At 44.9% G+C, this 144,179-nt stretch overlaps 1 protein-coding gene across 1 annotated transcript; it reads right to left on the reverse strand.

Annotated features, from left to right (window-relative positions):
- Window positions 1-20,932: 20,932 nt before the first annotated feature.
- LOC146026551 (uncharacterized) lies at window positions 20,933-87,791 on the reverse strand. Its single transcript, XM_083157324.1, has 10 exons — window positions 86,845-87,791; window positions 82,494-82,900; window positions 55,630-55,700; window positions 45,315-45,377; window positions 38,622-38,764; window positions 37,251-37,347; window positions 31,658-31,810; window positions 27,859-28,031; window positions 26,583-26,748; window positions 20,933-21,292 (listed from the first exon to the last, which is right to left on the reverse strand). Exons 1-10 carry the CDS (start codon window positions 86,901-86,903, stop codon window positions 21,098-21,100), a joined length of 1,527 nt encoding a protein of 508 aa, XP_083013450.1. The 5' UTR covers window positions 86,904-87,791; the 3' UTR covers window positions 20,933-21,097.
- Window positions 87,792-144,179: the final 56,388 nt, after the last annotated feature.

A 144,179-nucleotide genomic window follows, 5' to 3' on the forward strand; every position in this document is an offset into this window, starting at 1 on the left:
GAATACATGGGTACTGTACTAACAGTATACTTTACTTGCCCTCCCTAATTCTGCCTCTCTAGGTGTAACCATGTACAATTCTAAGGTATGCAAAAATTTTGATAAAAACACGCTTTTGGTGTGTATGTGCCAAATTGATATATTACAACATATGTAACGCACACAAGTTGTTCTAAATATAACTAGCTCGTTAGTGTGAAAAAGGTCATCTTCTGATTAGCCACATCTTAGAAATATAAATGAAAAACTAGGCTGTTTTTATTAACAAACTATAAGTAAATCTTTTTTTTTTTTCTTGATTCCATCAGTTTGTAGATAGATGTACATCACAATTACCCAAGAGACTTTTAGCTTGTCACAGAGATATATGAAGTTACAGTTCTTGGCTAATGCTGTAACTCCTTTCTCTCAATAACTTTTCTAGTCCAGAATGATGCAATATATAGAAGCACATCCTTAACCATATCAGTAAATGTATTATCAGCTGGAAAGCAGTTTTATGAGTGTATTAAAGTATTAGACTACAGCTACTGAACTTGCAGTTTTAAATGCATTTTCAGATTGGGGAGGTCTACAGTAAGTATTTTTAAATCAGGAATTTTTATTTTTTGTACTTTTTAAACACAGCAACTAACCCCAAGGTTCTAAGAAATTAATACAAAGGAAACTAAAAAAAAGTACAGTAGTTTAATGTACAAGTAGCATAATACAGTGAGAGCTTGAATCACTTACAAGAGTCAGGAAGTCAGGTCTGGGGTATAGTCATTTGTGTTCTTGGACTGAAGTCTAGGTTTGGAGTAGGAGTAGTAACTGTGTGAAAGAAACTTGGAGGTTCAATGATGCTCCTGCACTTGGACTGGAACTCTATAGATGCTTGTCAAGACTCTAGGAAGTGCTGGAGAAATAGATACCTGTGAATGCTGGAGCGCTGGAGCGCTGCAGCACTTGGAATGGCTGAGCCGGGCAAAGCTGGAGAAGTTTAATGTAGGAACCGGTTAGGACCTGCAAGGCTTGACTCTGGAGATGGACTGTGATTGACAGAATGCAAGACATGGATATATGTGAGACATAGGCCCTTATTGTGGTTCACTCAGAATAGTTAATTCCTTCTCAAATGGAGAAAACCATGTGCACTGCAGGGGGGGGGGGCAGATGTAACATGTGCAGAGACAGTTAGATTTGGGTGAGGTAGTTTGTTTATGTGCAGGGAAAATACTGACTGCTTATATTTACACTGCAATATAGATCTCACTTTGAAGTAAAACCCCACCCAAATCTAATTCTCTCTGCACATGTTACATCAATGACATCAATGACGTTCAGCATTTGTGTTAACTTTACTTCAAAATGATACTAAACATTTTTTTTTTGTATATTCTGTTTTTATTGAAATTAACAGAAAGTTAACAATGTATTCATGCAGTATAAGAATACGGTTATTTCTCCCTCTCGACGCAGCGAGAAGACAAAGTAACATCAGTTTACAATCATGAGTAAGTGAAGGGTCTGCAAACTCTTCCAATGGTTGCTAAATAGACACTGTAAACCTGAGACATCGTAAGAGGGAAAGGGAGGCTAGAAAAGAAAGTGCATGAGAGAGCCGCTTCCATGCTATAGTTCTTTCTGTTGGTAACTTATATAACAGGAAAAGAGGGGTGGGAAGATAAGCAGGGGGGGAAATGGAGAAAAAGGGGGGGGGGTAGGTGAGGGGGATGGTGAGTGGGGGGGGGGGATCTGACCTCTCCCGGGTGGCCCAAAATGGTTACTTATAGGTATTAATAATATTAGTGAGTCTCTACTAAGCTAGTTGCTGGAATGCGTGATCTTTATAATCTTGTGTTGTTTTATAGTCCAGCCATGGAAGCCAGGTGGTCGCAAATTCAGTGTGTTTATCAACTGCAGATAAGAGAATGTCCTCCATGGACATGTAGTACTCGATTCTACTAAACCAAGATCTCCGTGTAGGGGGGATTGTAGATTTCCATAAGATTGGTACGCATGCTCTCGCCGCGTTGCTCAGGTGCTTAAGCAAGGATGTTTTATATGAGGAGATCGGGATAGTAGAAAGGTTTAGTAACCAGAAGGCTGGACTGCTAGGGAGGGGCGTGTGTAGAATTTTTTGCGATGTCTCGACGACATCCGTCCAGAAGCCCGTGACAAGCGGGCAATCCCACCATATGTGGATGAAGGTGCCTGTGGCCTGCCTACACCTCCAGCAAATATCCGAGATGCTTGGGTTCATCTTATGTAATAGAGATGGGTGTCTATACCAGCGCATTATAATTTTATATTGCGTTTCTCTAATTTGAATGCAGGTTGAGCTATTGTGAGCTTTCAAAAAGATGCTTTCCCACTCTCTATCGGAGATGGTGAGACCTAGGTCCCGATCCCAAGCCCGTGTGAATGATGTCGGTATGTTGGTATTTGAGTTGTGGAGAAGTTTATATAATAGTGAAATTGTGTGGGTAGGGTTACTCGCAGCAACGCATAGCCTTTCAAATGCGGTTAATTCTCTAGTGGAGGGGGGTAGTCTGGAGCCTGTTTGTAAGTAGTGCCGAACTTGGAGGTATTTCCAAAAATCTTTGGTTGGGACCTCCCATTTAGTTTGGATTTCTGAGAATGAACGGATGCCTGAGTTACTCACCATCTGGCCCACCCTAAACAGTCCCTCCAAAGCCTATTGAGAGAAGTCAGAAATGTTTAACCCTGGTTGGAATTCCGGGTTGTAGATGAAAGAAGTCAGTGGGCCGAATTCTGAGGAGATGAGAGGGTTTCTCCTTAAAGATTTCCAGATTGCGAGTGTGGTTGGAATAGTTGGGTGGGAGGGCGGGGGTCTGTTCAGTTTAGGGAGCCATGGGAAGATCTCAGGGTACTGTTGAACACATATTCCCTCGAGCTCTACCCACTGTTTGGAGGTCCTGCTTCTCGTCCAGTCTAGGACTCTATTTAAATGGATAGCATAGTAGTAGTCTTTAATATCTGGTAGTTTGAAGCCGCCCATCTGGGTGTTTCTCGACAGTACTTCACGTTTTATTCTTGGTGTTTTACGCAGCCAGATAAATTGCTGCGTTCGTTTTTTTATGGTTCTAAACCACTCTTCCGGGATTGAGATGGGTAGTGTTTGGAGGACATAAAGCAGTTTTGGAAGGGAGTTCATTTTGATGATGTTCATTCTACCTAACCATGATAATTGTTTATTTTGCCAGTTATTATAATCTAAACGTAAGGATTTGAGAAGAGGGTGATAGTTTAGTGAATACAGTCGGGCAAGGTCACTGGGTAGTTTGATCCCCAGGTAGGTGATATGAGATTGCTGCCATGTAAGGGGAAATGAGGTTTTTAATTGAGGGATTGTTGCCGGGGGGACAGATATATTGAGGATACTTGACTTGGACATATTGATCTTAAAGTTAGATAGGGTGCTAAAGCGGTCTAATTCTTTTATAAAGTGGGGGAGTGAGGATTCTGGATGTGTGACTATTGCTAGTAAGTCATCCGCGAATAGTGCTAGCTTGTACTCTTCCTCTCCGATCCGCACCCCGGTGATATGGTTATTTGATCTTACTGCTCTGGCTAGTCCTTCCATACATAGGACAAAGATTAGTGGGGACAAGGGGCACCCCTGTCTTGTGCCATTGCTGATAGGGAAGGGATCGGAGAGGAATCCATTTGTCCTGACTCTCGCAACTGGTCGGTGGTATAAGGCTAAAATTCTCTGTAGTGTTAGTGGGCCCAGGCCGACATGCTCCAGCATAGACCTCATAAAACCCCAACTCACCCTGTCAAAGGCCTTCTCCGCATCCGTGGAGACCAGGACGGTTGGGATTCGGTGCTGAGAGGCCAGGTGAATCAGGTTGAGCACTTTAGTAGTGTTATCCTTCGCTTCTCTGCCAGGGACGAAGCCTACTTGGTCGTTGTGAATCAGTGATGGTAAAAATTTATTTAGCCTGTTAGCCATCAATTTGGCGAATAGCTTAATGTCGACGTTAAGGAGGGTGATAGGCCTGTAACTGGAGCATATCGAAGGGTCCTTCCCTGGCTTAGGGATGATGGTTATATGTGCCTCTAGTGATTGCTCGGAAAAGTGTGTATCTGCAGAGATGGCGTTAAAAGCCTGAAGCAGGTTGGGGAGCAGAATGGGTTTGAAGGTTTTGTAATATGAGGCAGTAAGACCGTCGGGGCCTGGGCTTTTACCTAATGGTAAGGCTGATATGGCCAGTTCTAATTCTAATTGGGAGAATGGTGCGTCTAGCGTGTCACTATCAGAGGGAGATATTTTAGGGAAAGCCACGGAGGATAGATAGTCCTTAGCTTGAAGCGTCTCGTGAAGATGTTCCGTCGGAGTAGGGGAGTTACGTAAATTATATAGTGATGAGTAATACTTCCTAAAGCAAGCCGCTAGATACTAAACATTTAAACATTCAAAACACAGCACAAAATGTAGTTAATAGGTGAAACACACATTAATTGAGTCCACACCTGCAAAAAGGGACCACTGCTGCTTTGTGCGCTCTGTTGTAATTTCTGTGCGCATGCTCGTCGAGTGGTGTGCGCGCGCACGTGCGCACAGCTTAGAGGGAAAACTGGTCCTGGACAAGAAAGAAAAGGAGAAGCAGCGCTAAAAAAATAAAAACAGGTGAATCTGTAAAATAACAGTTTTAATAGCGCATATATAATCAATAATGTCAAAAAGAGGAAATCAGGACCATGTGCAATAATGGTAACTTGCACTGAACCATGTGTTAGTCCCGTATGAAGGAGTCTTTGAGCCATATAACAGATCCAGTATACGCAAGTATACCTGGCCAATAAAGCTGATTCTGATTCTGATCCTGGATGCCGCTGGAGGTATTATCCTGATGCTTTAGATGGTTAGTTACCAGATCCAAGGAACCTCAACAATTATGTGGGTAAATGTCCAGGTTTAGTAGGCATGGGACTTCCAAGATGGTGGGACGTAAGGTCAGATGAATGAGCAGGTGTAGGGTAAGTCCTTTGGCAAAGGTCCAGGTTGCACCAACGCGTTTCGCTGATATCACTAGCAGCTTTATCAAGGTGTCTCACTGTTGGTACTGATATTTACTGTCACTGTGAACAAGCCTCAGCGAAACGTGTCAGCGACGCAGCCGTCTCTGACCCAGGACTCCTAGCAACTGCACCTGAACATCCAGCTTCCACCTCAAAAGTGCTCAGTGTGACTGGCAGCTGCCTTTCAGTATTTGGTAACATTATCGGTCATCTCCCGTGGTTGTGCACTTGCAGTGCCATGGGCCTGAGGCCCACCCACCTCAGCCATACACACTTACCCCCGCACTCTCTCCTGCCTTCAGCCATATTCTAGCGGGTATTTCAAAAGTCTGGAAGCCCCGCAATCACGTGGGCAGACAAACCTTAAAAACGGCCAATACACACAGGCAGTATTTGTACCTTGTTACACATGAATTTTAGCCCCCCAGAAGCTCCTTTGGCATTGTGGACTTCATAAGTGCTGTAATTATTGTATGTTAGACTCCACAGTTGCAACATTAGCCTTAGATAGAGTGCTATTATAATTTTTTGATTTGCAGTATATTCTAATGAATTAACAGTTGTATGTCTATGGTGGTAACCACAATTTGTATACCATCATTTCTGGCAAGTGTGCCTTCTATGTCAGAATGTTAGTATATTACAGTAACGCCGGCATGCCCATGGTGTACACTTTACTGACACCGTGGACATTACTCAGACACTGGACCCTGGGTACATCTTATTATTGCCACTGTGGATCTACACTACAGTATACCTTATTCCATTTATTACAAAACTCGCACTCCTTTTCATTCTATTATTTTCGGTGGGTTACCACTGGGTCCCTCCACTCTCATTCACCATTCGATACTTACTATGAGGGTGGAAAGCAGAAGAGGGGGCCATGTTTGTTAGCTCACCACTCCATATTCCATACTTCATTCTGTCATCTGTGACTCTCTCATTTGTCAATGTTTGTCTGGTTTCCCTGCAATGCCAATAGGCTTACAGGGACGGCCAGCTCATTCAAGATAAACAGCAGAAGCTTGCCTTAGCTCTCCCAATTGGTGCCCTCTCATCTATAAGGTAAGATACCGCCATACATCAATGGGTCACCTGAAGCCATCTGAACTGAGAAGCTAAGAAGTGACTGGCCGGGTCAGTACTTGTTTGGGAGACCAACAGGGAATACCCATTGCTGTAAACAACCAAGACAGCAAAAACACCATTTGGCCTGCGGGAGAGGCACTATACTTCAACCTGTTCTGCCACTGTCTGGCACGAGGTCTCACAACAATTTGGAGGACTGTGTGATAGAGTTACTTATATGAATTACTGGAAAATTACTCAGTCATTCATTGGCGTAACAATAGCCCCGCAGACCCCGCAGTCGTGGGGAGGCACTGAGTAAGTGTGGGCGCCGGGGGTCTGCGGGGGTATTGATGTGCTGGGAGGGGGGGGGGGGGGGGGCTTTATTTATTTTATAGTTACGCCACTGCAGTCATTCCGGACAGTGGGGATGTCGTGTGTCATGTAACTTGATTTCTCCTAAGAATTGAACCTATACCTTGAACCATCACAGCTTGTGATAAATATATTGCATACTTCATACATTGAAAAGGAGAAACCGTTTAAAGAATAATTTTCAACCCATTGTGACCATTTTATAGCCAGTATTTGGCCAAACTGTTTTGATTATCAACAGTGGTATTTGTTTATTTCTATCATGTGATGTCTTATATGTATTTTGCATTTCATATTACGTGCTGTCATTTTAGTCGTATGAATAAAAGTTAATTCTTAATTCACTCATTTTTCATTATCTATCAAGTGTGCCCCAAAACCCTACTTGTTTCTTTCTTAGTCATCCTTTGACTTATTTTTTCTGTTACATTGCTGAACTTTTTGGAAAAACCGCAACCAGCTAGCTCAGGGGATAGCCACATTGCGGTTGTATGTTGGTCTTTCTTTGATTATTATTGTATTTTGATTTATTTGTCAGTGCCAATCCTTACTCCTATTATACATGACTGATGTTTATACCCAGACTCCATATTGGGTCATTTGCATATTCAATTGATTCACTTGTTTCGTTTTAAGAATAATTAAAAGACTAACTCTGAGCCAGAATTGCAATATATGCATAAACCTTATACACACACACACACACACACACACACACACACACACACACACACACACACACACACACACACACACACATATATATAATTAAATAATTATACTAAAAATACACTTAAAAAATTGGCCAAAAAAGAGCGGATTATGTGCACAAAGCATTTATGTTGCGCACCCAGTCACCCCTGTGTATTATCACCTTCCAAAAATTCACAAATCCCTCACAACACCACACCACCCGGACGTCCTATTATTTCGGGAGTGGGTTCTCTTTCTTCTAATGTATCCCATTATGTTGGTACGTATCTTCAACCACTGGTGTCCAAAAAATGACCACAAAAAAATTAAAATATATTAATGTGGTGCTTCTAAAGAAAAAATATAATATAGATCCTTCAAATAATGAAAAAATAGACTTGTAGACACCAAAAAACAAAGAAAATATATTTTTCTAAGTACGTAAGTTGAGTTCACCTAAAAAAGATGCAGAGAGCAAAACGAAGAGCCCTACCTAAAAATTTAAGCAGCGTTCACCATTTTAGCATTGAATACACAAACGGCGAGGTCCGCAAAGTTTCCATAAGAAAACAATGACAAAAAACATCGACGTCAAAACGGTGAACAGGGCAAGGCTCACTATACATTTTTTGGATGTATACATTGGTTGGATTTGGGTGCATACTGTACATGCTACAAACTTATGCATGCTACACTGGTGGACAGGGGGTGCATCCATGCATGGTACAAGCATGCATGCTACAAACATTGGAGGACAGAGGGGTACCATGCATGGTACACATTGGTGGCATGGGGGTACAAACATGCATGCTAGTAACATCGGTTGTCAGTGTGGAGGGCTAGTTAGACAGACATTTAGAAGCCCATAGACTTCTGCAGGGAATCGCCAGCTTTTGTTGGTGATTCACGCGCAGTGCTGACACTAAAGCTTACAGAAATGTGGTAAAATCCCTGATAAAGGGGTTTTTACTGCATTTCTGGGTTAAAGCCTCCCGCCCTTAATCTTTAAAATGGTACCTCATTTATCGATTTTGTTTAACTATGATAATACATTGATAATGATAATACATTTTAGGTTGCACGCATTTTAGCAAGTGCACAAGTGTGAACAAGCCCTAAGACACCCTTTTTTTCTGTGTGAAGCAAACGTGCAACAAGCTAAATAATCCACAATAAACTGCACATGCAAAATTGATAACACATGTACCGTAAAGTAGCAGAAACACTTTTCTGAGTACAATATTATTTGATGAATGAGGTTATAGACTATGCAAATTGTTCGCAGTCCCACTGGAACCACATTAAAAAAAGGCATTGGGAGCATTTTAAAAGTTTGATATTAAAGGCAACCAAGTACAATTACATTTACATTTGAAACTTGAATATACAGTATATAATTAAAAAGTATGGCTTTTGTTAATGGAGTACTGAGTTATTGAGCACATATTTTTATATGAATTTGTGTGCTTATTTACAGATTAAAGAATTAGTCCTCCCTGACCCGTTCTACATAATGGAAAAAGGGGGGAGAATCGGCGCTCAGAGAAAGTACTAGTTCAAGTGCTTGCATCAATTCAATAAAAAATATTTTAATAAAATAATTTCATACACATATACACAAGAAAAATAATAATAAATATAAGTATAAAAACAATGAATAAATGGCAATGGACCTGTTTGGAGAGCTAGGGGTATTTTGTATAGTCACTTGTATTGTGCTGATAGGACCTGCACTGATCCAAAAACTTGTGTCCATAAATGTCCAAAGAGCGTCCGTGTAATTGTGGCCGTATGATGGTATGTCCTGGTAACTGCCTAGGAGGTAGGCCCGTTGGCAAATATATTTATTATTATTTTTCTTGTGTATATGTGTATGAAATTATTTTATTAAAATATTTTTTATTGAATTGATGCAAGCACTTGAACTAGTACTTTCTCTGAGCGCCAATTCTCCCCCCTTTTTCTGTTGTTTCTTAAATTTTTATCTGGGGAACTGACCATCTCCTGAATCGGCTGCTCTCTAAGGGAATACACTCATATAGAAGCGCTCTAATAGATTGACCTAGGTCAGTCTTTTCTCCAAACTTCCGTTCTAGATAATACCTACAGTATTACTTACAGTTTCACCAAGTCAGCAATACATGACCCATCACTGCAAATTATATGTATATGGGGCATAAATAATTCAAATCCCTTCTTTCACTGTGGTCTCCTTTCGTGGAATTTTCATTTATCTTAGTAAAGCAAAATACAGTAGAAATATACATATGTTAGCTATTATGTGAATTGCAGATTTGTCAGAGCTCCGAACTAATCTCATGCACTCAGCAAAAATGATTGAAAAATAGTAATTTTATCATAGTTTTAAAAAGTATGTAAATGCGACTAACTAGAAATGTATTAGTTTTTCCTATTTTTTAGTATGTAATGTTTCGTATGTGTATGTACATGTTTTTATTTGGTACAGAATTTAGTGGGAGATGTATCAGCTCATAACTGTCAGTTTTAAAACACAGCCTGTAAGGCAGTTAGAAGCTGATTAATTAGGACTTTATGTCTCTCCAAATTTTGGTACATCTTCGACTGGACACAAAAAGGGAGTGATGTGAATTTATAAGATTCTCAATGAAAGTGCTGCATAATATGTTTGAAGTGTATAAGTAAATGATCGAGTTAATAAAGAATAAATGTGACCATTTTAATTGTTGACCTGAAGGGCAAAAGTGTACCCTACCCACTAATATCAGTAGATACAGATTTTGTATTTTTCAAACCATGATAAGAACAAAAAACATGGCTATACTTGCAGTTAATTGAATATGCCCCATAGGCAGTGGTGGGCTGGGTAGGGTGCCAAGTCCCGCCGGGCCACTCTGCCATCTAGTTTAGAAGTGTTCCAGCTAGGAAAGCAGGTCCACAACTATTTCAAATATAGCGCCTGCTCGCGGTCTGGCAGCCAATCGATAGTGGCAGCTACTGATTGGTTGCCGCTCCACAAGCTGGCGCAAGATTTGAAATAGTGCCGCGGACCTGTTTGTCTAGCTGGCTCTCTCCTGGCGGCAGCGCGTGCCTCCCTCCTGGTATCTGATACAGCGGCACCAGACTGAGCAGCAACGCACTCTGCCTGGCTCCGGCTGCCTGACGCTGTCTGAGACTGTCATTAAACTCCCCCTTGGCAACGAGCATTTGCACTCCCCCTTGGCAACAGATATTTGCACTCCCTCTTGGCAACAGGCATTTGCTCTCCCCCTTGGCAACGAGCATGAAGGCCCTGGCATCAAGCAAGAAACCCCTAGCATGTACAGTAGGTAAGCGGCACTTATATGGCATAATATTTAATAGCCATTATGGCTATTGGTGTGTGGTATATGTAATGGGCATTACGGTGTTTGGGATAACATGTAATGGGCATTACGTTGTGTGGCATAACATGTAATGGGCATTATGTAATGTGGTATACTATGTAATGGGTGTGTGAAATGTAATACGCATTACGGTGTACGTTTTTGGCGAGCGCCTTTGGCACGCACTGTCCCTGTTGTCCCTTTTTCTTAAAAACATTGTTAAGCCCTGGCATAACGTGTAATGGGCATTATGGTGTGTGGAATAATGTGTAATGGGCATTATGGCATGTGGTATACTATGTAATGGGTGTGTGACGTGTAATAGGCATTACAGTGTTTTTGGCGTGACACGGATCCCTCCCAGGAAGCTCTGTGGCTGCCTGGGTCTCTGCACAGGGGGACTTCCAGGTAAGAAACTCAGAAGTCCAGACAGTGTCGGGTATCGCAAAGAGCAGCTCTTATCAGGAGAGCTGCCCTTTGTGTTGCTCATTGCATGTCAGTAGATATGCGATGAGCATTGTGACGATTGGCCGCGCTGCTTGGTACATCCCACTCTTATCACTCCAGGGCCACTTGCTTGTGTTTGCCCCCAAGCTAAAAGTTGCCAGCCAGCCCATTTGGTTGTAGATATGGCATACTTACATTAAGCTCAGCATCATTTTGTATACATTCATTCATTGATTTGTCTTGTTCAAATGTTACCATGTTCCCGCAGTTATATAAAAATGCCCAGAAAATAGACGATGAAACTTTGTAAAGAAGCCTGGTTTTACTCAGATAATTCAGCAACAAGTGTATCAGTAATTAGGAGTGAATGCAGAAAACAGTTATGCTTGTTGCTAAGCAGCCAAGTGTTAAGCTGTTAAGCACCTCTTATGGCAGCTGCAAGTATTCTGTGTGTGTGTGTGTGTGTGTGTGTGTGTGTGCACATAGAGACATTTTCTGTTATTTTGACCACCAATAGTATATAATATTTAATATAACCTATTAATGGTAATTATATATTTATGTAATTATCACTGTATGAAAACACATCCAATCACAATATCAATGTATGAAAACACATCCCCTTATCAGAGTCCGCCGAAGAGGGGACAGGTGCTGACATCGTGTGACGTCAGCCGCCCACCCGCCCTAAGCAGGCATCGGCCCACCTGCGTTCCCAGGAGAAAGCCCAGAATTTTCATGGGGACTCCCATAAAACGTTGGGTGTTTCCCTGTTCCGGCCCGGTGTCCGCCCCTGACCTGCCCCCTTTGGAGCGAATGTTTTTGCGAGTGTGATACTCGCCGAAGCCGTTCGCTCCCTGGGTCTTCACATGCGCAAATATGCCCCCCACCATCTTTTCAGCCTACAGCGCTACTCTCCCAAATACCCACTTTTCTGATCCTCATACAGTGCACATGCATTTTTGTTGGTTCACATAAAAGTAATAATTCTTACCTGCTCCCAACTGGTGAGACAGCAAAACATCCCCATTTCTGGGTCTCTTGCTAGAACAACTAGTACAACCCATAAACACACATTTGAGGCATCTTTTTGCAGAATGAATCTCTGGTTGAATTCAGGTGCTTGTAGCACCAGAAAGAAGCATATTGACATTCAAAAATATTAATTCAATTCGGAAGGCTTCATTCTCGTCATCCTATTGCATGTTGACCTTTTGGCGTAGACCTAATGACTGTCTATCTAGACACTATGGGGGAAATTTTATAGGATGAGAGATTCAGAAAGTGAGAATCTCCAATTTTTTTTAAAGCAGCAATCATTTACAATACAAAACCAGTTTAAGTTTGCCGTGTAAATGATTGCCACTTTAAAAAAACTGGAGATGTCTTACCAAATCTCTCACTTTCTGAATCTCACATCCTATTACATTTCACCCTATCTATCTATATAATCCATTATATATATCTATATAATACAGTCAATGGGTAACACTGGTGACATTGTGTATCCTCTGGTCTCATGTCGGGTTCGCAGGAGTCAACTTCTTGTGTGCAGGGAGAGGCCCCTCCTCCCCATACGCAGCCTGCCTCAGGCCAGTCTCAGTGTTTTTCCTTGGTGCCAAGGAAAGGGCACGTTTTTTCAAGGAGCAGGGCTTTTATCCCTGATTAACTTATTTTTAAATTTTTACTTTCATTTTAACAGTGGCTCTTAGCGCTGGCAAGTGCTGCTTCAGGGGCCGCTGCTCTTCTTGTGTCTGCCTGCCAGGTCCATGTTCTGTGCATGCAGGTGCCCCAGCACCCCCCAGGCACCTGCTAGGCCACCTGCAGCACAGGACAGGTAAGGGGACACCCGTTCACGGGAGTTAAATTCTGGCCACGCGACTAGCTGTGGCAGGGGGGAAGCGCTGCTTGGTCCTGAACGGGGCTCAGCTCATATTGCACCATATCCAGTTCTCTTTGCATGTGATATCCTGCATTGGAGGCACTTTGACTTGGTGGTGACATTATCGCTCCCCTCAGAGATGATTTTTGTCTACATTAAAGTAGACTAACACATTGGTCTTTTCTCTAAAAATAACCCCATATGATTCATTGTCATACATGATATATGAAACTGTTTTACACTATTGTGGTTTTTCACTCTTCTTTTTTGGGTAAAATATTGTGTGAATAAGGAAAACCACGGTCAGCGCCAAGGGATTATTGGTATTTTTCTTTGTATCTACTAAGCTCATGTTAGGCCACCAGGGACAGCCACTTGCAGGTAGCAGGTCACGGGAGGCTCCAGAGGTGGGGGTCAGCAGCACCTGTAGCTCCGCCCCCACTACCCTGCAGACGGATCCCTTCATAGGCTTCCCGCCGCAGGGCTTATAATCCTCTCCCCCTCCTCCCTCTCTCCTTCAACCCCCCCATGCTCAGTGCTCATATTGCTGGGTGGTGCGGAGCATACTCTACGTTGACACGCCAGCAACTGCAACAGCGTCTCCCCTCACAGGAGACTCCTGTGCATGAGAGAGGAACAGATGAAGGTTTCTCCTGCCCCATACCAACACTGTCCCAGTTTTGGGGTATATCCCAAAACAGTGTTTTTCCACTGGTCTGCTTGTAGACGTCGACAATGCTGCCGCTCTCCACAAGGCCATTCGGTCCCTCCTCACGGCGGAGGTCATAGTCCCAGTTCCCCTAAATCAACAGGGCACTGGATATTACTCCAACCTTTTCCTGGTCCCAAAGTCAGAAGAAAAGTTCCGTCCTATTCTGAATCTTCTCACCCTAAATGGGTTCCTCTGTTTTCTGTGATTTCCGATGGAGTCTTTTCGGTCCATTCTTCAGGCCTGAAAAAGGCGACTATATGGCCTCCTTGGATGTCCAAGATGCATACCTACATATTGCCATTTGGGAAGATCATCAAAAATTCCTCAGGTTTACTGTTCAAAGAGATCATTTCCAGTTCTGAGCTTTGCCCTTCGGCCTCGCCACTTTACCTCATATGTGCACGAAGGTGATAGCTGTGATGACGCTCACCTGCGGCTGCAGGGAGACCTCATCCTACCCTATCTGGCTGATCTTCTCTTGATGGCGGATACTCAGGCTAGCCTTCAGGATCATGTCAGTCTGACTATACAAATCTCAAAAGACGCAAAGATGCAAAAAGTACCTAATAGTTTATTTGTCTATATTTTGCTGAATCGATGGTCAATTAAAAAATTTCATCCATTTTTTCTGATGTGCAAGGTCTTCCGGGATGTTCTTCTTCTTTAATATACTCATGACTGTCATTATATAGTAAGTATGTTTTATTTGTATATCGCTCTTTCTCCAACAGGACTCAAGGTGCTTTACAGACATCAAAATCAATGCAGAAAGTCACACAGCCATAAAAGAAAACCTTAAGAGCACAGTAAGCATAATGCAGGACTGGTGCAGGCAGTTTGGATAATAACTTCCATGGGTTGTGTGTTCCACCATAACAAGGTACCAGGTGATATAGCCATCTTGGACGCACTGCGTAGGATTACCCAGGGTGAAATTGGTTGCTCATAGAAGAAACTACACAAAATGGGTGATTTCAGTCTAGAATAAGGTCCCAACAAAACAGACAGGTCCATATATTTGTCACCCCATCCACAAGTGTACCAGATGAGGCAGCCATGTTGGGCACAGTACAAGGTTACACTGTGGGAGGTGAGCCATTCAAGGGTCAATGGCATATCTTTTGTGCCATTGAAACACACGTGCACGTGACATACAATCTGCCCCATAAGTCTCAGTTACCATACAGAAAGATTTGGTGGTCTATAATTTCAATTTAAGTAAGAATTTTAAGTTAACATGTTGCTCTGCTTTTGGCCTAAGCATTTTTATGATGCATGGGGAAAAAAACCTAAACACTTTGCGACAGCAAACTACGAGAGGGATGACACTTGCAAAACCATTTCGGGATAGTCCAAGGTCAATGTTCCCCTAATATATGTTAACAGTATCATTATTTAAAAGCCACACATTGTATCTGATCATAGTGGGCCCCAAGAAAGATTCCAGGATCCCAACTACAGTGCTATGACAATGAGAGAAACAGGAATACATAATAAATTTTGGTACTTGTTTCCTAGAACGGCGCCCACTAAGCAATTTGCTTAGTGGGCTATTCTGCGTAGGGAAATTGCATTGCATCGCATGGGCCATTTTAGGGCCATGTGATGTGCGATGTGATTTTCCTATGCAATTTATTCACTGCTCTCTCAGTCCCGGGCCATCGCATAGCATCGCATCTGCAGCAAAATCGCATGCGATCGCATACGATTTTATAGGGTGTGCGATGCCATGACATTAGGTATACAATAATATGATTGTATGTCCCAAAAATAGGATTAACGCACCCCCCCACTATCCACGCCACCCCGAAGCGTAGCGAGCGGCGGCAGAAACGCGTCCTCCGACTTTGTCATTACCCCTCTATCCACGTCAACGTGGAGTTGATTCTATATAGCATGGCGAGCGCAGCGAGCCGCCGAGCCCGAAGCGTGGCGAGCACAGCGAGGCCCGCGAGGGGACGCGGAATACATGTAAAGTAATCCGCGTCCGCTCGCCACGCTTCCGGCTCAGTGGCTCGCTGCGCTTGCCTCACTATATAGACTCAACTCCGCGCCAACGTGAATAGTGGGGGAATGAAAAGGTCGGAGGACGCATTCCGCCGCCGCTCGCCACACTTCGGGCTGGCGTGGATAGTGTGTGTGTGTGTGTGGGGGGGTTTGCGTTAAACCAATTTTTGGGACATACAATCATATTATTGTATAGCTAATTTCATGGCATCGCACATCCTGTTAAATCGCATGCGATTTTGCGGGACATGCAATGCAATGCGATATAGTGGGGTACAATGAGCATAGAAAAAATTACATAAAAAAATAGCATCGCATGCCGCTATAATGGCCCATGCGATGCGATGGGTTTTCCCTACGGTGCCATACGTAGGAAATCTGGGCACCGTGCTAGGAAACAAGTACCTATTTTTTTAGTAAATAAATAATGAACACAGGTTTATAATGTTGAAAAGTGAATGTGTATCACAAACATGTAATCATACATGGTATACATACAGCGGTATGGCCTAGCGCCACAGTCCCTGTTTTATCAATTTGGGGGTGTGCCCAGCTCTCCCCGAGCAGTGATCGACGCGATTTTTACATTGGAACCAATGTAAAATGGTCCCTGAGACCCGATTTTACATTGGCCCCAATGTTAAATGCCGCCCAGACCCCAATTTTCATTGTATTCCCCACCCTGATGGGTCAAATGCTCCCCCATTGTTAACGCCACCCCACGATGAATGGCAACCCGAAGCGTGGCGAGCGGCGGCGGTACACGTCCTCCGACCTTTTCATACCCCCACTATCCACGCCGGCGTGGAGTTGATTTTATATAGTGGGGCGAGCGCAGCGAGCCACCGAGCCCGAAGCGTGGCGAGCGCAGCGTGCCCCGCGAGGGGACGCGCATTACTTCACAGGTATTACTGGTCCGCTCGCCACGCTTCGGGCTCGTGGCTCGCTGCACTCGCCACACTATATAAAGTCAACTCCACGCCGACGTGGATAGTGGGGGTATGAAAAGGTCGGAGGACGCGTACCGCCACCCCTCGCGGGCTTGCTGCGCTCGCCACGCTTCGGGTTGGCGTTCATCGTGGGCTGGCGTTAACAATGGGGGGGGGGGGGGCATTTCACATACAAATTACCCATCAGGGTGGGTATACAATCAAAAATCGGGTCCATTGGGCCATTTAACATTGTTCCCTATGTAAAATCGGGTCCATCGCATCGGTCGCATTGTATGCCATTATAATGGCATACAATGGACCCGATTTTACATAGGAATTTAACATTGAATACAATGCATTCAATGTTAAATCGCGTCGGTCGCATACCTTAAGTCTATGTTAGATACATATGTTTAAGATATAATTAATGCGCAATATAATTACAGTTTTATACTCTTTAAAGAACTCTTGTGTTTTCTAATTCTTTTAATATTAATTTCCAATGGAAGACTGCCACCTTCTGGTACTGCTGGTTTATATGGGTTACATTGTAAGAAAGACTAGCATTGCTTTTTGTTTGGTACTGAATACTTAAACTGTGGCAGGGCCTGCTGGGATGTCACAGGTTGTATATCCCTGTCCCACTAGTTTCTTTACTGACAATTTTAACATTATCATTTGGTGTCTATAATGTATTTTTTGTCATATCCAATTCCATCATTAAAATTACAGAACAATTGGGCAGATGCATTAAGCCTGGTAAAGTGAAAAAGTGGAAGCTGTTAACACATGAGCCAATCAATTCCTAACTGTCATTTTTCAAACACAGCTGATTGGCCGGCGCATTATCATCTTCCACTTTATCACTGCTTAATCACCACTTCACCAGGCTTAATACATAGTGACATGGTTTGTGAGGTTGACATTAATCCATCAAGTTCAACCTATAACTGATCTCCTGCGGTGCAAATAATAATAATAATAATAATAATGATATTTATATAGTGCTTTTCTCCCAATAGGATTTAAAGTGCTGTACTATTGTCTTTACAGCTCTAAATACAAAACAAGCTTAACACTAGATATCAGTAAAATGCTTGAGTAAATAAGTATGTCTTTAGTCTATTTTTAAAGGATTCTACAGTGGGGGCTTCTCGCAATGTGCGAGGAAGAGAGTTCCATAGAGTTGGAGCGACAAAGTTGAAAGCTCGACCCCCAGATGAATTTAGGGAGATTCTGGGTACTGTTAGTAGTCCTTCTTCCAAGGATTGTAGTAATCAAGTAGGACAGTAAAGAATCAGAAGCTGCTGCACGTACCTTGGGCCCTGGTCAAGTAGGGCCTTGAAAGTGAGTAAGCCAATCTTGAAAATGATTCGCCTTTTTACAGGTAGCCAGTGAAGGGCGTAGAGAATGCGAGTTATGTGGCAGGAGTGGGGCTGATTAGTTAATAGTGGCGGCTGCATTTTGTACCAGCTGCAAACGGTGCAATCATTTTGATGGGAGACCCAGGTAGAGAGCAGGTAAATGATCCGGATGAGACTAATGACCATTCATTATATACCACAGTCCCCAATGACCCAAATCGTCCGTCCAATCTGAGTCCACTATAGTACATTATAATCAATGAGTATACCCCTGAAACAAACTTTTGCTAAAAATTTGTCTAACCCATTATTAAATGTATTTATTGAGTCTGCAATCACAACCTTCTCTGGCAGAGTATTCCATTTCGGTACTTCTATGTTAGTTGGGCGCCCACTATAGTTAGTACACTGATACCCCCACTATCCATGTCCGTGTGGAGTTGATTTTATATAGTGTGGCGAGCGCAGCGAGCCACCGAGCCCGAAGCGTGGCGAGCGTAGCGAGCCCCATGTGGGGACGCGGAAAACTAAGCAAATAGCATACTAACATACAAGTACCGAAATGGAATACTCTGCCATTACTGTAAAGAAACTTTTCCTATGCTGGGTGAGAAGCTTCCTCTCCTCTGACCCTATGGGGTGACCACGTGTCTTGTGTACAGTTCTTCTGGTAAACAGATCACCAGCTAGTTCGCTGTTATGATCATTTAATACATCTGCCCCAATATTTTCCCCTATGTACAGTACCATACAAAATGTAAGTATGTCCATAAGTCAGTCCATTCTCACACTGCTTATTGTTCTCCCCAGGTGGTGCTGTAATATAATTCTGATGTTCATTATTTATTTTACAATATAATAGATTTGCAATCGTTTTTAAAAAATACTTATGTTTATGGCATTTTAATTTCCTTTGCTATGGATGGTTGAAGTCTGAAATTCTTTTTCCTACTTTAATGAAACCCGCCCACCAATGACATTCAGAAAAGGCAATGAGCCTCTCAGTTTGTACAATCAAACAATGTATTTATTTAAAAAAAAATCCAATTTATAGTAATTATCTTTACACGACACATAGGGGGAAATTTACTAAGGTAAAATCGTATACAAAATTCGTAAAGCAAAATACAATTTTTTTTATGCGTAATCGTATTTTCATGATTTACTATCCTGAAAATACGGTGATGTATATTCGTATTCATGGTGTATACATGGCATATTCGTATTTTTTAATACGAATGAATACGACATTGATAGAATACGCCTATTTTTAACATGAAAACAACGTACTTTAATCATTTACTAACAATTCGTATTTGTAAAAAATACGAATACGAATCGAAAACGCATACGAATCGTAAAAAAATACACCTTGATTTGGAAGTGTATTTAACATCTTAGAATTGTACACAAAAATCTGAAAATAACCCCCAGCTGATCAAAATCACAAATGTGTGACTTATAAAAGGCCACTAAGCACACATACACACTTTAAAATTTTTTTTTTTTTTTAATTTCACTGCAGCCTGCACGGATCTGACTGATCCATGCAGGCTAAAACCAATACGAATTTGTATTTTAAAATACGAATTTGTATTTAAAATACGAATTCATATCAGAAAAAATACATATAAAAGAAAAAGACTACACCAGTCGTATTCATCCGTATTTATTTGTATTAAGAATACGAATACGATTTTTTGCATTTGTATTCTTAGTAAATTTCCCCCATAACATCATGCTGATATGACTTCACTTTGGGGTAGATGTTCTCCCTTTAGCTATCTTTACTACTTACAGGGTCTGAACTGTTGACAGGAAGGAACATTCCTACTAGAGATCAATACAGCACTATGCACCCAACATGTTTCGTCACTAATGACTTCTTCAGGGGTGTATATATCTCAGATGTCTGATTTGAGCTAAATGTTTTAGCCTCTACCACTTCTGATGGGAGGCAAGTGGAATAGCCTCCCATCCGAGGTGGTAGAGGCTAAGACAGTAGAACAATATAAAACATGCATGTGATAGACATATGGATATCCTTACAAAGACAATGGGCGGTATTCAATGTTCTCCGATAGTTGTGTTTTTTTCGCAATTTCTTTTTTTTTCGCTCATTTTCTATGTTCGATACTTTTCACCTATTCAAAGTTTGAATTTTGGTATTTCGATAATGTATCGCTTGTTTTTTAATGTTCGTTCCTCTCGCTTATTTTTCAGCAATAATTTTGCTTTGCTCTGGCGATATCTTTAATTTATCGCCTTTGAAAGAAGGCGTTAATATATCACCTATTCGATGTTCACTTTATGCAGCCTTCTGTACATTTCACGGTGTCATTATCGCCATTTTTTAACGATTTCATTTACATGCGCAATGAAAGTTAAATAAGACTGTAATAAATAATAACATAACTGAAATAACGCTTTTTTACCACTAATGTTATATAACTAATTATTACAGCTGTAACACTTGTAATTAAATATATATTTCATTTATTCGGGAATATTTTATATAATATATATTTATAATATCATAATTAATAAATAATTACCATCCAAATTGAAGCCAAATTCCCGATGATGTCGCAGTAAAAATAACGATGTCTGTGAAATAACTTGCATCTACGACGCACGTGTCCACAATTACTAAAATCCGCTCGTCCACTCCAATATATACCTTTTAACGATGGCGGGAAAGCGAAATAACAACTCCCACCGTTCGCCTCATAGGTGTTTTATCGCAATTATGCGTTACGCGTCACACTAATTTTGAATAGCGGGAAAAATGAACTAAGCGATACATTAACGCAATACGAAACAACCGATAACATTTCATTATCGCCATGCGAAGCACTGACGCAGAACATTGAATACCGCCCAAAAGGATCAAAAGGATTTGAGCTAACAATATGGTTAACAAAGGGGCAGACTAGATGGGTCAAATGGTTCTTATCCGCTGTTACATTCTGTGTTTTTATGTTTCTTAATCCTAATGTGTCTCCCGATTTTCATTCAGGTATTAGCGCAGCAATTGTAATTATGAGTAGTCTCAGTAGTCTGCTACAGACATGTAGCCTGGACTCCATTCTGTAATGAAAACCCCAACTGTGTTAAGGCAAACAGTAAATCTTTGTTCATATTAAATTTATTCATTTGAAAAATGCAATAAAAATATATCTGCATAAATAGCAATATAAATAAAATCCTGTAAACATTGGAAGATTTTAGCAATACTGAGCTTAGATTTCATTCACTTCCTTCCTCTTCATTTGGTCTTCAGAAAGTGGAGGAATGAAATGGACAAACTCTAGGAGGTTCAAGAAAAGTCCCCTGTTAAATGGGTTGTAAAACTTTCCCCTTTCATCCATAAGGTAAGTGTACTTTTTCACATTCATCCTTTCATTTGTTGTTATGTTCACAGCTGCCATATAAACCTGAAAGTAAATAATGGAAGTAATCAGATATTTTTTTCAGTCAGATACAGACAGTGGGATGCTACCAGGACATCACAACAAGGGCCAAATATGAGTTAAAGTTTTTGGGGGGTTTACTGCATTTCTGAATGTACCAAAGCTTTGCCAGGTCTGTAGCTAGCATTACCATACTGAAGCCTATTAGCTTTTTTGCACAGCACTGTTTGAGGAATCTGATACAGATCCCTTCCAGCATGCCCCACAGCCGCCGGAGTCACATATGATTACTAGATTGTTAGCTCTTCAGAGCAGGGCTCTCTTCCCTCCTGTCATCTAAGCCCTCTTCTCTTCACATTTCACTCACAGCCAGGGGCGGGCTGGGCCAGGGGGCAGGGTGCCATCTGCCCCCCAGGCCGCTCTGGCAGGTGTGCTGCGGGCCGCGCCGCCGCGGCCGTGTCCTAGGCCGCATTGACGTTTTTTTCACTGCCGGCGGCCATGTTCCTGTGGTTTTTTAAATGATGTCTGCGGCCACAGGAGGAGGGCCCCGGCAGCCTGTTCCCTCTTATCCCCGGCGGCAGTGGCAGACGCTGGGTGCGGTGGGGACGTCATGACGTTGACGCCTCCCACCCACGCGTCTGCACTCTGCAGAGACTGGAGGAAGGCTGGGGCCGCAGAACAAGTCGTGGGGGCCGCTTCAGGAGGCCGCAGAGAGGGGAACTGAAATTTGTGGAGCCGCAGCAGGACAGGAGGAGCCTGAAGGATAAAACACAGTAGTAAGTTAACATCTAAAACGACATATCTGCTGTGCTGTTTCATGTATATTAATAATAATGCAATGACACCACAGGCTGCTCCACCTGTATAATAATTTGTGTCATGGCATTACTATTAATAATAGTAATGCCATGACACAAATAATTATACAGGGGGAGCAGCCTGTGGTGTCATGGCATTACTTTTATATTATACAGGGGGAGCAGCCTGTGGTGTCATTATTATTGTACAGGGGGAGCAGCCTGTGGTGTCATGGCATTATGCCATGACACCACAGGCTGCTCCCTCTGCATAATAATAATGCCATGACACCACAGGCTGCTCCCCCTGTATAATATAAAAGTAATGCCATGACACCACAGGCTGCTCCCTCTGTATAATAATAATGCAATGACGCCACAGGCTGCTCCCCCTGTATAATAATTTGTGTCATGGCATTACTATTATCATATTATACAGCGGGAGCAGCCTGTAGTGTCATTGCATTATTATTATACAGCGGGAGCAGCCTGTGGTGTCATTGCATTATTATTATACAGCGGGAGCAGCATGTGGTGTCATTGCATTATTATTATACAGAGGGAGCAGCCAGTGGTGTCATGGCATTACTTTTATATTATACAGGGGGAGCAACCTGTGGTGTCATAATTATTATTGTACAGGGGGAGCAGCCTGTGGTGTCATTGCATTATGCCATGACACCACAGGCTGCTCCCTCTGCATAATAATAATGCCATGACACCACAGGCTGCTCCCCCTGTATAATATAAAAGTAATGCCATGACACCACAGGCTGCTCCCTCTGTATAATAATAATGCAATGACGCCACAGGCTGCTCACCCTGTATAATAATTTGTGTCATGGCATTACAATTGTTATATTATACAGCGGGAGCAGCCTGTGGTGTCTTTGCATTATTATTATACAGCGGGAGCAGCCTGTGGTGTCATTGCATTATTATTATACAGCGGGAGCAGCCTGTGGTGTCATTGCATTATTATTATACAGAGGGAGCAGCCAGTGGTGTCATTGCATTATTATTATACAGCGGGAGCAGCCTGTGGTGTCATTGCATTATGCCATGACACCACAGGCTGCTCCCTCTGTATAAAAATAACGCCATGACACCACAGGCTGCTCCCCCTGTATAATATAAAAGTAATGCCATGACACCACAGGCTGCTCCCTCTGTATAATAATAATGCAATGACACCACAGGCTGATCCCCCTGTATAATAATTTGTGTCATGGTATTACTATTATTATATTATACAGCGGGAGCAGCCTGTGGTGTCATTGCATTATTATTATACAGCGGGAGCAGCCTGTGGTGTCATTGCATTATTATTATACAGCGGGAGCAGCATGTTGTGTCATTGCATTATTATTATACAGAGGGAGCAGCCAGTGGTGTCATGGCATTACTTTTATATTATACAGGGGGAGCAACCTGTGGTGTCATAATTATTATTGTACAGGGGGAGCAGCCTGTGGTGTCATGGCATTATGCAGCCTGTGGTGTCATAATTATTATTGTACAGGGGGAGCAGCCTGTGGTGTCATGGCATTATGCCATGACACCACAGGCTGCTCCCTCTGTATAATAATAATGGCGTGACAGCACAGGCTGCTCCCCCTGTATAATATAAAAGTAATGCCATGGCACCACAGGCTGCTCCCTCTGTATAATAATAATGCAATGACACCACAGGCTGCTCCCCCTGTATAATAATTTGTGTCATGGTATTACTATTATTATATTATACAGCGGGAGCAGCCTGTGGTGTCACTGCATTATTATTATACAGTGGGAGCAGCATGTGGTGTCATTGCATTATTCCCTTACCTCCTTCAAGCGCTCCCTCAAAACCCACTTCTTCCGACTAGCCTATCCCTCCTCCTCCTAACCTCTTTTGCTCATTTTCTCTGTTATCAGTCAAATGCATATGTCTTTTTACAACCTTATAAGAAATATATTCTGTTTTATTAAAGTGCTTTAACACTGTGAATCTTGCTAGTAATTGTTTTTATATGCCATTTTGTATTTTAGGTTAATTGCCCCTTACATTGCTTTCCTTCTACTTTAATTAATACATTTACAAGCTCGCCTTCCTTCCTTATAACTGTACAGGTGACAAAGGGCTAAGATTGCGTAGGATGGATTTGTTAGAGTTCTTACACTGTTTAAACTTATTTTATGACTACTGTAATAGACAAAAAATATTATTGTCTTGCTTATTACTATAAGTACATTCAAGGTTATCTTAAAGTAAGCTATAACAATGTGGGAGCTACAATATGCAGGAAATGCCAAATATTCAATACTGTAGAGCTAAAATGTATGCACAAACAAATCACATACTTGCTTAATCTCCCGAAACGGCTGGGAAGCTCCCAAAAATCGCGCGGTGCTCCCGGAAGAGTGGGTAAGTCACGAGAGGCAGCCACAACATGCCACCCATCTGCCCACTTACTGAGGGAAGTGGGCGGTCTGGGGCAGCTGATGACGCATCTTTCACTGAATTGTATGTTAGCCACGCCTCCACTGTACAGCGCCTGTTATATTGGCATTATAAAGTGGGGGCGTGGCCACAATGGTGCACATTTGGCATGCTCCCTGTACTGCCGCCTATGTTGTATCACACCTCGCCCGCCTGTGTCACGCCATGACCATACATGCCCTTATGGAGGGGGCAGCCAAAAGATAAGCGACTATGGCAACAAAAAAATAATAATAATACAACTCTTATTGCACAGTGTACACATTATACAAGAACCGGTCTGGAACACATTAGGATTGGCATTTTAAAAGATAATACTTTTATATCTTTATCCTGCTGTTTTGTGTTACTGCCTAACTTGCACATTTTGCCTAACTAGAGACTTGGGGGATATTTGTCACACCTTACATAGTTACATAGTAGTTTAAAGCCGAATAAAGACGTCGAGTTCAGCTTTGGTTAGTGAGTATGATCCATTTGCTACATCCCTTATTATGCATTGTGTATTCTGATTTATTTAAGGACAGATTATGATTGTTATTTGTACCCCTGGATGTTTTTGCTCAATAGATGTTTGTCCAACCTTATTTTAAACGTATTTATTGTGTCTGCTGACACCACCTCTCCAGGAAGAGAGTTCCACAATTTGGCTGCCCTGACCGTAAAATGTTTTCCTTCTTAAGGAACAAAATCTATTTGCTTCTAGTCTAAACTGATGCCCACGTGTCACAGAGTCCTTCCTCAAAGTGGAAAGGTTGCCTGACAGTACCTTATATTGGCTCCTGATTGTTTTGCATATCTCCCCCTAAACGTCTCTTTTGTTCAATCTGCTTTCATAGCTTAAATTCTCCAACTCCTTTATTATCTTTGTTGCCCTATTTTTAGCTTTTCCCAGTTCTAAGATGTTCTTTTTATAGTGTGGGGCCCATAATTGTACTCCGTATTCTAGATGCGGTCTAACCAATGCTTTGTAGAGTGGCATAATTACATTTGAGTCCCTAGTCTCCATACCCCTTCTTATACAGGCTAGCATCCTGTTGGCCTTATTTGTTGCTACATGACACTGAGCACTACACCCCAGTTTGTTATCAATTTGGACCCTAGATCCTTTTCCAGTTCTGAAATACCCAAAGCAGCCCGGTTTGGTTATCACTAGCATACTAGCTTTTAAAAATGTAAAAGCAAAGGTGTTGTCCACAGCAATCATACACAGAAATCTAATACATTCTAGAAGACGATAGATGATTCTGATTGGTTGCTATGGGCAACTTTTCCCCCTTTCCTTTTTTAGAAGGTTTGATAAATATCCGTATTTGTTGTGGGAACAGAACTTGGGCCACTGGGGAGTGTGGTGAAAAATGGTTTGAATGAAGCTTGGTTTATGGATGATACTCTTTCCCATGTTTGAACTGGACTGTTGAACAAAATATATTAATAATAGGTGGAGGCACTTGTGGACTACCCGATTGTGGTAGAACACCATCAAAGCTGAGGACACGTGCCTTCAGTAGGTGGTATATAATATAGATGATACAGTACAGGGTAGCTGAGACTAGCAGACACTCCTACATAGTTTTATAGCCCCCATAAATTATGCTATTTTGGGCCTATTTCACCCGATTTCGACACTCTGGGCCGATAAATTGGTTGAAATCGGACCAAATCGCATGAGTATGACATCCAATCTGATGCGCGCATTAGTGACAGTCTGATTCCATTTCAGGGGCAGGGACAGGCTAGGTTTGGAAAAATGGAGGTGTGTCAAGGTTTTAGTGGGAGTTAAAAGGTCAACGGAGAGGTGGCTTGACACAAGCTGCCCAGTTGTGGGTGTTTTTAGCCAATGCTGTGTCCTAGGATGTAGCTCACATCCTTACTGCAGGAGGTGTCTGCTTGCATCAGATACCTCCTGCTGCATTACCATACATCATTATCATTGTAGCATTGATATCAACTCCAACCACATTGAATTAGACCGATAGATCTATAGGATTGCATTTTGTGATACAATGTACTTTTATAATAAGGAGCTACTTACACACATTCCAGTCATCATAGCAGAAATAAATCCGATCACGGAAACAAACAGAAAACCCATTCCAATTAACAGGCTTCGGCCTTCAACGTTCAACCAGTTCCAACATAGGTAGACACCGATGAGACAGCTGATGCACATGTTTATTAGGAAACCCACAAAGAAAACTCTGTGAAGTAAATATACATTATACATTAACACTAATTTTGATGAACACCAAAAGTTTTTCAGTTTATGCCAGGTACACACTGGAGCATTTCTGGGCCGATTTGCCATATTGTAACGACAAATCGGCTACATCACTCGTGTGTATGGGTGATTTGTGCGCTCCATTCTTGAGCCCTGCTGGAAGTGTGTCGCTAGCGAACTATGTTATGTAAACTAAGGCCAAAGCAATGCTTGTTCCATCCTTCATGAACTCTTCCTGTGTGTACGGGCAAACAGCCTCAAGAAAAGTCATCCCTTTAATACCCATTTCACAAAATTACTGGGTTTGACCCAGTAATTGGTACGATGTGAAAGAGGTTACCAGTTAGAGCTAACTGTTAGCAACACGGCAATACGAACCAGGTAAAAAGAAGGGTTCTTACCGGTTCGTTGCAGTGCTGCTGTGCAGTGTGAACAGGTTAATTGGGTCATTCAGTTTCCCATTCACACTATGGAGGAGGCAGAGCCAGACTGAACCCTTTCAAATTTGTGGTGCGACTCTGCATTTGCGGTCTGAAACCAGTATCAATTGGCCTGATTGAGCATTGCTCCAGTGTGTACCAGGCTTTAAAGTAAGACAGGCCCGTGTGGCTTGACCATTACATTCAGAAATGAACCTTTTCTCCCTGTGAGCTTTGCTACATGTTCCAGGTGCAATTGGTTTTGAAAACCAATTGGAAAAAAAAACTACTGTACAGTCTATTCCATTAAAAAAATCTGAAAAGTTTTTCTCGCCTCTCCCTGTATATACCAAAAATAACACAAAGCCAAATATATCTAATTCTGCAATGTCATTGATACTGTAGGTCACTACTAAACAGATAGTTAGCAAACAAAGCTTTATCTCCTATTCTGGTTGTCATCACATAAAGCTAACAGGAAACACATTACAGCAGCTGCTCTACAGTAACTTATGCATCATGCAGTGAGTGCTTCCTGCTATTTATTACAGACCAGCATTACAGAGCATAGCAAATCAATGGAGGATGTTAATAATTTAATGTGATTCATACACTCACTACCAGCTACAAGTAACAGAAAATAATGTGAATAAATAAATAAAATCCCAAACCTATTATTGCGTCCAACATCATTATAGACATAAGGACAATAGTGATCAAAGTGGGACACGCAGCGGTTTGTGATGCGACAATGCTTAGAACGCAGCGGCTTCACAAGGTGACACGTGTGGCAAAGTCTGCTCAGGTTTTTTTTGCCATTTTTCCAGTCATAAAAATTGATAGCCTAAAAGGAAAAAGAAATAAAACCACCATATTAGAAATCAGTGTAAATGAACTAGAACATTAAACCAAAATGAATTCTGGGCCCTTTCTAGGCTGTTGAATAAGAACTCAGACTATCACTAGGAAGCAGTATTATTGCAACTTGTGAAACTCATGTTTAACCTTGCTAATTTATTAAGGTTTATTATGTAAAATATGTGGTTAAGTGCAGTTCTTCCATTCTGCTGATGATTACTCCGAGTGGTCTGAGATGGAAAATATATCTCCCTTTCCTAGTAACTTGACATCTCTTTTGTTTGTGGAGAGAAGTCACTTCTGGCAATTATGCCCACAAATAGGTGGTATTGAATTGTGGATAAGTTGGTCTATGTATTGTCGGGCGACAGATGATGTATATATTTTATGTCAGTCCATTGAATGCTTTGTATATTGTATTGCAGTCTTTAAAATGCTCTCTCTACTGCATGTCGGTCTGCATGTCGGTCTCTGAATCAGTCATTGGGGGAAATTTAGTGAAGTATTTGTAGGCAGTCATATGCAAATAAGACTGTTTGCATGTACTTGGGGCATTTACTATGCCACCATACTGTACAGGACTAATAATACCACCATACAGAGCCGATAACGCCACCAGACAGGACTAATAATACCACCATGCAGGGCTGATACTACCACCATGCAGGGCTGATACTACCACCATACAGGACTAATAATACCACCATACAGGACTAATAATACCTCCATACAGGACTAATAATACCACCATGCAGGGCTGATAATACCACCATACAGGACTAATAATACTACCATACAGGACTAATAATACCACCATGCAGGGATGATAATACCACTATACAGGACTAATAATACCACCATGCAGGGCTGATAATACCACCATACAGGACTAATAATACTACCATACAGGACTAATAATACCACCATGCAGGGATGATAATACCACTATACAGGACTAATAATACCCCATGCAGGGCTGATAATACTACCATACAGGGCAAATAATACAAGTATAAAAAAAGCTGCAAGCTGAAGACTTGATACAAGATTCCTAGAATACTAGGGGGGGGGGGGGGGGGAGCAGGTTAATAGGATGAGAGATTAAGAAAGTGAGAGATTTGGGAAGAAATCTCAAGGGTTTTTTAAAGCGACAATCATTTAAATCGAACTGGTTTTGCAGTGTAAATGATTGCCGCTTTAATAAAACTGGAGATTTGTTACTGAAATTCTCACTTTCTGATTCTCTCATCCTATTACATTTCACCCGAGGCCTGTCGACTATCAGTCGAGTGGGCCAGGGCCATGACTGTCAGGCAGAGCCGGCCTTATCCAATTTGGTGCCCTAGGCAATATTTTTTTTGATGCCCCCTAGCAGATGATACCACCACAAAATTTAGTGTTTACACACAAAAAATAACATGCTGGTTTATGACATTTTTATTGTTAAAGAAACAGGTGCTAAACGCTATATATATATATATATATATATATATATATATATATATATATATATATATATTATGGTACAAAGGGCAGCACACCTTTAGTATAGATTCGGGCTCTAGTGCCCTCCGAGAGACATAGAAACATTGAATTTGACGGCAGATAACAACAACTTGGCCCAACTAGTCTGGCCCTTTGACCAATGAGGTCACACAATACAAGCAGGGAGGCGGCGGCACTTAGAATAAATAATCAGCCAATAACACAGTAATGTGTCCAACATTTTCGATGTATATTATAACATCTTCATCAGGACAATCGGTACTTATGTGTTATCTGGGCTGCCGATTTTCTGATTGTATGCCATCGCATCGCATCGCATACAACTAAATCGCATGCAATGCGATGCGATGGACCCGATTTTTCCATAGGATTCAATGTTAAAATGGACTAAGTCCATTTTAACATGGAATTCAATGGGAAAAAAGGGCCCTTTTCATACCCCTACTATCCAAGTGGGCATGGAGTTGGATATAAACCGAGCCCAAAGCGTGGCGAGCGTAGCGTAGCGAGCCCCGCGAGGGGACACAGAATACTGTTTAAGAAATCTGCGGCCGCTCGCCACGCTTCGGGCTCGGTGGCTCGCCACAGGTTTATATCCAACTCCATGCCCACTTGGATAGTAGGGGTATGAAAAAGGACCCCTTTTTCCCATTGAATTCCATGTTAAAATGGACTTATTTATTTATTTATTTATTTACAGGTTCTTATATAGCGCAGCAGATTCCGTTGCGCTTTACAATAGTAGACAGTGATAAAACAAACTGGGTAACAACATACAGACTTGGAGGTAGGAGGGCCCTGCTGCAAGCTTACAATCTATAGGTCCATTTTAACTTTGAATCCTATGGAAAAATCGTCGCCATCGCCATCCCCTGCTCCCGTGCCATCTGTGTGTCGGAAGGGGACGCGCGCCCACGAGGTGCGCGCGTCCCCTTCCGATGGTGCTGCCCTCGGTTGCCCCGGGCAAACGCAACCCCCGCAGCCTCCCTGGGTACCCCCAGCCCCCCTCGAGCGTCGAGGCGGACAGTATTGCGTCTGCCTCGCCGCCCGGATACTGAGACGCACGTGCGTGGGGGACGCACGCGCATCTCAGTCAGATGGAGCGCCGTGTTGCTGGTGGATCGCCAGCAGCATGCTGCTGGCGATTCGCCAGCAAAGGTAAGGCTGGCTCCGTATGTATGTATGTATGTATATATATATATATATATATATATATATATATATATATATATATATTAGTGTAGGTATCAAGATCAAGTCCCCAGACTCAAGACTCACAGTTACACTGGCTGGCTGGAAGAATCACAGGGGCAAGGCACAGGCGCTGATGAAGGTGGCGTTTCACCTGCCACCATACACTCCATTTGCTGCTGCGTGGCTCACTGTCGCTGTCCCTCCTCCACTACTCCCAGCACGCGCCGCGGCGGCTGGAGGAGGTGGGACAGAGTGTGGGATGTGAGGGCGAGCACTGAGCCGCCTGCCGCCTGCGTCACCGCGTGTGTCACGTGGGGGTGCGCCGCGGCTGGCCGGGCGGATGTGAAAACATTAAGCTGCGCCTGCGCCCGACATCATTGCGAGGGCAGCGGGCAGCGGGCGGGCGGGGGGCGGCTGCAGCGGCGCGTGAGCCACTACCGTACAGTACGAGTGTGACTTGCGGTATGTCTCCCATCCCCAGCTTAACGCAATGCTGCCCCTAGGCATAGGCTGCTGCCCTAGGCAATTGCCTAGCCTGCCTATGCCTAGGGCCGGCCCTGCTGTCAGGATGTCCCGACAGACGTGACCCAGGATTGAATACCCCATTAATTTATGATTACCATGACCTGTGTTAAAAACCCTTTCTTATCGCTTAACCTGTTCAAAGCAGGCGATGGCAATCATACATTAAGAGGAAAGTCCAGAAACAGAGCATTGTGTTCCTCCTAGAGAGGGTCATGTTGGGACGTATACTGTTGTAATACATTGGAGGGGTGTCTTTGGGGATTTATACCACGCTGAACAACTCTATTAGACCTAGGCATTATACACCTTACTACAATTAGCATATTGAGTTCAGATTACATCTCATTACACGTGCTGACCCAGAGTTCTAGAGGGAGAATACAGCACCTGCCTGACTGCACAGTTATACTCTTCAGTATCTTGAGGCAGGAAGCCAGGGTCCATCAGGGATGCTTTTATGAAAAAGATCCACATGAGCATATTGCAGAGCAGGAATGTGATATGCCATTCCCAGAGTGTATTGTATGAGGCAGGCACAATCTGTATACAGAGACAGAAAATAAATAGGGTTTAGTCAGCAGAACTGCCATATAGTCACAGTACAGGAAAAGTGGGTGCTCACTGTCACACAATGATAGGCCAGCTCTTGTGCCAAATAAATATAAAAGTGGTTCAATGATAAACTCCCTATGTCACATCTGTGTTTGTGCCTTTCCTTTGTTCATTTTGATACATTTGATGTGATAATGTGAAAAAAGTAGTATGATGTTAAAATGAATCCTAAACAGTAAATCATACAGTATTCTTCTTCAGCCAATGGCCCTTATTCAGATCTGACCGCAGTACAAATGTGTTCTCAAAATGGGCAAATCCATGTGCACTGCAGGTGGGCAATGGGCAAAAAGGGAGAATAAGCATGAGGGGACGCGGTTCACTAATACGGTGTCCATGTCGACATTACAACTGTATCAGCATTTTAACATGTTCGGCATTATGATCATGTTGGTAAATTGCGTGTCGGCATTTCATACGCTGGTATATACCCATCGGATATTGACCATCGGTATTAACACCCTATCTGTATAACAGTATCGGCCGAGTGATGGTCCCTATTTCAATTGGTGGTAAATCATAGGGAACCCGTAGTGATTGTAACAAATTGTAATTGAGTCTAAAAAATAATAAATAGGAAATATGCCTTAAGCAAGCAACATCATTGAAATTAAGGTGTAGGTATAATTTTTTTAAATCTTTCATTATAAAAGTTTTGTTTGCGAAATGTTATTGTTAAAGCCATGTCGTACAGTATGAGAGTTTGGTTTGCTTCCATAAGCTATTTGGCTGAGGTTCAGACTTGGAAATAGTGTGCATTTCATTTAAATCTAACTTGCAAAATTTCTATGATTTATAAAAAGCACCAGTGGAATGCACATCTGCTCTGTGTCAGTGGGCCTTAGGGATAACATGCAGAAAGTGTTCAGTCAACGCTGCGTAGACTATGGGGGTTATTCTGGTTCACTCGCAAAGGCAAATTCCTTCTCAAATGGTCAAAACCATGGGCCCTATTCTAGTTCACTCTTTCTGACAAAATCCTTCTTAGATGGACAAAACCATGTGCACTGCAGGTGGGGCAGATGTTACTTGTGCAGAGAGAATTCGATTTAGGTGGGGTTCTACTTCAAAGTAAGATCTATATTGCAGTGTAAAAATAAAGCACCCAGTATTTAGCCTGCACAGAAACAAAATAACTCACCCAAATCTAATTTGCCCCACCTGCAGTGCACATGGTTTTGTCCATCTAAGAAGGATTTTGTCAGAAAGAGTGAACTAGAATAAGGCCCCATGTGCATTGCAGGAGGGGCAGATGTAACTTGTGCAGCGAGATTGAGATTTGGGTGAGTCATTTTGCTACTTATGTAATATCTGGGCTCCCGTTGCGCTCGCCACGCTTCGGGCACGGTAGCTCGCTGCGCTTGCCACACTATATAAAATCAACTCCATGCGTAGTTGAATAGTAGGGGTATGAAAAAATGGGGTGCATTTAACATGGGAGCCCAGATAATACATAAGTACCGTCATTTTGTTTCTGTGCAGAGTAAATACTGACTGCTTTATTTTTACACTGCAATATCAATCTGAGTTTGAAGTAAACCCCCACCCAAATCTAATTCTCTCTGCACAAGGTACATCTGCCCTACCTACAGTGCACATTGTTTTGTTAATCTAAGAATGAGTTTTCCAGAAGGAGTGAACCAGAATAATCCCCTATATACATGTATATAAAACAAGAACAACTAAGAATAAAAAAAAAGATACTATACAGAATTACTAAACAGAATTAGCCTCAGAGGCGGAACTACCATTGGTGCAGCAGGTGCATTGCACCGGGGCCCCTGAAGACTAAGGGGCCCATTTCTGCCACCCACTGCTATGTGGCATATTGTGAACTTGGTTTGGAGTGGAATAGGAGGGCCCAAAAATGTAGTTTTGCACCTGGGCCAACCACTCGTAAGTTCCGACACTGATTAGCCTAGTATTGAGTTTTCCTTGGTTGAAAACTCTTTTGCTAGATCTTTAAAAAACATTTTAAGGTAAATCAAAGTAAACAATAACCCCAGTTTAGCACCATGGCTTGGTGATACTGAATTTGACAGCAGTTGGTGGTGGGGTAAAAAGAAGGTGGCACAGAGGCTGCCATGTTTCAAGTGAAAAAATGTAGATGGCTATTGGAGCCAGACTGGAACATCTGAGAGACTCACATTTTAGGGTGAGCCAACAGATTGGTGTGGGCTTTATTTACAAAGATGGGAGTACTACTGAGAATCGGATGTTGCTATGGGCACTTAATCAGATTATGGGGGAAATTTACTAAGCCTAATTCGTATAAAATAGGCGTATTCGTATCCAAAAATACGCCTATTTTATACGTATTCATATTTTCGGGATTTACTCTCTTACGTATTCTTTTTTATGGCACATTCGTATCTGTATTTACAAATACGAATGCATATGCCATCGACAGAATACGAATAGGAATCACCCTTCAAAAGAAAGGTGATTCCTAATTTACTAACCGGCCCTATTTTCAATAGGGACGGTAATTATTGGCAATTAGCGGGATACGCCCGCTAATTGCCGGCCAGATACGCCTGAAAAATACGCTTCATTTTCCAGGCGTATTTGGCTTCAGCCTGCACGGATCAGAGAGTGCAGGCCCCAGTGTAAAAAAAGGTATAAAAAAAACGGTGTGGGTTCCCCTCCCCCCCACGACCGTAACCAGCAACAGGCTGAAAGAGTCGGGGCTAGTTTTAAAAAAATCAGAAAACCAACTAAATAGGGGTTCCCTGTATTTTAAGGACCAGCCCCAGGCCCAACCAGCCATCAGGGTAATGCCACAGCCAGGGGGAGACTTTTTATACAAGTCCCCACGGCCAAAGCATTCATCCCCCAATAAAGGGGTCCCCCCCTCCAGGACTTACCTGGTCAGGCTGAAGCCTGGTGCTGTGTCCGGAGGCCCTGGAGCGGTGACCACCGGGCTGATAAAGTGTAGAAAAATGTAATTATAAACCATTGTCTAAAACTGTGGGACTATGAGTCCTAGCAAGCCTTTCCCAGCATGCAGGGCATTAAAGGGCCCGCTGGCACTTGTAGTTCCACAGTAATAGAAATAGTAAAAAAAACACACTGACTCTCACATTAAAAATGACCTTTCTTGAGCCCGTAGGTAGTCCTGGGTCCGGGGTCTGCTGATTCTGGGTCCGGGGTCCGTAGTAATCCTTTGGGGGACCTGTGGAAGTAAATCCTACTTACCCAGGTCCTCCGGCGAAGATTGGTCCACTTCGGTCCGCAGTAGTCCCCGGGTCTTCAGAAAATAACAAACCGGCAGCCAATCACCATAACACTGATAGAGAGGCGCTGAAGATTCATCTTCTAGCGGCAAATCAGGAGCCGAATTTCCGGAGCCGATTGGTTGCTATTGACAACATCAGACCTTCAATAAAACTTCCATCTTAGTAAATAAACCCCTGGGAGTGCAGGTTACCCTGATTAGTACAATGGACAGGAATGGTGGTTGTATAGATGCATCCTTTGCAAATTGCATTATCATGGTCCCACCCCTTGTGCTTGAAACTGCTTTTCCCATACAAGAACTCTCCCTGAGGGGAGAAATAAAGGGTAGGAGATGCTCCATATGTAGTACACAAACTTTGTTTCATGTTTTGAAACTTTTTTCATGCACACATAAAACATATTTGTGTGTATTTTGTGTGTTTAATGTGTTTGTACAACATAAATGCAAGATACCTCAAGGTGTCCCCTCAGAATAACTTTCTATATGACTGTACATGTTACCCCACCTGTTCATATTGTTTATTGTTTATATTGTATGCTGTTTACCCACCTGGCTGCTGCACAGCAAACCGAAAACAAATTCCTAGTATACGCAAGTATACCTGCCCAATAAAGCGGATTCTGATAGATCGAGAAAAAGTTCACATAGAACAAAATCCAAAAGGTGTCAAGGGAGTACAAAAAAAATATAGCAGTCCCAACTAGGGATGCCAATCCTGGGGCATTTTTTCAATCCCAGGATTGAAAAATGCTTAATCTCGGGATTGGCAACCCTAGTTAGCAGGTGTGTCCCCTCCAGTTCCCCACATGGGATGAAAAACAGAAAAAGCAGCACTGTACAATTTTGTGGTGCTGTGTGGAACCATATCCTCCAAACTTGTCCATTGGACTTTGTTACCTGCTGATTTCTCTGGACCTGAGTACCTAAAACCTGTGAGAACCTATCTACAATCGGGGCACTTTTTTCTCCTCCGCATACATCGTTGAGGTGGCTTCAAGTGTGGGTACCCCTTACCCTAATTTCAAAAAGGCTTTCAAACCTCCAGCGGCTTCCAAAGAAGAAATCCCCATTGGTTCACCCAAGGACTCCAATTTAAAGGACTCACGCCCGCTCCAGTGCAGGTTATATTGTTGTTATTCCACCACACCTTTATCTTAAATAATTCGCATTTTATTGTGTATTTTACTCCTATCTGGATCAATTGTTTTATATGTGCCAATAAATTTGTTATACATTTATAGCAAATTGGATTCACTTGTTACCAATAGACAAAATTGTACAGCGCTGCTTTTTCTGTTTTTCTTGTATATTTTTATGAGGGAGCTGACTACTCCCTTTTCAGCAGCTGCTTAGCTATTGAGGAAACAGCTGGTGTCAAGCGCTCCCAATCAACTTCGGTTGAAAACTTTCTTGCCCCACATGGGATGACCTGCACATTTACTTACATGGCCGGGCGGCCGGGAGCGGGGTAAACAGCAGTGGGTGCGGGGTGCACAGTGCCTCCGGGCATGTGGCACTAGCAGCAGCAGGGGCGGGCAGCGCCAACGGACAGCAGCAGAGTGGGCGTGCCCCGGATGACAGCAGTAGCAGCAGAGTGGGTGAGCACCGGGCGGCAGCAGAGTTGGCGGCGTGGCCTGCGCAGTGTGACCTAGGCTCTTACTGTCATGCTGCGCAGACCGCACGCCAGCTTGGGAACAGCATGACAGCCTAATCCCGAAATCCCAGGTTTGAATACTCCAATCCTGAGATTGAAATCCTGGACTTTTGGGGGCCAAAGCTCGGTATCCTGCCGATCCCGGGTTTGGCCACTCTAGTCCCAACAGTGGCACGTGTTCCTAATATAAACAATCACTAATCCATATACTCATCAAAAAGTACCCAGTGTAACTCAGTAGAGAACATCCTCTGTGGGTCAGTCATGACTGCCCCACAAAGGACTTTCTCTACTAATATATATATAGAACCAGTATGCACCACATTAACATAGCCTTGCAAAAGATTTACACTTGAATTGAAACGTTGGCGACCTGATGGCATGATATGTAAGAAACGTCAAAATGAAAATTCTAAAAACTCTGAACAATCTGCATAGTGCACTCTATTCTACTGTTTTGTTATATAATGTACCTTAAAAAAGTAAGTTGGGTAACCCCACAAGAATAGATTACCATAAAAGAATAGTATAGGACCTTTTGATTTACCCGGACGACCAAATATCCATGTTCTACAAAGAAAAACAAAAATGATTAATCCTAAAACTAATTTCATATTTAAAACATGCACAAAAGTTCCCTTTACTATCTAAGTGCACTGAGGTCATGGGTTCGACTTCCACCATGGCCCTATCTGTGCGGAGTTTGTATATTCCCCCCGTACTTGCGTGGGTTTCCTCCAGGTACTCTCCCACAATCCAAAAATCTACTAGTAGGTTAATTGGCTCCCAACAAATTAACCCTAGATTGTCTGTGTGTGCGTGTACATGTGTTAGGGAATATAGATTGTAAGCTCCACTGGGGCAGGGACTGATGTGAATGTTCAAATATTCTGTGTAAAGCGCTGCGGAATATGTGTGTGATATATAAATAACTGTTAATAAATTAATAAATAGTCTGTGATAACCATATATGAAATTAATTGGGTTGATTCTAGTGAGGCAATGGTGTCAATAGAGGGGTACAGTGGGTGCACTTGTCACCACTCGACGGGTTGGTTCCAGAATGCCAGCTCCTTCTCAGTGACTGGGAGCAAGACACTGTATTGTGGCCTCCCAGCTACAAGAAGCTGGCAGCGTGGGGGGAGTCTTTGGAAGTGCTAGGCAAACCCACAGTTCACTCCCCCTCCGGCAAACTGGGTGACACTCACCCCAGTTATAACATTTTACTTAGGGGGTAATCCAGATCTGTTCAATCCCCAACGTATTTACATGGGGGACCAATGTTAGTGCTCCGCGTATACACATCTGCAGGGCTGCTGTGCGGACACCTTGCATAGTCGCCGAGGAGTTAGCACGGGGGGAGGGGGGGCGGTGTCACGGATCGAGGCAGACAGGGGCGTTCACATGGGGACACCTAGCATTTCCGGGGTGTACCCACGAAAACGATGGCAGCGCCGTGTGAAGAATCTCTCTCAGCATGCCCTGCGGGTGGGCCATCAGGGGGTTTGCACCTGAACAGTCCCAATGTGGCAACTGTGCATGCGCCAGTATAAGTACCTGCCAAATTTATTGCACAGGTGCCGGGTCCCGGGGCCAGAAGTTGCCTCCTTTCCAGGCAGGGGGGTAGTGGCAGCCCCCCTGCCAAACCCCGCTGCTGCTAGCAATGCAGGTTTTTGCTTCCTGTTGTTTTAATTATGAGAATAAGAGGTATATTTAAAGCAAAAAGGATGACGCATCAGAGGGTGGCTATTTAGCGCGACTACAGCCACAGTATAAAAGAACACATCTGTAGCCGGTCAGAAGCATACAAACACATGTAACAATTCCCCATGTGCAGAAGTTACCTCCAGTCACACTTAGCATGAAGATTTTTCGAATGTTTTACAGTGCTATGTAGAAAGGAGACAATATCAGTTGATTTCCGGCCAATAGCCAGACGTAAGGGGGTGTTTCTGTTGTTGTCTTCACCTTCTAAATCGATTTCATCCTAGGGGAGGAAACAAACAAATGGTAATAAACAAATAAACTAGAAATAAATAACCAAATATGAAACAAAACATAACAGGATAGAACAGGTTACAAGGAGAACAGGGTTAATCGCACAGGAAAGTATATTGGTGATAGATATTATGTGACCCCTCAAATAATCATGGTGTATGAATACATTATCGAGATGAGGGTGTGCTATCACTGGACACGGAATTTAGAGCAATATTTCTTGGGGAGCAAGAGAGAGAGTGTCACTTTGTGATGCACCAAAGGGTATAATAAAACATAACCTTTATTATTCTATTTCCTAAAATCTATAGCGAAAATAAAAAGACACAATTCAGACATATAACATAGACATGTAAAAAAGGATAAAGATATCCTTACAACCGTGGAGTCCCACTCCCCAAAATGTATACAAATGTTGTTTTTATTTGAGCTGCAGTTGTGTATTGTTCTGTAACTTAGTAGCAAGTATTGCTGATTTATTTACTCACAGAACATTTTGCAGTTACTAGCGGTATAGGCTGTGCACATCGGAGTAAAATATTAAATCTGGGAGGTGAAAAATACCCACAAATGTATGGTCACACACCAAGCGATAATCTCTTAATCAGAGTGGTGAGATATACGGGCCTGCTGATTGCACCAATCGGGTACCCAAAAAGTTATCTGGTGTTACCCCGGGCTCAGGCAGCGTAAGTACACCATAAAAGTAGCTAGGAGCACAGCACACTAAGCGGTTTGATAAGTGCCGTGTCCCCGGGCCATCAGCCGGGACAGCGGGGCTCGCAGTGTCAGAGTGAGGTACACTGCACCTGCTTGTCGCGTCGGCTCGCCAATGACGTGGCCGGCTTTCAGCACCGTGTGCGGCAGTGGCCAGGTGAGCCTGTAGGGCTGTAAGCCACTACAAAAAAAACACTGGAGTCAGCTGATATACTCCGTGCTAGTCTGCCGGAGATAAGTGCTTAATGCACGCCGCTCAGTTACTGCTAGAAAAAAATATACAGATCAAAATGCAATCATGTAAGGGAGGTGAAGTGGGAGCACACCACGGAGTGTACGGTCGGCGTACGCTTCGCTAGTGAGCTTCTGACGAAGTGGTCCTGACGAAGCTCACTAGCGAAGTGTGCTGTCATTTCTGCATAGTGAGATATGTATGTGCATTTAGTGGCCTAATGTAATGCCTCATAATGGAGACATTAATGTGTGTGTGGCAAACATATGCAGAAAAAAAAAAATATCACCCACACTAGGAAATGTAACGTAGTAATGATGTTCACTAGCACAGTGGTGCACATATCTCATGTTGATAATTTTTGGAATAAATTTGTAGGTTGTCAGACTTCAAAACTGGACTGAAGAGGAAGATGACTGACCGGTACAACCACAGCATGTCCACCGGGAGGGGGCCTATGCCATCCAGTTTGGAATATACCCCCCTGGAGCAGGACTCGTTGGATGTAATTGATGCGGGCGAGGTCAGGGGGGTATCCAATATGGATAGTGAGCTCCCGGCGGAGGTCTTTGCTGCTGCTTTTGATGGTAAGTCACAGTAATGCATTGTTTGTGGTAAGAGAGATTGTTTGTGTATGTGATGGTGACATTGTTTTCAATTTTTATCCTAGATGAAGCAGAAACACCTGATGAACCGGCAGCATCTTCCTCTTCAGAGCCACAAGTGGAGCAAGTGGTCCAGCCTCCACCAATACGCCACCCCCAGCCACAGGCCACATATGATGCCAGGTGGATCGAGATGCTGGACAGGATCGAGCAGCAAGGGGTGGAGGCTGCAGGCCGTCAGTAGCAGTGTGTGGAGTTCATGAGGGTTTGGAAGGAGACAAACAGGCAGCAGTTTGAAGCCTTCAACCGCCAGAATGACATTCTGGCGGCTGGCATGCAAAGCATTGCCCAACAACTCAGCCGCCACAATGACATTCTGGCGGAGCTGCTCACCACCGCCAGGTCCCAAAGGGACAACCCCCCATCTGCTGCCCCACCCCAAGCTGCTCCACAACCTTCCACCTCTGCTGACCCTCCTCTGTCCACTGGCCCAAGACGGCACAAGCCTTCAGTCCCCAAGGCCCCTGTCCCCAAGGCCCCATCCAAGAAGGGGAAAAAAGGGCCAAAATAATGACACCTGAGTCACTTCCTCTGTGTTTGGACCCCAAATTTTTAATTTGCACTGGGGATCCACTTCCTGAGTTCTACATCTATCCATTTTCGTGCGACAGGCAGTAAACTGCTTATTTTGACCTCTTGAAATGCAGGTTTTATTTTTGGTGGTGTGTATCGTGCTTAATATTCTCCCTGGTTGTTACAGGTCGTATTCTGGTGTCCACATTTCTTTCACCATTGCAGTTGCTGGGTAACACATGTTTGGAGATATGCAACCTCTTGTTCTGGCTGATTGTTATTTTTGAAAATATTTTTTATTTTAATTTTATTTATGAAATTAAATTTACAATTAAGCTGTGATGCTTAACAGCAAATACATTTTATTTCACAATTACAAAACAATTGTTGTATGTGTAATTTCTTGTGTCAAACAAATAATACATTTATGTGTACTTACTGACCTTGGTATTTTTGTGCATTTATTGAAGTGTTGTATAAGTTTGCCATGTATAACCCTCTCCATGGCCATTCACATGTTCATATACAACTTTTCCCAGCTAATTTGTTTGTGGCAGCACATGTGCAGAGCAACTTAATAGGTGAGAAAGCAGTTTGTGTGCAGGTGAGGTAGCTCCTACATTAGTAGGTAAAAGCAGGTCCAGAACAATGATTTCGTCATGGAGTGAGTGAGGTAGGCAAACAAGGGGCAAAAGTGACATTTGTGTAGGAATGCATATGTGTCCTCCCTAAAAAACCAGTCAGGTCTTGGTACAGGTATGTTAAAGATGTGTGAGTTGACCAAACATGATAAAATTGCTTGTGAACAAACATGTTAAAATATTGTAACATATATGAGTTTTCAGTGTCATAAGCAGATGTAGGAATCCTTTGTTAAAGAGATGTGATTGCAATAATGTGATTGGTGGCATCTTACATCCAGAGTGTACTACATACAATTCATAGCAGATCAGAAAGTGGTAAAGTTATGTATTTTGGGTACAATACAAAGATTGTGTGCAAAATAGTGGCCATGGCCTTAGAACATTGCTGGCACATCCATGTAGCTCTTAGATGTTGTTTATGTATTTTTATCATAATTACAAAACGTTGACACATGTCGACTTGTGTAAATTGAGTGTCCTGCTGTTTAAAGTATATGAAAACACTTACTGAATGTGTATAAATGGTTACAAAATATCTACCTTGGCATATATAAGCAGGTCTTAAAATGATTCTTACCTTAAATTAAACCAACCTTTACATGTCGAGAAGTATAGAAAGATAAGCTTCCAATGTGTTTGAGTGCTGTGTGTGGTTTGCAGGTAGTGAAATAATGGTTTGGACTTAATAGACTGCAGCATTGCTTATTACATTCAGGTGTATGTGTTTGAGTAGTAATCAGCGTTAATTAGCAGACCCAGGCGTCCGCTCTCATGCAGTATCTGTAGGGGTGGTCTGGAGGTGGCGGCCGCCTGTTTTGTGTCCGAAATGCACGGTGCTTTCGCCGATCGAGCGGTAGTAGCACCGTACATTTTGTGTGCACACCCCCGTGTACGCCCATGTTTACGCCCAGTTTCTCTCATTATTTCGGCCGCTCCCCTCAACACGCCCCTATGCCGCCCACAATGACCGTACTCTTGCGGACAGGTTTTTTCGCACGGAAAGATATCTTTATCCTTTTTTACATGTCTATGTTATATGTCTGTATTGTGTCTTTTTATTTTCGCTATAGATTTTAGGAAATAGAATAATAAAGGTTATGTTTTATTATACCCAAAGTGACACTCTCTCTCTTGCTCCCCAAGAAATTTTGCTCATAACAGGATAGAACCCTGAAGAAATATATGAACACTTCCTAAGGAAAGATTTGAATACAAAAATAGTATAACATAGCAAATGCAAAGCAATAACAGATTTATTTTTAATGTCAGAATGATCCCACTAACCTGACGGGTGCCAGACGGGGTCCCGACAGTCAAAACACCGACAGCCAGGTTCCTGACGGCCGTCGGCTATTTTCCACGACCCCCACAGAGGGAGAATAGTATAGGTGTCTCGCGCAGCGAACCACCGTGCCCGCAAGGGGCTTTGTTGCGCTCACCATGCTGTCTGGGTCCGGCCAGTCGGGATCCCGGCGTCGGGATAATGACTGTCGAGATCCCGACTGTCGGAGCCCTATACCACACCCAACCGGACAGTCATTTATAATCAGCAGTAACGAGTCTGATGGATAAGCAGAGTGTGCAGCCTTTCTGTTAAGCATGTTTCGGATGTACAGTACGTGTCACAGTAAAAGGTTGCACCTTTTGCATATTTGTTTTATTTGCATGTTGCATTACTGATTCCCAGTTGTGGTAGAGGAAAATCTGTCTTACAGTATGCTGTGTGCACATGGTTCAATTCAGTCTCATTTTCGATTCGACCTTGCGGCAGGCAAGTCTATCTCTGCTTTGATCTGCCAGATTTAAAGCAGTTCCATGCTACTCAATGCATCATCCTCCCTCCCTCTCCCTGCGCGCCCTCCTCCCGCCATCCCTCCCTACCTCCTGGCTGATGCCGGCAACTCGCCGGTTCCTGGCGGACGCTGATATCGAATCTGTATCGGTGGCCGCTGAGTTGACCCGTGTGTAAACCCCTTTTTACAATCATCAGGGATTATACCAGACTGCAATTGATTATTAGATTGATTTTTTTTTTTTTTAACAATGGATGTAGCATGGCTTTTCCTATTGGAAATACAGTATACTTCTAATACATAAAAGTGATTTAGCAAAACAAGAAAAAAGGTAGTGTTGCTCATATCAACCGATCAGATTCTATCTTTCATTTTCTAGAATGCAATAGAAATATGACAGACACAATCTGATTGCATGCTATGGACAACATCACCTTTTTTCATTTTTAGAAGCTTTAGTAAAGTTACCTCTAGGATTATAACCTAATCAGAATAATTAGGAAACAACATATGTTAATGTGATCTCTAACAAAAATATAATTGTGTGCAGAAAACCCATATCTAGTTAAACCTAGGTTTACTGCATCAGAGTTTTGTATGGCTGTGATGCAGAGGTTCCTGCTAAAAAGTGTGGAAATTTCAGTGGCTTCAAAATATCACTACATCAAAGCAATGACTTTCATTAAATGTGAGGGGAGTAGGCAGGGTGTGGCTCATTAGGTCTACAGCATGTTGGTCGACAGTCATTAGGTCGACTCCACTAGGTCGACATGCTGAAAACAGCCAGCCAATCAGCTCCTACCTGCCATGTCTCAGACTATGTTTGAAAAATGTCAGGCAGGAGCTGATTGGTTGGTTGTTTATCACTCTCCATTTTATCACTTTTGAAGCTTACTGCATCTGGCCCAGATGCTGGGCTGCCCCCAAGCTCTTCTCACACTATGAATCTGTGCACTAGCGGTGAGTGTTCCCTTATTCTTGTTATAGTGAGTGGTGTCAGCTCATTTGTCAGTCTAGCCAGGTAAGCAACCAAGTAGAAGGTAATCACTAAGAAAGTCTGTAGGAATGTTTAGATACAGAAATGTATTAATGTTTTATTCTGTATGGGTGACTAAGACAGTGGCGTAACTAAGTTTTGGGTGCCCCCCCGCCGTTAGGGGGGATGGCGCCCCCCCTGCCGGGCACCCCCAATCCCCCGCCGCCCATGCAAACCCCACCCAATCCCCTGCAGCCTTACCTATCGCGCTGGTCCCGGCGGCTCCGTTCTTCTTCTGCTGAGGACCACCACAAAATGGCTGCCCCCATACAGCAGACAGTTTCAGAGAACTGTGTGCTATATGGGGGCGGCCATTTTGTGGTGGTCCTCAGCAGAAGAACGGAGCCGCCGGAACCAGCGAGATAGGTAATTCTGCGGGGGATTGGGGGGGGGGGGGGGTGTGTACCTATAGCACCGCAGCCCCCGGCGCCCCCACATGCACAGCGCCCCCCCGCGGTGGCGGGGGCTGCGGTGCTATAGTTACGCCGCTGGACTAAAACCATGATTTATGACACCTGCGTGTTATAGGGCATACACACGGTACGATGTAGCCTATTTTTCTATTTGATTTTGCTTATATAAGTGAAATTAAACGGAAATTGAATGCATTCACTTTCTATTCGATCCCGATGAGCGGCCCTGCGTCATATAAATCTAACAGAGAAATAGACTGTGCAGGTGAGACTATATAATGCAGATCTGTACTATATAGTATAGATCGAATGTGTACACGGCGCCGTTCAATTGGATGACGATCATGATTGAATTGAGATCGATTGGAAAGTACATGGCACCATGTGTAAACTACTTCATCTTTTTTTTAAAATTTCTTTCATATGTAATATATTTGAATGTATGTCATAGATCATAACATATGTACTTACATTAGTTCTTACACACACAATTTATAGCTGTAGTAGCTATGTCACGTTTACTTACTTGTTCACATAGCAGCTGCACAGTAGGGAGATTTCCACTTAATACTGCTAAATGTAAGGGGGTCTGCGGAGAACAAACAGATGATTCAAAGTCAATGTTTCCTTAATCTTAATGCTGCCCAAAATGACTAAACTTCCCACGCTGCCCAGCCGTCGTGATACTGGGACACGCGTAGGCATGAGACGCACGCGGGTCCCAGTCCATATCGCCGGCGCTCGCCAGTGGAGAGGATCTGGTGGGTGCTGGGATTGAAAGAGGCCGGCTCCATCTGTACACGCACACACATTCACTTTAGGGTTAATTTCGTTGGGAGACAATTACTACCAGTATATTTTTTGGATTGTGGGAGGAAACCGGAGTACCCGGAGGAAACACACGCAAGCACGGGGAGAATATACAAACGTTGCACAGTTAGGGCCATGGTGGGAATCGAACCCATGACCTCTGTGAGGCAGTAATGCTAACCATTACACCATCCGTACTGCCCCAGATGTAATGCACTAGTGTAATCAATATTTGTCCACTTTGTATCTGTCTCCTTTAGCAGAAGCACAGAAGAGATACTGTACAGCTGACCCCTGTTGGGGGTGGGGCTAAATACTACTCATCATTAGGCACTGCCCAAAATTGTGTGATTCTCATAGGGGGAAACTCAATTAGCTAAGGACTCAACACAGGCTTTTAGCTCCTGAGTTAAGTTCTCAGAGCTATTTCATTATTTGGCTGTTAAATGCCCCAAGGATACACTTAAAATGTAATTATTTTCACACTTAGGTGGGTATCAACAGGAATATGCAATGAGGGAACACTTGAACTTACCATTTGCTTCTTGCATGTGGTCAATGCATAGCTCTGGACACTTGACCCGGAATCTATATTTTACCATCCGTTAGCCGTAAGGTTAAACACGGTCAGTAACTGAATAGCTGAAGTAATGTCACCGGGACCCACTGAACATGGGGTCATTGGCTATATAGCCTAAGTCTAATGCACCCTGGGAGTACTCATCATTAACAATATTGAGTGCAAATACTAGATGTGTTTTTTTGTTTTTTTTAAAGATAAAGTTTAGTGGGGTGTGGTATGATTCACCGACAGTCGGGATCCCGACAGTCTGTCTGGAGCTTAAGTATAGTGTAATCTGTGCTGACAAAAAAAAAACCCTATGAGCATTTCATTATATATATATATATATATATATATATATATATATATATATATATATATATATATATATAAAATAAACTGACATGGAACCCAGAAACAAACGAAGAGAGGGTTGTGGTTGCCTGGAAACCCCCCGCCTCTTGGAAAGTGCCTTAAATTATGACAACAATAGCTGGTATATAATATGATCAACATAGCTGCTACCACACGCAGTGTAAGGGACAGAGCAGAGCTGCTGCACATGTCTAGTGTACCAGCTTCTTCTACCAAACACTGCATGGACCAGAGAGCAGCTGCCAGGAGGAAGAGACAGGAGCCTTACCATGAAGTGGGAGAATGTGAGCTTAGAAAGTGCAGTACTGGTTCTAATATGTTTGTGTATTTATTTATTATGATAAATGTAACCTTTTCCTGACCACTTAATCTTATTTAAATGTTTGAAACATCCTATACAATAGACCATCTGTACTGTTAAATATTAATGCTGTATTCCATACAGTATCCATTGTATTAAAAAAACAATTTTCAGGGCTGTAAACACTCCCCCAGACTGCAATGCACGGCAGAGTGGGAGATATCGGATTACATTTGGAAACCCCCCTATAAAAACCCTCCATTTGCCACTTCACACCCTCACTGTATAGTATCACTAGGAATAATACATAATAAGTGCCTTATTTTGAAGCTTTATCTGAGTGGAAATTATTAACATTAACTTAAAAAAATTGGAATTTGGACCGAGTGAACACAAAACATGCATATTGATTTTTTATTTTTATTTGTATAATATTTCCATCTATCTTCTTTAGGGCCAGATGCACTAATCATCAAAAGTGATAAAATGGAGAGTGATAAACAGCTAGCCAATCAGCTCCTACCTGACATGTCACAGACTGTGTTTGAAACATGTCAGGTAGTAGCTGATTGGCCGGCTGTCTATCACTCTCTATTTTATCACTTTTGCAGCTTAGTGCATCTGGCCCCAAGCTACAGCAAATTAAATATATATTTTATAAAAACATGTTGAAGGTTACATTTATAACAAAAACACGTTTATTTTGAGTATATGCTTACATTTGCTACATATGAAGACTAGACTACTGTCTACAGTACAGAGGTCAGATAATACTGTAAATGCATTATTGATGAAGTTACATTTTTACATTATTTATTTCTGGATTTACGTCATAACAATAGGGCGTTGGAATGCATACATCCAAATTTGCAAGTTGTGGGAGCAGGACAAACGTGTGCACATGGTGTATCTAGTACTAGTACTATCAGTTCTATTCCCCTCCCCCATATAGGAATCCTTTGTATACCACATACTGTACATCATGGAATGAGCGCACATTACTGTTCACTGCTGCCCTGCTAAGCAAACACATCCCCATTGAGACTGAGGGTCAGAGCCCCAAAAGTGGGACTTTCCCCCCTTAATTCATTACAGTTGGTAGGCATGGGATTGTGTGCATGTCAGTTTTATTCACACAAATAAGGATACATTATTTCATTGATGTTTAACCAAATGCAGAATGGACAGATAAAAGTACAGTGTTAGAAGACTGGCATTGAGTGTAGGGTTAGGTTATTCCATATGTTATAGTCATCTGCTGCATACTGTAGGCTATGTGTATCTGGAGACAGGAATGCATTTTTCAGTGAATGGAATTTAAACCTTACTGCGCTTATCTTACTGCTGGCTAGATTTACTGATGTGTAAAGTGTTCAGTATGTAGAATGGGATGCGGTCGTTTGGTCGGCACAAGAAAGGTCAACACTCCTTAGGCCAACACTGGAAGGTCGACAGGGACTGAAGGATAACAGGGTCCTTAGATAATGCAGAAGGTTCCCACTGTGGTTCCAGAACAGGCGGTGGTTCATACCCTACCATCCACTAGGGCATGGAGGGAGAATAGAATAGTGTGCCCGGGGCTGCCGTACACAGCCAGTGTCCAGAAGTAGATGTCTAGATCTAGACGCCTAAACAAAAATCCAAATATATGTGTTGACCTTCTGCATTGTCGACCTACCGCCGGTCAACGTAAGGACCCTGTCGACCTTCACTCCCTGTCGACCTTCTGCCTGTCGACCTAAGGAGTGCCGACCTTTCTTGGGTCGATTGAATGATCCATTCCCATGTAGAACATGTTCTGTAACTTCTTACTAAACTCATCCTCTCTCAAATAGAAAGACATGGCATACCCTTTTGACACCACACAAATAACGAGAGTCTGACCCAAGTTGTCGCCGGGTCAACCCGGGTCACTGTGTGGTGTGAAAGGGCATTTGGAAAAAACCCGGGTCCGGCAGCCTGGCAATCCGATAAAAAGAAGGGTTTTACCTGGTTCGGACCCTGGTTGCTGGACAGTGTGAACGGATAAGCCGGGTCAAGCAACCTGGGTCCCTTTCACTTCTATGACGGAGGCAGCAGTGTTACCTTAGTGCTGCCTCTTCCCCAGCCTGAGGGGCCGCCCCGCCCCCCGGATGACGTAAGTGAATCGGGCAGTTAGCACAAATGCCGGGTCGCTTCTGGGACGGACCTGTATCCTAATCCCAGGTGCGACTGAACATTTGCGGTCTGAAAGCAGCATAATTGAGGCATGCATCAATCATTGGTTGTGTTATTGCACAACACTCAGTATACTTACTATAGTGCATTCCAAGAGGTCAGACATTCCTGTTAATATTTTTTTCAATTATTTTAGCCTTATATTAAAAATATAAATATCATGTTCATCGCTGGGGGGAAAGCTGCTTAGTGCATACACACTGAGCGGCATTCCCCCTGCCCGGCGCTGTTGGTGGGGGTAGGAGGGCGTTTTTCATAGTGCAGAGCTATGCAAAGCCATCCTCAAAGCCGCTTATCTGCTGGTATAACAAGCAGATGAGCGGCTTTCCTGGCGATGATGCGGGAGTGCGCAGCAACGCTCACCTTTGGGGCATACACACTGAGCGACTTTCCCCCTGCCCAGCGCTGATGGAGGGAGGAGGACGGCTTTGCATAGTGCAGAGCTATGCTATGCAAAGCCGTCCTCCAAGCTACTCATCTGCTGGTATAACCAGCAGATGAACGGCTTTCCTGACGATGATGCAGGAGCGCGCAGCAGTGCTCACCGCTTATCGCTGTGGCATACACACCGGGCAGCTCTGAGCTGAAAGGCGCTCAAACATGCTGTTTTGAGCGGCTTTCAGCTGAAAGTCGGCAAGTGTGTATGGGCCTTAACTGTGATTGAAATTTTGCTGTACTAGTTATTCTATGATAATAATAAAGTTATTTAAAAAAAGAACTTTCTAGCCTATTTAATATTGCCGTGATTACCACAATGATAACGGTCTATCAGTGCTTACTGTGGTTCTAACACGCTTACTGTATAGATGGTAAACAATGTCTAGGTCGACAGTCAATAAGTCGACCAATAATGGTCGACAGTGACACCTAAGAATGGTCGACATACCCTAGGTCGACATTGACAGAAGGTCAACACAAGCTTTAAGTCAGCATGGACATGGTTGACACAAATAAGGGCGACGTGTTTTTTGGTGTCTATGTCGACCAGGGCAGGACTTTTCATGTAGGACAGACTTTTCATTTATTCACTAGTAAATGCCATCTTTAGACACCATTTATAAAATATGACAGACTGCTAAATCCAGATCCATATTTTCCAGCCAAAATTCTTTGGAGCACAGGTCAGAGATGGACAGAAACAGTGCAGGACCATTCACATTCATCTCACACTGGCCCTTATTCTGCTTGGTGCGGCCGGAGCCGCATATGCGGCTCCGACCGTGCAGGCGAATCCCCGCCTTCCATACGGATCGCCACGGCCGTCCGTACGCGGACATGTGGCGGTCCGCATGAAAATGGCGGGGGATACGCCTCCACCATCTTGGAGCAGCCCCCTGCATTCGATGGTCGCAGACCATCGAAGGCAGGGCCGCACGCTCCACCAGCTCCCGCACCCATAGACCTCACGGACACTTGTCCGTGTGAAAGCATGTATGGGGGCGGGCAGCTGACATCCGGCGATGTCAGATGCCCGCCCCCAACACATGCGTCACAGCCTCATTACCATGCGTACGCCCCGCGTTTGCATGGGAACGCCCATGAAACGCGGGGCGTATGCATAGGGAAATGAGGCTAAGTAGCCCCTCACGCCCCTATCCACCCCCTTTGCGGCGGTAAAAAAAATTGTGCGGCGATTTCGCCTGCACATGCGCAGAGTGCCCTCTGCACATGCGCAGAGCGAAAACATCGGCGGAACGGCCGCATGCGGCCGTTACCGCTTAGATCAGAATAAGGGCCACTATCTGCTGAGAGAAGTGGGCACTTAGCCAACAATCTGGAATATGGACCCACAGTGCAACAAGTTCCGTTGCTTCTTTATTTAGAAAAGGTGTAAGGATATATCCTCACTATGCAGCTTTACTTCCGACTATCACTTTCCACCAGCCAGCGTGGGCATGCATCATACTCACTTCAAGTGTGGGTTATGCAGCATTAAGTACTAACTACTAATATACCCCCCAATGCTAAAATGTTATTATACGAACCATAGAATAAAAAGATATTATTTATTGTTAACCTAATCTCCCACTGCAGCTATGTTACAGCATAGTTGCCTACCCTCCTGCATTCTGCAGGAGTCTCCCTGAAATAGCAGCAATCTCCCTCTCTCCCTCATTAGTCTTGCAATCTCCCTCATTTCACCTAGCCCACATTACACTGTTACATTTTAGGGGAAAAAAAGGAATGAGAGAATAGATACATTTACATTGAATCATCAGCACCATTTCCCAGCAATTTAGCAAGTATAGTATCTCTTACTAACTGCTTTGGGGCTCATCTACATTTGGATATATTTAATTTTAAAAGATTCTAAGTGCCACGTTTATTTATTTATTTATTTATTAACAGATTCTTATATAGCGCATACATATTCCGCAGCGCTTTACAGAGAATATTTGAACATTCACATCAGTCCCTGCCCCAGAGGAGCTTACAATCTATATTCCCTACCACATGTACACACACACACACAGATATTCTAGGGTTAATTTGTTGGGAGCCAATTAGCCTACCAGTATATTTTTGGATTGTGGGAGGAAACCGGAGTACCTGGAGGAAACCCACGCAAGTACAGGGAGAATATACAAACTCCGCACAGTTGAAGCCATGGTGGGAATCGAACCCATGACCTCAGCGCTGTGAGGCAGTAATGCTAACCATTACACCATCCGTACTGCCCAGTTCACAATCTCTTTTCACAATCTCTCCATATATGAAAGTAGATACGCCCCTTTGGGTGGAGCATGTCACGCCCCCTTAATGGGGCACAGTGCAAACTTGTACTCCCTAAAACTCGTTTTCAAATGTAGGCAAGTATGTGTCTAACATCTGTGGGCTACATGCAAAAGCAGACCGTATTTACCAGTGAAACAATATAAATGTATTTGCTCACTTTACATAGCAATATGGTTCAGTGCAGACACAACATGACTTGCTGTATTGATTTACTGCATCTGGCCCAGTATACTAATGTGATATTATACAGATAAAAACCTGAATCTCCATGCATTTACATTGCTGCGACTGGCCCTTCCCATGTGTATGATTCTATCCATGCACATACTGTAGTACATTTTTCTGGCTGATTCTGAGTCAGAAGGATTTCTTTGTATCAAACATAAAAATCAAGATTTAGAATATAGAATATGGCATTTTGTGATGGCAAATGGCCAGTGACAATGAGGGATGGACTGGGGTTCTGAAAGAGCCTTTGTATTCCAGTGGTTGCATTATTCTGTAAGCCGAGTGGCTGAGCAGAGCTCTGGAAGGCGGAGCTGCTTAGTCAGTTCCTGTCTCAGAAGAGCGACATGAGGTGGAGCTGCACAACCAGACACTGGACGAGATTCAGCAAGCTAAAACTGCCGTAAAAACCCCATTTTCTGGGTTTTTACCTCATTTCCATATGCAGCAAAGCCCCATCGCCGGGGCTTCGCTGTGGGGGGTTACGCCAGTTCTATATGGCGTAACCCCATGGAAGCCTATGGGCTTCCCTTCGCGTCCCCCGCCGCCCCGCGCCGATTTGCAACGCACCCCCCTCACCTGTGTCCGGGCAGCCTCCTGCTGTGCTGCCCGGACCAGTGATCTTGTCCTCCCTGCACCGCTTCCGGGTGCAGGGAGGAGGAAAAGGAGCCCTCACACAGCCGTGTGAGGGCTCAGGGAGGGAGGGGGGACCCGCAGCACATCGCCGGCCTTCGCTTTGGCGTTAATATGTTACTGCATATGCGATTAATAAAACTGCGAGTGCCGGCGATGTGCTGCAGGGGGTATTAGAGAATCCCGCCCATTGTCTGTGTCTCTCTGCTCCACCAGGCTTTTAGGTCAGGCTGCTCCACCAGGCCACTGGGCCTTCTGGCATTTGCCTAATGGCCAGTCTAACCCTGGTGACAATGCATTTGCTTGGAATTGTGTTTGAGCTTGTAAAGAGTGTTACCTTACTGAATGTGAGTGTTGTGGGCATGTAGCTAGAAGTCCATGCTATTTTGTGTGTACTGGGAATGATAACCTGTTTCAGTTGGATCTCTTGCACCTTGCACTGTGGTTTGTGCAAGTGCCAGTACTAATGATGATGAATGGTTGTGTGGATGGCAAAACAGTGGGCGATACGGATTCACACTTAAAGTCGCACTGGTCCTAGAAGTAGCCCTACAGAAATTTGAATTAGCATTGGGTAGTAAATCAGGATTCTGCAGAACCATGTAAACACAGCCACCTTGCACTGATTTAAGTGCACCTTTTTCTACCGAAACAATTGCTTTAAGATAGGGTAAGTTTGTACCCGGCTTGCACACTATTGGAAGTTATTTTAACCCATTTTTCCTTGCAGATTAGGGGCCAAATATAACTGCAGACAACAAACATCATCCTGTACAATGTAAAACAAGGGCCAAATATAATTGCCTATGATATGGGGTAGCTGGTGACAATCCGGTGAGCTCATCACTAGATTTAGAGGGTGAAATTTACTAAGATGTGAAATACACTTCACAGGTCATGTTGCCATGGGCAACCAACCAGAAGCTACTTCTTATTTATTTACCACCCTCTAGAAGATAGTATACAGGATGTGATTGGTTGAACATAGCAACAGGACCTGTGAAGTGTATTTCACATCTTAGTAAATTTCCCACAGAGAGTCTATTTCCGAAGTCTACTAAGCCCCGTAGGAAGTAAAAGGTGGACGAAGATAAAGTTACAGGCAATCAGCTCCTGGCTACTACAGGATGTGTTTTAGAAATGACAGTTAGGAACTGATTTGTTGGTACTTTAAATATGTCCAATATATAAATATATACTGTATATATGTCTCCAAGGCCTAGTTCATAGGTCCTAATTAAACATAGATTGCTAGTTAGAGAAAAATAAGTTGCCTGCAATTAAAAAGTCACTGTCCAGACAGAAAGAAAAACCAGCCCTTACAAAATTGCAAATGCATCGCAAACAATGATGTATTCACATTTTCATTCACAAAAACTGAACCATCGAACAGTTTTTCCATCTGAGTAAGTCTAGGGCTTCCACTAATCTGCTAAAGAACCAGGCTGGAAGTGGTCATCACTGACATTAGAGAACCACCCGAAAAATGCCTGGGCACGTCTTGGGGGATACCAAAGGGTAGGCAGAAAAAATTGCCAAGTATGTTTTTAGATATATGCACTTGAAATACTGTACTTTTCCTGCTCATTTGATTACAATAAAAATTCTTTACAGATTTAGAAGTTATTTTGCTTTACCGATTAACCTACTAAATACAGTCTATTATGAGTTAAGGTGCCCATACACGTTGCGATTTTAACATGTGTTTTGAACTTTTAAAGTTCAAAACGCATTGCATCGGTTAAAATCGCACTATGTACCTGCGGGGATGCGATGCGATACAATGCAGGTACAATATTGGGATGCAGGTACAATATTGTACAAAAAGTATCTGCAGGCAATACGTTTTGTGCTACATCGCATCGCATCAGTTTTGTAGTGCATGTGATGCGATACGATGTCCATTAGGTAACTATAACATTTTAAAAAATGATCCTAAAATCGCATTGCATCGCACCCGCACAGTACTGTAGATCACATCGCTTCTCCCTACAAGTGCCAAAATCGCACGGCACAAATGAAGTTTAAAACGCACAGCCCACATATCGCAACGTGTATGGGCACCTTTGGGGGTTTTTTTTTTAAGGTTTTTAAGCTTTTCAAAATAAAATTTAAAAAAATATATAACAAATAAGTAATGTCCATTTTTGTGGTTAGAAACCAAAATGGCCTTATGTGTCCAGGATACCAGAGATTCCCACTGCAGAATCATTTTACATAAATGTTCACTATATCCTAGATATGTATTTATATCTCTTGATGCTTCTCAGCCATTGATTCCAACAGCTAAAACTGATTATTCTCTGTCATTTTGTGATAAACCGGTTAGACGCTAAGGCAAAAGACACGCGCTGCAGAAAGGATCACATGCGCAATTTATACAAAGAGTAAATAAGAAAAAACACTTTATGAAGATGCCACTACAAAGTCTTTTCCCTGGTATACACCCATGTCTCTGAATGTGCAAGGACTGAGACTCCAACTGTCAGCATCTGTAGATGCTAAACTACTGATTGGTACAGTAGTTTGGTGACTACTGATTGATCCATCGACCACACCATCAAACATTGCGCCAACCCTATGGCAGGAGCAGCTTCTCTGTCCAAGTATGGCCTCTTATGTGAGTGTTTGTGTGTCGATGTACACAGCCCATGTCCGCCACATGCCTGTGACATAACATAAGACTGGCCACTCCGAATATCCGCTAAGCCAACTCCCTGGAACGTCTAATACATTTCCAAGAATCAGTTGCAACTCTAACTGCAAGCACGGTATCTGGTGCACAGTGTAACTTAGAGGCATCTGCAGAAATGAAATATTGCAACACTCCGTTTGACCCAAACAAAGATGACAAAATATCTATCTATCTATCTATCTATCTATCTATCTATCTATCTATCTATCTATCTCACTACTCTAAAGTTCCATTTACCAATTGCATCATGGCTGTTTTTACCATAATACTTTCGAATGGGGCCTTACCTGACCAAAGTTGTCTGTCTGCCTTGGGTTGCAACCTGAGTATATTAGGAGATGAGACAATTCACAGTGACCTGCACAAGATATAGCATGCATTAATTTATTTTTAAACATTTCAAGACAAATGAGGCTTGGTACAATAAAGTTGTATTTACTTTAAACAATAAATATTTTACAAGAAATTTTACAGTGATGCTTAATCCTTTTGTAAAGCGCAACGGAACTTGCTGCGCTATATAAGAAACTAAAATAAATACCGTAATCAATGATCCTCAATCACTGGGGCAACTACAGAATTTGCTTTTGTGTCCACTGTAACGTAACTGCACTGCAATGCAAAGCAGTACAGGAAATATGTACTAACAATACCACGTGCATCACGTTACACAGTAGCAGTGGTACCGACGGGGAGGTGACGAGAGGGGGCTGAGAGCACCATCGGAACAGGGTGCATATGCGTCTTGTGCATGCAGACCCCCTTCCGGTGGCTGGCGATTCTATCGCCAGCAGCCGGATGAATGAGCTTTGCTACATCTGTATTGAGAATTAAACATACTTGCTCAAATTAACATAAATACCAGAGACAAAGTATGGAACTAGCAGCCTGGCTTTGGGAAAGAGGGTACAGTAATAGACTCAAAAAAAAGAACTGGTCAATACTGTAACAGAAAGTGTCTCCCTCATATTTCAGAGGAAGAAAGAAGCCAGCCCCAAAATACTCAGATTTATTGGGGACTTCTGCAATGACTGGAGAGATGTAAAAGATGCTATGTAGAAGTATTAGCATGTGTCATTATCTGACCTGGATTCAGAGAAACATTTGGGCATGGAAGCATGGGTTAAAGTGGTCCATGCATGAATTGAGCCCCAGGAGTGCTGTATGCTGTTTGATAAAGTGCCAGAATGATGGATTGCAGCATTACACCCATCATGGCCCTAACTGTGTGGAGTTTGTATATTATCCCCGTACTTGAGTGGGTTTCCTCCAGGTATTCTGGTTTCCTCCCACAATCCAAAAATATACTGGTAGGTTAATTGGCTCCCCAAAACCCTAGAATGTCTGTGTGTACATGTACATGTGGTAGGGAATATAGATTGTAAGCTCCACTGGTGCAGGGACTGATGTGAATGGTCAAATTTTCTCTGTAAAGCGCTGCGGAATCTGTGACACATTCCTCCATAGGCATACAAGTGCAAAGCCATTCAACCTCTGCTAAAATCATGTCTGCATTCTGTAGGGAATGGTTCCTGGGGATGCAGCTTACTTACAGAATCTGCTGTAACATTTATACTACCTCATAGAACAGTAGGAAAGCTGTAAGCTGCTGGGATGCAGCCGCAGTATTATTTTATTGCATAGGTTCCTGTATGCCAGTACATATAAAGGCATATACTGTATTATACACTGTCAGTACATTCACTTGGACTGCTGCTTATTTTTTATTAGTTATTGGAATGATTCATATTACAGAATGTGTATTTATCTTTTCCATGGAGACGTTCTGTACCATTGCCAGAAACAATAGAACTATATTTGGTAACATTACTGCTTCCCAGCTTGCCATTAATAACCCAGTAGAGGGGAGTAATAAAATACTGTAAGGACAGTCTACTTCTGTTCAATACACGTCACTGTACTGATGCTCATATACTAGACCCAGATATTCAGAAGACCTGATACCGTCAGGGTCAATGATGAAGATGGCTTAACATTTCCCTTCTATTATATGCACCTGCCTAGACTGCTCCCTCTGTTTTCTGACCCTCATGTTACAGTACTTTATTCAGAAGTGGACACAATTCCAATATGTGCACAGTTGAGCAATTAGTTGGTCAACACAGAACCGCTACGGTGCATGGACCTTATTTTGGTCCACACACAACGCTTCCAATTTCGCAGTGTTGCGTGTGGACCAGACGACGCCCGCCCCCGTCCTCCCTCTGCAAGGCTGCAAATGGATGATTTGCATCATCCATTCACAGCCGGGGAGAAATCATCGAATGATTTCTCCAGCGCTCGCAGATCAGAGACAATCTGCGAGCACCCTGTTCTGGAAGCAGGCGGGCAGTTGACCTGCTGACATCAGCTGCCACCCCCTGCGCCACCGGGCAATTACCATGGGAACGCCCATTAAATGCTGGGCGTTCCCATGGGCTGTGCCCCCTGCCACCACCCCACACCCCTCGGCTGCCCTGCTAGCTGTGAGCGAGACAGCAAACATGTAGTTCACCCTGCCCGCTTGCACCCTCCGTCTGCACATGCGCAGAAATGCACCTATGCAGACGCAAAACATCAGTCCCCCGTGCGAACGTGTGGGGGGACCGAATCAATTAGAATAAGGGCCCATGTGTACCACTGACTGTGCGCAGAGACCCCTGTTGCGTACACTTGTATGCAGAAAATCTGGCATTTCACAACCATGGGTTGTGAGTTGGAGATAGCCGGGAGTGTACGCAAAAAAAGGCCGTCACTTAGTGGTGTTATGGAAGTGTCACAGCCATGTCAGTGCTGCATTCCCAAATGCAGATCCACAGTCTCGGAAGAATTGTAAGAATTTGATAAGGCGCGAGTATCGATGGTTTGTCAATGTTGAAGTTTTCAGAACTGCTGATGTAATTACACTGTCCATGAACACTGAGAATGGGGGCCTCAGCACTTATACTCTCCATCGCTCGCTGGTACGCAATGGGAAGGCTGACAATTAGCATTTACATTTTGTCGCTACGTGTGTTTGAATGGTGGTAGCTACTAGCTATTGTATTATTTATGTATAAGGTTCCCATAATTCTCTAACATATAAGCTAGTAAGGTAATATAATAATGGACACATTTTACGATTTAAAATCAATACCTATAAGTTGAATAAATGCATCGCTGACTGACATTAGGAAAACACAAATTGATTTTTTGGCTACTGCATTACAGTAAATAAGCTGGTCTGTAAAATGCCATGTCAGGCTGCTGTTATAGATGTATGAAAGCATTGTATACTTCCTGTTTGTGGAGTAAGGAAAGGTTTATGCTGTGTCCGCACATGATGCTGTCATTTCCCTGAAATCTGGGTATATCATCTCAGTTGGTGCGGGGGGCGTCTGGTGGTACCGGTAATTCCTTGTCACGTAGTCCTAATAGGAAACTGGGAATGGTCTTAAGACATTGGGTATTAGAGGGTATCCGCAGGAGACAGGCACATCTATAACTTTGAAGCTGGCTCCTCCCCTCTGATTCCCCACCCAGGAACCAGTTAATGAAAAACTGTGACCGAAGGAGAATGAACATATGAGAGGAAAGATCTATATGTCACCTATGTAAACATAAGTGTGAATTGTGTGGTGAGATTCATGCCAGCACACCCGCATTCAATCAAAATAACAAACAACTATAATACCACTTACTAAGTGGATTTTCTGAACCAAGGTCACTGAACTAGACCTACAACCAGAAGACAATAAGATGAACTTCTGAACTTTAACAGAATAATGCTGCAGCCAGACCCCGCACAGGGCGGGCGCCCAGTATCCCATAAGGACTACGTGAAAAGGAATTACCGGTAGGTATTAAATTCCTATTTTCACTAACGTCCTATGGGATACTGGGAATGGTCTTAAGACATTGGGGATGTCCCAAAGCTTCCAGAAAGGGAGGGTACGTGCGGAGACTGCTGCAGTACCGCCTGCCCAAACTGGGTATCCTCTTTGGCCAGGGCATCAAATTTATAAAATTTTACAAAGGTGTGTTGCCCCGACCATGTTGCAGCTCTACAGAGTTGCAGAGCTGACACACCCCGAGCAGCCGCCCAGGATGCGCCCACCGATCTGGTGGAATGAGCCTTTAGAACAGAAGGTGTTGGCAGGCCTGCCGTCACATAGGCTTGTTGGATTGTAGTCCTAATCCATCTAGCAATAGATTGCTTAGATGCAGGGTGTCCCTTCTTTTGTGCGTCGTACAGGACGAATAGACAATCTGTCTTCCTGATTCTTGAAGTCCTCTGGACATAAACACGCAAGACACGCACTACATCCAGGGACACCGGAATATCCGGTGAACCAGACGCAGACGGGACTACAATGGGCTGATTAAGGTGAAAGGAAGAAATCACCTTAGGGAGGAATCGCGGGTTTGTCCTCAACTCCGCTCTGTCTGAATGAAAAATTAAATAGGGGCTCTTACAGGATAGGGCTCCCAATTCTGACACTCTCCTAGCCGAGGCTAGGGCCAAAAGAACCACCGCCTTCCAGGTAATGTACCGCAATTCTATCGACTCCAAAGGTTCAAACCAGGAGGACTGAAGGAAGGTTAGGACGACGTCCAGACTCCAAGAATGGTGTAGGAGGCACAAAGGGAGGCTGAATGTGAAGCACTCCCTGAAGAAAAGTTTGAACTTCCGGAATGACAGCCAATTTCCTTTGAAAGAATATGGACAAGGCCAAAATCTGGACCTTTAGGGAACCCAGACGGAGGCCCAAATCCAGTCCCGCTTGCAGGAAGCACAACAACCTGTTCAGGTTAAATTTTGCTGGGGGAACCTTATGCTCCTCACACCAACCCACGTATTTCCTCCAGATCTTGTGGTAGTGGGTATTTGTTACCGGCTTTCTGGCCTGAATCATCGTAGTGATGACTGATGAATGCAGGCCCCTTTGAGCTAAGATTTGCCGCTCAACCTCCATGCCGACAAACGTAGCCGCCCTAAATCTTGGAAGACGCAAGGGCCCTGTGTAAATAGATCCCTCCTTAGAGGTAGAGGCCAAGGATCTTCGATCAGCAAGCTCTGCAGATCCGCGAACCAAGCCCTTCTTGGCCAGTCCGGAGCTACCAGAATGGCTTCTACACCCTGACTTCGTACTCTTTTGAGTACCCTTGTCAGCAGTGGTATGGGTGGAAACAGGTACACTAAGGGAAACACCCACTGAATTGTCAGGGCATCTACAGCCACTGCACATGGATCCCTGGTCCTTGTGCAATACTTGGGAACCTTGTGGTTTAACCGGGATGCCATCAGATCTATCGTTGGAAGGCCCCAACAGTCCACAATTGCTGCAAAGACCTGAGAATTCAGACTCCATTCCCCGGGGTGGAGGGCGTGACGGCTTAGGAAATCCGCCTCCCAATTGTCCACACCCGGGATAAAGATGGCCGACAGAGCCACCACATACATTTCCGCCCAAGCCAGGATCTTGGAAGCTTCTTTCATGCAAGTCCTGCTCCTTGTGCCTCCCTGGCGATTTATGTAGGCCACAGTTGTGGTGTTGTCGGACTGTATCTGGAGCGCCTGTCCTTGGAGGAGATCCTGGGCCTGTAACACTGCATAGTATACAGCTCTTAGCTCCAGGATATTGATGTGGAGTCTCGATTCCCACCGAGACCACTGACCTTGAAAGGTTCTGTCCATGGTCACAGCACCCCATCCCAGCAGACTCGCATCCGTCGTGAGTCGCACCCAGTCCTGGACGCCAAATCTCCGACCTGCAAGCAGGTTCGACTCCTGAGTCCACCATAGAAGGGACTGCCGGGTCTGATGCGACAGAGAAATCCTCCTGTACATCAGGAGATGTGAGCCCGACCATTTTGACAGTAAATCCAGTTGGAACACCCTGGTGTAAAAGCGTCCGAACTGGATGGCCTCGAAGGTGGCCACCTTCCTGCCCAGTAACTGGATGCATTGGTGAACCGATACCTGAGGCTTTGCCAAAATCACCTTCACTAGGGATTGTATAGCCTCCATCTTCTCCCGAGGGAGGAAAATCCTTTTCTCCTCTGTGTCCAGGAACATTCCTAGAAAGAGGATACGACGCGACGGCGTCAGTGAGGACTTGGGGATGTTTAGGATCCACCCATGCTTGGATAAAACCTGTCTGGTTCTTGCAATATCCTGCAGCAGGACCTGTTCCGACCTTGCCTTGATCAGCAAGTCGTCCAGGTAGGGGATAATGTTGACTCCCGACCTCCTGAGCAGTACCATCATTTCTGCCATCACCTTCGTGAACACACGAGGTGCCGACGAGAGGCCGAATGGCAGCGCTCTGAATTGAAAGTGCAAATCCTTCAACGCAAATCTCAGGAAAGCCTGATGTGGACCCTAAATTGGTATGTGGAGATAGGCGTCCTTCACATCCAACGATGCTAGGAACTCTCCCTCCTCCAGGCTTGCTATTACTGCCCTGAGGGACTCCATCTTGAATTTGTAAACCTTTAAAAAAGGGTTTAGAGACTTTAAATTTAATATGGGGCGTACCGAGCCGTCCGGCTTCGGCACTAGGAACAGGTTGGAGTAGTAACCCCTTCCTTGTTCCTCCAGCGGGACAGGTATGATAACCCGTGAAGTCAGTAGGCGTTGTATTGCCTGTTGCAGGTTCACCCGATCTGCATGCAGAGCCGGTAAACCTGATTTGAAGAACCTGTGAGGAGGAGGCCTTTCGAATTCCAACCTGTAGCCATTGGAAATAAGATCCCTTACCCAGGAATCCAGATGAGAGACCGACCACACTTGGCTGAAAGCTGACAGGCGACCCCCCACCTCGCATGTGACTCCAGGGACGGAACCCGAGTCATGCTGCAGGCTTAGAGGCGGTGGCATTAGCGGCACGAACCTGAGATCCTGCGCTGGCGGGCTTTCTGAACCTACCACGGCCCCCTCTGGCGGCCGAGCTGGAGCCTCTCGCCCTCTGCCTGGGCCTGGAAGGCCGAAAGGACTGAAAAGCCTGAAAGGACTGAGACGTCTGACCATGAAAGGGACGTTTTGTGTGACTGGGAGCCGTCGGCAGAAAAGTCGACTTGCCGGCCGTAGCCTTGGAAATGAGGTCGTCAAGTTCACTACCAAACAATTTTTCCCCCATAAAGGGCAAATTCTCCACACTACGTTTGGACTCTGGATCAGCTACCCATTGTCTCAACCAGAGGGCCCTGCGACCCGAAACCGCCATTGCGGAAGAGCGAGCATTTTATAGCTCCAAGCTCCTTTTGTGTATCACATAGGATCTTTGCAGTATCCTGGATATGGCGAAGTCTCTCTCCAACTTGCGCCAGTGACATATCAGCAAGCATACCTTCCTGGATTTGAGAAGCCCATGTATAAATGGACTTCGCCATCCAACAACTGGTGAGGACAGGCCTCTGAGACGCCCCACTCGCTGTATACATGGCCTTAAGGGTAGTATCCAACTTTTTGTCTGTACTATCCTTCAGTGTTGCTGCCCCAGGAACGGGGAGAACCACCTTCTTGGACAGTCTGGACACCGAGGCGTCCACAACCGGAGGCTCTTCCCACACCCTTCTAGGGACGGGATCAAAGGGAAAATTGGACTTAAACCTTTTGGACAGTTGGAAACGCTTTTCAGGTTGTTTCCAAGCCTCCTTAAACGTCTCATCAAGGTCAGCTTGTTCAGGATAAACAATCTGCTGTTTACTTTGGGACCCAAAAAACGGGTCACCTTCCTGCATGTCTGCTAAGGGAAGGTCTAAAACCTCTCTTATTGCTATAATAAGAGGTTCCGGGCCCCTGAGGGATGATTGTGAATCAGGGATCAAAGCCCCGTCATCCACATTATCATCTGTGTCGTTACCCGCCTGTAGATCATCATCTGAATCAGGCAACATGGCGGCCGCAGCACGCTTCCGTGACTGGCCCGTGGTGGGATTCATATTATCCACCCGTGCGGCTAGAACTGATAAGTCCGGCTGCACCTGTTTGGTCTGCACTGTATTTGCAGCCAATTGAGTTGACACTGCCTGCAGCATGGTTTTTATGCCTGCAGCCCACTCAGGCTCTTGAGTCTGATTGTGATGTTCCACTGATCTGGGGTGAAACCCCTGTTTGAGTGGACATGCACTCTTCACAGGTAATCTGTGAGGTGGACTTAGGCACAAACTTGGTGCTGCAAATGAGACAGGTTAATTTCCTTACCATGGTGAAGGGCTAAATAACCTCTTTCCACAAACACACCACAATCACAATGAAATATATACAAAATCAATGTGCAGTGTATAGCAGCTATATATGTGTGAGCTCTATCACTGATAGTGTGTATCTTAACAAGCCCGTGGGGGAGCGCTCAGATTACACTGAGGAGACCAGCACACCCTGCACAACCTGAACTCCTATTTAGGAGTTGGTACAACACAAAACACAGTACAGTGTAATCAAATAAGCGATTCAGCGCTAAATACACTTGCTGTTTTCTGCAGATTTCCTCTGTCCAACACCTCACCGCTGAGGAGTGATCTGGAGGCAGTAATGGCACCCAGGGAGAAGCAGGAAGTAGTGTATGCGCGCTCAGAGCCTCTGGTCTTGCTCCGCTGAAGCCCCGCCCCCCTGGTAATGGCGCAGGAGCTTCACTGATTTTTATACTGGCGCTGGCTGTCAGTTAATGGCGCCTTTGTACTGAACAGCGTTTTTGGTGGGATCTGCCCTGGTAGCCCAGGGACTGTCACCCGCAGCCAGTCTGTGGCGGGGGGTCTGCGCAGCCCCTGTGCAGGGACGCCGCGTCTGCCGCCGCCGCCATCTTGCCGCACGATGAGCCGGGGTACCCCACTGTGGGGACCCCGGCTTCTACTCACCACAGACGTCTTCGGACTGTGTCAGGAGTGTGCGGCATGCTGGGGGTGAGTATCACTGCAGCGCAATGCCCGTGAGTACAAACACCCACTCAGGACAGTGGTCCTGCAGCAGGGACAGCTCGGTACCTTAAGAGGCCTGCAGCTGAACCCTCCTCGACTGACTCCCTCGAAGCAGGGATACTGTGAAGTCCAACACAGTAACCCCAAAATAACAAAAGAAAATAAACTGAAGACAAACTCTCTGGAGCTCCAGCAGTGTGCATCCTCTCCTGAGGGCACATTTTTCTAAACTGGTTCCTGGGTGGGGAATCAGAGGGGAGGAGCCAGTACACCCAGCTTCAAAGTTATAGATGTGCCTGTCTCCTGCGGATACCCTCTAATACCCAATGTCTTAAGACCATTCCCAGTATCCCATAGGACGTTAGTGAAAAAAGTATAATGTATGGGAACAAGAAAATAGTCTTCTGTCTGTCATTAGAAAAATTGCACTATTAAAGGTAAATATACTCAAGATTCTAAAAATGAAAAGAGGTAATCTTGCCCATAGCAACCAGAGTCTATCATTTTCCAGGATGGAATAGAAGCTTTGGTAAATGTACCTGTAAAGGCTAATAATGTTCATAGGGCCTAATTCAGCTTCAGTTGGAGATGAGCAAAAAATGCTATTCGGGGATTTTTGCTCATCTGCGCATGCACACATGCTGGAGTGCACGTGCTCGACCACAATCTGCGGTCACATGACCCCTGCTGTGCTGCTGCGTTACCAATCAATTACTACATTGCGGGTTGGGATGATATTATCACATTACATCCACATCCTCAGATGCAGATTGTAATAAATCAGCCATTTGTATTATTTTACTAGCGATATCTACACAGTTTCAAGCACATCTTATAGTTAATCTGGGTACATGCTGATATGATAATTGTACTGATATGTCGTTTCTGGCCAAATTGGAACAACATATTGTACATATCGCTCAGTGTGACTGTCCAATATGCGGATGCCTGTGGTCACATGTAAAGTCGGCATACATTTAAGTACACTTGGTTAACATGTTCAGAATGTCAACATTTAGGGCCTTATTCTGATCGGAGCGGCCAAACGTGCGTACGTTCACAATTACCGCACGCTAGCCGTACGCGGCCGTTAGGGTTAAGTCCACCCACAAATCAGCCGCTTACGTACGGGCAGAAATACCGTAGAAGGGGAGTGCCGTACAAATGAGCGTACGGCAACGTACGCGGACGGGCCAGCCCTTGCACTCCGACAACAGGCGTACAATTGAGCGTACGGCGCCGTCTACGGCCGTCTTTCCTCCGTCTCCCCACCGCCTTCTTGCGGAGATCTGAGCGTACGCCAGTTTGCACGGACGGGTCCCTATTGTTTTCAATGGAAAACTCAGCTTATGTCACCGCTCGTGAGAGTGAGCGTACGTCCGTGCACGCTGGCATACCCTTCACATATATGGATTTGCAAATCTTGCCTCTCAACTACTAATCTGACAATTGATTAATTAATCTATTTGTTATTCAATTATTGTTTTCTATTAACTCAATTGTCTACCTTAATAAAGACCTAATAAAACTACATTTTAACCCACATTACATGTATATTTGTTATGTTCTAATGTGGCATTTTAATCACTATCTATGTGTCCCCATATTGCTGTTACTTTTAAATCAAGTTATGTTGGTGTTTCTGTATATGTACTAAATTATGTACGTAATTACTTTGTCCAAAATGTGTAACATGTATACCTACCCTGATGTTATGTGTGATGTTTTAATCGAACAACATTAAACATTCATGCATTTTCACTATGTGTTATTTTACTCAAAAACACACACATTCACACATCAATCATTACCCCTCACCTCAAATTACAAGTATAACTTACAGTACACATCTGTATGTACCTACCCTTACACGCCCTCTAACATATTTATTATTAAAAACACAGGCAATTTCGAACTGTAATAAAACTTTTATTGGATACAAAAATAAAAAGGGGGGGGGGATAAATAAAAAATTAAAGGCGGGCCTCCAGAAGGCCAAAAAGTAGCTGCAGGTAGATGAGGGTGACCATTATTTCCCGCATTATTGCGGCCACCTCCTCCTGCTGCTGTTCAGTGTCTGTAATGAAGGGATAAAACAAAAAATTAATATACACAAATGTTTGTTGTATTTGTACATAATAAAAAGTTCAGAGTTATGTGTGAAGGCCACATACATTTAGAAACTACATTGAAGATGGGTCTGCTGTAAACACAGTACTAAAAAATAATATGTTAACACGCACATACTGTACATAGTAAATAACATTAATTCAATTACTCCTTCATCAATGAATGTATGCTGTATCCCAATTGGTACTTTGGTTTTGGGGGACTCTCCTCTAACCTCACAATTAGCCTGTGCTATTTAAGGGTTATGACATTGTTGTGGCTTAAGCACTCCTTACTATTTTAAATTTAGGACATTGCTGTACAAATTATAGGCCTACAGCTATGTTTGTAAAGCATGCATCCGCATGGCCTCACACACTATTACCAAAACAATCTCTACATTTAAGTTGCACCAGTGGCAGATTAAGCCTTTGGGGGGCCCGGGGTACTTTAGAGCGGGGGGCCCCCTTGCACTTGTCATTACTGGCCGCACACTGCATGGGTGTTAGGAGCCGCGAAGCGGTCTCCCAGCGGCGCGTCCCGGCCGTTGCTAGGCAGCCGGGACGCCGCCGCACCATAGCGCCGTCACGGGGGGAAGGTCTTAGGAGCAACACACGCTCCTTCCACCTCCGCCCGGCGCTTCCGCAGCAGCGCGTCCCGGCGGTTGCTAGGCAACCAGGACGCCGCTGCGTGAGGACGCCGGCGGGCGGCAGCATAAGCCCCAAGACACTCCCACTTCCTCCCCGGCCACAGCGGTTGCCTAGGCGACGGGGGACGCCAGGCGGCCGCGGGGAGGAAGGGGTTTAGATCACAGCTGTCTTCAGCCAGGGATTTAGGCAGGGATCAGGCATTGGCTGTTTGGGGGTATTTAAACCCCTCCAGGACATATGGCTGACGCCGGTTATAGTTCTCACTTCCTGTGCAGAGTGTTCCCGGTCCCTGAGGAGATTCTTGCCTGTCAGTCCGTGTCCTGTCAAGTGGATTCGCTTCAGTTGTTACTGTCTGGTTCCTGGTTTTCCTTGATCCATCCGTGGCATCCCTCCCCACGACATTTCAGATAAGTTGAGATTTTAGTACCATCGTCTTCTTATCTTATACGTTGTATCACCATCACAACCTGTGTACGCTGGGAGAGCATTGTTGCCGATTATTGATTGTTTATACCATCGCAGAGCATTGTTGCCGATTATTGATTGTTTATACCATCGCAGAGCATTGTTGCCGATTGATTGTTTATACCATCGCAGAGCATTGTTGCCGATTGTTGATTGTTTTTAACCCCGCAAAGAACTGTTGCCAGTGGTAGCATTACTCCATCGTGTACTCTCCATCCCCGTGGAATCGTGTTCCTGTAGATGGTTCTGGGCTCCTGGCTTATCGGGTTATTAGTTAGAGGTTCCCCTTGCTCTCCGCTAGCCTTGGCAGACGCGTTGTCCCACGTAAGACCTGGTGGCATCGGGGTTAGAGCCGGACTAACCAGCTCTCTCGAACGCGGCTATTATAGGTGAAGCCTAGCACCGCACGTGTCCGTTAACTGCTGGTTAGAGGCAACGGAGTTAGGGGAGGCAGGACGCCCCAGAACCATAACATTATAACCGGCCATTACAGTATTATCATACCCATCACTGGTATAGATGGAGACCTCACCACAGGCTGCAGCCCAAGTCCTGGCCGGTCAGGTACATAATTTAACCCAGAGACTTCAAGATCTCACTCTCCGGGTTAATGCTCAGGACGAGAGAGTAGCCCACTCTTTGTCCACTTCCCGTCCGGTTGAGCCTAAGGTTAACCTCCCGGATCGTTTTTCAGGGGATCGATCCCAGTTTTTTAATTTTCGGGAGGCATGTAAATTGTACTTTAAGCTGCGCCCTCAGTCCTCTGGATCGGAGATGCAGAGGGTGGGCATCCTCGTTTCCCTCCTTCAGGGGGATCCCCAGACATGGGCCTTTGGGCTTCCTGCAGGTGCAGAAGCTCTCACCTCAGTGAATAATTTCTTTACGGCTATGGGTCTTCTCTACGATGACCCCGACCGGGTGGCCTCGGCAGAAGCTAACCTGCGTTCTCTGAGAATGGGTAGGGGTCCCGCAGAGACATACTGCACAGAATTTAGAAGGTGGGCAGTCGATTCTGGGTGGAACGATCCCGCTCTCCGTAGCCAGTTTAGAGTTGGGTTATCTGAGCGCATTAAAGATTGCTTAGTACAATACCCTGTGCCTGTCTCTCTGGATGAATTAATGAAGCTCACGATTAGAATAGACCGACGACTTCGTGAGCAACAGAGAGAAAAAGTCTCCGGAGGGTGGTCTCCCAAGCCCACGGAGGAGGTGCTCGATTCCGATGAAGAACCCATGCAGTTGGGGGCCACGCGGCTCTCTGCTTCAGAGAAAAATCGTCGCAGGAGCAGGGGCTTGTGCCTCTACTGTGGGGGTCCAGGTCACCGGGCAATCGAGTGTCCTCAGAAGTCGGTAAAAGACAAAGCCTAAGTGAGGGAGGGGAGCGTCATTTAGGTTTAGCAGGGTTCTCCTCTTTAAATTCTGTATTAGTCGCTACCAGGATTACTTTCGCTGGAGGTACCACAGAGGTTACCGCCTTTTTAGATAGTGGTGCGGCAGGGAATTTTTGTGATGTCAATCTAGCCACCTCCCTGGGTATTCCATCCTTGCCTCTAGACTCTCCGGTTTCAGTGTGTGGTTTGGATGGTTACCCTTTGACGAATGGCACCATATCTCATCGTACCCCTCTTCTCAAGTTGGTTGTGGGATCTCTCCACTCGGAGGAAATTTCTTTTTTCCTCTTCCAATGTCCCATGGCACCTTTGGTTTTGGGGTTACCGTGGATGAGGAAACATAACCCCAACATTAATTGGGAGACAGGGGAGATTCGGGAATGGGGTCCCAGGTGTCGTCAGGAATGTCTCTCTCTTCCTGTACGTATCACTCAACCGATGTTTCCCTCGTTACCATCTCAATATTTAGAGTTTGCCGATGTTTTCTCTAAAAAAGAGGCAGATGTGTTACCACCACATCGGCCGTTCGATTGTGCCATAGATTTGATCCCTGGGGCTTCTCTACCCAAAGGGCGGTTGTATGCTCTCTCCATCCCAGAAACCCAAGCGATGGATTCATATATTCAAGAAAATATCGTTAAGGGATTTATTCGTCCATCTAAGTCCCCAGTCGGGGCGGGGTTTTTTTTTGTAGAGAAAAAAGACGGGTCCCTGAGGCCGTGCATTGACTATCGGGCCTTGAACAAGATTACGGTCAAAAACTCCTATCCCTTGCCGTTGATCTCAGTGTTATTCGATCAGGTCCGGGAGGCCGTTATTTTCTCTAAAATTGACTTACGGGGAGCATATAATCTCATCAGGATTAGAGAAGGGGACGAGTGGAAAACGGCTTTCAACACTCATACTGGCCACTATGAGTATCTTGTAATGCCGTTTGGGCTCTCAAATGCCCCCGTAGTCTTCCAGGATTTCATTAATGAGGTGCTTCGGGATTATCTTGGGGTTTTCACTGTGGTATACCTGGATGATATTCTCATTTATTCCGGAAGCCTTTCAGAACATCGCAATCATGTCAAGTTGGTTCTTCAGAAACTCTGGGAAAATAATCTGTATGCCAAACTGGAGAAATGCGAGTTTGAGGTGGATCGGATTGCGTTCCTTGGTTATATCATCTCTCCCAAGGGGTTCTCTATGGACCCGAGTAAAGTCCAGGCCGTTCTCTCATGGACGCGTCCCACCAGTCTTAAGGCCGTCCAGAGATTCTTGGGCTTTGCTAACTATTATCGTCGGTTCATTCGCTCCTTTTCTGATATTGTGGCCCCCATCGTGGAATTGACTAAGAAAGGAGCCGATCCTCAGAGTTGGTCCAGACCAGCCTTGGTGGCCTTTGAGAAGCTCAAGGAGGCCTTCTGTTCTGCACCTATCCTCAGACACCCGGATCCCAGGGAGCCTTTTCTGGTGGAAGTGGATGCATCAGAAATTGGGGCGGGTGCCGTATTGTCACAAAGAGAACCCTCCGATAATAAGATCCACCCATGTGCGTATCTTTCCCGGAAATTTTCTTCCGCGGAGCGGAATTATGATGTTGGCAACCGGGAACTCCTGGCCATTAAATGGGCTCTCCAGGAATGGCGTCACTGGCTGGAGGGAGCCATGCATGTGGTTACGGTGATTACTGACCATAAAAATTTGGCATATATCGAGTCGGCTAAGCGGCTGAATCCCCGACAGGCCAGATGGGCTTTGTTTTTTACCAGGTTTAATTTCATTATAACATTAAGACCGGGTCCGAAGAACGTTAAGGCGGATGCCTTGTCACGGAGTTTTCAGCCGCTTCAGGAGTCTAGATCATCTGAGGTTCCTATTGTGCCAGCTTCCATTATCATTGCAGGGTTAACACAGGATTTAGCTTCACGGGTTTTGGCAGGCCAGGCTCAAGCTCCGGAGAATACTCCAGAGGGACGTCTTTTTGTTCCCAAGGGACTCCGTCTGTTGGTTCTCAAGGACTTCCACGCCTCCAAAATTTCTGGTCACCCGGGAGTAAAAAAAACTCTTGAGTCTTTGTCCCGAGCTGTTTGGTGGCCCACCATTCGTCCTGACACTCGTCAATTTGTCATGTCTTGTGAGGTCTGTGCCAGAAACAAAGCTTCCAGAGGGTCACCCTTTGGTCAACTCCATCCTTTGTCCATCCCTCACAAACCATGGTCTCACATTTCCATGGATTTTATTGTGGAGTTGCCTCAATCCGGGATGTACAACACTATCTGGGTGACCGTGGACCGTTTCAGTAAGATGGCACACTTTGTTCCTTTACGGAAAATTCCCAGCGCTCAGGAACTGGCTCATCTTTTTATTCAACATGTATTTAGGTTACATGGGCTACCGGTGGATATTGTCTCTGACAGGGGATCGCAGTTTGTGGCCAGGTTCTGGAGATCGTTTTGCAAAAGTCTGGACATCCATGTTAGCCTCTCGTCAGGGTACCACCCTCAGTCCAATGGGCAGACCGAAAGAACCAATCAGAGCCTGGAGCAGTATTTAAGGTGCTTCATTTCCAAATGTCAAAGTAATTGGGCAGAACTACTCCCGGTGGCAGAGTTTTCTTATAATAATTCATGCCACACAGCCTCTAGGAAATCCCCTTTCTACTGTGTTACCGGCATGCATCCCAAATTCAATGCTTTTGATGTTCAGTCTCAGAGTCCTTCTTCCTCGTCCTTGGTAACTCACTTAAGGAAGTCCTGGAGAAAGATCCATGTAGCCCTGGAACAGGCAGCTCGTGGCGCCAAGCGTTATGTAAACGTTCATAGGAGGCCATGTTCCTTCAGGGTGGGGCAAAGGGTGTGGTTATCCACACGTAACATCAAACTTCATCAGGCCACATCCAAGCTAGGTCCGAAATTTATTGGACCCTTTTTAATAAAAGAAAAAATCAACCCTGTGGCTTTCAAGTTGTTATTACCCAAGTCCTTAAGGATTAACAATGTCTTTCATTGCTCGCTCCTTAAACCGGTGTTTTCCTCCACCCGGGATAGGAACCCTCAGGCCCACAAACCCAGACCCGTTCTTGTGCACGGCCGCAAGGAATTTGTGGTTGAGAAAATTTTAGATTCCAAGAGGGTGCGGGGGCGTCTCAAATTCCTGGTACACTGGAAAAACTACGGGGTAGAGGAAAGGTCTTGGGTCCCGGAGAGGTTTCTGCATGCGCCTAAATTGAAAAATCTATTCTTCAAACTATTCCCCGGGAAACCAGGGGCCAAGGGTTCGGTGACCCCTCCTCAAGGGGGGGATACTGTTAGGAGCCGCGAAGCGGTCTCCCAGCGGCGCGTCCCGGCCGTTGCTAGGCAGCCGGGACGCCGCCGCACCATAGCGCCGTCACGGGGGGAAGGTCTTAGGAGCAACACACGCTCCTTCCACCTCCGCCCGGCGCTTCCGCAGCAGCGCGTCCCGGCGGTTGCTAGGCAACCAGGACGCCGCTGCGTGAGGACGCCGGCGGGCGGCAGCATAAGCCCCAAGACACTCCCACTTCCTCCCCGGCCACAGCGGTTGCCTAGGCGACGGGGGACGCCAGGCGGCCGCGGGGAGGAAGGGGTTTAGATCACAGCTGTCTTCAGCCAGGGATTTAGGCAGGGATCAGGCATTGGCTGTTTGGGGGTATTTAAACCCCTCCAGGACATATGGCTGACGCCGGTTATAGTTCTCACTTCCTGTGCAGAGTGTTCCCGGTCCCTGAGGAGATTCTTGCCTGTCAGTCCGTGTCCTGTCAAGTGGATTCGCTTCAGTTGTTACTGTCTGGTTCCTGGTTTTCCTTGATCCATCCGTGGCATCCCTCCCCACGACATTTCAGATAAGTTGAGATTTTAGTACCATCGTCTTCTCATCTTATACGTTGTATCACCATCACAACCTGTGTACGCTGGGAGAGCATTGTTGCCGATTATAGATTGTTTATACCATCGCAGAGCATTGTTGCCGATTATTGATTGTTTATACCATCGCAGAGCATTGTTGCCGATTGATTGTTTATACCATCGCAGAGCATTGTTGCCGATTGTTGATTGTTTTTACCCCCGCAAAGAACTGTTGCCAGTGGTAGCATTACTCCATCGTGTACTCTCCATCCCCGTGGAATCGTGTTCCTGTAGATGGTTCTGGGCTCCTGGCTTATCGGGTTATTAGTTAGAGGTTCCCCTTGCTCTCCGCTAGCCTTGGCAGACGCGTTGTCCCACGTAAGACCTGGTGGCATCGGGGTTAGAGCCGGACTAACCAGCTCTCTCGAACGCGGCTATTATAGGTGAAGCCTAGCACCGCACGTGTCCGTTAACTGCTGGTTAGAGGCAACGGAGTTAGGGGAGGCAGGACGCCCCAGAACCATAACATTGGGCGAATATTATACTGTCAAAACATAGAGTAAAGGCAGAATAAACTTGGTCAATGGTTACCTGCAGGGGATATATATATATATATATATATATATATATAGACAGGGGGTTGGCGGCACTCGGAATAATAATAGACACCATATATATATATATATACACACACACCACATGAAAAGCCTGTGTTTGTCCCTCTGCCCCTTACTCTGGAGGAGACCTCACAGTCCTAGTGCTGCCTCTGATTAAAAACCCTCCTATGACTAAGCTGCTGCTGCTGTTCTCCATGGACCTGAGAAGTATGTAATGAGCTCCACCAATCAGAGCTCAGCACAAACTTCTCAGCCTCTGTCCTCTGGTGCAAAGTGTCATGGGACTTAGTCAACTCCCAGAAATGCACTGCACACTTGTGCAATCAGTGTGCCTTGGCTCCCGATGCTCAGCACCATAAATCCTTGTCACATTGGCAGATAGGTGAAGCTGCAGCACTACCCCACCCATGCACAAAACATTTAGCTAAAAAAAAACAACATAACTTAAACATTTTCTTTTTAAAAAAAAAAATGACAACCACAGGGGGCCCCTAGCTAGAGGGGGTCCCAGGGGCACTGACCCCTTGCGCCTCCATTATAATCTGGCCCTGTGTTGCACATCATGCTGGGAACTGGAGTTACCCAACACCTGGAGCCACATAACTACCACACCACTAATGTCGGATATCTCATTGGATGTACTGTTATGTCAATTATTCAAGGGGTGAGGCATGGCCACACTCAAAAAAACCACCAAGGGGACCCTTGTTCCTGGAGAAGGACAGGACACACCTCATGGTCGGCCTGCAGTGATATGTTGCAACTAATGTTGATGTTGGATACACATATGTGGTTGTTGTGATTGTTTATGTGTAGAAATGTGTAGGTCAACATTAGACACATTATTTACTTACGGCTACTTGAGCCATCCTGGGCGCCGCTGGTTGGCTGTGGAGTGGTTGGGGGGGGCAGGAGCAAGGAGGATGGTCCTGGTGTTTGGACCGAGGTAGTGGGTGTGACTGGGGAGTGGAGAGGTTTGGGGGTGGGTGGTGGAGAGGTGTAGGGGGGTTGGAAATGGGGTGGGGAGGGGGGGGGGTGGGGGTTGTGGAGGGGGTGGGGGTTGTGGAGGGGGGGGGGGGTTGTGGAGGGGGTGGGGGTTGGGGAGGGGGGGGGGTTGGGAAGGGGGTGGGGGTTGTGGAGGGGGTGGGGGATGGGGAAATTGTGTGGGTGCAAACTGCACCCTGGGTCTCCTCTTCTTCCTCCTCCTCTTCTTCCTCCTCCTCTTCTTCCTCCTCCTCCTCTTCCTCCTCCTCCTCCTCCTCCTCTTCCTCCTCCTCCTCTTCCTCCTCCTCTTCTTCCTCCTCCTCTTCCTCCTCCTCCTCGGCTGCCTGGTCCCGGGCTGCCTGCTCCCGGGCTTCAATGCGTGCCCTTGCCCGTGCTGAAATGTTCATGTTGATGGCATAGAAATCGAAGATTGGGTTTCATAAAAAAGGGGGAAAGAAAAATTCACATTAGTCATGCTCATAACCTTCAAAATTATCATTGCTGTGAAATTTCAGACATTTATCATGCAAACTATTTGATATCCTACACCCAAAAACTGATCAACTCCTTAAACCCCCCCTATACACCCCCTATACACCCATATACACCCATATACCCCCCATATACACCCATATACACCCCCTAGACACCCATATACACCCATATACACCCCCCTATACACCCCCATATACACCCATATACACCCCCTATACACCCATATACACCCCCTATACACCCATATACACCCCCATATACACCCATATACACCCATATACACCCCCTATACACCCATATACACCCCCATATACACCCATATACACCCCCTATACACCCATATACACCCCCATATACACCCATATACACCCCCCTATACACCCATATACACCCCCTATACACCCATATACACCCCCATATACACCCCCTATACACCCATATACACCCCCATATACACCCATATACACCCCCATATACACCCATATACACCCCCTATACACCCCCATATACACCCATATACACCCACATACTCAGGGACACATTTATAAAAAGTACAGAAAACATTTGCAAAATAACGCAGGCATACTAGTAAATAAAAACTTACATCGGGCAATATGGCGGCGAAGTGTGCTGAGCAACACTGGCTGCCGCCGGCGCAGGTCCGACCAGCGCCGCTCCAGTTGAGCCAGGCTCCTATCTACGCCGGTCCTGGCGAAAATTAGCCGCCGGGCAGCATTGTATGCCCGCCGCTTTTCCCTATTAGATACATAAGGGCCCCTGGGCCCCAGGCGGCGGTCCATGACCTCAACCAAGGCCAATAGCTCCTGGGTAGAAAACGCCCTAGCCCTGGTTGAAGTCATGGTGGCAATGGCGCAGTTATTAATTGCAGGTACATATATCACTTTTGGTGCTTGCTGATTGGTGTAAAAAATTGTTTGTTTGGTATTAACTTTATTAATCCTTCTTACATTAACAAACTGGATGCGAATAGAAACTTACGCGGACCGTTCCGATATACACACACCACAACCAACAGCATGCATTCAATGAAGAGAGAAGTACTGTATTTACAGTGTGCGGAAATTAATACACGCAACCCTCTACTTATAACTACGCTGCTTAAAGGGGGCACGATACACCGATATGCATGGAGAGGAGTACTGTATATACAGTAGGCGGAAAATAATACACGCAACCCTCTACTTATAACTACGCTGCTTAAAGGGGGCACGATACACCGATATGCATGGAGAGGAGTACTGTATATACAGTAGGCGGAAAATAATACACGCAACCCTCTACTTATAACTACGCTGCCTAAAGGGCCACAATGCAACATGTTGCTGTATGACAATTTCATACACATTACATATGCAAGGCAAGCATGATAACGTGCTGTTTTGAAATGTGACTCACAAAGCATACACGAACTCCAACAGATACCAGCTGACAACACTCATCATTGGAATTACAGGTGCACACATTTCACGATGTAGCCCACAATGCTCCACAACCTGTGTATATACATATACGGGTGATTGATCAGGTGCATTGAGACCTGCGTAATTTAAGCGGCAATTATCGGCGGGAAATATCGGCGTAAATTTGCATCTACCTTGCGGGAAAATATATACGCCCCCTTGTTCGTGGCGGGAGATTAACATATAAATATTCAGTCAGATGCAGCCCACAATTGCTGCAAACATGTCTGACTCTGACGATTCAGCAGCAGAGGACGCTCTGCAGAGAGCACAAGCCGAATCCCTGCTTCAAGCATTACAGAAGAAGGAACAGGAGCGGAGAAGGAAGGCCCAAGAGAGGAGTCGCCTGCAAGATCAAGCGGGCCCCTCAGTAACAGGCCCTGGTGAACCTCCACCAGCTCCACAAGGGCCAAGCAACCAGCCAGAACAAGAGGTTGCATCTCTCCAAACAGGTGTGACCCAGCAGGTGCATGGTGAGAGAGCTGGGGCCACCAGAAAACGTGCTGCAACATCTAGGGTGATGACTGAGCAGGATACCACCACCAGAAGGAGAAACCCTGCATTTGTAGAGGCCGAAATGCGAATTCTCGTGCCCAGGGCACGCGAATGGATTGAATTGGCAACCAGGAAGCCGGGTGCCAGTGCAAGGAGAAACCTTTGGGACAAGATCACAGAGGAAGTGAACCAGGTGTCACCAGTGGTCAGAACTTGGGACGCGGTGAAGAAAAGGTTAGTGTGTTTGTCAGGGCAATTTTTCAGCAGTCTCCAGCAGGAACTGAGGCCCTTATTCTAGTTCACTCTTTCTGGCCAAATATTTCTTAGATGGACAAAACCATGTGCACTGCAGGTGAGGCAGGTGTTACTTGTGCAGAGATAATCAGATTTGGGTGGGGTTTTACACCTGCCTCACCTGCAGTGCACATGGTTTTGTCCCTCAAAGAAATATTTGGCCACACATGGCACAAAAGATCACCCACACTAGGAAATGTCACGTAGCTAGGGGTACCACCTAGTCCCTTTAATTCCGGACACATATTAATTACACAGGTTCTGTGGCTGGCTGACTTCAAGACTCCACTTCACCTAATTTTAAACTGCCACAGAACCTGTGTAAGTAACATGTGTCCGGAATTAAAGGGACTAGGTGGTAACCCTACACGTAGCACAGTGGTGCACATATCTCATGGTGATATTTGTATTTTTAAACTTGTAGGTGGACTGACTTCAAAAGTGCCCTGAAGAGGAAGATGACTGACCGGTACAACCACAGCATGTCCACCGGGAGCGGTCCTATGCCTGACCATTTGGAGTATACCCCCCTGGAGCTGGACTCCTGTGACGTCATCGATGTGGGGGAGATCAGGGGGATCTCCAATATGGACAGTGAGCTCCCGGTGGAGGTCTTTTCTGCTGCTTTTGATGGTAAGTCACAGTAATGCATTGTATTTAGAAAGATATTTTTTATTGCGTATGTGATGGTGACATTGTTTTCAATTCTTATCCTAGCAGAAGCAGAAAGTCAGGATGTACCGGCAGCATCGGCCTCTGCAGAGCCACAGGTGGAGCAGGTGGTCCAGCCTCCAGCAAGACGTCGCCCCCAGCCCCAGCCACAGGAGACATTGAGTGAGAGCCTGTTGGTGACGCTGGACAGGATCGAGCAGCAAGGGGTGGATGCTGCGATCCGTCAGCAGCAGGTGGCGGATTTTCTGGCGGAGTGGAAGGCCACAAACCAGCTGCAGGTTGAGGCGTTGAACCGCATTAATGAAACTCTGGCGGCTGGCATGCTAAGCATTGGCCAACACCTCAGCCGCCAGAATGAACTTATTGCGGAGCAGCTGTCCACCGCCAGGTCCCTAAGGGACAATCCCCCATCTGCTGCCCCACCCCAAGCTGCTCCCCAACCTTCCACCTCGGCTGACCCTCCTGTGGCGACTAGGGGAAGACGCCGAAAGCCAGCTGACCCAAAGGCCCCTGTCCCCAAGGCCCCATCTAAAAGGGGCAAAAAAGGGCCCAAATGAGACCTGGTTCACTTCCTCTGTGGTTGGAGGCCAAAGGTTTAAATTGCACTGGACATCCGCTTCCTGAGTTGCCCATCGATCCATTTGCGTGCCATGGGCATGAAAGTTCGTATTTTGACCTCTACAAATGCAGGATATTTTTTTTTGGTGGTGTGTATCTTGCTTAGTATTCACCCTGGTTGTTGCAGTACGTATTCTGGTGTCCCCATTTCTTTCACCATTGCATTTGCAGGGTAACACATGTTTGGAGATATGCAACCTCTTGTTCTGCCTGTTTTATTATTTGTGTGTCTATTTTATTTGTTTTTTTGATTTCTCACATTAAAGTGTCAAGCTGTGATGCTGAACAGCAAATAAATTTATTTTACAAATTAAATCAAAATTGTGGTATGTGTCATTTCTTGTGTGAAACAAATACTAGATTTATGTGTACTTACTGACCAGGGTATTTTTGAACATTTGTTGAAGTGTGGTGGAAGTTTCCCATGTGTAACCCTCTCCATGGCCATTCCCATGTTCCTATCCAACTTTTCCCTGCTAATTAGTTTGTGTCAGCACATGTGCAGAGCAACTTAATAGGTGAGAAAGCAGTTTGTGTGCAGGTGAGGTAGCTCCTACAGTAGTAGGTAAAAGCAGGTCCAGAACAATGCTTTCCTCATGGAGTGGGTGAGGCAGACAAACAAGGGTGAAAAGGTACATTTGTGTAGGAATTCATATGTGTCCTCCCTAAAAAAAGATGTGTGAATGGGCCAAACATGATAAATTAGCTTGTGAACAAACATGCATAACTTTTAAAATATATATGATTTGACAGTGTCATAAGCAGATGTAGGAATCCTTTGTTAGAGAGATGAGAGTGCAATAATGTGATTGGTGGCATCTTACATCCAGAGTGTAGTGAAATCCAAATCATAGCAGATGAGATAGTGGTACAGGTCATAATTTTGGGTACTATACAAAGATTGTGTGGAAAATAGTGGTCATGGGCTTCAAACATTGCTGAAACATCGTTTGTAGGTGTTAGATGTGGTTTATGTTATTGTATCCTAAATACAAAACCTATGTTAGTATTAGAGTGAACACGTTGACACATGTCGACTTGTGTAGATTGAGTGTGCTACTGCGTAAAGTCTATGAAAGCAGGTAGTGAATGTGTCTGTTTAGCAAATACCTACCTTAGCGTATAAAAAGATTCTTACCTTAAATTAAACAAACCTTTAAATGTGGAGAAGTATAGAAACATAAGCTTCCAATGTGTTTGCGTGCTGCATGTGTGGCTTGCAGGCAGTGAAATCATGGTTTGTAGTTAATAGACTGCAGCATTGCTTATTACATTCAGGTGTATGTGTTTGAGTAGTAATCAGCGTTAATTAGCCAACTCAGGCGCACGCTGGCATGCGGTATCTGTAGGGGTGGTTTTAGCTGGCGGTTGGCGGCCGCCTGTTTGGCGTCCGAAACGAACGGTGCCTTAGTCGATCGTGCGGTAGTAGCACCGCTCATTTTGGGTGCACACCCCCGTGTACGCCCATATTTACGCCCATTTTCCCTCATTATTTCGGCCGCTCCCATCAACACGCCCCTATGCCGCCCCATTACCCGTACGCTCGCGTACAGGTTTTTTCGCACGTTGAGACCCCGGCCGTAAGCGTTGTGGAGTGTTCGCGCCGGCGCATTAGCGTATCTGCACATGCGCAGATCGTAAAAAACCCCGGGACGTACGCGTACGGCCCGGACGCTCCAAGCAGAATAAGGCCCTTAGTTTTGCTGCTTATTTTAACCCAAGCCTAACCCTAAAAAATAACAAAATTCATATGTCAACATTATGGTGTCAACATGTTAACCTTCTAAAAATGTTGACATTTGAATCAGGTTGACTTAAGTGTATGTTGTAACACTTCTGTTGTCAAAGTTATGGCCATGTGAACATTCTGACTGTCAACACCTGTAGACATGATGTTGACAGTCTGTACGTCGACTACCTGACTGAATAACGTTAAATATGACTTACCACCAGCAGTAGCACATTTGTCTCTGAGGGTTTGCATAAGGAAGTCAATATAACTAGTATTGCATAATTGTCATCCATATCAATAATAAATCACAAATATTTTTAATTGGTTAAAGCTGTGTCTTTTAGTTAGACAGCAGAACCTAATACTTTATTTACAACACTTTCTTTAACACTTTAACAATCAAGCCGACCCAGAGGTGCCGGGAATAGCCCTGGGCTTCAGTTCTGGCCAGGGCTGGTCTGGGGCTGAGCCGCCACTGGCTAATGCTTTGGTCGCGGAACCTTATATAATAAGTGTTTCCCGACTGTGGCATTACCCTGATGCCTGTTGGAGCTCGGTGCTGGTTACAACAATACGAGGCGATCTCTAGTCTTTTTGTTACACGTATCTTTGTAACTAGGTCCAAGAGCCTGGTGCTGGTTTTTGAAATACAGGGAGACCCCAGTTCTTTTGTCCCCTGTATTTCTAAAACCAGGACCAGCTCTAAGAGCCTGGGGCTGGTTATACTCTGGGGGGAGACTCCATATTTTTTTTTATTTCAAATATCAAGGGTGATTTTGCAGTGTAAATGATTGCCGCTTTTAAAAAACTGGAGATTTCTTACCAAATCTCTCACTTTTGGAATCTCTCCTCCTATTAAACTTCACCCCATATTTTTTTATATTTTGGTACTCTTTACTTAGAACGGCGCCCACGATTTTGATCGTGGGCATCGTTAGTAAAAAATCTCGGGCATCTCGGGCATTGAATGCACTAAAAAATCGGGTGCGATGCGACCGACGAGATGCCCGCGATTTCCCATAGGGAACAATGTTAAATGTCTCAATTGACCCAATTTTCCTGTTCAATGCCTCAATTGACCCGATTTTTCCATAGGAAACAATGTTAAATGGGCCACAGAGGCCAAATAGGCACCCTGAAGTGTATAATGGGCACCCGAATTGTTAACGCCACCCCACGATCAACGTCAACCCGAAGCGTGGCGAGCGCAGCGAGCCCGCGAGGGGCGGCGGTACGCGTCCTACGAACTTTTCATACCCCCACTATCCATGTCGGCGTGGAGTTGAGAATAGAAAGTGTGGCGAGCGCAGCGAGCCACCGAGCCCGAAGCGTGGCGTGCGCAGCGAGCCCCGCGAGGGGACGCGGACAGCTGTGAAGCCCGCAAGGGGACGCGGATACCTGTGAAGGTATCTGCGGCCGCTCGCCACGCTTCGGGCTCGGTGGCTTGCTGCGCTTGCCACACTTTCTATTCTCAACTCCACGCCGACGTGGATAGTGGGGGTATGAAAAGGTCGTAGGACGCGTACCGCCGCCCCTCGCGGGCTCGCTGCGCTCGCCACGCTTCGGGTTGACGTTGATCGTGGGGTGGCGTTAACAATTCGGGAGGCCATTATACACTTCAGGGTGCCTATTTGGCCTCAGTGGCCCATTTAACATTGTTTCCTATGGAAAAATTGGGTCAATTGAGGCATTGAACAGGAAAATCGGGTCAATTGAGACATTTAACATTGTTCCCTATGGGAAATCTCGGGCATCTCGTCGGTCGCATCGCACCCGATTTTTTAGTGCATTCAATGCCCGAGATGGCCATGATGGGCGCCCTTCTAAGTAAAGAGTACCTATATTTTTACAGAGAATCATGCACGGATCTGACTGATCCATGCAGGCTTCAGCAAATACAGATGAAAAATGTGTGGCATTTTCCTTTCTTATTTTGAGCTGAATTCACAGATGAATTCTGCTGTGTGAATGATAGTAAATGTGCCAATCTGATAGAACTCTAAGGCCATATGCGGCCAGGTTCTATCGGTGGCGTAATCATTTGTACAGTCAAATTTGCCGTGAGCTTACTGTTTGTAAAAATGGTAAATCATCGGAATTGAGCCCTGCAGGGGGTCCCAGACGTGATTAAGATTGTATGGGTACAAATAGCAATTACATTTTAGTAAGTTTCCCCCAATTATAGATTTATTTTCTATTACTTTTAGATCTGGGCTCATGCATTAAAAACTATTAGCTGCTGCCACGTGTATATATATTGACCAGACTAGTCCAGTGAAGCAGTAATTTAACCATCAGTTTTTTTTACTATATATATATATATATATATATATATATATATATATATATATATATATATATATATATATAACAATAATACTGTACAACAATCTTACCCTTGAAAGCTGCCCAGTGCAAAGCCGTATCTCCTTCAAAGTCACACATATGTATCTTGGCACCTTTACCAATGAGGTAACAACAAAGGGCTGTTTGTCCATATTGGGCAGCTGTGATCAATGGTGTACAGCCTTTCTGATCTTCTACATCTAATGAAACTCCTGCTTTCACCAGGATGTCTACCACAGCAATGCAACCATTAACTGCAGCCCAATGGATTGGCCGCTGCCCCGTCTCAGCCTGGCTTGGCAGATCCACTGGTCCTTTACAATCCACAAAGAGCCCCATAAGTTGTACAGATCCTGCAAGTGCCGCCCAATGTACGGGGGTGTGCCCCTTTTCATCATAATTTCCCAAAACTGAAGGTCCATCTTCTTCAATAATCTGCTGGCATTTCTTGAAGTCACTGTGTAGAAATGGCACAACACATGAGCTTGGCTTCAGATGGCATCAAGAGATTGGGGTGACAGGAATAAGACAATGATGTGTGTGAGACCGCACATGGAACACAATTCAAATGAATGAAAAGGAATACAGATTACAAGCCTTCCCCAAGTTCCTCAACACGTGGATCTCATGCATGGTACTCCAGAGGTTCCTGAATAATTCCACATAACCCAGGCAATAATACTTTATCTTGGAATAAATAGATACATCATCTCAAGTCTAAATACACCTTTAGCTCCCTATATAATACTGAAAAACATAATTCATACTACTGCATATACAGTATGTGCAGGTGATAAAATATATAGAACTGACACTTTTAATTGAGATTCAGTATGGGGGTTAGATTTAGGCTGAGGAAGGGGTTTAGGGTTAGGCTGCTGGAAGGAAGGATTGGTTGGGCTGGGAGGGAGAGGTTAGGATTAGGGATGGTTAGGGTTAGATGGCAAGTGGTGGTTATTTATTTACAGTTTCTTATATAGCGCAGCATATTCCGTTGCGCTTTACAATTGGAAACAACAGTGATTAAACAACCTGGGTAGATACAAACCGACATGGAGGTAGGAGGGCCCTGCTCGCAAGCTTACAATCTATAGGGATAATAGGACAGAGCCATAAGGATAGAATTCCATAGCATGGCTGTCCCATCCGATTACTAGACGGTCCTGATGGGATGCAATTAGATATAAATGTTACTGGAGGTTGTGCTGGGGTCCTGAATATGATAAGCTTGTCAGAAGAGGTGAGTTTTCAGGGAACGCTTGAAATTTTGGAGGCTAGAGGAGAGTCTTAGTGTGCGTGGAAGGGCATTCCATAAGGTGTGTGCTGCCTGACAAAAATCCTGCAAGTGTAAGTGGGAGCGAGTAATGAGTGTGGATGAGAGACGCAGATCTTGTGCAGAGCAGAGAGGTCGGGTGGGGATATATTTGAGATAAGCAAAGAGATATACGTTGGTGTAGTCAGAGTGATGGCTTTCTATGTAAGTAGAAGTATTTTATATTAAATGCAGTAATATACAGGTAACCAATGGAGGGAAAGGCAGAGCGGATCAGCAGACGATGAACTTCTAGCCAGGAAGATCAGCCTTGCAGCTGCATTCAAAATGGATTGTAGTTGTGAGAGTCTTTTCTTAGGAAGAGCGGTAAGAAGGCTATTGCAATAATCAATACTTGATATAATGAGGGCATGGATTAGAGTTTTTGCAGTGTCTTGTGTAAGGTACGGATGAATTTTGGATATGTTTTTTAGATGCATGTAACATGATTTAGAGACAGATTGAATGTGAGGAATAAAGGACAGTTCAGAGTCGAGGATGACCCCTAGGCAGCGAGCTTGAGGAGTAGGATTAATTGTTGTGTTCTCAACAGTGATAGAGATATCAGGCTGGTAACTACTCTTGGCTGGTGGGAATATAATTAATTCTGTTTTGGAAATGTTGAGTTTGAGGTGGTGAGATGACATCCAAGATGAAATGGCAGAAAGACATTCAGAGGCATGGAGTAATACTATGGTGACAATTCTGGGGAGGATAGATAGATTTGAGTATCATCAGCGTACAGATGATACTGAAATCCAAAAGAGCTGATTAGTTTCCCAAGTGAGGAGGTATAGATTGAAAAAAGCAGAGGACCTAAGACTGAACCTTGTGGTACTCCAACGGACAGATGTAGTGAAGAGGAGGTAGAATCAGAGAAGTGAACACTAAAAGAGCGATCAGATGGGTAGGAAGAGAACCAAGAAAGGGCTGTGTTCTGAAGACCTAGGGATTGTACTGTTTGTGGTGGTGGTGAGGGATTAGGGTTAGCCATAGTATACTTGCCAGAGATTAACAGCATGTTCACATTCATGGTCACCCTGACCGTTGGGATTCCATACCCAACCCATTGGATCTTGCCATCTACTGACCTAATACTGTATGTGGAATGTAAGGGACACTTTGGCTTCTGGGGAACGCTATGTAGACTGCCAGGTGGTACTGTAGTGCAAGGTACAGTACAGATTTTAACAGAAAGTTACATGGTCACATTGATACAGCCACCTGGTAGTCACTTTAAGTACTTCTCTCAATACTGTCTCGGAATGTCTGGATAATTAACACATTTCTTTATTAAGGCTCTGTGGCCACCTCTAAAATGGAATGAATAAGAACGTAATTTCCCCAGCCTTCAAATGCATTATTACCCCTAAATCTTGGCACTCTAACCATCTGGTTCTGGCCCTGCCCCTAAATCTACATATAATGACATCAAACTAAGGTGGTGGAGCAGCTGGAATTAAAAAATGGAGCACTGCGTGGGGCATCCTTAAGATGTACCAGGTGGTTCTACAGGCTACAAGGCAGGTGCAGGGAGCGTCCCTACTAGTGTCTATTCAAGACTTAGAATAAAGACCCCTTCATCTGTTCAGGGTCCCGGAGGAGATTGCACACTGGTCCTTGTGCTGGTACCACCCATTGATGACCCGTTGACCGGTGGTGCTCGGTAACAAATGCCTCCATTGCCTCCAGGAGTCACACCAATGAACCCAGGTGAGGTACCTTATAGTCACACGCACTATTACATCATCTGAGAGTTTCATCCAATAAAACTATTCTATTACATCCTGTATAACTGTTATTTTAAAAAAGGAAAATGTAAATTAATGTTTGTGCAAAAGATACTTGTCAGACCCTTCTAGAGAACCCATAATTCAGAAGAAATGTGAGTCATTCTATGTAGTTTCTTCTATACATAACTGCTACTTTAATAACCTCCCCCCCGTTACTGCAATGATGTACAGTAATGGGTCTTCTCATCTACTTTTAAAACCCATTAGTCCCCTTCCCTTACTCCTGGGAATAAACGTGCACAGTGGTCATTAAGCTATTTACCCACTATTGTATTAGGCCTCCTTGATAAAAAGTCATTTATGTAGCTATAAAGTCCCACATGTAATGCGTGCACTGAGCTATTTTACCTGTCTGTGCCACATACAGGGCCCAATTCAGACCTGCGCGCTAGGCTGCAAGATTTCGCAGCCTAGCAGGCAGGTTAACGCCGCGCCGGCGAATGCACACCACCCCCTTCCGAAGGCATCCATGTGCAAGGATGCAAACGGATGGGTATGCGTTCCATTGGGGCCCACCCAACTTTTCTATAGGTGCACCCATTGTTTTTGTGGGCAGACCGATGAAAATGCCGGGAATACACCCGAAACATCCCCTGTCTGTCATTCACCCGACGTACAGCCAGCAAAGGCTACCCTTCACACGGTCCGTACGCAGCGTGCAAATTCGCAGCCCTCCAAACAGGTCTGAATCAGGCACATGAGCAGAACATTTACAATGCAGCTGTTTGGGTTATGTCCATAATTCAGAGTAACAGAAATGTCATCATAAAGCCAATGGTATTGATCATACCGTATATAGTGTATATGACACACCTAGCACTGTACTGTTCATTAACCATCTATTCTACAGCATGGAAAAAAGATACTGCAGCTGCACAGGGTACTTGCTGGACTGTAGAACAATACAGATATTATATTTTAATTGTATCACAAATTAACAACTTTAACCATTTGAGTGCCAACAACTCTGTGAGAGATGTGCAAATTATCCACACAAAAATGTCAGCGTCGCTCACATTTGTTATATAAATCTAAACAAAAAATGTGTAAAAAAAAAAAGATTTTTCCTATATAAGGTCAACACTACAGGTCATTATGATGAATAAAAAGGTCTAGTTGCCAATTTTCACACGTATTTTGACAAATTCACTTGCACTGAAAGGGTACATAAAACAGGATACAGTATGTCCTATATTTGGTTAAAACAAAGGTAGGTAACAGTAAAATGCAAGATGACAGTATTTAGCTAGCTGGATAGTAAGTTCCTGTATTCCACTATGGTGATGTACCACTTACCATTCCCTGACAGCCTGGAATATATCTGCGGTGTTGGTGCTAATGCTGCTGCACTCCATTCTGACTCCACTGTACCTGGCCCAGAGTTTCAAATGTCTGTGTGCCTTATATATATAGGATTCTGTCAGTGCTGTCACGTCCCCCTGTCCACTCTCAGCTGCTGTCACTTTCTCATCTGTCTGTTCTCTCTGCTGCTGTCAGTGCTCTCCACCCCTGTGCTGCACTCTGCTGCTGTCAGTAATATAACCATCCCTTGTCCACTCCACTCTGTTGTCGGCAGTGGTCAGCTTCTCGTGTCCACTTTCTCCTTGTTCTAATATCTGGTTCGATCAGTGCTTTTGCGTTCTCCCATATGCTCTCTGCTGCTGTCAGTGCTGTCACTTTCCCCACTGTCTAATCTCTGCTGCTGTCACCTACTGCTATCCACTCACCTCTATGAGTGCTATACTGAATCTCTCTCTACTGTGCACTTCCTGCTGCTGTCAACTACTCCTGTCCACTCTCTGCTGTTGTCACTTACTCCCCTATAAACTCTCTGCAGCTGTCGCCTACTTCAGTCCACTCTCTGCTGTCAGAGTGCTGCTGTGACTCCCCCCTGTGCACTGCACTCTGCTGCTGCCAGCGATGGATGGTGCGGGGCACAGCACGCGGATGTTCTCCTGCGGGTACTTGCAGCTACTGGGCGCACACTGCGCAGTGACCGGAGAAGGAGCAGCGGGGCGGTGTGCGGTCAGAGCGCGGCTGCTCGGTCCTGCATGCCGGGACTGGCTGCTCACTCACACTTCGCCTCTGCTGCTGTGTGGAAGATAATGGGAAGCTTCCTGTAGGGCCAGTGTCCCAGCACACGCACTCATCACCGTCTCTGTCTCCGGGGGAGCTAATCACATAGCAACACACAATAGTACCGGTGCTACAGCCCAACACACTAGTGTAACACGCCCCTACGTGGTCACACGTGTACACAGAGCAGCACTGACAACGCTGTGCGACCACCAGTAACCACAACACACACTATGGCATCAGTGCTACAGCCTGACACAATAGTGTAACGCTCTCTACACCTCACACGTGTACACACTGCAGCGCTTGGCAGTGTGTGTGTGTGTGTGTGTGTGTGTGTGTGTGTGTGTGTGTGTGTGTGTGTGTGTGTGTGTCATGTACAGACTCAGTCTAGGAAGAAAAAAAGCTAACTTTTTAGGTAATACTAACATGATGTCATAAAAGCCATTATTAACATTATTTTAGTAAAGGTAATGTTACTAAATCTATCCCTTATTTCCCTTTCTATCAGTCTTTCACATTTGTTATATTTTGCCATGCTTGTTAGTGGAAGAAACATAAAAGGGCTGTGATTTTATACCCCATTCACACCAGAAATGCAGGGACAAACCCGGGAATTCAGTTCCCGGGACAAGCAGGGACATTCCTGGGTTTGGACCCATTCACACCAGAAATGTCCCTGCATTTTCTGGTGTGAGAAGGGGGCGGGAAGGAGGCCGGCAGGAGGTGGGGAGGAGGCGGGCAGTCTGCGGGATGGCGGCGGGCAGTCGGCGGGATGGCGGCGGAGGTGGGGAGAATACTCACCCCGGTTGCTTGTCCTCCGCACACAGGCCAGGGATCCACACAGGCGGCGGCGCAAATGACGGGACAGGCGGCGGATGAAGATGACGCAGCTCTCCGGCACTCTCACTGCCGCCGGAGAGCTGCGTCCTCATCATCCACCGGCTGTCCCGTCATTTGCGCCCATCGCCTGCATTAGTTCCCGTACAGGACACGGAGGACCCGGCAACCCGGGTAAGTATACCCTACACCTTTCACACCAGCCAGGTCCCCGGGTTGAACCCGGGAACAAACCTGCTACCTAGCCGGGTTGAAATTAGCCCGGGATTTTTTCACGGGAACCTTTCACACCAGCGCTAGTACCGGGTTGTTCCCGGACTCAACCCGAGAAATTAGGCTGGTGTGAATGGGGTAATATATTGTACAAGACCTACATTTGTGACTCATCTGGTTGAAATGTATTATAGGGCTTTTGGAGAAGTTTTCGTGAATGAATTACTGTAGAATTTTTTAATTTAGGAAGGGAAGATGGTTAGGATTAGGCTCCGGGAGGAGAGGTTAGGGTTAAGCACTGGGAAGATGGTTATATTTAGGCTGCGGGAGGGGAGGTTAGGGTTAAGCACTGGGAAGATGGTTAGGATTAGGCTCCGGGAGGAGAGGTTAGGGTTAAGCACTGGGAAGATGGTTAGGATTAGGCTGCGGAAGGGGAGGTTAGGGTTAAGCACTGGGAAGATGGTTAGGATTAGGCTCTGGGAGGAGAGGTTAGGTTTAAGCACTGGGAAGATGGTTAGGATTAGGCTGCGGGAGAGGAGGTTATGGTTAAGCACTGGGGAGATGGCTAGGGTTAGGCTGCGGGAGGAGAGGTTAGGGTTAAACACTGGGAAGATGGTTAGGGTTAGGCTGCGGGAGGAGAGGTTAGGGTTAACGGGACCGCCTGCCATGGTCCCGTCTCTCCAGGCGCTGGCTCCTGGTGCCCAAACTTTCTCTGCGCCTCCCCACCACCGCGGGGGCTGCGGAGCTATAGTTACACCACTGATTAGGTGTGACACCTACATTATCAACGTGATGCTATTACAGTATTTGTATTATGCTATAATAAAAGGTGCTCTATCACAATACTTGTAGAGTTTATTTCATGTTACCAAAATGGCCAATAAAGGTTTTGGCCTTAAAATAGACTTATCTCAAGATGCCCTGTGTGTGCAAACACACAGAAATACAGGGCCTTATTCTAGTTCACTCTGAGGCTGTGTACACATGGGGGCGATTTTGTCTAATATCGCGGGCAATATGGTCGCTGGGCGACCATATTGCCCGTGATGGGAGTGTGCACCGGCGATATATCGCCGGGGGGCGTGCTCCCGTTTTCTCCCCCATAGTGATCGCTGGTCGCAGGAACATGCTCCTGCGACCAGATGATTTCCACTGCCGGGCTCCCCCGGCAGTTTCTTTTGCATCAGCGACCATCTCTGGTACACACAACATACAGTGTCCCCAGGTTATATTATGCCACATTAGTTTGATGCCCCCAATTCCTATTATGCCGCACTAGTGCCTCCACTTTATACTACATATCACATTACAGTGCCCCAGGACATAATATATAACATGATAATGTCAAACAGTTCAATTTATACCACATTACAATAAGCAGGTCCATTGGTGACCGTGTAACTAGCTATGTTTTAGGCCCCAAGGCAAAAGTCAGGGACAGGCCCTGGGGCAGAGAGCTGAGTGGGAATGCTTTCTAAGATCTGAGCTCCGTAGAAGCTGCATTTCCTGCAACTAGCCCCCCACCCCACCCCCCACACACTTATTTAAAATCAGCACATTATATTATATATAATATTTATATTTTTAATTTAATTACCTCATACAACACTGTACCAGTTTAGCAAGAGAATACTTATGTAACCCCTGGGAGTGCTGCAGTTGGACTTGAGCACCCAGAGGCTACTAATAACTTCTACACAAATAAGGAGAGAGATGGACAATGTCTTTTAACATTCCAGGAAGAGAAACTACACCTCCCAGGAGGCCACTGTAAAAAGGGGGAGGAGCTAAAAACGGATCTGTGTGTGGGAGGACTGAAATCCCCCAGTGCATGAGGGAGAGGAGATCAAAGAGTATCCAGAGAGAGAGAGAGACTGTGCTGTGTGAGGAGTCCAGGAGAGGGGACCCTGTACAAGAAGTCACAATATTCTTGATATAGACAGAACTCACAGTTTGAAGAAGGATTCCAGAGCCAGAGGGAGTGCTGTGAAGTGACAGTGAGGAGCACCAGGGAGAGGCTTGCATGCACCTCTGAGGAAGGACACATTGCTAGTCAGCCATCTTGAGTGACAAGAGTTATCCCTACCTCGGATACATCACTGTACCATTGAAGTTCCCAAAAGAAATAGCTGGAATAGAAGAGGAGGTAGAGGTGGTTGCACTTGTTTGCCCTAATAGTGAAGGAGAACCTCGAGATGTCCCAGTGATTATTGGAACAAACTCCCACTTGTTTGAGATACTGGCCAAATGGTGCAAAGAGGCAGGAGGGGCAAATTATGGTAAAACTCTTAAAATTCACCCTATGTGTTTGGATGCTTATAAGAAGAAGGAAGAGGGAAAGAGTTCTTCAAAAGATACCAAATTACACATGCAAAGTTTTGATCACTGCTTTGCTGGAAGTGATGCTGGTCAAGAAGACAAACAATGGCTTGTTGAGCAGATGCTGCAAAGAGAGGCTGCCTTCTCCTCAGGGGACTGGGATTTGGGCCAAGCCAAAGGGGTAGAACACCACATCAGGCTGACAGATGACAGGCCTTTCCGAGAACGGTCAAGACGCCTAGCACCTGCTGACTTGGATGATGTTCGAGAACATTTAAGAGAGATGCTCGAGAATGATGTAATTGAGAAATCAGAGAGCCCCTATGCATCCCCTATTGTAGTAGCTAGAAAGAAGAATGGGAAAATACGAATGTGCGTGGATTATCGGACTTTAAACAAGCGCACTATTCCGGACCAGTACACAGTCCCTAAGATAGATGAAGCCCTTGACTGTCTTCAGGGAAGCAAGTGGTTTTCTGTGCTGGACCTACGCAGTGGATACTATCAGATATTGATGAGTCGGAAGGATGCTGACAAAACCGCTTTCATCTGTCCAGTTGGATTCTTTCAGTTTAAAAGAATGCCACAAGGAATAAAAGGAGCCCCAGCCACTTTCCAAAGATACATGGATGAAGTTGTGGGTGACATGAACTTCAGAGAAGTGCTGGTCTACTTGGACGATTTGATAGTATTTGGCCGAACATTAGAAGAGCACAATGAAAGACTTCTCAAGGTGCTGGATCGCTTAATGAAGAAGGGGTTGAAGTTATCTCTTGACAAGTGTAGTTTCTGCCAAGCCAAAGTCAAGTATGTGGGACATATTGTGGACAGGAATGGAATTTCTACAGATCCGGCAAAGATAGAAGCAGTGATAGAGTGGCCTCGACCAACAAAACTGAAGGACTTAAGGTCATTCTTGGGGTTTGGTAACTTCTTCAAACGGTTTGTCCCCAACTACAGTAAACTTGTCAAACCTCTTACAGATCTAACTCGGGGTTACCCAGCTCCAAGAGGCTCTCACCAGAAAGAAAAACCATTGTTCCGGGTAAATGATACCTTTGGTGAAAGGTGGAATGAATCGTGTGAACAAGCATTTGAGGGTTTGAAAAACTGCCTGATTCAAGCACCCGTTCTGGCATATGCTGATCCAGAGTTGCCATATATTCTTCATGTAGATGCTTCCTTCGAGGGACTTGGAGGAGTGCTATACCAAGTGAAAGAAGGAAAGCTGAGACCAGTCTACTACATCAGTCGAGGCCTCTCACCCAGTGAACGAAACTACCCAGTGCACAAGTTGGAGTTCCTGGCCCTTAAGTGGGCAATTGTTGACAAACTTCATGACTATTTATATGGAGTACCATTTGAAGTGCACACAGACAACAATCCTCTTACCTATGTGCAAACCACAGCAAAGCTAGATGCAACGGGGCACAGATGGTTGGCGGCCCTGGCCCTTTACAATTTCACCATAAAGTACAGACCAGGAAAAAGCAATGTAGATGCAGATGCTTTGTCAAGATTACCGGGCAGGTTTGTGGAGTCTCAAGAAGATGAATGGATAGAGGTGCCTGCTCCAGATGTGAAGGGGATGTGCCACGAGGGGCGAGTTGTGGTGCCCCCAGTCAAAGAGTGCCTAACAGCCTTAGGTGCCACAATAGATGCACTACCAAGACAATATTGCTGGTTGAGTCAATTGGAGCTCAGTGATCTTCAAAAGCTGAGTCCATGCCAAGTCAGAGAAGATCAGCAGAATGACTCTTCTATAGCAGCAGTTAGGTGGTCTGTAAAACACAGACAAAGACTCCTCCAGGAGAGTTTAAAAACGGAGGAAGCTGTCTTGCTGAACCGACAGAGGGAGTCCTTGGTGGTAAAGCAGGGGATACTGTTTCGACAAACCAGTCACAAAGATGGGAGAGAGAGGAGCCAGCTTGTATTACCCGAGAAGCACCGTCCCATGGTCCTCCGTGCTTTGCATGATAACCACGGCCACCTGGGAATAGAGAAAACCATGACTTTAATTTCAGATAGATTTTATTGGCCGAAAATGGAGAAAGACATTGAAGCTTATTGTAAATCTTGTGGGAAATGCATACTCCGTAAAGCACTCCCAGAGAAGGCAGCACCGTTAAAGAACATCTCCAGCAATGGCCCCTTGGAGTTAGTCTGCATTGATTTTCTGTCAGTGGAACCAGATGAGAGCAACATTTGTAACATTCTTGTTGTGACAGACCATTACACTCGTTATGCTCAAGCCTACCCAACAAAAGACCAGAGGGCTGTGACGGTGGCCAAAATCCTATGGGAGAAGTTCTTTGTCCATTATGGATTGCCTGCCCGCATTCATTCAGATCAGGGTCGGGACTTTGAGAGCAAGCTCATAAAAGAACTGTGTATTGTGTGCGGGATAAAGAAATCAAGAACTACTCCTTTCCACCCTCAAGGAGATCCCCAGCCAGAAAGGTTCAATCGGACACTTTTGGGCATGATGGGCACTCTGGACACAAAGGCACATTGGAGTAGGCACATCAGCCAGTTGGTGCATGCTTACAACTGTACGAAAAACGAGTCCACAGGATACTCACCATATCGCCTAATGTTCGGAAGAGAGGCTAGATTACCAATCGACATCTGTTTTGGAGTAGACACTGCTGACCCTAAAGAAAGGCCCCATTTAAAATATGTACAGCAGCTGAAACAGGAACTAAATGAGGCCTACAGAATAGCTGAAGCTGCTGCATCCAAAGCTGGACAACGAAACAAGCGTCGATTTGATTTACGGGTCAAGGAGCATGTTCTGGAGCCTGGTGATAGGGTTCTACTTCGACACTTGGGCATCCCAGGTAAACACAAGTTAGCCAATCGGTGGAGAAAGGATCCTCATGTTGTGATTGCAAAATTGCCAGACATCCCAGCCTACACGATAAAACCTGAAGGACAGACAGGCCCTATAAAGACCTACCACCGACAGCATTTGCTCCCCCTCAAAGCTGAAACCAGGTTCTGGGAAGAGCAAGAAAAAGATGTGCCTAAAGTGTCCACAAGCAGAAGATCAAAAAGATTCAGAGAGCCTCTCACAGAAGATAATGAGGAAGAAGATGATTGGGGTTATGATGCTCCAGGGCCATCAAGAGAAATTAATTGCATACAAGATATCCCAAGGTTCACTGGGTCTACCGAGGGGGCCCCTATGAGACATCCACAAGTAGAAGAAAGTATACCTATGGTTTCCATACCATATGAAATAGGCATCAACCCAAGGGTATCGGGAAGGTTAGATTCCCAGCATCCAGAGGAAGAAGGACTTGAACCAATCAATGACATTGATAGGGATGTGGTTGTTCCAGATGTGAAGAATACTGAATGCCCCAGAGGAGTGTCAGGGGGAGAGGAAGGGACCCCAGCAGTTCAAGGTCGGCCTAAAAGGACACCTAGAGCTCCAATGATGCTGACTTATGATAGTCCAGGTCAAATAAGTGAGGTTCCTAGGATGATTCATCCTTGCTGGGTCTACCAGTGGCCTTATGTAACTCCCATATCTATTACGACAGGGCTTGTTGAGTATGACTGTGAAAGTTTATTTAGACAGGATGTCTTAACTCCTATTAATTTTCAGGTTGTGGGACAAGCCGCATCATCTGTTCATTATGGACTTGCCCCACAGGGGGAGTGTGTAACCCCTGGGAGTGCTGCAGTTGGACTTGAGCACCCAGAGGCTACTAATAACTTCTACACAAATAAGGAGAGAGATGGACAATGTCTTTTAACATTCCAGGAAGAGAAACTACACCTCCCAGGAGGCCACTGTAAAAAGGGGGAGGAGCTAAAAACGGATCTGTGTGTGGGAGGACTGAAATCCCCCAGTGCATGAGGGAGAGGAGATCAAAGAGTATCCAGAGAGAGAGAGAGACTGTGCTGTGTGAGGAGTCCAGGAGAGGGGACCCTGTACAAGAAGTCACAATATTCTTGATATAGACAGAACTCACAGTTTGAAGAAGGATTCCAGAGCCAGAGGGAGTGCTGTGAAGTGACAGTGAGGAGCACCAGGGAGAGGCTTGCATGCACCTCTGAGGAAGGACACATTGCTAGTCAGCCATCTTGAGTGAGAATCAAGTTCAAGTCTTGTGATCCCCATGTGTGCAGATAAGTAACTGTTATTTAAGTGGGGTTTGAACTGTGTCTGGCCACAAGGGCTGAAGAGTTAGGGATAGATGGGAGGGCAGGTAAATATGCAGCAAGCATCATGCATTTGAACTTATACTCCATGGTATTCCCCTGATGATAAATCAAAGCTGTGGAACTACAAGTCTCTGGATACACCTAAGCAAGGATACAAGCTGAGGAATTACTATTTGTTGCTGCATACATGTGTACACACTGGGATTGTTCTACTTTACTGCAAAGGATTAACAACTCCTGCAAAGCTGTAAACTGGACAGAGAGTGTTTCCAAGCCATGCTTACATCAATATAGAAGGGCCCCAACTTGCAGTGCACTGCTCCATTTGTGTGGTTGTGTGTGGTATCATTGTGCATGGAAGGTATTGTAGAGTTATAAGTAAATATGCTACATACAGCACATGTGGTTATTCCCATTAGCCAGCACCTGTAAGGTTAGTCTCTGAGATACTGAGTCAGTGTAACAGTGTATGACAAGTGATGTTTATGTCAGAGACTGTTGGAATCATTTAGAGTTATTGTGCTAGCCAAATGTCCACAGTATAAGCTAGGAGCTGGTGTTATGCTTTCATCCCCAATGTCCTATTATTGTATTGTTCCCGTCATTCTGTCATGTCATTCCAATGTATGATTTTCATATAAAATTATAAAAGCTGCATTTAGTTGCCCCAGTTAAATAAATGTGCCAAGTTGGCTTCTGCAGCACACAGTGTGTCACAGCGTATTAGTACTGGGCAGGGGGTTTCCCGAATCTCCCCCTGGTGTACTTCCAGAACACTCCCCAGAAGAGAAGCCGTGATTCGGGTGGAGGCACTGCCAATAAAGTTCAGAGGTGAGATACACCTACATCATCTGGTACATATATACCCTCACTTCGCATACTACAGAAGGGGGTGTTACACTTAAATAAGGAATGCTGTCTTGGGATTGTTCTGCATATACTGTACGTTACTTATTTAATTGCAATACAATAGGCTTGGTAACACATTTACTGAGTTTTAAAGAATGTTACTTTTCAATAATTTCTAAATAATTGCAAGGACTAATTACGGTGTGCATAGCAAAGTATTGTGAACACCAAGTGAATCAGTAAATTATTTAAGGGTGAGGGGGGCCATCTACAGTCACAATTGAGCACTACAATGGGCCTTATTCGAATTCACTCTTTCTGACAAAATCCTTTTTAGATGGACAAAACCATGTGCACTGCAGGGGGGCAGATGTAACTTGTGCAGATCTAATTAGATTTGGGTGGGGTTTTACTTCAAAGTGAGATCTATATTGCAGTGTTAAAATAAAGCAGCCAGTATTTACCCTGCAAAGAATCACCAAAAAATCACCAAATCTATTTCTATCTGTACATGTTACATCTGCCCCCCTGCAGTGCACATGGTTTAGTCCATCTAAGAAGGATTTTGTCAGAAAGAGTGAACTCGAATAAGGCCCAATATGAGGCTATTATGTCTGGTTTTAAATGTGATTATAGTGGAGTTGCCTAATATTCTAATCTAAAGTAAAACATGAAAATAGTGTACTGTGGTTGTACAGCAAAATGGAAGGGTACTTGTTTCCTAGCACGGCGCCCATCACGTTGATTGTATGCCTTAACTTTAAGGTACCTAAGGCATACAATCAATGCGATGGACCCGATTTTCTGTCAATAACCAGCTAATTTGCCGGTGAAAGAGAAAATCGTGTTGATCGCGTCCATCACGGCCCTTAATAAGGGGCCGCGATGCGACCGGCGATCAACGCGATTTTTCCATAGACTTTAATGTAAAATAATTTTTTAAGTGAAAATCGGGTTGATCGCGTCAGTCAATCGATCAACGCAATCAACGCGATTTTACATAGGTGACATTGAATATAGTTGTAAAGTATGTGTAATGCCCCGTCATTATTAACGCCCCCTCGCTCTAGACGCCAACCCGAAGCGTGGCGAGCGCAGTGAGCCCGCGAGGGGTGGCGTTACGTGTCCTACGACCTTTTCATACCCCTACTATCCACGTCGGCGTGGAGTTGATTTTATAAAGCGTGGCGAGCGCAGCGAGCCACCGAGCCCGAAGCGTGGCGAGCGGACGCGTATACCTGTGAAGTTATGCGCGTCCGCTCGCCACGCTTCGGGCTCGGTGGCTGCGCTCGCCACACTTTATGAAATCAACTCCACGCCGACGTGGATAGTGGGGGTATGAAAAGGTCAGAGGACGCGTACCGCCGCCTCTCGCGGGCTCGCTGCACTCGCCACGCTTTGGGTTGGCGTCAATAGCGGGGTGGCGTTAACAATGGGGGGGGGGGGGCATTTCAAACATGAGGGGGGGTTTGGTATTAAAATGGGGGGTTTTGGTCCTTTTTACATTGAAATCAATGTAAAATCGGGTCTCAGGGACCATTTTACATTGATTCCAATGTAAAAATCGGGTCTATCGCGTCGATCGCATCGCATGCGATTTGGTTGGCATGCGATGCGATCGACGTGATTTTTCCGACCCGATGGATACAATCAAAATCGGTGGCGCCGTGCTAGGAAACAAGTACCAATGGAAGTATCCCCCCTTGACAGATTTAACAGATTTTCTGTATAACAGATTCATTTACACAGATTGTTCCAGACAGTGATTTAATTGCGGACCAGTAGGCTCTTAAAGTAAATAAATTAATAATAAAATAAAAACGGAAAAATGCTGCTTGTGCAAGCATTCAACCCACATGCTATGCAAAATCCAACTTTACAGAAATGAAAGATGTTGCTATGACAATTAGAAAGACATTTGCCCATTAAAAAAAGGTCTGATTTTATGGATAAAGACCCCCTAATGCTAATATGTTTGGTCATACTGTGAATCTGAAGGAAAGATGTGAAAATGAAGACCAAAGAGCATACAGTGGGGTGTATTCAATGTGGCCTGCGTGGGGGTTAAATGGCGAGGATCGCCGAAAACAAGCTAACCACGCCATTTAACCCCAGCCCCGGCCACTCACCCTATTCAACGTGCTGGGGAATCCTTTCTGCCAGAGGACAGTGAGGATTCCCCCAAACAGCGAGGCTCGCGGCTAATGCAAGCCTCACTGTTTTGGTGGCCGCATACGCCGTTTCACCCTCGCTTCAAAAACCTAGCGAGGGGGAAACGGCGTGTGCAGGGGGTCAGTTGAATACTGACCCTGCGAGCTGTGACAGCGAGCAGGCAGCACTTCTCGCTGTCGCAGCTCGCAGAAAGCATTGAATACACGCCATTGTTGATCTATCATCCGGATACTGAGCATTCTAAGAAAAATTAGAGTTAGAGTTATTAAATGCAAAAGCTGGGGTGAGAAGGTAAGTGGATATCACAGTGAGCATTGTCAATTTTGAGGAAAAGGAAGCTGTATCATACCACTTATGTACTGGCTATACAAGATTCAGGGCTCGATCCACTTGCCCAAAGAGGGGTGGATTCATTTAAATGCTGCTTCAACCGCATTTCCTCCCCTTTCGTGGCCCAATCTCACCCGGACTCATAGATATTTAGAAACAGCCATATGGAGCTTCAAACATATACTGTCGCTGGGCGTTCCCAGTGCCAGATTAAGGTCTAAATGGGCCTGGGGCTGAAAATGATCAAGGGCCTATTATGCGTAATAATAGGGGTTGTGGCCAGCACCTAATAATGTGGGGGGCGTGACCAGTGTTCTGGTTGGGTGGTCTGCTCATGGGTGTGTCTCTGTTTGTGTAAATACTTTCAACTAATTATGTATGCCTCGAAAAGGCAGGGGGCTGGCATAGGAAAAATGCAAGGGGTTTAGTATAGGGTGGAAAATTGCAAAGAGGTTGGCATATGCAAGGGACCGGCACAGAAAAGAGGGAAAATAGAAGCTGCAGATATACTTACCTTCCAGCGGCGGCTGCAGACTTTGGGCTGCTATATATATATATATATATATATATATATATATATATATATATATATACAGTGGGAGCCACTGCCATCTACCTCCATAATAGGATTAAGTGAGTAATTGAATTACTCTGCTAATCCCCTACTCTATTGTTCTATGTATTGTATTGCAGCTGAGAACAATAGAATAGCCATGGCTAGCCATGGCCAAAGGAACAAAGATGAAACTGGCTCCTACTGTATATACTGTATATATAGTGATTCATATCCTCGGCACTCCATTCCAATGCAGTTAATACCGCTCCTGTTGCCTTCCTGTGGGGGAGCAAGCGTCCACCACTAATGTATGATACAAACGAGGCGGCACCCTTAAGTCTTTTTAGAAGGTGTTTTTTTTTTGGAAAAAAAGGGCATCAACGTTTTGGGGTTCAGCTTAAAACTGTGGGATTTTGCCTTACAATTTTTACTAGATATTTAAATTAAAATAGTAAGTTAGCCAAAATTGCACAGTGTTAACCCGGCATGCGATACCGATGCACAGCTCCGCAAGGTTGGTATCGCAAGTAGAGACTGGGCAAGCAAGACCATTTTGACTATGTCTATGTGTACAGTGTAATTGGCCATAGGCCATATAGCACATGGTCAAAATTGTAAGTGAAGATAGTCAAAATCGAATAGCCAAAATTGCATACCTGCCAACATGAGCCTCTCCAGGAGGGACAGAATGCTCTATTCCTGGACTTAACTCTTAATTTATCATTGCCATGCCATTAACCTGTTTAAAATAGGGGATGGCAATCATAAATGACCAACATAACCCAGTCCATTAGGTACAAAAAAAAAAGGAATAGAACTGCGCAATATAGGGGGTAACAGTACATGCAATTTAATTGCTCACTAATATGAAACCACATACAACATATATTAAAAAACAACATAATAAAAAGGTACATATAATATAAAATATTTTAGCACAACCGGTTGTGTCTAGTTAGTATGCAAATTTAAAAGAATATATTCCACTTCCCTTGAGGTTAATCACAGTCATATTAGTGTGTTAGTTGATTAGAATGGCTGGTTTGGTTAACAGTCTGGTTATGGATCAGTGATGAAACTTGCAATAGATTTTTGTGTTACACTGTCCAGGTTTTTTATGTCTGGCCAGACAGTTTGTAATTCGGGGTACCTTACAGCTGCCACCTGTAATTCCTCCGGTCTCCCAGTTGATGGTGCTGAATCACCTTTTGGTCCAACTTTATCTGGAGTCACCTTTGATGGTCTGGTCTGATTAGTTTGCTGTATGGTTTCCCTCTGGTACAGTATTCAGTAACCAACGCGTTTCCCCGCCTCCGGTCACGGACTCAGCGGCTTTCTCAAGGATAAGAAAATAACAAAACCATTAGGTACAAAATGCTCTGCTGCTGGACTTCTCTCTTACTGCATGATTGCCATCACATGTAATGAAACACCTTTCTCATCAATTAAGTTCAACACAGGTGATGGCAACCATACAGTAAGAGGGAAGTCCAGCAGCACAGCATTTTTTACCTAATGGAATGGGTCATGTTGTAGGGTATGAGCATTGTGTAATGCCTGGTACAGGTCATATGAAATTGTATAGTCAAACCTGGCCATGAGCAGTGTGTAAACACCTTTGCTTAGAACCTGCGCTCTGTTTGTGTGCACTGGCTGCCCATGTACCTGCAGGTATACTAAAACTCTGCCTGCATGCCTGGTGCCACAAGCCCTCTGCCTCTTGCCCGTTGCCTGTCTACAACCGGGTTTTTGCGAAAACGGCTGCATATTTTCAAGTTCATGTGCAGTTAGCATTTTGCACCTACGCAGTTTGCAAAAAAAATCACCGCCTGCAAGAAAAATAGCAGCAACAATCGGGTTTGAATAACCCCCAATATGTGAGCACCGGGGCCCTGCTAAACAGAGCTAATGGTGGGGGAAATACCACCAAAGGACTATTATTAGCAATGGAGTGAATGTTGTAAAAACTTTAGTGGAAAACAATCCATAATATAAAAATAAAACTTTTAAATGGTCATTTTACTTTATAAGTACCGATAACTGATATGATATGTAATCCACTGACAAAAAAAAATCTCTTTTTTTAACCCCTTCCCGCCGCAGCCTGTTTTTGCCTTCCTGACAGAGCCCTTTTTTTCAAATCTGACAGGTATCACTTAAGTGGGGATAACTTTTTTTGCTTTTACTTATCCCAGTGATTTTGAGATTGTTTTCTCGTGACACATTGTACTTCAAGTTAGTGGTAAATTTGGGTCGATACAGTCTGTGTTTTTTTGTGAAAAATACCAAAATGTCGTAAAAAAATGGAAAATTTAGCAATTTTCAAAATGTTAAATTTTCTGCTTGTGAGACAAATAATCATACCACTCAAAATAGTTAATAACTAACATAGACCATATGTCTACTTTATGTTTCCATCATTATTTCAACATCCTTTTAATTGTTTTGGACACTAGGAGGCTTAAAATATGAATAGCAAATTCTCAAATTTTCAAGAAAATTTCAAACACTGATTTTTTTAGGGACCAGTTCAGTTCTGATGTGACTTTGAGGGACTTGTATGTGAGACACCCCCATAAATGATGCCATTTCAAAAACTGCACCCCTCACAGTATTCAAAACAGCATTTTGGAAGTTTGTTAACCCTTTAGGTGTTTCACAGGAATTAAAACAAAGTGTAGGTGAAATTTCAAAATTTCATTTTTTTTGCAGATTTTCAATTTTAATACATTTTTCTAAGGAACACAGTAGATTTTACTAGAGAAATGTGACTAAAAATTGATTCCCCCAATTCTTTTGTTTTCATAAATATCCTATATGTGGCCCTAGTGTGCACGTTGACCAAACCACAGGCTTCATAATAGAAGGAGCACCTACTTGATTTTGGAGCCTCCTTTTTATGAGATTATTTTTTAGGCACCATGTAGGTTTCTAGGCACCATAAGATGCTAAAAGTTAGGAACCCCCCCCACAAGTGACCCCATTTTGCAAACTACACCCCTCAGGGAATTCATCTAGGGGTATAGTGTACATTTCAAACCCCCAGGGGTTTCACCAATTGTGGTACAACTGGGCAGTGAAAATGAAAAATTAATTTTTTTACACAAAAATGCAGTTCTGGCTCCAAATTTGTCATTTTCACAAGGAATGAAGGAGACAAAGCACCCCAAAATCTGTGCCCCAATTTCTCCCGAGTACGGCAATGCCTCACATGTGACCAAAAAATACCATTTGGGTGCATGGCAGGACTCAGAAGGGAAGGAGTGATTTTTGGATTTTGCAGCTCAGATTCTGGTGGAATGTTGGTGGGTGCTATGTCGCATTAGCAAGACCCCCGAAGCACCAATACAGTGGAACCCCCCCACAAGTGACCCCATTTTGCAAACTACACCCCTCAGGGAATTCATCTAGGGGTATAGTGTACATTTCAAACCCCCAGGGGTTTCACCAATTGTGGTAAAACTGGGCAGTGAAAATGAAAAATTAATTTTTTTACACAAAAATGCAGTTCTGGCTCCAAATTTGTCATTTTCAAAAGGAATGAAGGAGACAAAGCACCCCAAAATCTGTGCCCCAATTTCTCCCGAGTACGGCAATGCCTCACATGTGACCAAAAAATACCATTTGGGTGCATGGCAGGACTCAGAAGGGAAGGAGTGATTTTTGGATTTTGCAGCTCAGATTCTGGTGGAATGTTGGTGGGTGCTATGTCGCATTAGCAAGACCCCCGAAGCACCAATACAGTGGAACCCCCCCACAAGTGACCCCATTTTGCAAACTACACCCCTCAGAGAATTCATCTAGGGGTATAGTGTACATTTCAAACCCCCAGGGGTTTCACCAATTGTGGTACAACTGGGCAGTGAAAATGAAAAATTAATTTTTTTACACAAAAATGCAGTTCTGGCTCCAAATTTGTCATTTTCACAAGGAATGAAGGAGACAAAGCACCCCAAAATCTGTGCCCCAATTTCTCCCGAGTACGGCAATGCCTCACATGTGACCAATAAATACCATTTGGGTGCATGGCAGGACTCAGAAGGGAAGGAGTGATTTTTGGATTTTGCAGCTCAGATTCTGGTGGAATGTTGGTGGGTGCTATGTCGCATTAGCAAGACCCCCGAAGCACCAATACAGTGGAACCCCCCCACAAGTGACCCCATTTTGCAAACTACACCCCTCAGGGAATTCATCTAGGGGTATAGTGTACATTTCAAACCCCCAGGGGTTTCACCAATTTTGATACAACTTAGCTGTGCAAATGAAAAATTAAATTTTTTACACAAAAATGCAGTTCTGGCTCCAAATTTTTCATTTTCACAAGGAATGAAGGAGACAAAGCACCCCAAAATCTGTGCCCCAATTTCTCCCGAGTACGGCAATGCCTCACATGTGACCAAAAAATACCATTTGGGTGCATGGCAGGACTCAGAAGGGAAGGAGTGATTTTTGGATTTTGCAGCTCAGATTCTGGTGGAATGTTGGTGGGTGCTATGTCGCATTAGCAAGACCCCCGAAGCACCAATACAGTGGAACCCCCCCACAAGTGACCCCATTTTGCAAACTACACCCCTAAGGGAATTCATCTAGGGGTATAGTGTACATTTCAAACCCCCAGGGGTTTCACCAATTTTGATACAACTGGGCTGTGCAAATGAAAAATTACATTTTTTACACAAAAATGCAGTTCTGGCTCCAAATTTTTCATTTTCACAAGGAATGAAAGAGACAAAGCACCCCAAAATCTGTGCCCCAATTTCTCCCGAGTACGGCAATGCCTCATATGTGACCAAAAAATGGCAGGACTCAGAAGGGAAGGAGTGATATTTGGATTTTGCAGCACAGATTCTGGTGGAATGTTGGTGGGTGCTATGTCGCATTAGCAAGACCCCCAAAGCACCAATACAGTGGAACCCCCCCACAAGTGACCCCATTTTGCAAACTACACCCCTCAGGGAATTCATCTAGGGGTATAGTGTACATTTCAAACCCCCAGGGGTTTCACCAATTTTGATACAACTGGGCTGTGCAAATGAAAAATTACATTTTTTACACAAAAATGCAGTTCTGGCTCCAAATTTGTCATTTTCACAAGGAATGAAGGAGAAAAAGCACCCCAAAATCTGTGCCCCAATTTCTCCCGAGTATGGCAATGCCTCATATGTGACCAAAAAATACCAGTTGGGTGCATGGCAGGACTCAGAAGGGAAGGAGTGATTTTTGGATTTTGCAGCTCAGATTCTGGTGGAATGAATGGTGGGTGCTATGTGGCATTAGCAAGACCCCTGAAGCACGGTGAAATGATGAACCTAATAATCCATAGATGTGTGGTATATTTTAAAACACTCCTTTATACATAGGCCGGGTTTGTCGGGGCAAGTTTCACAGTGGAAAATAGTATCCTTTCTTATTCCCTTTTTATAGCAAACTTTGCACCTTTTTTGTGTCCTGCCCTTTCTTGCAGTGGAGGGGATTTCGTTAGGAAAATGCTGCCCTGGTACAATACGGGGGCCACTACTAGAAGTACTGGGGCCCTCTGCCTGCTGGTTCCCAAATATTAGGCCCTTTATGACTTCCTCTTGAAAGTGCATAAATGTCCCCCTCTGGCTGGTAGAATGGAATAGCACGTAAGCGTTATACAGTGCCATCTGGATGATATACACGGCCAGCTTCTTGTACCAGATTTTTGTTTTCCGCAGGGGACTGTACGGCTTCAGTACCTGATCTGAAAGATCCACTCCGCCCATGTACTTATTGTAATCTAGGATACAATTAGGTTTTGAGGTGTGGGTACTGGTACCTCGTACAGGGATGGAGGTGGTACTGTCTCCATGAATTGTTGTCAGTATAAGGACATCCCTCTTGTCCTTATATTTGACCAACAACATATTTTCGGTGCATATTTCCCTGCTTTCACCCCTTCTCAGTAATTGGGCAACGTGCGTTTTTGGGAGGCCTCTTTGGTTCTTGCGCACAGTACCGCAAGCTGCTGTACCTCTTGAACCAAGGGCCTTAAACAGGGGGATGCTAGTGTAAAAGTTATCCACATAGAGGTGATAACCTTTATCCAGGAAGGGGTGCACTAAATCCCAGACAATTTTTCCACTAACACCTACGAGGGAGGGGGGGCATTCTGGCGGTTCAATTCTTGAATCCTTCCCTTCATATACCCTAAACCTGTGGGTGTACCCTGAGGTGCTTTCACACAGTTTATACATTTTTATGCCATACCTTGCCCTCTTACTGGGAAGGTACTGGCGGAATTTAACCCTTCCTTTAAAATGTATAAGGAACTCGTCGATACAAATAAATTTTTCAGGGATGTACATCTCTGCAAATTTGGCACTGAAATGATCAATGACCGGCCTGACTTTGAATAGCCGGTCAAAGGTGGGATCATCTCTGGGTGGGCACTGTGCATTATCGGTGTAATGTAAAAATTTAAGGATTATCTCAAAACGAGTCCGAGTCATGGCCATACGGTAAAGTGGGGTGCTGTACAGAACATCTGTACTCCAATATTGCCTAATTTCTGGCTTTTTTACTATGCCCATATGTAACACCAGACCCCAAACTGTCATCATCTCTACTGCATCTACAGGGGTCCACCTAGCAAATGATGACGTGGGGTTTTGAGCAATAAACTGCTGGGCATATAAATTACTTTGGTCCACCATTAAATTTATAAAATCATCAGAGAAAAATAATTTGAAAAAGTCAATTTCTCTGAGACCTGTTGAATCAAATTGGATTCCTGGGATGGCCAAAAACTCAGGAACCTGGGGCTCAAAATTGTCTGGTGGTGGGGTCCATACGGGATCAATCATTTGGGGGGGGGGGGGTCTCAGCTGCTCTACGGGGGCGTCTTTGAGGGGGTCCCTCATCACTAGAGGAGGAAGAGGAGCTTAAGACGAATCCTTCAAATTCCCCGCTTGCATCACTGGCTGTGTCAGAGTCAGAGGCAAGCATGGCATATGCCTCCTCCGCTGAATACATTCTTCTGGATGACTGGGATGACATTTGGGATGACATTTGGGATGCCATTTTTATTTTTGTGTTTCTGTAAGTGTAATGTTTCAACACGTGTATAGTGTTGGGGGGGTACAAACTTTATTTCAACACGGGGGGTATGAGCACAGATGTTGGTCAGTAACGTCCGTCACTGAACAGCGCTCAAAGGCAACAGGTGTAAAAACAATTTAAAAAAAAAAAATACCACAGCACTCTCCAAAAAAAAAACAATTTAAAAAAACTGCAGAAAAAAAATATCAACCCTGTGCCAAAAATGTTGTTCAGTGATGTATGTCACTGATCAGCGGCCACAGGACACCCACAAAAGCACCCACAAAAGCAACGTGGGTGTAAAAACAAAACCCCACTGCAATCCCCCCCCCCCAAAAAAAACTGCAGATCAGTGATGCAGTGATGCGACACTGATTAGCAGTGAGGGGCAGCAGACAGACAACTGTGGGTGCAACCTGCTAGGGTATATATATAAAAAAAAACCTGGACCCCCAAAAAGTTGCTGATCAGTTAATTAATTTAAACTGATCAGCACAAAAGGGGGGGGCAGCAGTCAGTTGCACAGGCAGCACAACCTTTGGTGCAACTGACAGGTATATATATAAAAAAAAAAAACCCAAAAAAGTTGCTGATCAGCACAGATATACTGATCAGCACAAAAGGGGTGCAGCAGACACAATATAGCACTATCTATCACTCTCTATCACTCTCTATCACTCTCTGTCACTATCTCTCACGATCTGTGACTCTATGACACTGCAGCAGCAGGACACAGGAAGTCACAAGATCCAGGAAGCATCCAACTGCTGGCAGCACGCTACCAGCGGTGATCAGCGGTGATCAGGTAAGTATCAGGCAAGGTTCAGGTATGTATATCACGAGAGAGTGGCCGGTGACCGCTCTGCACGCAATTCCAGACCGGAACGGCGTCTGCAGCGCAGTCACCGTTAGTTTAAATGGCGCGCCTTGGCTGTGATTGGTCCGTCGGTCCGACGGACCAATCACAGCCTTGGGGGCAGGTGGGGTGAGGTGTCGTCGTCACCGATGACCCCCTCATGCCCTCTCACACCCGGCGGTGATTGACACCTGTGTTACCGAGCGTCTGATTCGCCGGTAACACAGGAAAACACTGCGAATGGCTGTTCACATTGAACAGCCAATCACAGCGATCGCCGACGGGGGGCGGCATCGCCGCCCCCCCTGGGCATGCAGGGACATGTCTGCTGTCAGGGACAGCAGACATCGTCCCTCTGTCACTGCGTCTCGAGACGCAGTGGCACTTTGAAGTCATGACGTATATATACGTCATGTGTCGGGAAGTACATCCCGGCCATGACGTATATATACGTCAAATGTCGGGAAGTGGTTAATATATCAAAATTCATTTTTAACCCTTTGAGTGGCAAGTGAATTTGTCAAAATAGGTGTGAAAATTGACCAGCAAGCATTTTTATTCATCAGAATCAGAATGACCTGTAATGTTTACCATATAAAGGAAATATAATCTTTTTTTACACAATATTTTTTATTTGAATTTATATAACGAATGTGAGCAACGCTGGCATTTTTAGTGGATATTTTGAACATCTCTCACAGAGATTTTGGCACTCAAAGGGTTGATGACGAGTTTGTTTAAATTCGCTAGATTGCACCGTTATTAAAAATGTTTCTTCTTTTTTAAACTTAGATGGTTTCTTCAATCAAGAATGTCATGTGATACGAACATAAGAAATAGAAGAAAAATGTCTCTTGATTATCTCTCAGATGACCAGGATTTCAGTAGCTCAATGGAAAACAAACAGGATTTAAATTAGTATGGAGCGATCAGGTCAAAGTTTAATAAACCAGTAAGATGAGAGTTGCTTCCCATATGCTATAAATGACCTCAGTTTTCATCTGCAGTGATATCTACTGTACTTATTGATTGTCCTTGTATAAAGGCCCAGTTACATGCACTCTTAACTCCAATTGCACTAGGAGGGTGATTCTGGTTGACTCGGTAGAGAGCCGCCCCACTGCCCCACCGAGTACTCCCCCACCACCACCACTGAGTCCCACAGCTATAATGCGAGAGGGTGTGCTACGAAGACACATCCCCTCGCATGCTGCCGCTGCAGGAGAAAAACATTGGATGGTCCCTGACCATGGAATGGTTTCTCCTGGGCTCACAAATAAAAGTCAGGGAAGACTGACTTTTATTTGCATGTGCCGGGATGAACACAGGGCAGGCTGCTGACGTCAGATGACATCCATCCGCCCACCCCTGCACGTTTCGCCCCACCTGCCACACTCATGGGAACACCCAGCATTTTCATTTGGACGCCCAGGAAACGCTGGGCGTTGCAATGTGCGACACCCAACAATGCTGCCATCATCCCCCGATCCACTCCCATCTCTGCAAATGGCTCGGCAACTATGCAAGTCACAGAAGCTGTTCGCAAAGAGGACCTGAAGGTGCACATGACATACCATGCGCATGCACAGTCCCCAACCATCGGAACGGGGCCGATTTCTCCCTGTTCCGAATGGATTACAATAACCTGCTTGAAGCCAATGATGGCTTTGACTGCAAGCCTAGTTTTGTTTCATACAGATCTACAAGTGTGTAATACACACTTGCATGGACACAAAAAGTGAGTTTTAGCTTATAGTGCTTGCGCAGAACAGGGCCAGCAACAGAAATCTTGGGGCCCTGTACAATGATATTTCTGGGGCCCCACACCTAAAATCTCAAATCAACATAACCCTCTTCTGCATGAGCCTCATTTAACCTTTCGTTGCTCTAGATCCTGCTTTCAGGTGCGGACTGGCTCCTGGCTGCTGCTTCCTGCTGGCTCCCGGCTGCTGCTGTCCTATCACTTTCAGAAAAGAATGCACTACGAGCAGCCAGTTCACAGAGTGCAGGACAGATGACCTGCACATGCGCAGTAAAAGTACAGGAGCCAGAGACTGAGGGGTTATTCTAGTTCCTAGTCCTAACCTCTTCTGATCCTCCTATCCTGCCTCCGTTCCCCTCCGTTCCTACTTATCCTATTGTTTTTCGTTCGTCCACCCACCTATTTTTAGTATGTTAACTCTTATGAGTAGGGTCCTCCTTCCTCACGTACTCACCCTACCTCTTTACCTCACCTGTGCTCCTGTCCTGTTCTTCCCTTACTTCATCTTCAGTCTCCTCAACAATTTTGACACCTACTTCTGAACTGATGCTGATTTTATTTCTACCAGCTATACCCCTATTTATACTGTATTTTTCAACACACCCTGTACGTTACCTTGTAATTTGTTTTTTTGTTTGCTATGTACGGCGCTGCGGACACTTTGCGGCGCCTTATAAATAAACATACTACTACTACTACTCTTTCTGACAAATTCCTTCTTAGATGGACAAAACCATGTGCACTGCAGGTGGGGCAGATGTTACTTGTGCAGAGAGAATTATATTTGGGTGGGGTTTTACTTCAAAGTGAGATCTATATTGCAGTGTAAAAATAAAGCAGTCAGTATTTACCCTGCACAGAAACAAAATAACTCACCCAAATCTAACTCTCTCTCAGGGTTGCCGACTTTCTCATTCTCCTCTCCGGGAGAAGCCCGGAGAGGAGAGATTCAGTAGCCGCTCAGGGGGGGCGGGGCTTAAGCGTGACATCACTAAGCCCCGCCCCCATGCTGGTAAATCGGCAAATTCAGTGATCTCCGTGGAGGGGGCGGGGCTAAAATGACGCGATTGTGTCATTTTAGCTCCGCCCCCTCCTCTGAGACCCGATGATCGCGGCATTTAATGCCGCGATCCGGGGGACAGCGGGGGTCCCCCCTGAATCCGGGAGGGTTGCCCACCCTTCCGGGGGGCCGGGAGGGAGCCCCGATTTTCAGAAGATTACCGGAAATTTCGGGAGGGTCGGCAACCCTGCTCTCTCTGCACATTTTACATCTGCCCCCCTGCAGTGCACATGGTTTTGTCCATCTAAGAAGGATTCTGTCAGAAAGAGTGACCTAGAATAAGGCCCTGAGGCCACAGTGCCGCAGAGTTTGTATATCTCTTTCCGATTCTGAGTCAAATGGATCTTGTTCAGTTCTCTTGTTGCAGAAATCTTCTGTCTTGTGGGAGTGTTGTGATTGCTGATACTTATGGTAAGGGTTGCAACTGTGGATGGAAAAGAGTGCATGGTGCAGTTTCCTGCTTGATGCTGCATTGATCCTCGCATTAGCAGAAGTTAGTAAACCATACTTCCACATGGATCAATCCTCAAATTTTACTAAATAGTCCCAATTTCCGCATCTTTATGCATACTTTTGTATCAAATAAGTATCTTGTTTGCACCACTAATGCAACAAATGTACAAGGCACAAGTACACTGTATACTGACACTAGCATTGCATCCAGCTGCTGTGTGTGACTTAGACCTGAGTAAAAGGTAGACGTATGAATACCCATGAATCTATTTTTACATCATCCACTTATACCCCTTTTACACCAGCCTAAATTCCCGGGTTGGGTACTAGCTCTGGTGTGAAAGGTTCCAGGGACAAATTCCCGGGTTAATTTGCCGGCAATTCAACCCTGCTAGGTAGCAGGGTTGCTCCCAGGTCCTTCCAGGGTTACTGGCTGGTGTGAAAGGTGCAGGGACATGTCCCTGCTTCCCATGTTGCCTATGCTAGTGCTGATTTGCTAGCAGGGCAACTTACTGTTGTAGTGGACACTCACAGACACGCCCAGAGACAGCATACAGCGTGCAGGGAGACAGTGTGCATGTTCTGTAGCACCACTGACCCCAGAAGTTCATTTTAACCCCTGAAAGCCTGCAATGTGTGCCATGTCTTGGACAAATGAGGAGGTGAGAGAGCTATTTATCATTAGAGGGGAAGATGCTTTCATATGCCTTTTAAATTGTTTTATACAAGTAAACAAAGGCTGAAACACTACAAATGTTTTGTGTCAATTATTAATAATCAATAATCTAATGTGAGCCTAAAAAAGGCCACTTTCAATGCTATTATATGATATCATAGAAATGCAGGGTCATCCCGGGTTCAGTGTGAAAGGTGCCGACCCGGGTTGTCCCTGCTTCCAAAGCATGTGTGAATGGGTCCCAACCCGTGAATGTCCCTGCTTGTCCCTGGAATTTAATTCCCGGGTTTGTCTCTGCATTTCTGGTGTGAAAGGGGTATTAGTTAAAGCAAGGACAGGTGACATACATGACTTTAAATATTATTGGGCCTGATTCAGATGTGGATGCTATTTTGATATTTATGCAATTGAGCGATTACCAACTGACTGTGTGTGTGTCTTAGCCACAGTGCATGTGCATGGTAATTGAAGTGTGATCAAACGCGACTACATTGCAGAGATTATTTATCCACAAGTGATTGAAAGACTTGGGTAATTTTGTGAGAGGTATAGGGGAGTGGTGGCAAAAGGCAAGAGTGCCATTTTTGTGCATACGTCTACCAGCTTGTATACAGAAAACATAATACCAGCATCTTGGCTGCCACAGCCAATGGGCCTAATTCAGACCTGATCGCACGTCTGCAAATTCGCAGGCCGGGTGATTATTGATAGACTGAGCATGCGTACTGCCCATAGTAAGCATGCGTGAGGCCATGCTGCTATAAAATCTTGCTTATTTTTTATATAGCTGGCTGGGAGTGTCAGGGGGAGTCATGTTAGTTAGCTCCAGCCCCGAGCAGCCTGTTTCTATCGCAGCCATCTACTAAGTCCTGGGCTACGTGCACACCGGGCCTGCAAGAAATTTTTTGGGGCCCTGTACACTGACATCTCTGGGGGCCCCACCTTAAATCCCCACCACCTCACACATATCACCACTTCAACCACCGAGAGAGAGTGGGGAAAGAGAGAGGTAGTGGGGAGTTGGGTGGAGAGACAGAGGGAGAGAATGGGGTGTACTTGTACCCAGTATGCCAGAGCATCAGTCATACACAGTACAGGGAGCAGCAGATGACTTGGGGGGGGGGGGGGGGGGGGCACATCATTCTGTCTGTGTTCCTGTGCCACTGTGCTGCACCAGGCAGCCTATGCCATATTTTTATAATTCTTAATTCGGCACCACAGCAAAACTTAGGGCCCCTCAAAGCCTCAGGGCCCAGCATGGGTGAACCCTTTGCACCCCCCACCCCCCCTTCATCACCAGGCTTGTCTGCACACTGTGGAAAAATAATTCAGTGGTGAGCAGCTTGCTCTGGGCTTGTTTTCACTGATCGCTGGGCTCCAAAAATTAGATATGTGATCAGGACTGAATCATGCCCAATGTGCGTGACCATAGGGTACTAAGATGGTTGATTACGGCTACTTACATGTACACAATGGCTTGGATCTGTGAGGCCTCCGGTGGGCATCTCTATATATTTTCAAGAGGCTGTAGCATTACCATCATTTTTCCAGACAGTTGTGATTGCATTAGTGACAACACCTGATCAGACCCACAGTCCCCTGACTAAAAGGCTTGGTTGTGAGGTAGGCAGCGGGTAGTGTTTGGGTAGCTTCTATTATCCATAACTGAGTGCTTAATATGAGGAATGGGAGTTAGTCTTCTTCTGAGGATCATGTTGACAGCCATTGGTTAGTAAAATACACTCGATTATGAGTTTTCATGTTTATTTGCTGTTGTCTTATTAATGGTCCAATTTTTATCACCTAAACCGCCTACTACAGAATTGAGGTCTGACCACCAGCATTTGTTAATTCATTTCACATGGCAATAATCTTTAGACATTAGCTAACCAGGTTGCATTTGTGTGGGTGACCTAAAGGTTAAACACACTGCGCTCAGAGGCTTGCAAGCTTTGCTACTCAGGTTTGATTGTTTATGAGTTTTCCAATTCAACTTAAACTTGGGATAACATCTGCAACCAATTTAATTGTATATAGAACGCATTACTCATGCAAACTTTTATACTGCTGTAGGAGAGGCCATAGATTGACCTTTCATATGCTTGCAATGCCATGCACAAGTATAAAGAACAAAAGGTAAATGTATACAGTATAAAAGTATGAAGCATACACTGTAGTCACAACAAATGACATTGCAGGCCAGTGTTTTTCAACCACTGTGCCGTGGCACACTAGTGTGTCTTGAGCTGTTCTCAAGTGTGCCCCAGATCGAAAGATGCCCAAACCAGTTAACAGCCACCATCAGTTCTACTGTTATTTACTGGTCTCTTCTTTTCATGTAAAGGGCCAATGTATTTTATTTTTGTTACCTGTGGGAACAGGGTCATTGCTTTTTATAAGGGGGGGCCAATAGGTTTTTTTTCCTGTGGGGGCCAATGTGTTTTGCCCTGTGCGTATCTCATGGTGTGCCTAGGCAAATTTAAAATCTTAAGGCCCATACACACTGGGCAACTTTGAGCTGAAAGCCGCTCAAAACAGCCGGGCAGGGGGAAAGCCACTCAGTGTGTATGCACTGAGTGGCTTTTTCCCCAGCGATGGTCATCGCTGTCCATACATGCTGGCAGTGCCAGATTAAGGTCTAAATGGGCCTGGAGCTGAAAATTATCAAGAGCCTATTATGCACAATAATAGGGGTTGTGGCCAGCACAACCAGTGTTCTGGTTGGGTGGTCTGCTCATGGGTGTGTCTCTATTTGTGTAAATACTTTCAACTAATTATATATGCCTGGAAAAGGCAGAGGGCTGGCATAGAAAAAATGCAGGGAGATATATTGGCGGGTGCCCTCCAAAGGTGCACCCGCAGGATGCCGATGTCCTAAGATACTTGCGGGGTGTCCAGTCATAAACTTGTTAGACAACATTATAGCACCTTTTATGTGGTCACCTAAGTTTACCACACCTTATACAAATCATGCAACACAATTGTAACCCCTGTATACTATACTTGCCTCTTACACATTATGCCACATGAAAATTCACACCGACTGAGCCAAAATTCACACTAAGGCACATGGATTGAGTCAAAATTCACGTTAAGCCACATGGATTGAGCCAAAATACACACTATACCAAACAGATTGAGAAATAATGCACAATATGCTTCATAAACAGGGGCATTGAGCACCAAAGGCGCGCAATAAAAATTTACACCATAATGCCCATTACATGTTAAGCCACACCATAATGTCCATTACGTATTATGCCAAACACCTTAATGCCTATTAAAAATGATGCTACATAAGTGCTGCTTACCTACATGCTCATTGCCACGGGTTCCATGCTCATTGCCAGGGGTTCCATGCTCGTTGCCAAGGGGAATACATGCTCATGGTAACTGGGGGACAGCCGCTGCTGGGCAGAAATGACAGCCATTAACAGCCGGGCAGAGAGCAGGGGGCTTCCCGGCTGTATTCAGAGCACTGCAGGTCCCGGCTATTTGAAACAATTCTGAGAGTCTGTGACCCGGGAGTCCATCTGCGCATATGCAGAGCACGGCGCCAGCTGTGGGGCATGCTGGGAGGGATCTGTGAAGGATCCCTCACACAGTGCTGTGGTAAGAAGCCCATATGCTTCTTTAGGGAAACACCAGCTTTTGCTGGCGATTCCCTCTGCAGCTCTGACACTGCGGAGGGGGGTTACTGCATACAGAAATGCGGAGAAAACCCCGATAACGGGGTTTTTACCGCATTTCTGGTTTAAAGCATCCTGGCCATTAACAGGTAACACGAGGATAAAATGTTACCATGGCAAACCGATTCCAAAATATTTACTAACATCATTATGGTCAAAAGGCCATGAACCAGAACATTGGAATACAGTGTACGTATATTATGTGTTCTGTGCTGTATATGGTAATGTGACATGTCATACTCAGTAAATTCCATAACAAATTATAAAATATTACAGATGTTTTTGTCTAGTTATGAAAGTGCAGTGATAATTAGATCTCATTGGAACACGAGACATGCCTAGCAAACAAATAGAAGTAATGTGATACTGTATTGTGAATTTGTTCCCATTTTCTAATGAAATCACAGAGTGTAGCTCTTTCTGTTGAGACTTGTATGCTATAACTAATTGCCTTGTTGACAAGTTTGATTAGAAACTAAGAACACATATGTCATTGGCATAATTGCATAGACTGCGACATATCAGTTGAACATTCAGTTCCATGCAACCCTTAAGTCCTTAGGTATGAATGGCTAATGGGCCATGTAGTTCAGATCCTAGTATATTCAGGTCAAATATCACTCATAAAAAGCTGGCGCATTCCTCACTACCCCCTCAGTGTTTGGGACTGTAAAAAAATAGACTTAGAAAGGCAATTTGCATGCTACAACGCTCACCTAGGAGTGACAGTAAACCAATACCATCTGCGAAATGTGTAATGCAATCATCACTGCGCTTTCAGCAATCTGATCACCCAAAATTACAAGGCTAACCTCTCTACTATGCAGTCTAAGAGGGGTTAGAATAATAGCACCATTTAAACAGGAGACCTGAGCAGCAGTCTGATATTGTTATGCACTGTATTATGCCTCACTGTTAGCAATGACCTTTTATACAGCTGTACTTGCTTCACTCTGATCTTTGTGGTGATAAAAGTAAGTTACATAATAATACCCAAAGCTGAAAAGGAATAATGAATTTTAAGTGGACATGTTATTATTATTATTTAGGACCTTTTGCCCTAATATAGACAAACAAATAAGAATTTGCTAGATAGCATGTTAAAAAAAGTAATTTATTGTCTATACAATGGCTTACCTATCACAGGGTGTAATATCTGCAAATTTCCTGTAATACATACCAACCAATCAATCAGATATTTCCTTTCATTCTCTGAATAGCTAAAATCGCACCAGCCAATCAACTCCTAACTGTAATTTTTCAAAAGGCTGATTGTCTGGTGCTTTATCACCTTCTACTCTTGCTCCATTTATGCCCCATTATTACTGTCGGCTTTCGGATGCAGTAAGGTGATGTTATTACTGTGTCCCAGCACTGATTCAGATGCTTATGTTGACCATATGCTGTGTCGACCATTATTACTTTTATCTTTTGACCACGTCGACTTAATGCATGTTGACAATAGTGGTTGACCTATTGACTGCATACCAATCAGACTCATCTATCCGGTCCATCAGACTTATTACTGTATGTAAGTGCAAAAAACATCATCATTGTGACAGCATTATGCAGTAAATAGGCTTTTATTACTTTCTATTACTCCCCCCCCCCCCATCATTGTTATTATCATTTTCATTTTTGAGAATTTGCTGCAGGAACACAATAAACAGAATAGTCTTTACTCAGTTACTATCTACTAATAAATATTGGCCTTTTACTGTACATAACTACTACACACAGTATAAGAAATGTGTGATCTAACCACCAGAGGGCACTGCAGCTCTACTGTTCCTATTGAACTTTCCCCCCCAAACATTTATTAGGTTAAATTGAAAGTTTATACTGCCCTGGGCTATTTTCATTTCAAGTGAAAAGTATTACTTGAATAAATTGGCCTAACAAAGTGTGCTCAGAACCAGCACGGAAATGTGTTTGAAAATTTTGCAGAACAGGCTGGAAGGCATTTTGGAGAGGTTAAGCCACAAATATGATCATCTGCAGGTTTTCTGACCCCTACGGCAGCTAAAGGGTTTTAGTGGAAAAGTCAGATATAATAATTAATTCAAATTGGAGCCCCTTACTTCACTGACATAAGCATGTTAAAGCAACGGGAGACCAAACATATCTGTTAAGGGGAAGTGACCTGTCATTCCTCTGTTGTTTAAAAAGACAATTGAAAGAAGAACACAATGATTCTCAAACAAAATGAAATGTATTTGGTTTTTATCAGAAAAACAGCTTCCTTTGTGTTATTCCAATGGGGCTACATTGTAGCCAAAATACACATTCCCATTTCCAACACAAAGAAATTCCTTTTTTCTTTAGAGTTGTACAACTGGTGTGTGATGCTCTGCACAAAGTCAGCTACCTTTCTCCTATACGAGAGCTTCTTTACTCAGGCTGATTCAGCTGTGTTATTTATTCTACGTGTATTAAAATGTTCTGCTCTCAGTGTGAGGGGACCCGGCTCACCGAGTTGTCAATGCGGGTTGAGCTGCGGCGGAGGACCTGCTTGGGAGCAAGGAAGGGTAATGTATATTACTCACCTATGTACTATATAGCTTCCCTTCTGGACTTGCAACTTGGGGGGATTGCTATGCTATTACTGGTGCCTGTCCTTGTGTTTCCCTCCTATGTCCCTATAGATTGTAAACTTGCAGCAGGGCCCTCCAACCTCCAAGTCTGTCTGTTGTTGCCCAGTTTGTTTTATCACTGTCTACTATTGTAAAGCGCAATGGAATCTGCTGCGCTATATAAGAAACTGTAAATAAATATTGTTGTAAACTAAATGTAATAAAATGATACTTCACTTGGTGTGTGTGTCTTTATTATAACACTTTTTATAAAAGCGTCCTCCGGCTGTGGCATGACACTGCTGACTGTTGGAGCCTGGTGTTGGTTCCAAAATATGCGGGACACCTACACATTCTGTCCCCTGTATTTTTGAAACCAGGACCGGTTGAATGAGCCCAGGGCTGGTTATGGTCAGGATGGGGGATAAATGCCACACACTTCCATGTCTAAAAAAACCGCAAATTATCATTACTAAAAACGGCAAATTTTTGTTAGTAAAAATCGCATATGAATTCCGACTTCTTAACAAAATGGACCCTATTAAATTTACGATTTTCAGATGAAAATCGCAAACGTGACATGTGCGATTTTTTTAGGCATCTAAAAAATTGCAGATGTAATAGGTAGATATCGCCCCTGCGCTCATCACTGTTGATCCCTGGAGAAACCATCTAGACATATTTGTACAAAATGTCGACCCTTGCACAACATAGTTGGTTCTGCATGCCACCGCCGCCACAGAGTGCACATTAAACGATATTCTCTATAACAGCAGATGCCTAAAGTTGGTCGATGCATAGTAGATATAATCAAGGACGTTAGTCCAAACATTGACTAGAGTAGGTTTTCACCAGGATACAGGTGAGAGACGCTAAACAGCAATCAACAGGATAAGGTATTTCTTTGTTCTGGCTACTACCAGCTGTACAGCACTGTGGCTTTTGAGCTCATGCAGCCTCTGTTATAGATCTATGTAAAGAATGTCAGGATCCCCAGTTGTTGCAATGCTCTTGCAAGCCCCCTACTGTACACCACAGATCGGCTGCTTGTGCGCTTTGCGGTTACAGGCATCATTTCTCTGTATTACATTCCCGTGTGGCTGCCGGTCACCCAGCCCTCCCCGCCCCCTGCAATGTCCAAAGGGACATGGGTGCCGCCATGACACCCTGTATCACCTGGACTAAATCCAGGCATTCACTTCCTGGTCCTGTGTGTGCTGCTGCAAGCTGCAGCCAATCAGTAGACTTCTGGGGGGGGGGGGGGGGGGGTTATAAGCCAGCCTCCCAGAATGCTCCTTGTCTTGAACAACTTGTCAGTTTCACTGCAAGTTCTCCAGCGTCAGCTCCCAAGGCTCCAAGCTTACCCCAGATTATCCATGTCCTGCTGTACCTGGTTATTTATTTGCCAGAGACCCCCACTATCACCATCTCCAGTGTGTGCCAGTCAACTGTGTTCAACCCAGGATATCCACAAAGGCGCCGGATACCATTGGCTTCCAGTCTGCACCATTAGTTCCGAGACTGACACTATCATTGGCTCCAAAGTGGCACCATCAGTTCCCAGACTGACTCATGCGATCCGCTCCAAAGCCACACCATTGGTTCCAAGACCACCTGGATACCATCGGTTTACAGACCGACCCTGATACCACTAGTTACCATACTGATTCTGCCATCCTCAGCTTGCTCAAGGTCCCCAGTGTTTGCTATCTGCAGTCTGTTTCCAAGTCACCATCGTATCCACCATCGATGGTCTAACCTTCCATCATGTACCAGTATCAATCTTCCAGAGCACCGTCCCCACAGAGAACCTACTTGTCAGGGCATATCCTCTTGTGGGAGTCACTGGGGAAAACCCCTGCCAAATTAGATTCTGCACCTCTGCTTAAGGTCTCCCCAATTCTCTATAAATATCTCAAACTTCCTAGTTTCCGGCTTCCTGTGCCCTCCACTGGCTCACCCACGTTGTTAATGGGAATGAAACCAGACAAGCCCGTGACACAGAACATGCACCTGCAGTCTAGTCATCCTGACCCTTTAAGTCTGATGATTCAGACATGTGACATTATTGTGGCTGATGAGCCATATACAATAATGCTCATCCAATAGACAGCTTGTAGCATTTGACCATTTAACTACATGTCAGCACTCTCTTCGAAAAATGCAAGTCCTGTTGTACCAGCTTTCATATTATTTCTGTGCAGGATAAATATTGTCCCTCATAATGGTTCACTCACAAAGGCAAATTCCTTCTGCAGGAAGGGGGGGTAGATAGGGTTGCCACCTCACTTAACATTGATTCCTGGAGATTCCTCCCTGCCTGTTTTCGGCACGCGCGTTTTCCCGGGGAAGTGGGCATGGCCTATTCAGCAAATGAGGGCGTGGCCTCTGTAAACTTCCATTTCAAATTAGAAGACTGAGTGCCGCTGATTCATTTAACACTATATATACACTTACACACACACTTATACTATACACACAGTATATATTTTATACATGTACAGATAGAGATTATATTATATTTCTGTCCACTCGGGACCATCGTCAGGAGAATTTAATCCATGCACCACACTGTTAATTGGGCCACAGCACCAACCACACAGCACTACCTACAGCAAGGTACCTGCTGCTGGTTTGCCATTAAACGTACCACTACCCACTGCAAAAAAGGCGCCAAAGCTACTTCCTGGTGCGTGTCACAATGAATGAAACAACGTCACTTCCGGTATCGTCATATCATTAATATACTATATATACCGCTCACAAACACTGTGGGGGAGAACAACAAGACTAAAAGCCCATGTCCAACCAGAGGTCAAAGCCCAAAACACTTACCTCTCCCTCTACAATGGGAGACAAGCACTGAGACAGCTGCATATACAGCCGGTATGCGAATACCAGAAGTCCAGCACAGGAAGTACTCACTGTGCGTTCCACCAGTTATGCATTCCAGCATAATTAATCATGTATGTGTATACATGTGCATGCATGTATAATATACATGTATATATATATGATTATATGTGTGTATGTGTGTATCTATCTATATATACACATATATATATATATACACACACATATAATTGTATATATATATATAATACATGTGTGTGTGTATATATATATATCTATATACTAAGTTAAGAGTGTGTGTGCGTGTGTGTGTGTCCGTCGCATTGCGGACACACCGTGGCACTCAGAGACACCAAATTCAGCAACAAGATACCTCTGGACACGGTGGTGTGCACCTCGAAGCCGTTTTTGGGAAATTTCACTTAGAAATTTTAAAAACACCAAGTTTTAATTTTCCTTCATTGATGTTCTGGGGAAAAGATCGACGATCTGGGAAACCGTTTAGGAAGGAACAACTCCACACCTGATATCATTGCTGTCATTGAGTATGAATGACAAATTCTAACATTATGGTGAAGGCTTTAAACAATTAGGAAATAATTGAGGATATACATAGACCACACATAACACACACACGTACACATTGTATACGCAAACACACACACACACACACACACACAAAACACACATTTATACGTAGAACACCTCACACACTTACACATTGGACAGATACACACACACAACACACCACATGCAGTACAATACAAATCCATACACACTACAACACACACCCAAAAACAGTACAACAAACACACAGAACACACACACTTAAACATTGCCAGGATACGCACAGCACACTACACACACATATATACGTAGCACACCTCACAAACTTACACATTAGGCAGATACACACAACACACACACATAACACACCACTCACAGTACAACACACACCCACATTCACTACAACACACATCCAAAAACAGTACAATACACAGAACACACACACTTAAACATTGCACAGATACACACAGCACACTACACACACACAGATTTATACATAGTACACCTTACACACTTACACATAGGGCAGATACACACAACACACACATAACATACCTCTAACAGCAACACACACCCACACTCACCACACACACCCAAAAAAAGTACAACACACGCAAAACACACACTTAAACATTGCACAGATACACAAAGACACAACACACACATACTGTATATACATAGCACACCTCACACATTTACACATTGGACAGATACATACAATACAACACACACAACCACATACACTACAATACACACACAAAAACACACAGAACACATAAAAAATAATTTGCCGTTTATTTAACAGTCTGTGTAGCACCCGCTTGGGTGAACAGGTAGGTATTAAGGTAAGTATATAGGGATATTCAATCAGGTTGACAATTTCTACTTAACACTCTAACAAGAATAACAACCCTTCAATTAAACTAGGTAAATTTTATTGTACTGGAATCTCGAAATACCTCTGGAAACTGAAAAAGAGGAATCCAACAGACTTTAAATAAAATAACAACACATTTCTTAACAACGTATCGGAATGTATGCTACACGATGTGGATACTTCACCTGATTAAATATTACTAAAAATAGTGATCACTATTCTTGTGGCGATGGAATGATCATGCTTAATCAGGATGAATATAACCATCGTCACGTTATGACTATGCAGTAAGTCTTCTATATATTTCTATATACTTAAACAAATATTTTCTTTTGTTTCATTACAGAATCTATTCTCTAATAAATACGGGTTAAATAATCCCACCCGAAATACACCCAACATCAAAGGTAAGTAACATATGGTCCAACGGGACCTTTCATTAGTTTCTTAAGTTCTACTCCCTACAGCTGCAACAGTTCTCACCCTATCCTTTGCAGGGACTGTCAGCTGGTGTGTTTTATACAGTTTAGGAAAATATATGTGAACTTCACTGTGCACAGACTAGGTATTTGCCTTATTAATAGCTTTTGGATCTGTTACCATGAGAATAAATAGCGATTAGCTGTGTCTCTCTTTCTGTCCTACTAGGAGTTAAGTTGTCTTCCTGATGCTTATCAAGTTAAGCTCTTCGTGCTATATATACGTTTAGAGGCGTCCCCTGATCCTATCTTATAGATTGGGTTTAGCCTCTCCGCTCTAGCTGCACTGATCTGTTGTAGCTTTATCTATAAGAAAATCCAGGTGGAAACAGTGTACGCTATGCAAGCACTCTTAGGGGCATCCCCTGACCCACGGGTGGTCGGGTTTAGCCCTCCGGATCTGGCTGTGTTACTGTAACAATGTTGCTAGACCAATTTAGGAAGATATAGGAATTTCAACAGTTCCTTTAGTGGGCTTCCCCTGACCCTAGTGGTCGGGTTTAACCCTGCTCCAAGAGGCTGGATACTGATGTGAGCGACTCGGGGTATAGTAAGCTACTGTCACTAAGTTTAGTTAATAATGCGCTATCTCTTCACTGGCATATCAATGCGGGGAGATCGTTATCTGCAATCCCTGTCAGTTTGACTACACCCTGATCTGGCTGGATGCTGCTGTTAAGTAGACGTGTGTTGAAGGGGGCGGACATGGGCCTGGTAACCTCCCTTAGGGGCAAGCTGCACACTCACCACTCCCGTTTTAGCTGTCTCCCTCTCTGGGGGAAGTTAGACCACTCCTCCGAGTCACCGCCTCCTTATGACGACTCCGTGGGAGAGTCTGTGTCGTAGCTACTGCCCAAGTCACCGCCGGGCGTTCCCTTCGGTACCGGAGGCTGCCAAGACCTCCGTCGCCAGTCACAGGACCTTTGGTGAGTTGCGGTCTCACTTGTAAGCATAAGACGGCGCCGCTAAGCCAGAGCACCTATGTCGCACTTCTGCTCTGCTGCCTGTCTCCTCGGATCTGCGCCACAGTCTTTAACTGCTGCCGGTAACGCTTTTTCTGTCCCGTGCCTGCGGCTGCTCTCTCTTCCACCGTGCGCCCTCTAACTTTATTGCGGGGACATTCAGCAACACCTGCTGCGTCCCCCTATACCACCTATCAACTACGGCAGCACATTAAAGACAATATAATCTGGCACACTATAAGGGTCCCCGGTGGGGAAACATCTATCCTGACTATCCATGTAATCATTGCATAACTTTTATAACACTACTTATTTAACATAACATACAGGTGGGGTTCTACACACTCCCCCGCTGAAGTTGCGTGTCCACAAGCAACACACAATTTCTCGTTGGACAACATTTAACAACGATATCTTAAAGGCAGAACCTCTTTAGTGGTTCTGGCGCACCTCCTCAATGCTTCAGGTTCACATGCCCGAATTTCGCTTGGTTCTGTCACCGGATCGTACACCGGTTCTAAGGATGATGGTATGCAGGAATCGTTTCTCAACACAGCCTCATCATCTGAACACGTGGCAAGGTCAATAGGGGCAGGAGATGAGCGGACAGGGGAGGATATCAGCATACCACCCCCGGCAGGCCAGATTTCATTATCTTCTGAAACAATCGAGCACTGTCTGTGGTTTCTGGGGGTTTCATGTCTGTGACTTGTTCTGCTTGGTTCCCCTCGCTCTCTCCATGTGGAGAAACAGCTTTCTTAATCTGATTTCTGTGAACCGTGACTGCGAGCTTTTCCCCAATCTTAGTTATCTAATAAATGTCTTTCTCAGCCCTCGATGTGTCCGTTGTCACACGTAGCCGCGACGGAGCGTGGCGGGTACAGTACTCACCCATCCGCGCCCGCCGCCGGCTAGCGTGTGCAGGCTCCGGTCTGCGGTGTGCGGGTAGCGGCAGCTCTGGGTAGGGATGGCAGCAGGGGAGCGTCAGGTAGCGGTGTCTTTGCAGATAGTGGTGCTGGGAGGCCGGCGTCGCCATCTTGGTTGAGGGCAGGAGACAGATTGGCCCAGAGTGGAGGTTCCCTCCTCATCCTGCGCTGACAGCCAATGGCAGCCATCCCCTGGGGATATAAGGGATCTGCCTAGGCTGTTCAGTGTCAGTGCAATGAGTCTTTGGTGTCATTCACAACTCCTAGCTGATTCCCGGATCCTGGCTCTTTCTCTCCTGACTCTGGTGCCTTGCTCCCTGCATCTTGCTACAAGGAAGTTTTCTCCTGACACCAATGCTGCAAGTCCTACCTAGTGCTTGTTCCTGCTTGTGTCCCAGAATTACCCTGCACAGCATTCCGCTGCCCTCCTTCATACAACTCATTCATTCCATCATCTTTCAGTCATCCGGATCCATTTCTTCTATCATCAAATCAACCTCTTTCCGGATCTTCCTCTATGTACTCTGGCTCATCAAGTATACGTTTCCGGATTTACCTGCCCGTTATTAGTATTGTGCTGGACTCTATTTAAGTTATCCAACTGTCACTTAAAGAAGTATTTGAGTGAAGTTTATCATTTATGAAATCTGTTATTAAACCTGCACGTTTCAATCCTACTCCTCCTGGTCCGTCTCCGGCTTCTGTGCACCACACGACTCCATCCAGCCCTTTAGCCGTGACTGTTTGCACTGACCCGATGGAATCGGGTGAAGCACAGGCCTCCATGACGGATGTTCTTCAAGGCATCATGGCTCGCTTGGAACAGGTAGAGGCTACCCAGCGTCAAGTGGCTCAATTTCTCCAGACCTTGTCACCACCTCAGGCGGCTCCCCCAGTTTCGGCAGCACCAACCTCCGGAGCTTCGACCTCTGCTGCTCCTCCTGGGCCAGCTGCACCTCACCATCTACAGCTATCAACCCCCAGTAAATATGACGGGTCCCCGAGGGGGTGTCGAGGATTCCTGAATCAATGTGACGTCCATTTTACCCTCCAGCCTTCCAATTTCCCCTCTCCCAAGACTCGGGTGGCTTACATCGTGTCCCTACTGGCGGGTCCAGCCCTGGAGTGGGTGTCCCCCCTTTGGGAGCGTGCGTATCCCATCCTCAACAACTATGAAGAATTTGTGGCCTCCTTCCGTCGCATCTTCGACGAGCCTGGCAGAGTGTCCTCCGCAGCCACGGAGATCCTAAGGATTCGTCAGGGCAGTCGCCCAGTGGGACAATATGTCGTACAATTTCAAACCCTGGCTTCCGAACTTCCGATGGAACGAAGAGGCTCTCGTTTCTGCCTTCTGGAACGGCCTAGCCGGGCGCATCAAGGACGAGTTAGCAACTCGCGATTCTCCTTCCACCCTGGCTGAACTCATTTCATTATGTAACAAGGTTGATCTGCGACTCCAAGAACGCCAACTTGAGAGGAATCGCTCTGATCGCCTTCGCCCTCGATTCCCTTCCAATGTCGCACCAGCTTCCAAACCAACCCTGCCTCCTGCGGTGTCAACAGATGAGCCCATGCAAATCAACCGCTCCCGTCTTTCTCTCGAAGAGAAGTCCCGAAGACGGCGAGAGAATCTGTGCATGTACTGTGGTTCCTCAGCTCACTTATTGGCTTCCTGCCCGCTGCGGCCGGGAAACGACCGCTCCTAATCTCCCCGAGGGAGGTCCGATTAGGAGTCCTGCTTCCATCTCCCTCTTCTTCTGATTCCACCATTCCGGTTACCCTTGTGTGTCCCCAAGGGATAAAAAGAGTTCAGGCCCTATTGGACTCTGGAGCAGCGGGAAACTTCCTTTCTTCCTCATTTGTCACCCAACATGCCCTGCCTGTACAACCCCTGGATCACTCGCTGGTCCTCACTGCAGTGGATGGGAGTCGAATTCGTAGTGGACAAATCACCCATCAGACCACCCCGGTGACACTGCTCATAGGAGCTCTACATCAAGAGACCCTCGAATTCTTCATTCTTCCACAGTCCTCACACCAAATGGTCCTGGGCCTTCCCTGGCTCTCCAAACATAACCCACACATCGATTGGACCAATAAGGAGGTCAAGGCCTGGGGAACAGATTGCCAGTCTACTTGCATTCCTCAGATCCTTCCAGTCTACAAGACCCATCCACAAAGTGAGGGTAACTGTCCTTCATCCTCTTCAGTTCCACCCTTGTCAATACCCGCATCATATCGTTCATTTACAGATGTCTTCAGTAAAGGTGGTGCCGACACCCTGCCTCCTCACCATCCTTGGGACTGCCCGATAGAGCTGGTGGCCGGGAAATTCCCTCCTCGTGGCCGCATCTATCCCCTGTCGCTACCCGAGACTGAGGCCATGTCCTCGTACATTCAAGAGAACTTAAACAAAGGTTTCATTCGACCATCCACTTCTCCGGCCGGGGCCGGGTTTTTCTTTGTGAAAAAGAAGGATGGCGGTCTTCGGCCATGTATCGACTATAGGGGCCTGAACGACATCACCATTAAAAACCGCTATCCCTTACCCCTTATCGCAGAACTATTCGACAAGATCAGAGGGGCAGTAATCTTTACTAAATTGGACCTGCGAGGGGCCTACAATTTGATCCGGATCCGTCCAGGTGACGAGTGGAAGACGGCTTTTAATACGCGCGACGGTCACTATGAATACCTGGTGATGCCCTTCGGCCTTTGTAACGCCCCCGCCGTCTTCCAACAGTTTGTAAATGATATCTTTCGGGACTTGCTGTACCACTCCATCGTAGTCTATCTAGACGATATACTCATCTTCTCTCCAAATCTTCAACTTCACAGACAGACAGTGTCCAAAGTCCTACGACGTCTTCGCCAAAATCAACTGTTCTGCAAGTTGGAGAAGTGCGTTTTTGAGGTCACGTCCATTCCATTCTTGGGTCACATTCTCTCCGCCACTGGGATAGAGATGGACCCAGAGAAGGTGAGAGCCATCCAAGACTGGGCAGCCCCCACAACACTCAAAGGAATTCAGAGATTCCTAGGGTTCTCAAACTATAACCGGCGATTTATCCGGAACTTCTCTACTATCGCTGCTCCCCTCACTGCTCTCTCTTTTTTAATTCAATAAGTTTTTATTGTTTTTTTATATGCATTAAGAACAATAACAAACAAAAATAAAACGTATACATACAAGCAAGACTTAGTACATAAGTGCAGGATCCCTTATCCGACAGAAGGTTACATTATGTAGACATAGAAAGGTGATATCTATATGTCGATAAATATACAGTGGTACAGTACATACATTAGTGTCCCAACAGAGCACGGTTCATGATACTATCGGATAACAAGCATCTTTAGAGTTTAGATTCGTTTCAGGTGTGACATAAGCGCTTTTTTGCGTAGGCAATCTATAGAGGGAATTTCAAGGCATGGATATAAGAGGTGTGTTGGGCTCTTCATGTGGCGGGTCACAATGTTGTAGGAAGTAGTTGTATTTATAAAGGTACAGGGCATCGGTGTTCAGGTAGCGGATTGAGTACACATAGAAACTAACGAGAAAGTGTTATTATTATTGGACCCTTCACACTTTAGTTAACCTGCCGTATAGTAGGGCACTGATCCCCAGGCGCTGATTTTAAGGAGTAACTCTTGTTGAATAGGAAGACTCCAACCATTTACACCATATAGAGTGGAATTTTTTCTCACTATTCCTGGACAAGTATACGAATTTTTCATGACTCACTGTTTCATTGACCAGGGAGATCCAAGCTGATACACTCGGGGCTTCACCCCTCATCCACAACCTAGCTATGAGCACTTTCGCTAGGGCACACATATTGATCACAAAGCGTCTATCCATAACAGTGAGGGCTTCCTCTTCAAAGGCTGATAGCAAACAAGCACCAGGGGTAATCGCATTCCCGGGGATGCCCGCACCCCTCAGAAAATCAGTAACAGCTTTCCAGTATGCAGTTATGTTAGGACATGTCCACAGCAAGTGAAAAAAGGTACCCTCTGCTGCATTGCACCTGGGACATACCGAGGATGAGGATCCTCCTATGCGGTGTAATAGTGACGGTGTCATGTACACCCTGTGTAGAATATAATACTGTATCTGTTGGAATCTGATATTAGTTGTGGACAACCTGTAAGCCTCCAGTGCACTAGACCAAATTTCATCTGTCATGGTTCCCAGGTCTGCTTCCCACTTTGACCTAATATGGAGGAGGGATTCTGAGTGCAATTTCTGCTGTATAGCCGCATATAGTGTGGATACCAGGTGTCCTCCCGGGGTTCCCTGAATCAGTGTCTTAACGGGGGAGTGATTAATAGATGGGCAAGGTGAGGATCCCACTTGTTTGTTGAGGGCATGTCGCATTTGGAGGTATCTATAGAATTGTGAGTTGGGAATGGGGAAATCCACCTGTAGTTCCTGGAGAGTTTTAATGGTATTGTTTTGGTACATGTCTCCCAGGTTAGATACACTCCACCTATTCCATGTGCTGTCCACTTCCAGAGAAGCCAGTTCGGGGAGGGCATTGGTATTAAGTAGGGATATCTCTGGGTCCCAACCTTGGCCCCCCATAACTCCGTGAATCAGTTTCCATACAATAATTGCTTGTCTGACCAAGGGGATTCTAATATTCCTAGTGGTACCACCTAAAAGGATTTGTAGTGGGGAACTTCCCGGGTAGTGTTGGGCGAATAATTGTATGTGGAGGGTAGTAGTGTCCTTTACGTTTAGCCATTCCCATATGAAGCACAGCTGGGCTGCGTAGTAATAGTGCCTGAAATCAGGTAGGGCCAGGCCGCCTAGATTTTTGGGTCTAGTGAGGGTTTGTAGGCTAACCCTAGGGCGCTTACCTGCCCATATTAAGGAGGAGAGTAAGCTTTCTATTTTTTTAAAGTGCTTCTGGGGGATATATATTGGAGCTTGCTGGAGAATGTAAAGGAGTTTCGGTTGGAAGACCATTTTCACCAGATTGATTCTTCCAGTGACCGTTAGTGGTAGTTTGCTCCAAAGTGGCATTTTTGTGCGGAGATAGGTTATTTGTGGGAGAAGATTCAGTGCAACATAAGAGCTGGATTTATTTGATACCCAAATTCCTAGGTATTTAAAGGTGTCTGACCATGGGAGTGGAAGTTGCATGGGGAGAGGGTTTGGAACCGTGCCTCTAAGTGGTGTAATAGAGGACTTGGACCAATTGATTAATAGTCCGGAGTATTGACCGAACTCTGTAATGGTACTGAATATTAGGGGCAGAGAGTTGGAGTAGTCCTGAATAAATAGGAGGATGTCGTCGGCATATAAGGCTATTTTGTCTTCCCTGCACCCCACTTTTAAGCCAGCAATATTATTGTTTGCCCTAATCATACAGGCCAATGGTTCAATGGCAATGGCGAATAAGGCGGGGGACAAGGGGCAGCCCTGCCTAGTGCCTCTGAACAGGGGGAATGATTGGGAAATGTATCCATTTACCGAAATCCTAGCCGACGGTGAGGCATATAGTGTTTGGATGAATCTAATAAATTTCGGTCCAAAGCCAAAACAGTCCATTACCTCCCAAAGGTAACTCCACTCAACCGAGTCGAATGCCTTTGCTGCATCTAGGGAGGCAATGGCTGAGGTGGATCGGTCCTCTCCAGGAGTCTGCAGGTGTGTGAACAGTCGGCGGAGGTTGATGGAGGTGGTTTTATTGGGCATGAAGCCCGTCTGGTCTGGGTGGATTATGTGCAGTATAACTCGGTTGAGTCTGGCAGCCAATACCTTGGCGAGTATCTTAATATCTGTTGGGAGAAGGGAAATGGGACGGTAGGAGTCTGGATAAGAGGGGTCTTTGCCGGGTTTGGGGAGGACGATAATTATAGCCTCCGACATTGATGTCGGGAGACTACCCTCATCGAATATTTGTTGGGAGATGTCCAGTAGGTGAGCTGCAAAGAAGTCTATGTGTTTCTTGTATAATTCAGATGGGATTCCATCAGAACCTGGTGCCTTACCGCCGGGGGAGGCCTTTATAGCAGATTTTATTTCTTCTAGTGTGAAGGGTGAGTCTGACAAGTTGCGGTCTTCAGTGGATAGGGAAGGGAGCGTGATGTTGCGAAGATATGTCCTGAGATCATCTACTTCAGCTAAAGATTTGGAAGTGTAAAGATTTTTATAGTAAGATACAAATTCGTTAGCGATGTCGGGGGTCTGCGCGACTGTTTGTCCGCTAGTTGTATGGAGTTCTACTACTGTACAAGGGCCCCTTTCCCCTCGCATAAGCCGTGCCATGAAGCTGCCCGGCCTATCACCAAAGGCATAGGTCGAGTGGGAGGTGAAGAGTAATTTGTATCTGGTTTTGTCTATGAGATAGGATTTCCATTTTTTTTGGGCGCTCAACCATTCTATTTTGGAGGATTCTAATTTATCTGTGAGGTATTTTAATTCAGTCGCAACACACAGTTCTTCTAGTTCTGACTCTTGTTTCCGGTAAAACTTTTTTAGGTTGGAGACCCTCTGGATCAGGGTCCCCCTGAGGAAGGCCTTGAAGGCATCCCACAGGACTTCCGTAGCCACCGTTCCAGAGTTTTTTTCAAAAAACTCCTTCCATGTCGCCTCGAGGTCCAGTCCTGTACCCATACGGGTCAGCCAGAAGGGGTTAAGTTTCCACAGTGACTGACCCCTTTGGCCATTAAGGTCTAGGTGGAGCGCAACAGGGGAGTGGTCTGAAATGCCTCTACTCTCATACGTAGTGTGACGGATTCTAGGAATTAGATCCGGTGTAATCAATGCTAGATCAATCCTGGAGAAGGAGGAGTGGGAATGGGAGAAGCACGAGTATTGTTTGGAGGTAGGATGTTTCACCCTCCAAGCATCAATGAGGCCCATTTCTGCTACTACTCCCGGGAAGTGTGACTGTCTGGTTTGAGTGGGAAGAGGTCTCATAGATACCTTATCCATTGTGGGGTCCAATAAGTTATTGAAGTCACCCATACAGATAGTGGCTGTGTTGGGATACGATGCCATGAATTCGGCCACCTTTTTAAGGACAGAGGGAGAATACGGGGGGGGAATATATACCGCCATCAGTAATATGGGGAGAGAGTTTAGTAGACAGTTTATGAAAACATATCTACCCCAGGGGTCGATTTGGACGTCTATCGCAGAGAAGGGAGTAGTTTTCTTAATGAGTATAGATACACCCCTGGAGGAGGGGGTATGGGTAGATTGGTATGCCCAACCGACCCAGGGCTTTTTGAGGGACATTACTTTACTCCCTACTAAGTGCGTTTCTAAGAGACATACTACATCCGAGTTGTAGTTCTTTAATTGTCTAATTACCAGGGATCTCTTAACCTTGTCATTGAGCCCCCTCACATTCCAGGAGAGGAAATTTAATGTGGCCATGTCATTGTGTTAGTGTGAATGGGAGTGAGGGGGGAGACTAACCATCCGTACCTGTGCTGATCTACAAGGGATTTCTTCACCACTGTAATATTAAATGGAAACCTTATGCACCAATCTTGCTGACAAAACAAAAACATACAGACATTAATATACACATTCCTATCCTCCCCTGGGGAGACAAACACCCTACCCCCTCCCCGCATACCAATACCCAACTGTGGCATACTTGGATCCCAAAAACAAAACACTACTAAACTAAAATATAGGTGACATTTTTCACCTCAAATTAATACAAAACATAAAGGTAGTAACATTACCCAACTAATCCCTAATTGTTATAGCTGGTGTGAGGGCAAAGAATATAATGACTACCGGTCATAGATCTCCCACCCTAACCTTATCGAGCATCTGGGTGCGTCTGCCCGGGGCACCTGCATAACATTATAGTAAAAAGAGGAGCATCCTAAGGATTATATACTAACATATAGTTACTCATCAAGATATGTATACCCTGCGGCCCTTGGCTACATAGCGCAGGCATAAAAATAAGAAAAAAAACAACAAAAACTAAAAAAAAAGGGAAAACACAGCTTTAACGAAATATTTACGTATCACAATGTATTCGGAGGGGTGATGGGCGCCTGATGTCAGTCATTGTTAAGTGCACGCCTCTGTGGTCTGTGCCTGTCAAGCCAGGCCGCAGCCTCTCGTGGAGTTGCAAAGAATTTTGTTTCTCCGTCGGCGATAACTCTCAGTCGTGACGGGAAAAGCATGCTGTATTGTATGTTAAGCTCCTTAAGCCTCCGCTTTATCGGCACGAATTGTGCCCGCTCCTTCTGGACATCCACCGCAAAGTCGGGAAATACTGAAATGGGTGTTCCATTCCACTTGAGTGGTCCCGCCGTGCGGGCCAAACGAAGGATAGTGTCCCGATCTCGGTAGTGTAGGAACGTGCGTGGCGGAGCTCCAGGTGGGAGCGGGCGCGTTGGGACTCTGTGCGCGCGTTCAACCGCGAACTGGTTAGTGAATTCCTTTGCCCCAAAAGAGTCAGTAAGCCATTTTTCCAGGAATTGTTCTGGGGAATTTCCCTCTTCCCTCTCAGGCAGGCCCACGAATCGGATGTTATTACGCCTAAGGCGACCCTCCATATCAGTCATTTTTTTATGGACTGCCTGCATTTGGGATTCAAGGGTAGCTGTACGTCTGTCTAGGGGGGCCACAGTGTCCTCCAACGTGGATGTACGCGCCTCCACCTCGTCCACCCTTTCCCGGACCCGCTGGAGGTCATGATGGATGATGGACAGGTCGGATTGCAGTTGACCTAATTTATCTGCCAGTCTCGTTTCAGTGGCCGTAACTGCATCAAGAACCCTTTGAAAGGGGTCGTCAGGGGTTTCATCAGTAGGGGCTGAGGCAGTGGGTGGGGACGTAGGTTGCGTATCCTCAGATTGTTTAGGTTGAGGGGGTTGCCTGGAAAATTTTTCCAGTCTGGCAGCTGCTGAGTTTTGATTGCCTTTCACCATTGTGATACCAGCAGTGGTCACTAGAGGGCGAGCTGGTATTGAGTAGATAGTTGCTGAAACAGTCACTGCCCTGCTGTTAAAGTAACCTCAGCCAGTTGAGGGGTATATGTGTTAAGAATAGAAAAAAGTAGAAAGGAGTAAGTTCGGTGTCCGGGTAGGGGAAGCTACAAGAGCTTAGGGGAACAACTGGGTGACTTCCACGGGGCACTGAGGAGTGTGATAACCCAGTAGCCGGCTCAGTCTAGTGTGTAGATTTGATGCAGTATTTCTAGAGCCTCAAGATTTTCCATGGGAGTATGACCCGCTGCCCCCACCACCTCCTTATTATAGGTCAGTTCCAGGGGGGTGCACAAAGTACCTGATGCAGGAGAAAGGAGCTGCAGGCTGGCTTTTCTTGATTTTCCTCTGTGTGTGGGTTATGCACGGGGTATTGCTTATCCCTGATGTTGCAGGTCTGGGCGTTAATGGGTTCAGACCCTTTTCCTGGCTGCCCTGGGTGTTGTGTGGGGCGCTACAGTTATGGTCCCACAGGAGGCCGGGTATGGGAAATTCAGGTGGCAGAGGCTCTCTCCCTGGCCGCCCCAGGTAGTGTGTGGGGGGCCGCGGATGTGATCGCGGGGGAGGCCGGACACAGAGGAGTTAGAGTGGAGATGGCCTCTCCCCGACCGCTGCGGGTGCTGTGTGTGGAGCCACAGGTATATTCACGTGGGAGGCCGGGCAGAGAGAGCTTAGTACACGGGGGGAAGATGGCGGCTGCTCCCACCTCGCGGCACACAGCGTCCCCTGAGCGCGCCTTATATTGGCGGCGATGGGGTCTGATCGAGGTCCGGGAGGGACTATACCTTAGCTCCCGGTCTCCGGCTGCAGCAGGCTCCACGGGTGTGCGGGCGTGCAGGATGGCACTTGCGCACGGTCCCGTCGCCAGTCGCAAGATGGCGGCGCCGTCCGGTCCCCGCTCACGCGTCCAGGAGATGGAGTGGGAATTACTCGGGCGTCAGGTCGAGCTGGCATGCGGGAGTGAGCGCCTCAGGCCGGGGGGATGCTCCGCAGCAGATGTGGGTATTTATGCCCCGGGCAGGGTCCCTTAGGATGGGTTATAAGGATTATGGAGGGAGAGATCAAGTGAGATGCGTCTCACTCCATGCCGGTCCTGGCCACGCCCTCCCCTCACTGCTCTCACTTGCAAGGGAGCTGATACAAGCCGATGGTCGCCAGAAGCATCCTCTGCCTTCCAGCAGTTAAAGAGAGCATTCATGACAGCACCAATCCTCCTCCAACCAGACCTCGACAAGCCCTTAATTCTCGAGGTGGACGCATCCTCGGAAGGGATCGGGGCCATCTTGTCACAAAAGGGTGAGGATCAAGAATTACACCCTTGTGCCTTCCTCTCCAAAAAATTCCTCCCGGCAGAGAGGAATTACCCCATCGGGGAACAGGAGTTGCTTGCAGTCAAAACTGCGTTAGAGGAGTGGCGCTACCTTCTGGAGGGGGCGCGGCATAAGATCACCGTGTATTCAGACCACAAAAATCTGTCCTTTCTCAAACAAGCTCAGTGCCTTACTGCCCGCCAAGCCCGTTGGGCCATGTTCTTTGAACGCTTTGATTTCCAAATTAAATTCCGACCTGGAACCACGAATACTAAGGCGGACGCTCTATCCCGCTCCTTTGAGACGACCTCTGACCTAGAGACACCTCCTCGTCCAATCCTCGATCCGGTGGTCTTCGCCCAAGTAACCGTACAGCCATCTCCTCCTCCAGGTAAAACGTTCGTTCCCCCCAAACTCCGCAAGAAAATATTGTCATGGGCACACTCTTCCCGCTTCGCAGGGCACGCAGGAGCACAAAAGACCTTGATGTTCCTGTCACGTTCTTATTGGTGGCCAACCATCCGCCACGACGTAACCAACTTCGTTGCCTCTTGTGTAAAATGTGCTCAGCATAAGGTGCCCAGAACAACTCCCGCTGGTCCTCTCCGCCCTCTAACCATTCCCACAGAACCATGGACCCATCTGTCAATGGACTTCATTTGCGAACTACCTCCCTCAAAAGGTCATACTGCAATCTGGGTAGTGGTTGACCGATTCTCTAAAATGGTCCATTTCGTCCCACTAAAAGGTCTCCCCTCTGCTCCAGTACTGGCTCAGCTATTTATCTCAACCATTTTTAAACTTCACGGACTGCCCAAAGAGATTGTATCCGACCGCGGAGTACAGTTCGTTGCAAAGTTCTGGAGATCTCTCTGTGCCGCGGTACAGGTCAAACTCAAGTTTTCCACTGCCTTTCATCCCCAGACCAACGGCCAGACAGAACGGGTAAATCAAGACTTGGAGGCCTTTATCCGACTGTTTGTCTCGTCTTCCCAAGATGACTGGGTGGATCTTCTCCCGTGGGCAGAATATATGCATAACAACTCCTATCACTCTTCCTCCGGAACCACCCCCTTCTTTACAGTATTCGGCAAACATCCACGATCTCCAGATTTCTCAGAATTATCCTCTTCCGAAGTTCCTGCAGCAACCACTTCATTACAACGCTTTGCTAAAATCTGGTCGGATGTCCACACCGCTCTCCTTAAATCTTCCGCCCGATACAAGAGGATGGCAGACAGGAAAAGAAGGGCAGCGCCCAGATTGAAAGTCGGAGACCGGGTATGGCTGTCTACCCGCCATATATGCCTCCGTCTATGAAGCTGGCTCCCCGGTTCATTGGACCATACCCTATCACCCAAGTCATTAATCCGGTCGCTTATAGACTTCAACTTCCTCCTTCCCTAAGGATTTCCAATTCCTTCCATGTGTCCCTCCTCAAGCCTTTAAGGTTGAACTCTTATCAAAAGAAGATCCCCAAACCGCCCAAGATTAACTCTGAAAGTGGGGCTGAATTTGAGGTAAGACGCATTATAGACTCTCGTTGCTGCAATTCTCGTACCCAGTATCTGGTGGAATGGGTTGGGTTTGGTCCCGAAGAGAACTCTTGGGTGGATTCCATTGATTTGCACGCTCCGAAACTGATAAAGCAATTTCTCCAGAGAAATCCTCACAAGGCCCATAGGCGCCCTGGGGTCACCCTGAAAAGGGGGGGTACTGTCACACGTAGCCGTGACGGAGCGCGGCGGGTACAGTACTCACCCGTCCGCGCCCGCCGCCGGCTAGCGTGTGCAGGCTCCGGTCTGCGGTGTGCGGGTAGCGGCAGCTCTGGGTAGGGATGGCAGCAGGGGAGCGTCGGGTAGCGGTGTCTTTGCAGATAGTGGTGCTGGGAGGCCGGCATCGCCATCTTGGTTGAGGGCAGGAGACAGATTGGCCCAGAGTGGAGGTTCCCTCCTCATCCTGCACTGACAGCCAATGGCAGCCGTCCCCTGGGGATATAAGGGATCTGCCTAGGCTGTTCAGTGTCAGTGCAATGAGTCTTTGGAGTCATTCACAACTCCTAGCTGATTCCCGGATCCTGGCTCTTTCTCTCCTGACTCTGGTGCCTTGCTCCCTGCATCTTGCTACAAGGAAGTTTTCTCCTGACACCAATGCTGCAAGTCCTACCTAGTGCTTGTTCCTGCTTGTGTCCCAGAATTACCCTGCACAGCATTCCGCTGCCCTCCTTCATACAACTCATTCATTCCATCATCTTTCAGTCATCCGGATCCATTTCTTCTGTCATCAAATCAACCTCTTTCCGGATCTTCCTCTATGTACTCTGGCTCATCAAGTACACGTTTCCAGATTTACCTGCTCGTTATTAATATTGTGCTGGACTCTATTTAATTTATCCCAACTGTCACTTAAAGAAGTATTTGAGTGAAGTTTATCATTTATGAAATCTGTTATTAAACCTGCACGTTTCAATCCTACTCCTCCTGGTCCGTCTCCGGCTTCTGTGCACCACACGACTCCATCCAGCCCTTTAGCCGTGACATCCGTTACCAGGTATGGTTGTTGTTCCCAGTGGGAGTCTAGCTTACTGCGACGAACATTTTTTTGTCTCCAAACCATGTCCTGTAGCTTTAGAGGTTCGGCTCTGGCATGTTGATCGTAATACTCGGCTTGCTTTTGATGTTTGTGTTTAACTTGCTGCTCTACGATCCCATAGGCCGCTTGCAATCGCCGTTGATGATCTTTTACCCAGTCAGCATGTACAAAGTCTCGATATGTTTCCGTTGGGGGCACATTTAATTTCTCATCCGCTGGTAATCTCCTCTCACGACCAAATAACAAGAAATAAGGAGTGAATCCGGTGGAACTGTGAACAGTGTTGTTATAGACGAATATTATTTCTGGTAGTAAAGTCGGCCAATCCTTCCTTTCTACTTCGGGCAGGGTCCTTAGTATATTGATTAAGGTTCTATTCATCTTTCTCCATGGTAGCCTTGTTCTCCTCGGCCGGGTACATATCTGCGTCCTCAGGGCTGTCCATCAGGATCTTGGCCCTGTCATCTCCCTTCGTGGTGCCCCCACTGCTGTCCCTTCATCCTTTCAGGGGACCAGGCCGTTCACTGCTGGTGTTTCCCATTTTATGATTAGGATGAACCTCGTTGACTGCAGGCCAGTGTGCTCCTAAAGAACTTTGTTTATGTCTCTGCTACTTCTGGCACCTGTTTCTGGCAGTTCAGCACTTGACATACACTGTTCCCGCCTCACTGTGGGTGCTAGTACTGTGGCTTTCCGGCGCTGCGACCCTGTATCCAGGGCTCCAGCGATGACGTCTCCAGCCGCGGCAGCACTACGAGAGTAGCGGAGTGGGAAGGCAGGAGTTTTCTTTTTACGGCACATACAGGTGGGGTTCTACATCTGTACCGGCAAATAAAAACTGTACCTAATGTACCGTTTCTACTTTGTTCCCCATATCCGTCTTTCCAGTCCTCCAGCCTGTCACTGCGCTCCCCGGCCAGTTGCACTGAGAAATCTTTGTCCTGGCCAATGCACCCATTGTTCAATACAAAGTGGGTACACTGCACTCACCCTGTTAGTCAGTTGGATATCAGGCACTGCTCTGCCTTAAGGGTTTCCCAGACTCTTTTGGTTCATAGATATGTTTGGTCGATGGGCATGAGCGCTGCATGCATTTGTTTGAATGTTATGAGTGTAAGAAGTTGAAGAATGAGACTGAGATGAAGATTTGTCACGTTATAGTGGTGGGTTGCGAAACAAATCTATAGGTGGAGGGGGTATGGATATGGAGGGGGTATGGCTATTGTGGGCATAATTGGTGTTTGGTACACCTACAGGGGGTCCACAGTTACATAGTTACATAGTTACATAGTAGGTAAGGCTGAAAAAAGACTTGCGTCCATCTAGTTCAACCTGGTATAGATATCCATTGCTGATTTGGTAGGTTCTGCTATTTTACAGACAAATTATATTTCTTATTTGTACCCATGGATGTTTTTCTCCAGTAAATGTTTGTCCAACTTTGCCTTGAACGCATTTAATGAGCCAGCCGTTACCACCTCTCTGGGTAGAGAGTTCCAGAGTTTGACTGTTCTGACCGTAAAGAAATTCTTTCTACTAGCTGAATGAAATCTTTTTTCTTCTAATCTATACTCATGCCCTCGTGTCCTAGATTCCTTTCTAGTAGAAAAGAGGGTGTGTGACAGTTCCTTATATTGGCCCTTGATATACTTGTACATGTTGAGCATGTCCCCCCTTAAACGTCTCTTTTCTAATGTAAATAGTCCCAAATTGCTTAATCTCTCCTCGTAGCTTAAATTCTCCATTCCCCTAATAAGCTTTGTTGCTCGCCTTTGGACTTTTTCTAATTCTATGATGTCCTTTTTATAGTGTGGGGCCCAGAACTGTACTCCGTACTCTAGGTGAGGTCGCACCAATGCTTTATATAGTGGCATAATTACCCTTGAGTCCCTAGTTTCCATTCCCCTCTTAATACATGCCAGAATTTTGTTGGCCTTTTTTGTAGCTACATTACAATGGGCACTACATCCTAGATTGCTGTCTATTTGGACTCCTAGATCCTTTTCAAGTATGGAATTACCCAGTTCCTCTCCGCTAAGGTTGTAACTTGCACACTGGTTGTGTCTCCCAAGGTGCATAACCTTACATTTATCTACATTGAACCTCATCTTCCATTTTTTAGCCCACTCATCTAGAATTGCAAGATCATTTTGAAGCATGGTGACATCTTCTGGTGATTTGATGACTTTGCTAAGTTTTGTATCGTCCGCAAAGATGGATACATTGCTGAGTAACCCTATCCCAATATCGTTAATAAAAATGTTAAACAAAATGGGCCCCAAAACCGAGCCCTGGGGCACTCCACTTAGTACCGGTATCATATCTGATACGGCACCATTCACAACCACTCTTTGTTCTCTATTACATAGCCAATTCCCTACCCATCTGCAGATATTTTCACCCAATCCTAGGTTCTCCATTTTATTAATCAATCTCTTGTGTGGGACAGTATCAAATGCTTTAGCGAAATCTAGGAAAATCACATCTACAGCATTTCCATTATCGAGGTTTTTGCTAACCTCTTCATAGAACCCTAGTAGATTAGTTTGGCATGAACGATTTTTCACGAACCCATGTTGGTTAGTACTGAGTAGACGGTGATTATCTAAATATTCCTGGATACCATCCCTTAAAAATCCTTCAAATAGTTTACCCACAATTGATGTTAAACTAACGGGTCTGTAATTAGCGGGATCTTCCTTTTTTCCTTTTTTGAATATTGGCACTACCTCTGCTATTCTCCAATCTTTTGGCACTATACCTGACGATAGTGACTTGCTAAAAATATAATGTAGGGGGGTAGCTAGTTCATCCCTTAATTCCATTAATACCCTCGGATGAATCCCATCTGGCCCTGGTGACTTATTTGTTTTGAGTTTGCTTAGCCTCAGTATTATTTCCTTCGGCGTGAAATCCACAATGAGATCTGGCTTATTTGTCCCGTTTGTGGTAAATGTTCGTTCCACAGTCTGCTCTCCCTTAGTAAATACTGATGAGAAGAACTCATTTAACAGTTTTGCTTTTCCCTTGTCCTCAGTAACACTTGTTCCACTAGTATCAGTTAGTGGGCCTATGTTTTCCTTAATTAAACGTTTACTATTTATGTATTTAAAAAACTTCTTTGGGTTGGTTTTGCTTTCAGTGGCTATGATGAGAAATTTTCACTACAGTTTCACCGTAGGGGGATTTCCAATTGGTGTTCAGGTGGTCTTTTAGGGACCCCTGACAACCACTAGACAGGAAGCGAAAGGCGAAAATCCGGAAAGAACCTGCGTTCCACTCGCGGGCGGAACTAGCGTTCCAAAGCCCGGAAGCCGCGTATGATTTGTCTAAAATATAAAGAACACTTCGGGCGTCAGGGGGCGTAAGGATATGGAACTCCGGGAGGAGGTACATATGCGTTCCATAAAGAACAGAGCCCATAGATGTTGTAAACGTCCGTATAGGCCACTATAAGAGATATATAGTAGCGGAAGTTGCTAGATCTTTGGGCATAGGAAATATGCGTTCCAAGTGACGTCATCCTATGCGTTCCAAATACAGGAACAGGCAGTCAGGCGGAAAAAAGGCGGGAAATGAGGCTGATTATTGAATCAGTCCCCTTGCTATAAATAAGGGGTATGGAGCTATCCTAAACCCACTCCTGTGAAAGTCCGAAAGGGATGAAACGCGTTGAGGGGACACAGTTCCAGACCATGAGAGGATGATTGTGTAAAGCAGCATCAGATAAGCCTCATATTTCTCTTTTATTGTACGAGTTTTTTTGTCATTTGCGGTGACTATTAAAAGTGTTAACTGTATCACACTAGTCTGCTTCCCTATTTTTCCTCCTTTCAATTGTATGTGCATTTGGACCACGGTGTGAATCATTGGGGAGAAGAATATTGAAGAGAAAAGTGGAATTGGAGAAGGTCAGAGAGTACCCTGTGGAAATAACTGGGAATTTGCTCATAAAAAGTGGTGGAAGGCCACTGAATACGGTACACCTTTTGACATTGGGGTGTCTGTGTTTCTTTACCTGTGGTGAAGGGAAACTATAATCTATAATACTACACTAGGAGGCGCCCTTCTCACCCTCTTTTCCAGATTTTACATACGGGGTTCCAAGAAACAGGAACCCATAGGAGAAGGAGCCGCCACCCCGGAACAGAACAGGGGGAGTGTATCATTGATATAAACACTGGATAGTGTACGTTTGAGGACATTTAAATCCAGAGAGTGGGGGAGGAACAGCGCTAGTACCACTACAACCCATATATATATATATATATATATACAGTATATATTAGAAATATAGAATTTGACGGCAGATAAGAACCACTTGGCCCATCTAGTCTGCCCCTTTTTTAAACATGTTACCTCAAACCATATTTGATCCTTATTTTTTTGTAAGGATATCAATATGCTTATCCCAAGCATGTTTAAATTGTACGACTGTATTTGCGTCTACCACCTCTGATGGTAGGCTATTCCACTTATCTACTGCTCTTTCTGAGAAAGTAATTCTTCCTCACATTTCCCCTGAATCTTCCTCCCTCTAATTTCAGTGCATGTCCTCGTGTTCTGTTGCTCCTCTTCCTGTGAAGAATGTCTCCCACCTGTACCTTGTTAAAACCCTTGATATATTTGAAAGTTTCTATCATGTCCCCCCTTTCCCTTCTCTGCTCTAAAGTATACATATTAAGATCTTTTAGTCTTTCCTGGTATGTTTTGTGATGTAGGCCATGCACCATTTTAGTTGCCCTTCTTTGTACAGTCTCTAATGTATTTATATCCTTCTGGAGATATGGCCTCCAGAACTGAACACAATACTCTAGGTGAGGTCGTACCAATGACCTATACAGTGGCATTATTACTTCTTTCATTCTACTGCTGATACCTCTCCCTATGCAACCAAGCATCTGACTTGCCTTCTTCATTGCTTTGTTACATTACCTACCTGCTTTTAAGTCCCCTGAAATAGTGACACAATGATCCCTCTCTTCCTCAGTAGTTTCCAGTACAGTGCCATTTATACTGTATTTAGTCTTTGGAATTCTGAGACACAAGTGCATGATTTTGCATTTTTTGGCATTAAACTGTAGTTGTCATGCAATATTATACATGTATATTATACATGCATATACATTTCACACTTGTTTGGCCACATTTACCTGGTAATATTACATTGGTTTAACAGAGAAAACAAAAGAAAAGAAACTCGGGTGGGGTGCACTCTTAATATCTTAATCACTAAAGTTATTCAATAAAATTTATTATAACTATTTTTTATTGTGCTTTTTTTATTTATTTGCTGAGTGATTATTGGATTATTAGCTAAGAATCGCTAACCAATCAAAAATTTATTTTATACTGGCGATTTATTGATTTTTTGCAGGATTTTAATCCAATTGATATGTGCAGAAATCCATCAATTATGAGTATAAAACTGGCCGTCATAAATCCTTAATGCCCTTATCCAAAAGGCAAAGTCAGTGCAGTCTCAATATATTTTGAGATAAGGATTATAATCATTGGCCAGTATAACTCAAAATTTCAAAGAAATAAATAAGGAGAAAAGCACATATCAAAAAACATAATTTTTGCAATATTATTTACATATATACATACCGTACTGCTTTTTAAATCATAGAACAGTCCCTTACCTGGCATCTGATACAATTTGGCAACACTTTTAGCAACACTTTTAACTATGTGGCAGACCTGCTGTCACACATTGTAACAATTCTTATGTTTTCAGATGGCAAGGGTTAAAGGGTTAATTATCCTGGTTCTCTTTGAAATTTGTTATTTTTTAGAGTGGCAATAGTTTTTTATATTGATTTACTGAGTGCTCCTACAACTATAGGTTGATCTGTATGTGCATGAAATGTTCCTATGATTTAAGGTGCAGCAAAAAGGCAGTGTGGACATGAATCAAAGATGACCTGATGAAATACTGTTTAAGTGCTAAACTAAATGTCAGTATGTCCATACTTGTAGCTCACCTGCAGCAATTAGCGCACACCATGATTGTTTAAATTGCTATATACAGAAAAGAGGAGCGTAACACACAGCCAAACCAAAACCAAAAAAAACAGAAAAATCACTATCGATTATACCCCTCAAAGCCACAGAGCTGCCTCACTCAATTTGATGAATTTACAAAAATTATACACACATATATGCACACAGAGAAAGCACACTCCAGCGGAGCATTATCTGGCAGTCAAAGAATCAAAATTAAAGCCACATGCTGTTTGGGTGCAATACTGAATACAACACCTATGGCTGCATTTTATACTTAGTGCATCTCACAGATCCCAAAATGTCATGTCACCCAGCATACAATTTAAACGCAGAGATATATCGGGGCTGCTACTACTAGGTGTCTCTGCGGGATCCCCGGGAATGTAGCATATATGGGAGAGAGAGCCGGCAGCATATGTGCGGCAACACAATTAGTTACACAAGTATGCCGAAAAAATGCAGACTAGATGCCAGGGGTAAATAGACCAAATAGCGTTAAACAATGCAGTACAATGAATAAATAAATAAACAAGTGCGCCGAAGGACCTCTACCCCGTGCCAGAAGACCAGCTGACTGGCCAGCACACAGGGAGAGGATCCCTCGTTACCTATCCTGCAAGCGGTGAGGTGTACTTATTTTCTTCATTCAGGCCCTTGGGGGACATAGTGTCCAAAAGAAAGATAAGTCGGGTTTCTTGTTTTAAGAGCTCTTTATCAAGATCCCCTCTCCTGATCCCCATTTCCACTTTTAACATTCCGAAAGCTTGGAGACCTCTGGGGTTGTTCTGATGATATTTGTGGAAATGGCGGGCTACTGGTGTTAGAGTCTTCATAGCTTGTCTATCTCTTGGAGCATTCTTAATGCTAGCTAGCATTAAGAATGCTCCAAGAGATAGACAAGCTATGAAGACTCCCAGAGGTCTCCAAGCTTTCGGAATGTTAAAAGTGGAAATGGGGATCAGGAGAGGGGATCTTGATAAAGAGCTCTTAAAACAAGAAACCAGACTTATCTTTCTTTTGGACACTATGTCCCCCAAGGGCCTGAATGAAGAAAATAAGTACACTGCCTTTCTGTAACTAAGTATGTACAATCTCTGTACAGGAATTTGGTACCCAGTGAATCATGATGCCCTCTCTCTTCCTCCCTCCCCACCTCTTTCCCTCTTTCTCTTCCCGACAGCTTCTCCTAAATATATTATTTGGGAATTGAGCCCCTCTCCGGTTTAATGTGAGAAGTATCCATCTCTGACCAATATACCCACCTACTGTATATTCTCTATGCATAGTGGATCTTTACCTGCTACTTATTATCATGCGTCTTAGGGCCTGAACGAAGATAATCAGCACACTGCCTTTCTGTAATAAATTGTGTACAATCTCCCCTACAGGAATTTGGTATCCAGTAAATCATAGTACCT

The sequence above is a fragment of the Crinia signifera genome, chromosome 1 (genome assembly GCF_055691185.1).
Source record: "Crinia signifera chromosome 1, ASM5569118v1, whole genome shotgun sequence".
NCBI classification, from domain to species: domain Eukaryota; kingdom Metazoa; phylum Chordata; class Amphibia; order Anura; family Myobatrachidae; genus Crinia; species Crinia signifera.

What these genes read in the sequence shown, in the direction of transcription:
- LOC146026551 (XM_083157324.1), bottom strand. Translation starts at nt 86,903, where the DNA reads ATGGAGTGCAGCAGCATTAGCACCAACACCGCAGATATATTCCAGGCT. An exon ending in GCACTGGGCAGCTTTCAAGG is followed by an intron (nt 55,701 to 82,493) that starts GTAAGATTGTTG and finishes TATCTTGTGCAG; the next exon opens with GTCACTGTGAATTGTCTCAT. An exon ending in CATGCTAAGTGTGACTGGAG is followed by an intron (nt 37,348 to 38,621) that starts GTAACTTCTGCA and finishes TTTTCTTTGTAG; the next exon opens with AACATGGATATTTGGTCGTC.